Raw genomic sequence first — 116169 nt, forward strand, 5'->3', positions numbered from 1 at the left:
CACCTTGAGTCTTGGGTACCTGGGGCTGGGGCAGGTGGTGCAAGAAGCCCATGTGGGCCAGGTCCCCTATGGAACACCCATCCCTCTGGCTTCTGAGCCAGGCTACCCTGGTGCCATTTGTCATCCCCGCTCCTGTTTCCTCTTGGAGCTTCTTTCCCACATACCCTTGTTCCTAGGGAATAAAAGCTGATGCAGGTTGTTGAACCTGAATCTCAGCTGCCTCCAGCTGCTCCTGCCTTCAGCCCTGGTGGGAGTAAAAGCCTTCTGGTGAGCAGGTGTTTTTCTTCCTCTGCTGCAGAGACAAAGGGGGTTACTCCCAGTTCTGGTTCGTTTGCGGATCTGTCTCCGATAGGACATGTCTCAAGGGCAGTATGGGGCTCGCCAGGGAGAAAGGCCCCGTCTCTCCTCTGGGGATTCTCATTCCTGGGCCTCCCCTTGGCTCACCCTGCCCCCTGCCAGCCGCTCTTGCACCCTGGCCTCATGGGGCTGGGTGCCGTCCAGCTGGAGGAGATGGCCGCTGGACCCCACCAGACTGTCCCAGGCACTAAGCAAAACAACTTCACCTGGAGAGCCCGAGGCAGCCTGAGAAACTTGCAGTGCTGGGACCTGCTCCTCCTCAGCCCTCCACCTGCTTCACCCTTCCTGTGCCCTCCTTGTCTCCTCTGCCGGGGTGATACAGTCACCCCAAGGGGTCTGATATTTGTGTCAAAGGCCCGAGTCTGAGCAGGGCAGGGCAGGCCGCAAACCAAAGTCTACTCAGCCATGGAGAGAAGCGCCACGATATCAGGGGACCCCAACACATGCCCAAAGCCGGTTCCCCTTCATCCCTGAAAAAGACCGTGTGCCACCCACCGAGGAGTAAATTCATCTGCTCTTCTTCCTACCACCCTGGAATGCAACCAGCAAGATCCTGCTATTTGGCTTTAAAAATAGAACATTTTAGCTGGACTTTTATGGTCTTGTGAAGAACTCTGTGCTCATGCCCTCCCACACCTGGTCTCTGCCTCTCCCTGGCCCTGTCCAGCTGCCCAGAGCAGCTCTGTACAAGCAGAGAATTGGTCCTGGGCAGATTTATGAGTTCAGCCTTGGCTGAGGCCATCTCCTCATGGCTCCCAGCCACAATCCAGCTGTTCTCCCACATCCTATCAGCTCGGGGCTGGGACGTTCTGTGTCTCCTTTTCTACCTCCACCCCAACTCGCCGAGTCACCCCTTCTGCCCTCTTTCTCCTGCTGCTCTGGCCAGCCCTGAACAGGCTCGTGGTGCCAGAGCCAGACCCCAGCCACTCCCTGCCTGCCCAGACCCCATTTACATTCATGATGACAATGATGGCTTGTGTCTTAGGATAACCCTATTGGCACTGTAGTTAGCCTGCTTCGCCCATCTCCTCCCACTGTGAAGTGCTGAAGTTTAACAAAAAGGTGGTTCCTTCCCTGCCTGGACTTCAGGTGCCAGGCTTAAAGTCACACCTGACAGGGAAAGTTACTTTCAGTGGGGGTAGACTCTGTGGTTAGTCCTCAAATGATTTGTTTAGGGCCAAAGGTGAATTTCATTAAAGCTCTATCACATTTCTGGCAGGATTTCGGGGAAAGCCTTGGAGGGCGGGCCCTCCCTAAGGGGAGGAGCTGGCCCTGGGGAGCTCCTTTGTGGACAGACTGGAGAAATAACTCCAGAGCCAGCGAAGCCCTGGGCAAGAATTATATAAGGAACCCACTGAATCCAGGCCTGTCTTGTTTTCCCTCGAGGTTAGGTCTCTAACGTAATGGAAAGAGAAGACATTAATTATCACCCTGTGGAAAAGACACACGTTCTTCTTTTAAAAGTCCTTGGCGGATGTAATGACTCTCAGTGTCCTTTCCGTGCTGCGGGGCTTTCGGGGGCTGTTTGGTTGAGGTAAGGTAGCGCTGCCTTTGGGCTGAGATCTCCTCAAACTGGGCAGCTGGGATGATCTACAAGCTTCTCTGGAAACTGGAATGTACGCAGTGTACGCTTTATGGCTTAGCCTGTAGCCATAACTCACGTGAAGGAAGGAGTGGAAGGGTGCTGGGGCCCAGGGAGGGAGAGAACGTGGGGATGGGGGCAGCTGGAGAGACCCGCAGTGCAGAGGCAGGAATCCTGAATTCCTCATTGCCTCTTTGACATGGGGTGAACATCTCGTGATGCAATAAAAAAAAAAAAAAAAAAAAAAAAGTCCCCTTATTCAGTTTCCCCTCTGGCTATGGGACCCTGGCTCAGATCTGTTCACACTTAGAGACACCAAGAGCCTCTCGGGCCCCTGGCTTTCCCATCAGCACCCAGGGCTGCTGTCCAGGCCCCTCCCTCTGCACCTGTCTTCTTGCTACCTGCAAGGCTTGGTAGACACCTTAGGGGAGAGAAGCTGGGGATGGAGCCCTTACTCAACCTTGAAGCTGATTAACCCCTTCCACTCCCACTTCCCGGCAGCTGCCATAGAAGAACCACTGTGGAATCTCGTCCTGGGGGCCGAGGAGGAGGATCTCCGTCCTGTGCTCCTTTGGACTCTCCACAACAGAAGTGACCGCTGCTTCGTTTGGCCTGTGTGCTGGACCTTGGGAGCTGAGCCTGAGCCAAACCCGGTGGCTGAGAGTCAGAGTGAAGACAGGTAAGGCTGGTGGAAAGTCCAGGTCCCTACGCGTGAGCCACAGTCTAGGAGAAAAGGATGAGTGTGAAGATTATTTGTCACCAAGAGCTGGTGAGAGTGGCTTGGTGGGAAGGAGGGCATCTGCCTCTCCAGAGACTTGGGACCCCACCTCTGCATCTCTTGTTCTTTGGCCGGAGGCGGTGGCTGTGGTAGAGTCAAGGCCAGAGCCCCCCAGGCCTCCAGCATAAAGACGAGATCGCATCGGCCACTTCTGCAAGACACGGGATGGGAAGTGAGCAATGCTACTGTCACAGCCCTTCGCAGTCCAGAATCCTTCACACCCACAGCTTGGCTTTCCCTAGGATCCCTCCCTGACGCCCACCCCGCCCATCGCTGCTCTGATAGCAGGGGTCTCTGGCTCACCACCACGTATGGCCCCACCCTGAGCCTGGCTGAGAGACACAGGAGGAGCCATCTGAGGAGAAGGTGGCCTCAGTACTCAGCAGCAGTACTCAGTGGGAGAGAGGAGGGAGGTGGACAGGAGGTCAGGTGGCCTGGGCAGCGGTGGCAACAGCCAGGGGCCAGGCAATAAGCAGAGCAGTGGAGCCAGAAAAAACTCCCTCTAAGCAGGTCCTCCAAGGATTGTCCATCCTTCCAGCAGGAGCATGGGCAGTTGCAGAAAACGCAAGGCGACTCTACCCTGAGGTCTGCCCTCCTCTCTGGCAGCGCCTCCAGCTGGCAGCCCAGGGCACTGCTCCCTGACTACCCCCCCTCCCAACCACCACCAATCTGTTGGAGTTCTAGACCTAACTGAGCCCTCATTCATTCATTCTTCAGCATATTTGTTGATCACCTACCCCATGCAAAGGCCTTACCTTTGTTGCCATTTTGTAGCTAAGGAAACTACTAGGGCACCCCAGGACCCTGCACCAAGTGTCACCATTGACATTTCAGAATTGCCCAATTTAGTCTCAAATTCTTGCATTTAGGTGTATTTGCATGAAAGAAGAAAATCTCCAGGTTTCAAGACTTTTTCCCCCTTCCCCCTCCCCCTCCCTCCCTCTTTCCCTTCCTTTCCCTTCCCTTCCCTTCCCTTCCTCCCTCTTTCTTTCTTTCTTTCTTTCTTTCTTTCTTTCTTTCTGACATTTCTAACTATGACAATTAGGGGAAAGAAATGGTGAAACGTATCCTCCATAAAAATAAAGTTGAGCCCATTAAAGTGTTATTGTCAGAGCGCAAAGGTGAGCCTTCCTTTATAACACGGCACACTCTTCCACCAGCTCCTTACAGAGCCACTCCTGCAGTCTGCTCAGTGGCTGTGAACATGGGATCTAAAGTCAGACACCCCTGGGTTCAAATTGCATTTAGCCTCTTAACCTCCCTGAGCTTCGGTTTCCTCATCTGTAAAATAATCCTCATTTGGTTCTGGCACAGATTAAAAGATAAAAATGCACTAAGGCACTTAACCCAAGCTCCTGGCATATCTTTAGCACTCAAGTAATGTTAGCTGTTATTGCAATGGTGGTTAATGTTAATTATACTTTCCCTTCATCATCTCATTTTGTACTCTGGAAGAGAAGTAAGGCTCTTGTTGGCTTCCATTTTATGTATAATAAAACCCAGGTTCAGGAAAGTTGGGTTGCAGTCTGGCAGTGGTGCATGCAGGGACCTCCCAGCCCGGTCCCCATATTGCTACCCCTCTGCCCCCTGGCCGCCAGCTTGGTTGCCTCTAGAGTGATGCTCTCTTCTCTCCTGCAACAGAAGCCCAGAGAGCACTGAGGCAGGCACTGTACAATGGGGTGAAGGCCATCTAGGATCTAAGGACACTCCTAGGTGCGGTTCCTTTCCCAGGCCCTAGCCCTGGAAACTGCTTCTTTTTTTCCCCTGACACTGAGAACCCCAGAGTCCATGAAGCCATTTCCAGCCACCACCCCATGAGAACCAGGGTCAGCCCAGCCCCAAGAGCCTTCTTCCCTCTGAGAGAGCAGAAGAAGCAGACCCTGATGTCAGCTCTGCCCAGGGCAGGGGGCCCAAGTCCAGTGTCCCCCCATTCCAACTGACCCCCTTCCCCAAGGCCCTGGGCATTAAGATCCCTACACCCAAGTCCTGGGGCTGTGGCCTACCTTGAGAGGGTGCAAATAGCGGAGTCCACGCAGGAAGGGTGGCCAGGCAGGGCCAGGCAACTCGTGGCCTAGTGTGCGGGTGAGGTGGGCTATGTAGCTGGCAGCCAGCACCAGCACGTCCAACTTGGAGAGCTTGGTGTCGGGTGGCACGGCAGGCAGAGCAGCCTGCAGGGCCAGGAAGGCCTGGCGCAGTGTCCTCACCCGGCTCCGCTCCCGTGCGGCGTTCTCAGGACTGGACTCGCTCTGCACAGAGGGCCCCAGTGAGTGGATCTGGCCAGGACCCCCACCTGCCCCTGACTTCTGCGAACATTCTAGTGCAAGGCCTCCTGCCAGAGTAGAGGGTGCAAAGAGCAAATACCAAAGGGCCTCAGCCCACCTTTGTCGTTCTCACCCTGCCCCTTTTACAGCTGGGGAAGTTGAGGGAACACCTGCCCTGGGGTCAGATGGCCGCAGGATGGCAGAGCTCAGCTGTGTTCTCTCTGCTACTCCACTAAGGCCTCCTCAAAGTTCTTGCTCCATCCCACACCCCAGTCCCAATCCTGCTTATCCCAGTGCCCTGGGGCCACAGGGGAGCTCAGGGCGACACCCTGTTTGGCAGGGCCCACCCCTGACGCAGCCTGGTCCCAAGATGAACAACAAGCTGCCATGGTAAAGAGGAAAGGACACTGAACCAGGTCAAAACACGCAGGCTGGAGTCCTGGCCCTGCCGCTGACTGCTGCTCGGAGACCTTGGGAAACTCACATCCCTCCTCTGGGCCTCAGTTTCCTCCAGAGGAGTGAGTTGGGCCCACTCTCTGAGCTGCGCTCCGGTTAAGACCAGTTCTAGTTTATCCCATGCACCCCAAGCGTGGTGCTTTAGGATCTAAGGGGCCAGTGTCCCTTCTCTAGCGCAGGAACGGTAGGACTGAGGGGGCTCTGTCACCACAGGTGACATCTCACTGCCCTCTGACCCCTGCCTCCCCAGCTCCCCCTGGAGCTCCAGGATTTTCTTACCCTGCCAAGAGCCAGGCCCCTAGCCCTGGCCCCTTGTGGGCTGGGGGCAGCTCGGCTCCATCTTTGGTTGCTCCAGCTTGTCTCTCCCCACAGGTCCTGCCTTGTCCTGCCGAGACGGCTCCTCTTCCTGTCGATGCCTGGCAGCAACTGTGCTTTGGCCTTAGCCTGGCTACGCCCCACTGTTGGCATTGCTGGTGCCCCTTTGGCCTCCCTCTGTGACATGCCACCCTCAGGGTACAGGGCTGCAGCCCACAGGGCAGGAATGCAGTGTCTGAGGGGGTCCCTGGGCTCCAGCTAGCTGGGCAGGCTGGTCATCAAGCCAGCAATGTCTAGATCCGAGGAAGCTGGCGCCAACTCAGTCCTGCTTCGCTCCTTGCTCTGGGAAAACCGCCCACCAGGCACAGCCCCCGCAAAAAGCCTCCACCCGCCTCCCAACCCGGCAGAGGGGTGGCGGTGCTGGATGCTGGGAGTGTCCAGGCCCTGGGAGGAGGCCCATGCTGAAGAAGGCAGGAGGATTGGTGGAAGGGAGCAGCTCCTGGGTCACGCCTAACCCAAACAGTAGTCCCATGGTGGACCTGCCACTTTAGCTTAGAGGCTCCAGTCCATGGAGAAGTCCTGAACTTCCTTTCTCTGTGCCAGAGGCTGCCTGCATATGTCCCTGAAAGGCTTTTCCTCTCCTTGCCAGTGAAGGTGACCTTCCAGCCACACGGTGCTACTCCCACCCCCCAAACATGTCTCCCATTTCCAATGCACTGCTTTCACATTTACCCTTCCATGCCCTGGAATACCCTCCTCCAGCTCTGCCAGCGCATGCTGCTCACCCCTCAGGGCTATACCCTTCACCTGCAAGGACTTCCTCAAACCCCACAGAGCCCACAGCCTGTGCGTCCCTGTTTGACTGGTACGACCACAGCCTGGCCAGTTTCCTCACTGCTCAACTTTCAGAGATCACTATGTGCCAGACACTATGCTAAGCACTTTATGCGTATTATCTTATTTATTTCTCAGAGCAACCTTATAAGAAAAAAGAGGCTCATTTTAGATGTGGGGAAACTAGATATCGAGAGGTGAAATAACTTGCCCAGTGTCAAACATCTAGTAAGTGGTGGGGTGGGATGAAAACCCAGGTTGTCAGCTGGACTTGGAAGGCTTCGCCTCACCCTATGCTATCCTGCCTCCCATGGGTTACTCATGTGTCTGTCCTCATGCTAGCTGCAAGGACTTTGAAGGCAAGGACCATGACACCTCCTGAGTTGCATCACATCCTCCAATAGCTACTTAGGAGGCAGGCTGAAGGGATAGCAAATCTGCCAGAGTAGCCCCTGCTGTCCTCAAGTTACAACCTCTGCCTGGAGCAGAATCCAGTTTGCATGTCCCTTGTCCCCCAAGCTTGAACTCCAGGGAGGCACATTAAGTAAAGAGAAGTACAAAGGCGATGTACAGTGAGAGATGCCAATCAGAGAGAAAGGAAAAAAGAAAGATAAGTAAAAACAACCTGTATGTCCATTGGTAGGGAAGTAAATACATTTTGGTGTATCTATACTATAGAATTATGTGCAGTAATAAAAAGACAGACTTCTGTATAGGACATAAAAAAACTCTGTGGTCCTGAGTGGGCTTCATAGAGAATGCAGGCAGCAGATCAGTGAAAGCACAGCTTCCCTATCACACATCCTCTTCTGAAGTTGGTCAGGGTTATCTACTTCATGAGAGCATGACATAGGTAGGATCCCAGGAACTGGTCCAGCTCATGGAAGTTCAGCCTCAGGGTTTCCACTGTGGCCTCTAGAACTCATGGCAGGTTCTCCTCTTCTAGTTTCCTTTTAAGCATAACACCATCAGCCCCTACAATTGCAGGATAAGGAAGGAGCCGGTATAGGTACCATCTGGGTGGGACTGGCTGTCCGCAGAGGAGTGAAGACGAAGTGATGCCAAGTAGGATTATTGTACCACTATTCACAATAGCCAAGATTTGGAATTAACCTAAGTGTCCATCAATGGATAAAGAAATTGTAGTACCTATACAAATGGAATATTATACAGCCACAAAAAAGAACGAAATCCTGCTATTTGCAACAACATGGATGGAAATGGAGAACCTTATGTTAAGTGAAATAAGCCAAGCACAGAAAGACAAATCTTGCATGTTCTCACTCATATATGGGAGCTAAATATTAAAAACAATTGATCTGGGCCAGGCATGGTGGCTCATGCCTATGATCCTAGCACTCTGGGAGGCCGAGGAAGGAGGATTGCTTGAGCTCAGGAGTTCGAGACCATCCTCAGCAAGAGTGAGACCCTGTCTCTACTAAAAATAGAAAGAAATTGGCTGGGCAACTAAAAAAAATATATAGAAAAAATCAGCTGGGGGTGATGGTACACGCCTGTAGTCCCAGCTACTGGGGAGGCTGAGGCAGAAGGATCAGTTGAACCCAGGAGTTTGAGGTTGCAGAGAGCTACGATGATGCCACTGCACTCTAGCCTGGCGACAGAGGGAGACTCTGTCTCAAAAAAATAAAAAAAAAAATATTAACAAAAGAAGTTCAAGATTTGTGCACTGAAAACCTGAAGAAATGGAAAGACACCGGGAGGTGTTGCTGGGGGCTTCCAGGCTGGGGACAGGGTGGGGGGGGGTGGGGATCTGGTCGTTGGAAGTGTAGGCTCCAGGGTCTGGGAGGCAGGGGCTGTGTGGGATCCAGTCGGGCGGCCTGAGGTGGGTCTCAGCGTGCAGAGGTGGGGGTTCTGCCAGGCTGTTAGAATGTCACAGATGGAAGGTGCCAGCCGGCAGGTACACAGTGAGTTCTCAGGAAAGGAGGTAGAAGAGGGAGAGACCTGGGAAAACTCCAGAATAACCAGTTATGAGGAGGGTGGGGATGGTCTCTGCAGTGTGGAAAAGAAACCAGCAAATCAAAAGCAAATTACCGGCCGGGCGCGGTGGCTCACGCCTGTAATCCTAGCACTCTGGGAGGCCGAGGTGGGCGGATCGTTTGAGCTCAGGAGTTCGAGACCAGCCTGAGCAAGAGCGAGACCCCATCTCTACTAAAAATAGAAAGAAATTATATGGACAGCTAAAAACATATATAGAAAAAATTAGCCGGGCATGGTGGCGCATGCCTGTAGTCCCAGCTACTCGGGAGGCTGAGACAGGAGGATCCCTTGAGCTCAGGAGTTTGAGGTTGCTGTGAGCTAGGCTGACGCCACGGCACTCACTCTAGCCTGGGCAACAGAGAGAGACTCTGTCTCAAAAAAAAAAAAAAAAAAAAAAAAGCAAATTACCTCTGAAAGAGACAGATTCTAGAATGGAAATTAGTGGATATACGATACCTTCTTTTGTAAGTTTAATCATGGACTCACGTAAATATTTTGAATAATTAAAAAATGTTTTTAAATGCAATTCCTAAAATTTATATCTAACAGACAATTACATATTATGAAACTTTGAATCCTAACTCAACTGAACAACTGGGGAACAATTTTAAAGCAAGTGCAATAATGTGATCAGTGACTAAATATTTAATTTTAAAGAAATTATAAATATTGTTGTAATTATGCTACTGTGATTTTATTTCTTTAAACGACCCTTTTAAGAGCTACTTACAGAAATATTTGCAAATGATAGCTGATGTCTTCAATCTGTTTCAGGATAATCTGAGTGAAATACAGATGAAACATAATGGGCTACAATTTAGTAATTTTTGAAGCTGGTGATATGTACATGGAGATTATGCTTTTATCTCTACTTTTGTATATGTTTGAAATTTTTAATAATAGAATTATTTTAAAAAGCAAAATAGTCTTCAGAATCTACTTACTAGAGGTAACTACCAAATTATAGGGATTATAAGGAAGAGGATAAATGAGAATGTGGAGATGCAGACTGGGGGAAACTCTGCATGGACAAATGAGCCAGTCCTTCCACAGAGTAGCTCCAAGGAAAAAGACTGAATTGGCACTTATTGATTAAAAGAAATTTAAGCACTTTCCGAAGGATTCACAATGTATAGGACATATCTGGCTCTTGATTCAAACAAATTGGTAAAACATTTACAAGATAATAAGGGATATTTGAACATTGACTAGAAGTTTATTTTAGGTGTGGAAGAATTGTGGTTAGGGTTTAAAATAAAGGAATTAATTTTGAGAGATACATCCAGAAATATTTGTGGGTGAAATGGTGTGATGGCTGGGATTTGTTTGGAAATGATCCACGAGAAAAGTAGGTGAAGATGTAGAGAAAAATTGTCCGAGATTGGTAATTGTTGAAGCTGGGTGACAGGCACATGGGGGTTCATTTTATTATAGTCTTTGCATTTGTATTTGTTTGAAATAGTCCATAATAAAAATGCTACCAGCTCCCCCCCTCAGAGAAATGGAAAGACATCCCATATTCACAGATTAGAAAACTTATCGTTCTGGTACCAGTACTCCCAAAAAGATATGCAGATTCAATGTAATCCCTACCAAAATCCCAGTAGGGTTTGTTTGTTTGTTTGTTTTGCAGAAATTGACATGCTGATCCTAAAATTCATATAGAAATGCAAGGGGCCCAGAATAGCCAAAACAATCTTGAAAGAGAAGAGCAAAGTTGGAGTACTCACACTTCCCAACTTCAAAACTTAAAACTACAAAGCTACAATAATTAAGACAATGAGGTCCTGGTATAAAGATCAGTGGAATCACATTGAAAGCCCAGAAATAAACCCTTATATTTATGGTTTTGGTAGGCAGAATTAACTTGCTCTTTCGCCACCCCCAAAATGTGCATGCTCTACACCCTGGAACCTGCGAATCTGTTGGGATACATGGGAAGGAAAAATTAAGGTTGCTAATCAGCTGACTTTCAAATAGAGAGATTATATGGATTATCTGGCTGGGCTCAATGTAATACAAAGATCCTTAAAAACTGAAGAGGGAGGCACAGTAGTTTTGAGTCAGAGGGAGATCTGACTATAGCGGAATGGTCATAGAGATACAAGGGTGCTGGCTTTCAAGATATAGGAGGAGGACCACAAATCAAAGAATGTGAGTAACCCTAGAAGATAGAAGAGACAAGGAAATAGATTCTTCCTAGAGTCTCCAGAAAGGAATGTAGCCCTGCTGACATCTTGATTTTGGCCCACTGAGACCCAGGTTGAACTTGTAATCTACAGAACTGTAAAATAATAAGTTTGTGTTGTTTTAAGCCACTCAGTATGAAGAAATTTGTTATGGGAGCAACAGGAAACTAATACACTAGGCAACATATTTTTGACAAAGAAGCCAAGACAATTCAATGTGGAAAGAATAATCTTTTCAACAAATAGTGTTGGGACAAATGAATATTCACATGCAAAAGAATGAAGTTGTTACCTCTTGTTTCTTGGACCCATGAAAAAAAAAGAAAGAAAGAATGAATGAAATTGAACCTCTACCTCTCACCATATACAAAAATTAACTCAAAAGGGATCATTGACATAAATGCAAGAGCTAAAACTATAAAAGTCTTAGAAGAAAACATGGAGCAAATCTTTCTGATTTTAGATTAGGCAATGGTTTCTTAGATAAAACATCAAAAGCAAGCAAGAGACAAAATAGATAAATTGGACTTTATCAAATTTAAAAACTTTTGTGCATCAGAGACCATCAAGAAAGTAAAAAGATAACCCCCAGAATCAGAGAAAATATTTGCAAATTACATATCTGATAAGGGACTTGTATCCAGAATATAATAATTCTTATAATTCAGTAATAAGAAGACAAAAAAAACCTAATTAAAAGAGGGGCCAAAGATTTAAATAGATACTTCTCCAAAGAAGATAAATAAATATCTCATAAGTACATGAAAAGATGCTCAACATCAATAGTCATTAGGAAAACATAAATCAAAACCACAATATTACATCATTTACATCCACTAGGATTGCTAAAATCAAAAAGACAAGCAACACATGTTTTGGTGAAGATAAGGAAAAGTTGGAACCCTTATACCTTGCTGGTGGGATTGAAAATTGGTACAGCCAATTTGGAAGACAGTTTGGTAGTTCTTCAAAATGTTAAATATAGATTTCCCATGTAACTCAACAATTCTACTCTTAGGTATCTACTCAAGATAAATGAAAACATATGTCCATACAAATCTTGTGCAACAATGCTCATGGCAGCATTATTCATAATTACCAGCAGGTAGAAAGAACAAAAATGTCCATCAATTAATGAATGGATAAACAACACATGGTATAGCCATACAAAGGAATATTATATATAATAAGGAATAAATAAAATTAATAATAATTAGAAATAAAAAGGCACAAAGTAATGATATACACTACAACACGAATAAACACTCCAAACATGCTAAGTGAATGACGTCAGGATACAAAAGGCCACATGTCGTATGATTCCACTTGTATGAAATATCTAGAATACACAAATCCTTAGAAACAGGATTTCTTTTGGGGGGACAAAAATGTTCTAAAATTAGATTGTGGAGTTGGTTGTACAACTCTGAATATACTAGAACACACTGAATTGCACACTTTAAATGGATGGATTGTATGGTATGTGAATTATATTTCAATAAAGCTGTTAAGAAAATAGTTATTAAAACATAAAATAAGTATATTCCAAGGGGGAAAACGGTATGGAGCATGAGCTCAGCCCAGACAGGCTCTACGATTAGGGGGAACAACGGATGAAGGAAGTGGTAGGACCTGTGAAATATATAGGCAGAGCGTAGAGGTGGGGTCAGGGCCTGAAGGGGAAACTGAGTGCACTACAAAATTTTGTCTGCTTCAGTTTTGTCACAGTTCAGCCTTTGGATGATCTCTGAAAGAAGGTCACAGAGCCTTGAGGAGATTCTATGATGTCAGCACCTGACCTTTGTGACATAGGCCCTCACTGGATGCCAGGGAGAAGTGCACTCAGGGAATGGGGCTCCTAGCTCCCACTGGGGGCGGCGCAAGGGTCGCCGCCCCTTAGACAAAGGCCTAATCTTCCAGAGGCTTTTACCAGCTGGCCCCACTTCTGCTGGTGCTGGGTGTGATAAGCCATCTCTGCCAGAGCCAGGCTGAGCTAGAGGACATTAGCATTAGGGGTGACAAGGGGTCAGAGGGACCAGAGTGGCAGGAAACCAGGATGTTCGCAGAATCCCTGAGTCAGGATTAGGAGGACAAAAACCTGTACCGGAGAAGACCTCTGCCTGGCTGAAGGACTGAGGGCCAGGCTCAGACAGAGATCTGGGTCAGAGCGAGTTTAGGGTGACAGACTCTGGGGGCAGAGGGAGGTGTGTTCACTGTTTGGTGACTCTGCTCCTCTCTCTCCAGGTCCCCTCTTCGCTGAAGTGCCTGTGACAACAGCCAGGAGAAGTCCTCGTTGGTAAGAGCTCCCAGCACCCAGAACACCCTTGATTCCTGTTCCCATGTCAGCCCTCATGCCCCACACCCCTCCCCAACTCCATCCTACCCCCCATTGCCCTCCTCCCCACTTCTCACCTGGAGCATTTTGCCAACTCTTCTGACCCCAAAGGTGACATGGATTTAGGTTCTTAGTGAGTTCAGCCTAGAATTGGGTGCATGAGGCAGAATTGGAAATGGAACGATTCTCCCAATACTTTTTTTTTTTTTTTTTTTTTTTTTTTGAGACAGAGTCTCACTCTGTTGCCTGGGCTAGAATGCCGTGGCATCAGCCTAGCTCAAAGCAACCTCAAACACCTGGGCTCAAGCAATCCTCCTGCCTCAGCCTCCCGAGTAGCTGGGACTACGGGCATGTGCCACCATGCCTGGCTAATTTTTTATATATATATTTTTAGTTGTCCATATAATTTCTTTCTATTTTTAGTAGAGACGGAGTCTCGCTCTTGCTCAGGCTGGTCTCGAACTTCTGAGCTCAAACGATCCTCCCGCCTCAGTCTCCCAGAGTGCTAGGATTACAGGTTTGAGCCACCTTGACCGGCCTGATTCTCCCAATATTTGGGCTCTCTCTTTTTTCCACAGGTCCCATGGGCTCTGTCTTCCTCCCTGCCCCACCCAGATAATCACGCTGCCCCTCAGCTCCCAGGAGTCAGCTCTGATTCTCCATCCCCCATACATTGCTCCTCAATGGCTAACTGCAAAGAAGTGAGAAGCCAAGCTTAGGCCCAAGCTCCTGCCTGAGCACCCAGACAGCCTGGTGCTAGAGGGCTGGGTGTCTCCTTGGCCTGCCACCAACACCAGGCTGGAGCCGCACTGTGCACAGAAGTGGCCTTGATTTCTTAGGCGCAGCTGGCCGCAGAGATACTGGTCCTGACTCTGCTAGGTCTCTCAACCCTGGTCTTGTCACCCCAGTCCCTTCTGGATTCAAGGCAATGTTGCCTCGAAACAAAGACCAGGTGCTGCTACAGAACGCAGTGCCCCCTGGGCACCCCCCTCAGGGCCTCTCAAAACTTGTGGACTCCTCTTCCCCCAACCTACAGCCTCTCTTTCCCCACCAACTGCCTCCTCCCTCCTGCACCCCTTTCTCCTCTTCTGCTCGATCCCATCGCCCCTTCTCCCCTCCTCCACGGTCCCGCTCTCCAGGCTTCCAATTCTACTCATCTGACTCAAATTCTGACTTTGGTACACATCCCTATTTTTCCTCTCTCCCAAGTTCCCATATTTCCTATCACCAGAACTTCCTCTCTCACTCCCTTCAACGTTCCTCCTCTCCCTCAAAACACCACCAGCAACACTACCACCAGCGTCACTTCTCTCCTCCTCTCACCATCTCCTCCTCTCCCTCCCATCCTCAGAACTCCCCCCTCCCCTACTCACCTTGCCAGTCCCCCCCACACCCTGAAGACCTACCTAGCTCCACACTCACTTCTCCAAGCCCCAGCCTACCTTCTCATAGAGTCCACCCTAACAGCCAGACATGGCACTGGCATCAATACAGGGACACCGGGTCCCCTGGGGTGTTGGGAGGGTGCGTGGCAAGCGAGATGGACCCTGCGGAGTTCAGGGACGCGGGGGCCCTGGCCCAGGCCCTGGTGGCCCATGTGGGGCACCGCCGAATCGCACACGACCTGCGGCTACTGCTTTTGCAGCACCTGTGGCTAGGCACAACCGGCCAAGCCCCCGTCGTGGAGTATCCTATATGCCTGGTGTGCCTCCGGCCCCGAGGCCCCTCTTGCCCCATCCCCAGGTACAAGACTGGACCCCGGCTGCTTGCCTTCCCCCAACTACTGCCCTGTGGGCAGGGCCAGGAATCCAGGCCACTCCGCATAGGCATTGGCTTCGGCCTCCGCCTGCCTCGGGGCCAGGCCAGGGCCTTGCATCTGCTGCCAGAAAGAAGGCCAGAGGAAGCAGGGCCTCAGGGAGAGGCTGCTCAGGCCCGTGGGTATCAATCAAGGACATCTCCGGCTCCAGCAGCTCAAGACCCAGTGGCTTGGGCGCGGGCAGATCCAACCCCAGGCACACCCTCCCAGACCGGGAGCCTCCGGTCTGCAGGTCCTCAATCACCAAACTCCACCAGATGTTCCAGGCCTCCACCTCAGGCACCAAAACAGGCCACTGCCTCTCAGAAGCCCAGACCTCACCCTGCCCCAAAGAGGTCTGCCTCTTCAGAGCTGATTCTCCAAAAGTCGTCATCCTAGTTCCAGAGCCACGGAGGCTTCCTGGAGTACCCCCTCCAAACCCCACTCTCCCCACCAAGCCCCAGATCTCTGGGAGCCCCCGAGACACCCTGAAGGGCTGGCTGGCCGGAGGTCAGGTGTGCTCTCCTGCCCTGAACCCTGGGAGCCCCTTGTGGAGTCTTCTCTCTCCTGGCTGAAGAGCCATCAGTGTATCCAATAAAGCCTGACCCTCTGAAACTTGTGTTCGTGTCCTTCTGGGCACACAGAATTGGGGGCCAGTCCCCAACAAAGCCTGTGAGGGTGTGTGTGCAGAGGAAGCAGGGAGGCCATGGACAGCAGGTGCTATGTATGCAAGGAGGACAAGGAACCCACAAGTCCTGAGATCCTGAGATGCAAAGAGGGCTCAGCCAGGCCCTTCACTCATTACTTTTTTTTTTTTTAATTTGGGGGCAGGGGCTGACCCAGGGTACTGGCCCTATCCACTACCCTGCCCCCACAACCTTCACTCATTTAATTCAACTCTGTAGGGCAGGTACTGGTATCTGCAAAGATGAAACCACTGGGCCCTTTCCTCTGGGGGCACCTCAGGTTAAGGAGGATGCAGCAGCAGGTGTCTCCTTGCAAGGAAGGGCATCCCTGGTGCCCACTCGCAGGGGAGCACCGAGGTCCTCACACAGATCAGAAACCCGAAAGCCCCCTCAGGAGGGTGGGATGGGATGTCAGGCACAGAGGACACCCCTCCAGGAACCAAACTGCCTCCATCTGAGCCCGGCAGAGGGGAGCAGCCCCTACCCACAACAACCCTCCCGCAAGGAAGGGAATGGCCACTGCCACCTCTGCCAACCGTGGAGGATAGGCGTTTTGGTAACGTTGATAGTGGTTTCCCCATACTAGGAAGCGGTGGATAGGGGATTTTAAGCCAGGTCTATTTTCAAGTACATGCTTCCTCCGCTAAGAGGCAAGAGTTGTGGTGTGTGCCCTTGGACAATCACTACTCCTCTGGGGTAAAAGTAAAGGCTGCACTTGTATGAGTCGGCCCATCACTCCTGAAGCAGGTTCAGTCCTAAATCGAGGATTTCCTTATTAAAGGCTTATTGACCTTTACCAACCTCTGTCAGCTCTACCTCCCCCGCCTCCCATGCCCCTCACAAAGATGGCGGAGCCCTGTGGGGCGGGGCGGAGAACCGCGTCCCCGCCCCGGGGTTCCGGGGCCCGCGGCCGCTAGTGCTGACGCGTATCGGCGGCTTTGCGCTTGCGCGAAGCGGGCTGCCGAGCAGGTGCGCGTGCGCACTGTGTGTGTGTCTGCGCGTCGGACTTAGGTGGACCCGAGCGGTGATACGAGTTCCTGCGGGTGGTTTGAGCTTCTGGCAATCCCGCGGGTGTGAGAGGAGTCGGGAGTGCTCCCGGCGGCGACAGGACTGAGTTTAACAGCTGCCGGGGCAGTAGTCGAAGGCCGGGCGCGGCATGTCCTGAGTGCCGTGGAGCGGGCAGTGAACGCGCGGCGGGCGGGATGGGCCGGCGCCGGGCGCCAGAGCTGTACCGGGCTCCGTTCCCGTTGTACGCGCTTCAGGTTGACCCCAGCGCAGGGCTGCTCATCGCCGCGGGCGGAGGAGGTGCCGCCAAGACAGGCATAAAGAATGGCGTGGTGAGAGCACAGAGCCACGGGGACTGGGTCACGACGCGTGCTGAGGGCGATTCCAGGGTGGCCGGGGGTTGTGGGGGCGGGCAACTCCCCAGATTCGGGCTTTGCCCATTTCCGGTGGGAAAACCCGACATTCCCAGCGCCCAGGCGCGAATTGCAGCCAAGAACTTAGCGAGCGGTTGAGACTTTTCAGGTATAGTGAGAACTGTATACAGAGCTGCATAGCTCTGGCGAGAACACGAGTTCCAGAGGTCTCATCCTGGCCTTCTCCGGGGAAGCCCCACAGCCTTGTCTGCCCCCTAGCAGCAGCAAGAGTGATGCATTTGGTCTTCAGGCTAGGTTCCTTTACTCTTCTGAGCCTCGCTCTGTTCTGTAAAATGAAGGTAATAATCCCAGCCCTGCCTGCTGTTATAGATTCGTGAGGCCCAAATAAGAGAAAAAAGACTGGACAACGCCTTGTGAACTAGAAAATGCAGTAAGCAGAGGGATAAGATTATAGGATCAGATTACAGGATGTAAATTTTCCCTTGACGTGCTCTCTGGGCACCCCTGTACCTTACTCATCCTCGTTCCCTCTACCACAGCACTTTCTGCAGCTAGAGCAGATTAATGGGCGCCTGAGTGCCTCCTTGCTGCACTCCCATGACACAGAGACTCGGGCCACCATGAACTTGGCCCTGGCTGGTGACATTCTTGCTGCAGGGCAGGATGCCCACTGTCAGCTCCTGCGCTTCCAGGTCCATCAGCAGAAGGGCAACAACAAGGCAGAGAAGGCAGGTGAGGAGCTGCCTCTGGCCCTTTGGGAAAAGGGTTACGTGAGTAAGGTGACTGTCATCTTGGTCTGTCTGTGGAAGTAGGGCTGGAAGTGGGTTTGTGGTAGTAGGCTAAACGTAGTACGTAGAAGCCTGGAACCTGGCAAGCTGTTTGTCTTACAGGCTCAAAGGAGCAGGGGCCTCGACAAAGGAAGGGGGCAGCTGTAGCAGAGAAGAGATCTGGAGCTGAAACCCAGCGTGAGGGGGTAGAACTCAGGGTAGAGAATTTGCAGGCGGTACAGACAGACTTCGGCCCTGATCCACTGCAGAAAGTTGTGTGCTTCAACCACGATAAAACCCTGCTTGCCACTGGAGGGACGGATGGCCACGTTCGTGTCTGGAAGGTGTGATTTTGGGGGGTTAGGGAGGATAAGAGTCAGTAGCAGCAAGACCAAAATTGTGAGAAACTGAACGTGGGTGCTGGGAAACTTGTGAGTGAAGCTTGCCCTGAATGCCCATTAGAAGAGAAGAGGGGTGGAGATCTTAGTGCTCTTACTGTGGACCTGGGCTAACTGTGGTGGTGGTTTCGTTGTAGGTACCCAGTCTGGAGAAAGTTCTGGAGTTTAAAGCCCACGAAGGGGAGATCGAAGGCCTGGCTTTGGGGCCTGATGGCAAGGTGAGGTGGAGAGAGGAGAAAGTGGGTGGTGATGCTGCTTCCCCAGTAAGTGGATCCCCTAACAGTCCATCCTTGGAATCTTTATTCCTGACCAGTTGGTAACTGTGGGCCGGGACCTTAAGGCCTGCGTGTGGCAGAAGGATCAGCTAGTGGTACAGCTGCACTGGCAAGAGAATGGACCCACCTTTTCTAACACTCCTTACCGCTACCAGGCCTGCAGGTGTGAAGACTCTGGAGGGTGGCTAAAGGGGCACAGCCCAGCTGCAGTAGGGGGGAGCTGGGGAGGATCGTGGCCTTTTTGGGTGTTACCGCAGGCCTGACCAGGGTACCGGGGGGCACAAACCTCTGAGAAGGATTGGGCAGGCCCCAGGAGCTAAACAGCCCCTCACCCGGCCCCCAGGTTTGGGCGGGTTCCAGACCAGCCTGCTGGGCTACGACTCTTCACAGTGCAGATTCCCCACAAGCGCCTGCGCCAGCCCCCGCCCTGCTACCTCACAGCCTGGGATGGCTCCACCTTCTTGCCCCTTCGGACCAAAACCTGTGGTCATGAAGTCATCTCCTGCCTCAACGTCAGGTGTGAGACAATGCTGGCTTGGCTGGCTAGCGGGTTCCTGGGGGAGCTTGGAAAGGAGTCCTGCCTGAGGACTGATATTGGTGAGTCAGGGTTACTCTACAAGCCTCCACGACAATGAGCACTTTATTGTTTGTTGCAGTGAATCGGGCACCTTCCTAGGCCTGGGCACAGTCACTGGCTCTGTTGCCATCTACATAGCTTTCTCTCTCCAGGTAACGGGCAGAGGTTGGCAGAGCCCTGTGGGAGGACTGTAGGCGTGTCTCTAGCCCGAGTTTGCGAGAAGTCTGGCCCACTTTGTAGAGGTGGGGGTGGGGAACATGTTTTCCAGAAGAAGGGTTTCCAACTAGGCCTTTTCTCACTGGGTGTTCTTTCTGCCCTAGTGCCTCTACTATGTGAGGGAGGCCCATGGCATTGTGGTGACGGATGTGGCCTTTCTACCTGAGAAGGGTCGTGGTCCAGAGCTCCTTGGGTCCCATGAAACTGCCCTGTTCTCTGTGGCTGTGGATAGTCGATGCCAGCTGCACCTGCTGCCCTCACGGCGTGAGTCACTGGGTTGGGGGTGTATCACCCCACCTTTAGCTGGAGTGAAAACTTTCCCCCTGGAGATTGGGCTGCTGGGTTGTAGCCATCTCCTACCTCCTTGAATGGAATAGGTTGAGGGTCTTGGTCCCGCCTCTCTGCCTGCTGACTTCTTCCCCTACCCCTCCTGCAGGGAGTGTTCCTGTGTGGCTGCTGCTCCTGCTGTGTGTTGGGCTTATTGTTGTGACCATCCTGCTGCTCCAGAGTGCCTTTCCAGGTTTTCTTTAGCCTCCCTGCTCCCTGGGAATCAGGGGCTTGGACACTGCCACCCTCTAGAGCAGAGTGGAGGCCTGGACCCTCATTGCTCACTCCATCCGGGTCCACAGCTGAGGTTGCCTCTGATGAGACGGATGGGCACTGCCTGCCCTTCCCAGTTAAAGCTTGGCTGTGGCCCTGCATGACTCTGGGTCCTGGGAACCATGCATTCATCATCTGGATCCACCCAGCACAGGGGTGTCCGAAGCCTAGGACACACTTCCTGCCTCCTTCCCTCTACCTGTTGGAGGCTCCAGAGTTGAGCTTGTCCTTTCGCTAGAAACATGTGAAGATGCCCAGGAGCCTGCAGGCTCTGTTGTCCTTTCTGTAGAAACGGTTTCTCTTCCTCCCCTCATAGCCATGTGGCCAGCTGTTTTTCATATGAAGCCCCTGGCATTTCTGGGGCAAGGACCAGCTTGGTATTTGCTATTAGGGCAAGAAGGGGCAAAAGGAAGACTTGAATAGTAATCTGTGGGTTCAGGTGGGTAGCGTCAAGCTAGCCAGGCTAAATATGCAATAAGAGTCTGGCTAGTCCACCCCCGCCTTGAAGAAAGGGAAAATGAACCTCAGCCCATTAGGCAGGAAAAGTTGATATTTAATAAACAAGGGAAGACTGAACTGAGACCCCAAATGGTACTCTTGTCAGCTGTTTCTGTCCTCAGAAGGTGAGAGAGCCCTGTGCTCAAGCAGCTCCGCTCGGTGCTGGAAGATGGCTCTGGCATACTGATGCAAGAGACGGCTCATGTAGCAGTGCTGCCACGGGAGCAGCCCTTCCAGGAAGCCGATGTGGCCACCCCGTGCTGTTATGAGCAGTGCAACGTGGGGAGAGTGGTGGGCAGCCTGTACAGGGAGGGCTGGGAGAGGGTCAGAGAGAAGGTCAGGAACCCTGCCCTTTACTAAAAGCCCAGGCTCTCTCCACATGTACCTCATGGCCCATTTTCCCTGGGGCCAAAGTGTCATGATTGAGTGCTCACCGTGGGCTGGGGAGAAGGGGTCGTCTGCTGCATTGAGGCAGAGCACAGGGATCTGGATGGCATCTACCTTGGTTCTTGGGCTTGCTGCTTGGTAGTAGGCAACACAGTCCTGATATCCAAAGGCCACAGATGTGTAGCGCTCATCAACCTGGCGGATTGTGCGGGCCTGTGGGTGGTGGAGGCACAATAGGGTAAGATGACACATAGGAAGATGGTGGAAGGCTAATTTGGGGGGTAGGGGGAATGGTTGAAAATATACCTGTAGTACAAAGTCTACATCCACCACCTTTTCAATCACCTTTCTATTTCTGCAAGAGTACATGGGGTTTGGCTTGACTCTGGACCTGACCCAAAGCCCCAGCCTCTGTCTCATTAGCTCATGTGTGAGGAAGCCCAGATAGAGAACCGACAGCACTGGGAGAGCCTGGCATGTCTGCCATCTGACCCTCTCCCACCTCCCAAGACCCTACCGGTCCACAAGTCGGCAGAGCCCAGCAGTGAGAGGCTGATTGAAGAGCAGTGAGTTGAGTGGGGTCTCCAGGGAGTGAGTGGTCTCAAAGGAATCCCAGCATGCAGACAGAGTCAGTGCTGCCACCAACCCTGCAGACTTCCCAGTCTGGGCCAGGTGGTTCAGCACCAGTATCCTACAGGAATGGATGAGGAACCGTGAAAGAAGGGTTTGCATTAATGTGAGTCAGGTCAGAGGAGGAGAGGGAGAAGATGTGGAGAAGGAAGACTGGGTCTCTGGGTTAAGCCCAGGCAACATTTACCCTCCAAAAGAGATGCCCACAGCCAGCAGTGGAGCTTGGGAGTAGCGGTTCTTTATGTGGTTCACAACTGTCTCTAGATCTTCCGTATTGCTGGCACAAAAAGCCCTGTGGGTCTGAGGGCAAACCAGATCACTGGGAAGGGAGGGAGGCCCTGGCCAGAAGGTAGAACAATGGAAGGGCCCGGGACCTAGAGGGGAAATGGGAGGATAGGTAGCAGGTAGAGCCCCAGGGACAATGGTCTCTAAAGGGTGTGGGTGAAGAGCTGCTATGAGCAAGGAGGCTACTCACCAGCAGTTCTTCCCCTCGGCAGCCCCGGTTATTAAACACGACAGCCCTGTGGCACACACAGGTATGTTTTAGCTAGACCTTGCTTAGAAGCCCCTCATCCCTTTTGGTGGTCTGCAGAAAGACCCCTGTCCAATATAGACCCCTGTCTTTATATAGTACTCTTCATACCTGTCAGGGTCTGAGTTGACTTTTCCCTTTTATAAGTTTTCGGATACCACCCAACTGCCCATCCTTACCTATAGCCGTCCCTCAAAGCTTGGTTAATTAGGTTCAAGATGTATGACTCCTGGCTACTGCCGGTGATGCCAGGAAGCAGCAACACAATGGGCTGGGTGGTAGGGTCAGGGTATTGACTGCTGTCGGGCTGTTCAGCCCAGTCTAGTAGGACCTGGCCCCCATCTGGTGTTTGGAGGACTTCACTGGTTTAGAAGAGGGAGACACAAAGATACTATTAGGAATTTGATGTATCTCAAAAATGTTTACCTCCTGTCTCACCCACAAACAAGTCCCATAACTTCCATCAGCATCACTGAAGGGCATGTTTCATGTAAAACAGTAAGGCTTGACCAAGGTGGAATGGGGACATAAAAGACTGAATATTACCTCATGGTTGTGCAATTATACAGCCCTTCCATAAGTCCACTGTCACTGTACCCTCAACACATGGAGGTAGATGGGGCAAAGGTTACCTTCATTTTAAAAGAAACAGATAGGTTTCCCCTAGAAACTTGCAGCTTGTTCACCCCGCTCTGACCCTTCTTACCTCTGGTAAGGGACTAGGGGCTGGGACTGCAGGAATACTCGGAAGATGCTTTGTAGCCGCCCCTCAAAACACCATAGTGTAGGGTAGAAAGTCTCCGTGGTGACTGAACAGTGTTGCTCCAGGAAGGCCAGAAACTGGGGCCCAGCCACCAGTCGAGGCCTCTGTAAGCACATAACAACCTGCTTCACTCCCCTGATTTTTGCACCAAGCTAGTGAGGCACCCAATTCCAGAGGGTGAGTGAGTGCCAGTCACTCTAGAGGTCAGCCTAGAGGACACTGCTTTGTCTGGGGTGAGAGATCCAGCACAGTTCAGTCTGTGATGGCCAAGTCACTGGTGATAATACAGCTCAGCTAGGGCCCCAGAGAACCCCAGTTCTGGAGTGTCACCTCTCCAGAATTGATCCTGATCTGGAGCTGCTGCAGCTGACTGGGTGCTGACTCCCCCGCTCAGCCTTTCCATGCCCCAAACCCATTTAGGGGAGAGTGGGTCATATAAACAGCGCCCAGCTGATCCCCTGCAGGAAGTGTGGTTCTGGGCAGGGCCTGAAGAAATGCAGCACTGTTCAATATGTGACTTTTGCTTTGCAGCTGAATTAGCCACAGTCATCTTCCTGAGACTGGCTTTGGACACTCCTGCTCCTCCTGATTTTAGCACCTCCTCACCTGCACATTCCTATTGTTCCTTAATGTGGTTGCTCACCGCTGCAGGGCTTCTTTCTACCAGGGCACCTCATTTTCTCTTTCTTATGGGGCCCCTACTGTTAGACCATGCTCTAAGGGAAGAATAATCCTAATGTGAACAGATTTTTTTCTTCATGCTACCAGGGTAAAGTAAAAAGAATAGAATAATAGGGACAGATGAGGTCAGTGGACACTGAACCCTGACTTTCAACTTCTCTGGTTCTTCTGGAAAGACATCAAGTGAATGAGACATCAAGTGAATGAGCGTAGTCCCCTAGCCACATAAGAAGGCTTATGAAGGAGGAGTATGCCTGCAGGCTTAAGAATAGAAATTGCCTTTCTGTAGGCAGCCCCAGGGAACTTGAGGACAGATTTCTGTCTTCTCTGTAGTCCTTGGTAGTCAGAAGGGGCTGGACAAATGATAAAGTAGAGAGGCCAAGTTGATAGTGTGACTGCTGGAAAATGTGACTTGGACCTTGGTTCTTATGCCCTGGCATAATGATGGCTATGAATCATTGTGTGCTATATTCAGGCACTGGGCTAAGCCCAACTTTATAGGATATATTATAAGTGAAGAAATTATAACTTACAGAGGTTAAGTGGTTTGTCCAAAGTCACACAGCAAGCAAGAGGCAAAGCAGAATTAATTATATTACTAACAATGCTTGTAGGTAAAATTTGTTGAGTGCTCGTTATGTTCCAGGCATTGTGCCACTGTGTGAACAGGTTTGAGTGCTGAAAAACATGTCAAGGTCACAAAGCTTGCCAAAGCTAGCTAGTGGAGATTCAAATCTAGGTCTTTCTGGCTGTAGAGCCTGTGCAGTTTAGTCACTGCACTATGGTGCCTAATTGCCAAGATTTTGAGTTGCTATCAGTGTAGCAAATCATTGGTCAGACAGCTCAGTAGTATAGAGCAAGGCTAATAAATTAGTTCATAAGTTTCATTTATGTAGGTTGGTTTCATTTTAACTCTAGTGAAGTATTTAACTCCTGATAATTATTTAGTAATATGCCATTCGTTGCTATTAATAAATCAGTAGCAATCCACTACCATGCTGGACACCCCACACTCCATGTCCTCAGAGCCTCCAGAATGGTACTTTCCATGCATTTTAACCACTATTTAGAAGCCAAAAAAGGATTTGGAGTATAAAGTTACAGGGGCCCAAACTTCTTTGTAGCTGGTTGCAAGCAACGGAAAATGTTTAGTTAAGGACAGTTCTGATCTGAAATAACTGACTTTGCAAATCTGTATAAGGTGAGGCTTGCAGAGTATTGTGAGGTTTGTATTTTTAAATTATTTTATTAAGGAAGACTTGTGTTATTAACAATACATACTAAGGTAGAAATCTCTAAAAATATAGAAAAGTCTAGGTAACACTAAAATCTCCTAAAAATCTTTCTAAAGGACTTGAATTAATAGGTTTCTTCTTAGACTCAGCTACCTAGAACAGAGTTTAATGAAGATGAAAAGATTTAACCTTTCCTGGATACGTAAATTATGTGTTTTATCTAAATTTCAATGAGGAAATCTCTAAGTTCATCAAAATCAACCTCTTTAGACTTTCTCATCATACTAGACTTTCTCATTACACTACACATGGAAAGCCTAGAAATTAAAACAGCTGAATGAGCAAGGATAGTTAGGGTTAGCCATCAGTCCTGAGCTAGACCGTGAACCTCAGCCAGCCCTTAAGGGAAGCGAGAGGCCCTACTAAGCTGATAGAGGTGGTGGTGCTGGGAGTTAGCCACCACCCCACAGGCCTCTGGTTCCTTATATCAGAGTAGCCAATGAGAAAGACCACCTAAAAAGGAAAGGAAAGTAGAGTGTGCACATGTCCCCAACACCTCAGGATGTCTTCCACCCTGCCTTTCCCCAGATGTTTGTCTACATTATAGGGAGCAGCACCCCTCTGGTGCCTGAAAGGCCTGGCTGGCATGGGGAACACGCTGGAAGCAGAGGATCCACGGAGGCAAAAACCGTCTCTCTATTAGGTGATAATAGGAAATTTCACCTGGGGCGGGAGACCTAGCCATCCCAGCTCCCACGGAGGGCTCAAGCCCGGGGCTGGAAGCTGCCCCCTGCACCCGAGTAGGCCAACCCCGCCAGCCAGAGCGCTGGACCCGCACCCACCTGGGACACACATGTCCAGTAGTAGCCCAAGTAGAGGGCAACGGCAAGAACCAAGAGCAGAGGGAACGTCTCTGCCCAGGTGCCATTGTGAAGGGCCAGAGAGGAGCTCAACATCTTGTCTTGGTGGGGTTCCCAGTCCCAGGCTCTCCACTGGCTCCGGCTCGCCGACTTGAACTAGTCCGCCGGCAGGTGAGCGTCGGACCCCGCCCGTTACAAGCCATGGGGCTGCCTGGGCAGATCACCTCCGCTGCCGGCGGCTCGGGCCGCCCCCGCCCCTCGCCCCTCCTCCGCCCAGCGCCCGCGGCGAGAGGCGACGGGCGGCGCCAGGACACCGCGAGGCTGCGCCCTGGCCGGCGCAGGTCTGACCCGAGCGACCTGCACACAGCCTCCCGCCCCTCCCAGTCCTGCTTCCCTTCCGCGGTGACCGGCGTTGCCACCCCAGGCTAGCGGCGTCCCCCACAGCTGCCATCTTGGTGCGGGGCATCTCCAGCTCCTCCTTCCTCAGACGCTCCCCAGCGACGGCCGAGCCAAGCAGCTTGGCCAGAGTCCCCAGCCACTTGCAGTCAGCCACTGGACAAAGCCACTCCTGTAGTGATATTCTGCTTGTCACGCAGACTACAGCCATTTACAGTGACCCTCACACTCAGGTCACAGCCACTCGCGTGGTGACACCCTGCGGTCTCACAGTGTTCACCCATTTATAACCAGCTCCACTAATGTATTCTCTTTTGAGTTTCTTTCTCAGGAAGAGCAATACAGCCTACAAAGCCTTACACCACCTGTGTGTCCGAAAAGACAAGATAAGCGACACTCTACCACAGACCGTGAGCCTGCGCACAAGGCTGAAAGATGAACCAATATTAACCCCTAGCTCCTTATAATGCTAAAATCCCCACCCTGGGAGGAACTTATCTGCCATTTTTAAATCATGAGACATATGTGCTAGCATTTCTCCCTGCGCTTGCATGCCACCCCAAACACAGAATGATGCTCGCTCCCCTCATGCATTATTCATTTTGCTTCCAACCCCCCCCCCCCCCGACTCTGTTGGTCCCAGAGGCAAATTTAAGACAGTTCACAACCTCACCCTTCCAGTTGATGTGTCTTCTACAATAAATCCTTTCCCCCTTAACAATCCTCGTCATCTCAATTGACTTTCTGTGCAGCAAGCAACATTGCACCCCCTTGTGGGTTTGTTAACACCTTCACAGTGACCCTCACACTGTACACAACCGCTGTCCAGCTGTGACATCCCACAGTGTCACATACGCAAGTTTCAGCTGCTCAGTGGTGGCATTCCACACACATGTACACACGTGCAGGTTCCTGCAGTGTTACTCTATTCTGTCTCATACAACCCCAGCTACACAGCCATCCTACAACAGATCATCTACTTACTCATCACCCACTCTGTACCAGGCACTTGACATAGACACCCCAGGGTTTTTGTCCCTGTCTTCGTTGGGATATAGGCATAAGTTGTCTACTAGAATAGTGGCTTTCAACCCTGACTGCGGATCACAATCCTCTGGGAGTTTTAAAAAACTGCCAGTGCACAGTTTTAGTTGGTCTGGAGAGGAGCCTAAGTATCAATATAATGTAAAGCTCTGTAGGCAGTTCAAATGCGTCATCAGGTTTGAATCACTGCAACAGAGGGTGGTGCTAGATCAGGGAAGTACTAGCTGCCATGGGAACTTCCTGGAGTCAGGGGTGTTCCAGGAGAGGGAACAGCATAAGTAAAAGCCTGGAGGTGAGAGACTTCTTAAAGCAGCCAAAAGAAATTTGATGTAGCTGGAGCATGGTTGTGAGCAGCTACATAAAGAATGTTAGATAGGTCTGGAATGTGTTGCTTTAAAAAAAAAAAAAAAAAAGGATGTTAGAGTTTATCCTAAGAGCAGCAGAAAGCCATCAGAGGGTTTTAAGAAGGGATGGGTGACATGATCAGAGTTATGTTTTAGAAGAATCATTCAGGCTGTTTGGAGACTGGGTTGGAGGAGGATGAAAGTAGAAGCAAAGAGGCCAATTGGAAGGCTGTTAGCAGGCACAGAAGATGGCTGTCTGGACTGCGGGTAGCGGGGGTAGTAGGGGTAGTGGGAGAGGAGTGAAGATCTTTAAGATGGGAAGCAGAATTGACAGGACCTGATAGTAGGTTGGAGGTGGGAAGGGGCGGAAGAACACGAAACATGGATGACCCCCAGGTTTGTTTTTTTTTTTTTCTTTTTTCTTCTTCTTCTTCTTTTTCTTTTTTTTTTTGAGATAGAGTCTCACTCTGTTGCCTGGGGTAGAGTACAGTGGTGTCATCATAGCTCACTGCAAACTCAAACACCTGGACTCAAGTGATCCTCCTGCCTCAGACTACTGAGTAGCTGGGACTACAGATGTGTGCCACCATGCCCAGCTAATTTTTTAAAAAATTGTTGTAGAGATGGGGGTCTTGTTGTAGAGGCTGGTCTTGAACTCCTAGCCTCAAGCAATCATCCTGCCTTGGCTTCCAAAAGCTGGTAGGTGTTTTAACTGTGTTTTCTTAGATTCTGTATTTGTCAACTGGGCATCCATTAATCACAGGGCCAAACTAATGGCCAAAGTTGTTTAAGTTTCCCTTGCTATCCAGAGCCCATACTCTGAGCCACTTACTTTATCTAACTCTCACGCCCTAAACCAATATTTCCCCTGCCCTAAATCAACTCAGGGCCAGGTAATTCGGGACAAGCCCCTATGCTCCAAAGCCTGCCAGAATTATTCAAACTAGCCAGTCCTAAACTGCTTCCTTTGCCCTGCCTTGCCTTTCCCTTGGAGGACCCAGTAAAGACTGTGGCCTATGCCTTCCCCTTGCTCTTTTCTGCCTCCTGAGTGATACTGGTGCTTCCGCCTGTGGCTGTGCCTCTGGTTTCTAAGGGAACTATGAATAACATTAAGCTTGTCTTTCATTGACCTCTCCGTGTCCTCGCTTAGCCATCTTTATAAATTAAGACCCAGGTACAGATCAGTAGGATGTTCAGTTCCTGAAGTGATCTGGGGCTTAGAGATTGGAGTTAGAGATTTGCTAGTTGTCAGCATTTTGATGGTGTATTAGTTTGCGGGGTTGCCATAACAAAGTATTAATACTACTAACTGAGTGTCTTAAACAACAGAGATTCATTGATTCACTCCTCTGGAGACTAAAAGTCAAGATCAATGTGTCCATAGGATTGGTTCCTTTTGAGAGCTATGAGAAAGAATCTCTTTCGTGCCTCTTTCCTAGCTTCTGGTGGGTTGCTGGAAATCTTTAGCATTACTTGGAATGTAAAAGCATCACCCCAACCTCTGTTTTCATCTTCGCAAACACCTTAGTCTGTTTGTGCTGCTATAATAAAATATTACAGACCAGGTAATTTATAAATAACAGAAATTTATTCCTCACAGTTCTGGAGACTGGGAAGGCCAGGATCAAGGCACCAGCAGGTCTAGTGTCTATTGAAGGTCTGTTCCTCATACATGGTGCCATGTAGGTATCCTCACATGATGGAAGGGACAGAAAGGCAAGGGAGAAAGAGGGGCAAACTCTGTGAGAAGCCTCTTTTATAAGGGCATTAATCCAATCACATCCCCAAAGGCCCTACCTCTTAATATCACTACAATACGGGTTAAGTTTTAACCCATGAATTTGGGGGGATGTTCAGACCATAGCAGTGTTCTTCACAGTTGAGTGTTACAACTCAGGAAGAGTTCACCCAGACACCCCAATATATATACTGCTAATACCCTGTACTGCCGCACATGTAGACAATCAGTCACACTCGGCCATATCCTCTCAAGCCCACACTGTCACAGGGATACACAGTCATGCACGATGCCCCGACTGTATCACAGGTTCCTCAGACACACAGCCACATATGCCAGCCACAATCACACACAGCGAACAAAAAAATAGTAAGTTACATTTTGTCACATATATCTGGGTCCCTCAGGTAGAGCCCGTGACACCCACAGCATCACTGCAGTTAAATGTGCTCCTCATACACAGCAGCCTCACCATCTGTCTCTCTATCTAGTTTTGTCTATCTGTGTCTGTGACACACACACACCCACACACACACACACACACACACACACCCCAGCCTCGCCATCTGTCTCTCTCTCTCTCTGTCATACACCCCCACCCCCAGCCTTATCAGCTGTCTCTCTGTGTGTCTCTGTCTCTGTGTGTTTCTCTCTGTCACACACACACAGCCCGTCCTCCGGGTTTGCGGAGGGCTGGGCAGCCGGGAGCGCCCTCCCCGCGGCGGCTGGCGCTGGCTCCAGACTCTGCCCGGGCCAGGGCGGCGGCTGCAGCCGGGAGGGCGACGTGGAGCGGCCACGTGGAGCTGCCCGGGGGAGGGCGGGCGGCGCAGCAGCCTCAGCGCCCGCGAAGCCGGAGCCCAGCCCCGCGCGTGCCGCCGCAGCAGGTGGGTCGGCCCCCGCCCCGGGCGGGCACAGGGCTGGGCGTCAGACCGAGCCCATCGCCGCCGGCCGCGGGGGCCGTGGGGGCCGCGGGGTGAGGTGGCCTCCTGCCTCTCCGGTCCGGTTCCTGAGAAGCGCAGTCCCTTGGCGTCCCCGTGGCTTGGATGCGGCCACAGCGGTGGGCCTGGCCTCTGGGCACGGCTGGGGAGGAGGCTGCCCTGAGGGCAGGTACAGCCAGGAGATTGGAACGCGAGCGCTGGGGCCGTTTGGTTTGATGCTGGGGCTTCCCAGTTCCCCAAGCTGGTTTCCCTCCAGTATCGCATTCTCGATCCAACAGCGCTGGGGGGAGGGGAGCTGGCCCGAGTTTCATCTCCATCTGACAGATGAAGACAGGGAGGCTTGGGGAGGCTCCAGGTCATCAGCTAGCTGGAAGTGGCAGCGCGGGAGCGGCTCCCAGGTGTGGGCGCCTCCTGTCTTGGTGGGGGCGGGGGGATAAATTAAGAGGCTTCAGCTGGAAATGACTTCCCAACAGTTAGACTCAGCTAGAATTGGAACCGATGGCTTGCGAGGTGCTAGGCTGCTGTCCTGGAATGACTCAAGCAGAGGCTGAATGGCCATTTGACAGCGATGCCCTGGAAGAAATTTTTCTGCGCTGGATGGGAAGTTAAGGAGATAACCTTGAAAGGCCCCTGTCACATCCTAGAGTCTCTGAAATCCCCAAGGGGCATCTGCTTGCTGCCACCACTTAACCTACATCACCTCATTCGTCCTCCCAAACCCCTACAAGACAGGTGCTGTTATCGTCATTTTTAAAATGAAGATCCTGGGGCTCAGAGAGGTAAGCACACCTGCCCCCATCACACAGTCAGCAGTGTCAGAGGCAGGATTTGATCCACATGTTTAACCCCAAGGCCAGGCTCTCCCCTCCTGTGCGCTGGTGCAAAGGCTTGAATTAATCTGAGGCCAGAGGCTCATTGTTAAACTGTTCGTATGATGTGACTAACTTTATTGAATTACATCACAACTGTTAACTAACAGTTATGGTGGCTTTCATGTGTTCATTAGGATAATTATGTCATTGCACATTATAGTAATAGTTATAAGAAATGGTTAGGGACGTTTTTATTTGGCAGGCAGTGGTTCCATAACTATTTTATTTCTGTTGCTTACAAAAGCTTTTATAAATGCTTAGAAATGTGTAAGTATGAACAAATCACATTGCACCAACATCACTACACATTACATGAGGTGCTTTAGCCTGACTTTCTTTAAACAATTGTGGTGGGTTACTCATACTAAAAATGTCACAGTTGGAAGCATTATATGAGAGAATATTACACTAAAGTCCACATGCAATTATTTAACTTTTTGAAGTGGACTACAAGTGAATGCCAAGGTTGTCAGGAAGAGCCAGAATATTTCAGCTTGAGGATGGGGCAGGTTGGGCAAAGGGACTAAAAAGTCAAAGTGAAAAGTATTTTAGGAGACTCCAGTAGCCTCTCTGTTTGAAGCAGAGTGTTAGTGTAACAGAGCACTGGAAGATGAGTCAAATGTAACTTGAGATCTGATTGTACAAGGCCTTGCATGCCCAGGTGAGGACTCTGGACTATAATAGAAATTGGAGCTATTGAAGGTTTTGGAGCAGTGAGGTTCTAGCAAAGGAAGATTTATCTGATGTGGGTATTGAGGGTTCTTTAAATAGAGAAGATACCAGAGGCAGAGACAATGGTAAAAAGCTACGATATTAGTATGTGCAAGAAGCAATGCATTATCCTCTTACTATTCACTGTAACCCTGGAAGGTAAGTATTATCATCTCCAGTATGCAGATAAAGTAGCTGAAGTTTGGTGAAGCTAATTAATTTAGCCAAGGTCACAGGTGCAGTCAATGATGGAGCTGGGATTTGAAAGTAAGTCTGGCTGGTTCCAAAGCTCTGTAGAGGAGTAGAATGGCAGTAATTCCTGGGGATAGGGCTCAGGACCAGGTACATAATTTGCAGGGCCCAGTACAAAAATGATTGAGAGTTTCAAGACAGTGATAGCAGAGCATTAGACTAAGCATCGCCCCCTCTGAGAGAAGGACCCTGTGTGACATCTGTGAATCCAGCCCTTGCAGGGTTGGCCTTCCAATTACTGTGGCAACTTAACAAACCACCTCAAAACTTAGTTGCATAAAAGGATAACGTTGACTTTGCTCGTGAGTGCAGTCTGGGCAGGGCTGTGGAGACAAGTACATTTCTGCCCCATTCAGTGATGGTTGGGGTAGCTCAGAGGCTGGGGTTGGGGTCACCTGAAGGTTTGCTCCCTCAGTTGTCTGGTCATTGGCCTGGGAAGATTTGAGCAGCTGGAGTCTCCTCAGGCATCTCTGTCTCTGTGTTGTTCCTCCACATGGGCTCTCCAGCATGGTGGCTTCAGGGATGCCAGACTCCTTCCATGGTGGCTCAAGGCTCCAGAGATGCATGTCAAGAGAGGGAGAGAGGAAGGTGTGTGTGCTCACACACACACACATAGAGAGAGAGAGAGAGAGAGACAGAAAATGAACCAGAACCAGGCATAAGCTATGTCACTTTTATGACCTGCCTTGGAAGTCATGTAGCATCACTTGAGCAATTCATTAGGAGTCACTAAGTCCAGGTCATATACCAGGGGAGGTGAATTAGACTCCAGGTTTTGTGGGAAGGAATGTCAAAGCATTTGTAGACAGGTTTTTAAAACCACCACAATCGGCCTAATGGTGAGTACATGGGTAGGCCCCCAAGGGTGCTTGCCTTTTTTGCCAGAACTGGCTCCACCAGAGATTTATTTTTAAAATTTTTTTTGCTTTTCTTTTTGTAACAGGGTCTTACTCTGTCACCCCAGGTTGCAGTGCAATGGCCTGATCATAGCTCACTGCAGCCTTGACCTCCTGGCTCCAGTGAGCCTCTTGCCTCAGCCTCTGGAGTAGCTGGGACTACAGGTGTGCGCCACCACACCCAGCTCATTTTTTCTTATTTTTTGAAGAGACGGAGTCTTACTATGTTGCCCAGGCTGGTCTTGAACTCCTGAACTCCTGGCCTCAAGCAATCCTCTGCCTCAGACTCCCAAAGTGCTGAGATTACAGATGTGAGTCACTCACCACACCCCGCCTCATTCTTTGGAATTCACAAATGTCCTTGTTTTAAAGGCAACTGCCAGTGGATGATAACATTAATCCTGGATGATATGTTTTGACAGCTCCGAGGGATTTCAATTACTCCAGTGCCTCCTGTTGGCCTAGGTCCTGTCAGTGAACAGATGGGGAGGAGAAAGCTACTTGAGGGGATCCAGGTGGGAAGACGGGGGTGGGGGTGTCTGTGAAGCCACTGCAGAGTGGTCCAGGACAACTTTTGGAAGGAAAAAGGCCTTATTGTATACCAGGCCTTGCACTTTACACATCTCGTCTCACTAAGCCCTCACCACAGCCCTGCAAGAGGTGTTCTCCTCAGCCCCACGTTACAGATGGAGAACATGAAGCACAAATAGTCACACAGCTAGTGAGTTGCACAGCCTGGTTTTGAACTTAGCCTGAGGTTAGGACCCATACGCTTAAACTTTGGCCCATACCACCTGTTTTTTGGCAATCCTGTTTTTTTCTTAATTGTTTTAACTTTGTATCTTTTCCTACTTACATATTTGCAAGCTTTAGAGGGAACAAGAATAAGTAACTCTACCTTAAGCTATCAGCTTACTGATAAGATAGTGCCTTACATATATTAGATGCTCAATAAATATTAAGGAAATGAGTAATCTTTACCCCTATTCTACGAACTTATGTTTGTAGAGTTTTTTCCGTCATTTTTGTATTGATTTCTAGTCTACTTGCATTTTGGTCATATAACATAGCATGAGACTGATTCTTTGATATTCATTGAGCCATGTTCTCTGGTCTATTAGCTACCAATTTTTACAAATATTCTGTGTGTGCTTGAGAAGAATATGTATTTACTGCCAGGTTTGGTGGCATCTGCCTGTAGTCCTAGCTACTTGGGAAGCTAGGGAGGGAGGATCACTTGAGCAGAGGAGTTCAAGTCTGCAGTGAGCTATGATCATGCCACTGCACTCCAGCCTGGGCAACCCTGTCTCTAAAAAAAAAACAAAAACAAAAAAAACAAAAAGAAAAATATGTATGTAATTACTAAGGGATTTAAGTAGGGTTCTATACAGGTTCATTAGCTCAAGGTTAGCTCAAGCTTATTAAACGTTTATTCAAATTTTCTACATTCTTACAAATTTTTGGTCTGCTTTATCTTTCAAATACTGAATGAAATATGTTAAATTTTCTCGCCATAAAGGGAAGATTAGGTTTTTCTTTCTTGTAGTTGTGCCAGTTTTTTTCCAGGTATTTTGAGGCTATGTATTAGGTGCACATGAATTCAGAATTATTGTATCTTCCTAGATTAAATTTTTGCCATTTGTAATGGCCCTCTTTTACCTATAATAAAGTTTGTCACCTTAAAGTCTATTTTTATCTGATATCAATAAAACTATACCAGCTTTCTTTGACTAGGATTGCCTTATTTATCCTTTTTCCATCCTTTTACTTTCAATCTTTCTGGGTCTTTACTCTTCAGTTAATCTCTTAAAAACTGGATATAACTGAATTTTGTGTTGTGTACCCTTTGATTCTTAACTGATGGGTTTATACTATTTATATTTATTATGATTACTGATATACTTGGATATATTGCTACCATTTTATTTTATATTTTCTATTGTTTTTTTGTCTGTTTCTTTTTTTCTCTTTTCCTGCCTTCCTTTGAGTTGATTTTTAAAAATCCATTCTTTTTTTGGCTACTGATTTGAAGTTATACATTCCATTTTTATATTTTAGTGGTTATCCTTAAAATTTTAACATGCATATTTAACAAAGTTAATCAATATGTCTACTCTCTTTCCAAACAACCATCTTTGCCTTACATGTTGTTGTTTTGCAATATTGTAGTTCAGGCCACCTTTTTTGCCCCATGTATTAACATAGTTATCATTGTTTTAACAGTCTATATTTGTTTAGATTTACCCACATATTTTATGATTTCTTTGTTTAACATTTTTTCTTGCATTTCAAACCTTCCTTCTGGGATCCCTTTCCTAAAATATATTCCTTAGAATTTCCTTTAATTATGGTATTCTGGTGGTAAATTCTCTAAGTTGATTATCTAAAGATTTTTTCACTTCACCTCATTCTTGAAAGATTTTGTTGAGAATCTAATTCTGAATAGCAATTTACCCTCCTCTCTGAACACCTTAAAATACTATATTACTGGATTCTGGCATCACTGTTGATGTTGAGGAGTCAGCTGTCAGTCTAATTACTTTTCCTCTGAGATAATTTGTTTTTTCTTTCTGACTGCTTTTATGATCCTTTCTTTTTCTTTATGTTCTATGATTTCAGAGCAATAGGTCTAGGTGATTATTTCTGTTTATTTAATCTGTATGGATTTTTGGGTTTTCTGGATCAGCATATTAGTGTTTTGCGACCTGCTGGGAACATTTCACCTATTATTTCTTCAAATACTGTTTCTAGCCAGTTTTATCTGTTATCTCCTCCATCCTCCATGGAGATCACTTTTGTTTTATATTTAACCTTTTTTTTTTTTTTTTTGAGACAGAGTCTCACTCTGTTGCCCAGGCTAGAGTGAGTGCCGTGGCGTCAACCTAGCTCACAGCAACCTCAAACTCCTGAGCTCAGGCGATCCTCCTGTCTCAGCCTCCCGAGTAGCTGGGACTACAGGCATGCACCACCATGCCCGGCTAATTTTTTCTATATATATTTTTTAGCTGTCCATATAATGTCTTTCCATTTTTAGTAGAGATGGGGTCTTGCTCTTGCTCAGGCTGGTCTCGAACTCCTTAGCTCAAACGATCCACCCACCTCGGCCTCCCAGAGTGCTAGGATTACAGGCGTGAGCCACCGCGCCCGGCCTATATTTAACCTTAATTTGATATTTTCTATGTCTTTGACCAAATGAACTAATTCTGGATAATTTATTCAGATCTATTTTCCAGTTCACTAATTCTCATATCAGCTGTATCTAATCTACTTAACTCACCCATTGCATTTTTTGAATCAATCTTTTATTTCTAAAAGTTGTATTAAGCCTATATTATTAGGTGCACATGAATTCAGAATTATCATAATTCCTAAACTTCAAATCTACTTGGTAATTTTTATGCTTCCTTGTTTCTTTCTCATGATTTCAAACTTCCCTTAAATTTCTTAAAGCATATTAAATATACCTACTTTATATTCTGTGTGTTATAATTCCAACATTTTTAGTTTTTCCAAGTCTAGCTTTGTATGCAGTTGTTTTTCTGGCTCTTACTCTCAGTGTCTTATTTCCTTGTGTGTTTATAACTTTTTGCCTGAGTTCATGTTCCTGGAAACTTTACCTATGGAAATTTTTTGAGGCCTGATTTGGAGTTGAGTGAGAAGATGTATGTTTTCCTCTGTCAGTCGTCTGAAGATTTTTTTTCTCCCTTCTACGCAGGACCAAAGTCAAGATAGGCAAGATTCTTTGCTGCCCTTCTTCATGACAAATTTACTTTTTGTTCACCCTAACATTGAGAGTATGTTGCTTGGAATCCCAGCTTTATCTAGGGAATCTCCTAGTAGTCTCTTCACACTGGGTGGGCCCAGGCTTTATCTCTGGTCTCCTTCACTGCACAAGCACTCAAACTGATAGCTCAAGTTCACCTGGGTTTGGTTTGGCAGATACTCTTAAGGCGAAAGCTGATGGCAGCCTCGCTTTTTCCCCAGATTACCATTTTCACTGTGCTTTTGTACTTTTGAGAATTTCTTGCCAATTCAATGCTTTTGAAAAAAATACTATTTTTATCCAGCTTTGTAGTTACTTTCACTGGGACATGTCGCTGTATGTTGCCCAGACATACAGGGAGGTCTGAATGTTTTTCTAGTCCACCTTTCACTGGGCTGTGTCCCTTTGAGGGTGGATATGAAGATCTCAGTTCCAGCTGTCTACCTTGAATGGGCCCAAGACCTTGTCCTTTCTCCTGGGCACAGCTAAAACCCAAGGGTCTATGTTGCCAGCCAATGTTGGTGAACATCTTCAGGGCAGCTATGGCTTCAGCATCCTTTTGGCCACTGGGGCTATAGATACCAACAAACTATGTGTACTCACTATACCTGTTGGGGCCAGATGAATGCACAGAAAAATGAAGACAGGCTCTATGATTCTAGGTAGCTTCATCTTCTTGTGGACTTCCATGTTCCATTGCTGCTTCTTCCTCAAGGCAGCTCAAAAAGGCAGAATTTTTGTTTATCTTCTTATTAGTCAGATGCTCACCTGCTCTACCCCCTCATCCCTTAGGCAACTGATGTCCACCCTTGTAATGTTCTGAATCTTATTAGGGTCATGTAACTCTTGGACAACCTAGTGAAAGCTATGGACCTCCCTCTAGAAAATCCAGTGTCAGCAGAATGTAGGGTACCATGTTCTCTGCTTAGACCAAGCATCTGATAATTCTTCTTCTGAGAGATGGGTTTGGGGTCTCAGGCCTCAGCTTTGGTGGGATTCTGCTCCCTCAGGAACTCCTATTATCTGTATACTCCCCAGAACTAGGCAGAGCTTCATGCTCTGTGTTTTGATTGATTTATTCTATATTTGACTGTTTTCATATAAATGAATGAATGTTTTGACAATGGGCCTGTATGATGTAGGTCTAAGGGGAAGTTTCTGTTTCTTCCTTTATATTTCGATCTGATTTTCCTGACTGCATTTAGTGAACAGCAATTCCTGGGGCCACTATTGTTCTGACCCTGATTTGTTGTGTTTTCTTTTTTTAATTTTTTATTTGAGAATATTATGGGGGTACAAAGGTGTTGGTTACATGAATTACTTTTGTACACTTTGAATCAAAGTTATAAGTGTGTCCACCATCCAGATAGTGTGTATTGTATATGTTAAGTGTGAATTTACCCTTTATCCCCTCCTCCCCGCTCCCACCTGCTTGATTTCTGTTGAATTTTACTACCATATTTATACATGAGTGTTGATCATTTAGTTCTAATTTAAAAATGAGCACCTGTGGTGTTTGTTTTTCCATTGATTTTTGTTGTTGTTGTTGCTGTGATTACCTTTGGGGCCTTCTTCATAAATTCTTTGCCTAGGCCAATTCTATAAGAGTTTTTCTATCCTCTTCATCTAGAATTCTTATAGTTTCATACCTTAGGTTTAAGTCTTGTTATCCATTGTGAATTGATTTTTGTGAGTGGTGAGAGTTGCAGATCCTGTTTTAGTCTTCTGCATGTAGCTATCCAATTTTCCCAGCACCATTTATTGAATACGGATCGTTTCCCCCATTGTATGTTTTTGTCTGCTTTGTCAAAGATTAGATGGCAATATGAGGATGGTTTTATATCTGGGTTCTCTGTTCTGATATATTGGTCTATGTCTCTGTTCTTGTGCCAGTACCATGCTGTTTTGGTTACTGTAACCTTGTAGTATAGCTTGAAATCTGGTAAAGTGATGCCTCCTGATTTGTTCTTTTTGGTTAAGGTTGTTGTGGCTATTTGGAGTCTTTCTGGTTCCATATAAAGCATAGAATTATTTTTTCTAGATCTGCAAAAAATGGCATTGGTATTTTAATGGGGATTACATTGAATCTATAAATCACTTTGAGTAGTGTAGACATTTTAATGTTGATTCTGCCCATCCATGAGCATGATATATTTTCCCATTTTTTTACATCCTCTGAGATTTCCTTCCTCAGTGTTTCATAGTTCTCCCTGTATAAGTCTTTCCCCTCTTTGGTTAATATATTCCTACATATTTTATTTTCTTTGTTGCTATTGTGAAAGGTATTGAGTCTTTAATTTGATTCTCAGCTTGACTGTTGGTGTATAGGAAGGAATGCTACTGATTTGTGTACATTTATTTTGTAACCTGAGACTTTGCTGAATTTATTTATCAATTCCAGGAGTCTCTTGGCAGAATCTTTAGGATTTTGTAAATATAAAATCATATCATCAGCAAAGAGTGATAGTTTGACTTCTTCTTTCCCCATTTGGATACCCTTGATTTCCTTCTCTTGCCCAATTGCTTTGGCTAGGACTTCTGGCACTATGTTGAACAGAAGTGGTGACAGTGGACAACCTTATCTGGTTCCAGTTATAAGCGGGAATGCTTTCAATTTTTCCCCATTCAGTATGATGTTGGCTATAGGTTTGTCACATATGACCTTAACAAAAGATTTAATTTAGTTCTGCTCTGACCTTAGTATTTTCTTTTCTTCTGCTGGGTTTGGGATTGGTTTGCTTTTCCTTTTCCAATATCTTGAGATGATTCATTAGATTGTTGATTTGTGATTTTTCTGTCTTTTGGATGTAGGCATTTAAGGCTATGAATTTTCCTTGTATGATTGCTTTTGCTGAATCCCACAGATTTTGATAACTTGTGTTCCCTTTGTCATTTAGTTCAAAGAATCTTTTTATTTCTGCTTTAATTTCCTCCTTGACCCAATAACTATTCAGCAGTAGGTTGTTTAATTTCCATGACTTTATGTACAGTTGAGTGTTTCTGTTGGAATTGATTTCTAATTTTATTCCACTGTGGTCTGAGAAGATGCAGGTATAATTTCTATTTTTTTTAAATTTGTTGAGACATGTTTTGTGGCCTAGGATGTGATCAATCTTAGAGAATGTTCCATGAGCTGATGAGAAGAACATACATTCAGTGGTTTTGGGGTAGAATGGTCTGTAAATGTCTGTTAAGCCCATTTGTTGTAGAGTTCAGTTAAAATCCATCATTTCTTTGCTTATTTTCTGCTTGGAGGATCTGTCCCCTTCTGTCAGTGGGGTGTTGAAGTCCCTGGCTATTATGATGCTGCTTTTTGTCATTTTGTTTAACTCAAGTAGGGTTTGCTTTATGAATCTGGGTGCACCTGTGTTAGGTGCATAAACATTTGGGATTGTTATGTCTTCTTGTTGAATTGTTCCCTTCACCTTTATATAATGACCATCTTTGTCTTTCTTTACTTTTGCTGATTTGAAGCTTATGTTATCTGACATACGAATGGCTACACCAGCTTTCTTTTGGTTTCCATTTGCATGGAATATTATTTTCTATCCCTTTACCTTGAGTCTGAATGAGTCCTTGTGAGTTAGATGTTTTCTGGAGATAGTAGGTATTTGGCTTGTATTTTTTTATCCACTCGGCCATCCTATATCTCTTGAGTGGGGCGTTCAAGCCATTCACACTTATTGAAAGAATTGATAAGTGGGGTGGATTTCTGTTCATCCTGTTTAACAGAACTTTATTGGTTTGTTTTACCTCTTGAGCCATTGTGGTATATGGGCTCTGACCTTTAGCTTTTGGGTTATTTTACACTGGTGGGTGTCTATTGTGCTGATCCGTGTATAATGCAGTTCTGATTACTTCTTGCAGGGCAGGTCTGGTTTTAACAAATTCCCTCAGTGTTTGCTTGTCTAAAAAAGTCTTTATTTCTCCCTCATATAAAAACTTAGTTTTGCAGGGTACAAAATTCTAGGCTGGCTATTGTTCTGTTTGAAAAGACTGAGAATGAGGACCCAATCCCTTCTGGCTTATAAGGTCTCAGTTGAAAAGTCTGCAGTTAGTCTGATGGGTTTTCCTTTGTAAATTACCTGCTGCTTTCACCTTACAGCTCGTAGAAGTGCCTCTGTCATGTTTACTTTGGCCAGTCTGATGGCTATGTGTTCTGGTGATTGCCTTTTCACAGTGAATCTCCCAGGGGTCCTTTGAGCTTCTTGTATGTGGATGTATAGATTTCTAGCAAGGCCAGGGAAATTTTCCTCAGTTAATCCCTCAAATAGGTGTTCAAACCCTTGTGTATTTTCTTCTTTGCTCTCAGGGATGCCTATGATTCTTATGTTGGGCCTCTTTACTTAATCCCACATTTCTTGTAGGTTTTGTTTGTTTCTCTTGTTTCTCAGACCTTTTTCTTTGACTGGGTTGTTTAACTCAAAGTTCTTGTCTTCAAGCTCTGAGATTCTTTCCAATGCCTGATCTAGCTTATTCTGAAGGCTTTCCACTGTGTTTTGTATTTCCTTGAATGAATTTTCATTTCCAGAAGTTCTGTTTGATTTTTTAAAGATAATCCTATTTCCTTAGTAAATTTTTCATTCATTTCCTACATTGTTTTTGTGGTTTCTTTGTGTTGGGTTTCTATTTCCTCTTGTATTTCATTGAGCTTCCTTACAATCCATATTCAGAATTCTTCATCTGTCATTTCAATATTTTCATCTTGGTTGGTATCCATTGGTAAGGAGTTACTGTTTTCTTTTGGGGGTGTCCTTTTGCTCTGATTCTTAATGTTTCCAGAGTTTTTTCACTGGTTCCTTCTCATCTGGCCTCTTGGTTGAGAGCTGGGGGTGTTAGGCCTGGCTTACATGGCTGTCTCCGGGTCCCCTACGATCAATCCCTGAGCATGCCAGGGAAAGCAGTGCTGGTCCTGAGTTGCTTATGGGGTGTTCTAGCAGGTTTGGTATACCTCTTGGGTTACCTTTGACCTGTTTTCATCACCTCTTCCCAACAGTGTGTAGTGAGTAAATCCCCCAGCTTACTCTTGGTGATGGTGGGTGGTACTTGTGAGTATAAATCAGCCACACCCTGTTTGCTTGAGTTGGAAGATGCTATGATGAGCTATATCATTGTTCTCCCTGTGATTGGTGGATGTTTGTGTGACAGAGCTAGCTGCCGAGATGTTCTTTTGTGTCTGTGGCAGACTCTGGTCCCCCAGGTGGAGTACTTGAGTGCTGCAAGCTTTAGGAGGAACCCTATAGTTCCTAGGGGGTTTCTGGATCTCCACCGCCACTGAGGTAGGGGAGGAGCAAGGCAGTTTGTGGCTAGGCTGTGGAGCCTGAAAGGCTTTGCAAAGCCTTGGTGGGGCTCAGAGGTTGCTTTTCTTGTGTTTTCAATCTGTACCTGAGTTTAGACCTATTTCAAGGAGTCTGAGCCTCTTTTGATTTATTCTTCAGGGGGTGTTTAGTAAATACAGACTAGCCATCTGTTTCCCTCTTTGCCTCTCTATTTCAGTCTTGGTCTTTTTGTGACTCCTTGCATTTCTAATCTAGCCTTTCTCTTAAACTCACTGAGCTCCTTTCCATCTGTTAAATGAGTGGGCTGAATATGATCAGACATTCCAAAGCTGCACTTCTCTGAGCACCTTGGGGGCTGGCAGGGACAAGGGAGGGCAGGGACAAGGGAAATGGGAGGTCAGGCGGCGGGGGCTGGGGGGGGGGACCCGCCCCCAGCACTGCTTCCACCACAGCGGGTCTGCTTTTATTTGCTTTATATACTAGAGCTGGAGTAAGATTCATTCTGAACCAAGTTCCATGGGGATCGCTGATGTCCATGTGTGAGTCCTCCCTGAGCAGGAGTCCTGTCACCTGGGCCACAGGGAGAGTCAGGGAGAGAAGCTGTTTTTGTCTAACCCAACCCATCCCCAACACTCAGCAGATTCCCCTTCCCCCCTAACTCCCTAATTCTGTCCTAGTTCCAGCTTCCAGAAACATGTTACCTCTGATGATGAGAGTGTTAATGCTGCTGCTGCTGCCCCTGGGTCAGGCTGCTCCCAAGGATGGAGCCACGAGGTAATAGGATTATTCAGACAGGGCGGTAGGGTGGGAGCAGAGCGAGTCTCTAGAGAATCTGAGGGTGTGGTGGGCCCCTCTGGGAGGTGGGAGACTGGGGTGTGGGCTCCCTGATATCTGCATCCCCCCACTTCAACCTGCTGCCTTGTGCCTGTCAGAATGCCACAAAGTGGGCATTCCGTGCATGCTTCTGCACCCACTTGGGAGCAGGGAGCTCAGCTCCAGTGTGGTGTGAAGCAGGGAGAGGAAGCTATGGGCCAGGAAAGGGGCTGCAGTCCTCTTATCAAGACTTTATAGTGGGAATGCCAAAGAAATAGAGATGATTAGTACATTGTTTATATTTTATTTGGACACCTTTCTGAAGATTTTATGTATTAATACTGTGTCGTGGGTGTGCTGTGTAGGAGGGGAGACAGATACAGGAACAGCCGCAAGGACTGGTTGCAGTGACAAAAGTTGCTGCAGCAACCCCTGCCAGCTCTCTGACATCACAGGTCTGGACTAATTTGGGCAAACAGGTAGCCCCATCCAGACCTGGGAGCACAGTTTGGGCCAGAAAGGCTGACAAAGAAATCCTGAACAGACTGAAACTTCAAAACCAACATATATGCCCTTTGCTTGAGCAAGTAAGAGTCAATCTTGTCATGGAGCAAACTGGGTCTGTATAAAACTGGGCAGTGCCACTGGGCTCAGCCAGGGACCTGCCCCTCAGCTCCCAGCATTGAAGAAGAGGGGAGCTGTGACTTGTGTTGTCCTGCCACTCCCTGGATTGCTTTCTTGGGACTCCAATTTGTGTCTAGTAAGTGTGGCCTCGTCTGGCCTCTATCGAACTAGATGTTTTATTTGGGTCTTCACTTAAAGTCTAAGGCAGCTGCAAAAACAGAGCCCGAGGAGTAAGGTTTTGCTTTCAAGGAGACCAGAAGGGCCTCTTCCCCACAAGGTTTTTGGAACTTTTGGGGGAGCAGCTCCCTTTGGGTCTGGGGAGAGGACTCTGTCAGGAGATCGGGGGTGGAAGACTGGCAGGCTGGGCCCTTAGGGAGGCTCTTTGCAAAGCTGCTCCTTCCCTCCCTCCTCCAGGCTGGACTCTGAAGTGCAGCACCAGCTTCTGCCCAACCCCTTCCAGCCGGGCGAGGAGCAGCTCCGGTGAGTAGGTTGGGCTGGGCCCTTCCCTGCGTAGATCAGGCCCCGGGCTGTACACTCGCCTCTCTCGGACCGATTTTCCACTTTTCTGACAGACTTCTGCAGGGCTACCTAAAGGGACTAGAGAAGATGGAAGAGGAGCCAGAGCACCTGAGCCGGGAGCAGGGTGAGGGGCTAGGCTAATGGGGCTGGTGCATGGGAGACCCGGGCAGCCGGAGTGGACACTGACCTCTGGCTGCCCAGCGACTCCTGCCTTCTCCACTGGCCCCTGGACGCCTCTTCTAACCCAGCTTCTCTTTCCTAGTTCTCCTCTACCTCTTTGCCCTTCATGACTATGACCAGAGTGGACAGCTGGATGGCCTGGAGCTGTTGTCCATGTTGACAGCTGCCCTGGCCCCTGGAGCTGCTGACTCTCCTACCACCAACCCGGTGAGCTCTGCTGGGTGGGGACCCCGTCCTCCTCCTCGGGGCTTTGGTCTTTTGCATCATGACTCTTTTGGTGAATCTCCTGTAAAAGGAGGGCTCAGAACCTGCATGGCAGGGATGTCGGGGTATGCTGGGAAGGGACAGGGATCCTGGGGACATCTCTGGCCACTGGAGACCCCACAGTAACTCTGTGCTTCCACAGGTGGTCCTGGTAGTGGACAAGGTGCTCGAGACCCAGGACCTGAATGGGGACGGACTCATGACCCCTGCAGAGCTCGTCAGCTTCCCAGGAGAGGCCCCCAGGCAGGCAGAGCCCAGAGAGCCCCTTGCTCCATCTCCCCGGGAGCCACAAGCTGTTGGGAGGCAGTCCTTGCTAGCGAAAAGCCCATTAAGACAAGAAACAAAGGAAGCCCTGGATCCCAGAGAAGCAGCTGGGGGCCACATAGAGGCTAGAAGGGAGTCCTTGGAGCCTGTCCAGGAGGCTGGGGCCCAGGCAGGGGCTGAAGGAGATTCCCCAGGTCTTGGAGGGGAGGCTGGGGGCCAGGCAGAGGCTGAAGGAGATGCCCCAGGTCTTGGAGGGGAGGCTGGGGGCCAGGCAGAGGCTGAAGGAGATGCCCCAGGTCTTGGAGGGGAGGCTGGGGGCCAGGCAGAGGCCAGGGACAATGGGGAGGAAGCCAAAGAGCTTCCAGGGGAAACACTGGAGTTGAAGAACACCCCAAATGAGTTTGAGGTTCACAGTATTCAACTGGAGAATGATGAGATATAAACCTTGAGGATACAGGCTTGCAGCCCTCGCAGTCTCAGTGCCAGGTCACAAGCCACTAAAGGAGGCACGTGTGTTGGGACCACTTCTGTGTCCCCTTTTTGGCCCCAGTAGGTGTCTGGTCTTTCTGTGCAGCTCAGGGAGACCCTAAGTTAAGTGGCAGCTTTACGGCCCAGACAACCAATAAATAACTGAATTAATTTATCCCCCCAGGCCATCTATCCACTGGTCCAGCCTGCCCAGACCCCCCCCCCAGTGGCACAGGGGGGTGGGGGACTGAACAGGCCCTTGGAGGGACAGGGGTTCAGCTTTCCCAGTGTGTCCAGCCCAGGGTGCTAAGACAGCGGAGTCTATAGCACCAGCCACAGTGAGCTGCACAGCCCTGTGAAGAAAGCTCGGTCTATCCCCGGAGCCCCGATACTCTCCCTTTCCCCCTTCACCTGGTGTTCAGACATCCTGTGCCCTCTGGAAGCTCAGGGCAGATGGTCTCCACCACCCCGTATCTGCCCGCCACCCCCAGCAATATTAACTACCATTTTTTGAGAGTTTAGTACACATCGGGCACCATGCTGGGGGATTTTATATATTATATGATTTCCTATGATCAGGCAGAATTGGCTCCATTTGACAGATGAGGACATTGAGAAAGCCTGAGCTCAGTACTGTACCCTAAGGTGACATACAGCTAATTAAATGGCAGATTTGAATCCAGGTCCGTCCGACTCTAAAGCCCGTGCCTTCATCGCATCATAAGGCCTTCCCCACCCTTCCCCAACTCCCATGTTGGAGTTGGCCCTCAATTCCAATATGCCTTTGAGACCTGATCTCCCTGAGGGACAGCAACACTTGGTATCTGGGTCACATTTGTGGCGGAGGCACCACCTTAACTACAAGGCAGTCTCCAAGGGTGGGGCTTTCAGGCTCTGGGGCAGCCCACGGGGGAAATATTTTTGGACTGCAGTTGAGCTCAGCCACATGGGATCTCAGCTCCTGGGGCCACGGGAGTGGAGTCCACAGAGCCCAGGGGCCCAGAGGAGCTTTCTCGTGCTGCTGGTTATGTGGAAGGTTCGCTGGGGTGCGGGGAGCTGAGTGTCCTCCCCAGCCAGGAAGGCTCAAGGCCTACCTCCCGCCTCTGGCTGCACTTCCCCAGGAAGAGCTGAGCCTCCTGCACTCTGAGGACAGAGCTGGTGGCAAGCCTGGGGCACTTCCTGCTGCTCTGGCCCAGGCAGCCCCTCCTCTGGGCCTGGGTGGGAAGGTTAATTTGGGGAATGGACAAAAAGAAGGAGGACTATAGTGTCAAAGCCTCGGGAATCCCCAAGCAGAGCAGTTCAGACCTCAACAAGGCCAAACAGAATGCCAGAGGAAGCTGACTCAGGGGAAGATTTATTTGCTCTGAGGCTTCACAGGGAGAGAGATGTGTGGGGGACACAGGACACAGGCAGAGTCCTCCCCACAACCTGCATCTGCCCGAGGAGCAGGGCAGCCCAGATGCCAGGCTGAACGGAGGGGAGAAGGCAACGGCAGCAGTGGTGCCAGCCTCTGAGGGGCTGATGACCTGGTGCCTCCTGCGCACCCCTCTCACACGATGCCATCGAAGCCCTGCAGGCCACACTTCTTGCCGGCCACTTGGCAGCCAAACGTCAGTGCCTCCTGTATGCTCTTCCCTGGAGGAGAGGGACAAGTAGCTGTGTCAGCCAGGTGTTTGGGGCAGGGGCAGTCTCAGCCCTGTCCCCTCCTGCTGGGGTACTCACCCTGGGAGAGGCTGAAGATGACAGAGGCATTGAAGGTGTCTCCAGCCCCCAGAGTATCTACCACGCGGGGTGGCGAGAAAGCATCCGAGTGGAACAATTTGCCATCAGGGCACAGGGCGTCGGCGCCCTCCTCAGCCCAGGCACAGATAAGCACAGCCCTGCAAGACAGCTCCCCTCAGCTGGGTGTCACCCCACCCACTCGCTCCCCAAGACCATGCCCTGCCAGGGCAGACCCCCAAATTCAGCTCACCTCCCACCCCCAGGGCCCCTTCTTGGCGTCCCGGGCTCACCCTTTCCTCACACGACTGTACAGGCTCCTCAGGGCTTCCTTTGCTGACTGGAACCCCAAGTGCTTGGCCACATCTTTGCTGACAAACACCTGTGGGCAGTGGAAGAGAGGGTGGCAGTCACTTCTAACTCTAGTCATTCAGCAAGGGAAGCCTGGCATTGCCCCCATGTCATGACCCCCCAACATATAACATGGCCACATAAATCCCCAACATAGCATCTTGCTGTCCCACAGGAAGATGTTTTTATTTGTGCTTAAGATATTTGAGAATACAGCCTTGTAAATTGTGACACAAAAGCCCTGATCCATTCATTCTAGGATCAATGAATTAAAGCCCCAGAGAAAGCCTTGAGCACCATCTTGGGGTAGACTCCATCCCCGCCAGGTCACGCTGCGCGGGCTTTCAGGAACACGTTTTGTTTTGTTTTTTCCCCACACAACTATGCTCTCTAGGTTTGATTTCTTCATTTATAAAAAAAGCGGGGGGAGGGGGAGTGATTCTAGAACTCCCTCAACACTAGCTACACATTAGAATCTCCAGAGATAGTTTTAGTAAAAAATACCGAAGCCCTGGCTCTACTTCTACCAATCATGAAAACTGAGAGGGTGGGGCTCAGGCATCCATATTTTCAAATGAGCTGCCAAGGTTGAGGACCAACGGGCCAATGATCTCCCACCAGCTCCAGCTCTGATGCTGGGATTGTCTCCCAGATTCCATCTGCATCCCAGCCTTGCCCAAATTTACCTTGTGCAAGTCTCCTTCCCACCCTCTCCTCACCCCTCATGGCTCCCACAACCTGCCACCCATCTAGAGTTGGAAGAAACCTCAGAGAACAGTTTTATGCCCTCATTTTGCAGAGGAAAAGACTGAGGAGGCCCAGAGAGGAGATGCCTCCACGCAGGCTTGCCCTGTGACTGTCTTGGCCCTGTCCAAACCCTCTGGGTACCCCATACCTATGCACCCACCTGGGATGGAGACATTCTACTCCTTGGATACTGCTGAAACCTGCACTGGAGCCCAGAGCTGCGGGTCTGCGTCTTTGCTTTGCCCCCACCTTCCAACACCACCGAGCCAGAAACTGCCATTCCAAGCATGGTAGGCAGGACAAGGGGACTCCCTGGCTCCCTTTAAGAAGCAATTAGGCCAGGTGCAGTGGCTCATGCCTATAATCCTAGCACTGTGGGAGGCCGAGGCAGGAGGATGGCTTGAGGCCAGGAGTTTGAGACCAGCCTGAGCAACATAGTGAGAACCCATCTCTACAAAAAATAGAAAAATTAGCAGGGCATGGTGTGGAGTGCCTGTAGTCCCAGCTACTCAGGAGGTTGAGGCAGGAGGATCGCTTGAGCCCAGGAGTGTGTGGTTGCAGTGAACTATTATGACACTACTATACTCTAGCCTGGCAACAGAGTGAGACCCTGTCTCAAAAAGCAAAACAAAACAAAAAAACAAACACATTAGTGGGATGTGGCGAGGAGAGGCTGCATGGGGCACTCACCACATCTCCATAGCCAAACAGCTGGAACAGCTCCTCGTGGGGCTTTTCCACCTCCACGGATACCCGGATCCTCTGCTCTGGAGGCAGCCTGGCATTGTGCTCGTCTATCCGCTGTAGCATCTTCACCTGCTCTGAGGCATTCCGGCCCTGGGGCAGGACAGGGCAGCTCAGGACTGCTGATCACTGCCTGGCTGATCCAGCTCATTTTTCCCTCCCTGCTGGAATTCTGGGTGAATGGGGAGAGGGGCAGGGGGAAGCTGGGCTGGAACCCCATCCCAAGTTATAAAATTTTAGAGCTGTCATGGACCTTGGAGACCTTATCAACCAGCTCCCTTATTTCACAGAAGAGGAGACTAAAGAATAAAAGATTTTTCCAAAGGACCTACAATAAATTAAATGACAGGACTAGGATTAAAATGCAGGACTTCCCAGCATTTCCTTCTACCGAGACCCTACAACCACTCTTGGAGTGAAGGTCCTAGTTCCCTCTATTTGGGAGCTGGGTCAGGCCCTCTCTTTCCTGCTCCCCCAGAGGTAATGGGTCAGGCCCTAAGCAGCCAGCTTCCTGTCAGAGGCAGAGTTGGAGGAGGTGGGGCAGCCCATAACACAGCAGGCACCAGACTTTGCTTGGAGCCAGCTGTGCCTACATCCTGCTGTGTGACTGAGTAAGTCACCCAATCTTAGTTTCCTCACCTGAAAACATAAGGAAGAATGGAGAGAGAACGAGGAGTGTAGGATTCACTTATCTCTAAGGTACTTGATGGTTCAAAGAAACCAAGAAGGCAGAACATGTGGAGGGGGCTGGCAGGTTGAGCCCCTCCAAACACAGGTAGGGCAGGGCTTGCCTCAATGTGGATCCACTTGAACCGGGTCAGATCAACCTTCTCAAAATCCTTAGCTGAGACATCTGGCAGGTTCCTAGGTCACAAGATGGAAAGGACAGAGAAGAAGGGGCATGATAGGGTCAGGATTTCTAACTGGCTGCTGAGGACCTGTGCCTGGCATTGCTGGCAGCGTGACAGGAAGCTGGATCCACAGCGCAGGATTCTCAGGCTCAGCTCCAGGATGCGCCCTGTCCCAGTTTGTTGGGGTGCCCCTGCCTGAGTTTGAGGGTGTGCTATTACCTAAGGGTAAACTCAACTGCAGCATGGGTCAAGGGGCCGGCACTGTGCATCTTGGAGATCACATCTCCCAGAATGCACCAAGAGCCTGGGACTACGCTTCCCAGAATCCCCCTTGCCAGCAGCACACAGCTCCCAGCATGCAGTACCCGGCAAAGGCGAATCCTGTGCTGCTGATGCTTGGTCTGGTCCCACTCTCTTTTGGCACCCCCGTGTTGGGAGCTTTCCTGTGGCACCCATGGCACTCCTGTCCTGAGTTTTGGCAGCTCCCTGTCACAACCCTGAGGTCAAAAAGTAGCTGGCCCTTGAGGAAGAGTTTATGTTTGGCTGGCTTGGGCGTGAAGACCCGAGAAGGGGTCTGCCTCCTTGGCGGGTAACCTACACACAGCCAGTGTTCTCCCTCTATGTTCTGTAGTCGAATCCGCCATCCACTTGACTAGTTGTGTGACCTTGGCCTTTCTGAGGCTGCTTCCCCATTGGTAAATGAGACTGAATATGCCTGGACTGGGGCCAACGGACAATAACGTATCTCCTGAAAGCTTCTCTCCCTCCCTCCCTCCCTATGAATACCCATGTTGTGTCCTTGATCAAAGTTGCTACAGATTGTTACTTAATGGGCAGATGACTAAGATTGCCCAATGTGAAGGTCGTGTCTAGCACATATCCCCACCCACTCACTGCTTGGCACATACACAGAGCCCAGGACTGTAAAGCTTGTCCTGGGATGTCTATCCTGCTCCCCAGGGGTCCAGTGGTCATGCTGGGCAGAAGGGACAGCCCGAACCCCAGGGCAGCTGGGCTTGGGCTCTCTGAGCCCCTAACCTAGTACCTGGCACATACGAGGTTCACAGTAAACTAAACCTCTGAGATCCTTCAGGAGGGAGTCTGCAAGGGATGAGAGGGGTCTAGGCCCACAGGGCCTCTCCCAAGTAGCTTGGGACCCTGAAGGGATGGCCCATCTCTCCAGTTCACACCACGTGAGATGGCCCTGATCTGCTGACCCAGTGCTCCCCTTCCCTGTCCTTCAGCAGTGGCTGGAAATGGTTGTGGCATGTTTGGTCTGGCTTCATCATGTTGGGACCTTTGGGGGCACATCTCCTTTGAACACCCAGACCCGAGCTCCTTGGTGTCATGCTGCAGGATGGCAACTCTGGGGCTGACCCTGGAAATCCCAGTGCCCCGCCCCCCGCCCTTCAGCGCTTAAGAAGGGTTCAGTCACATCTCCCATCCCTCTGTCCTAGGGACAATTTCTCCACACCCACACCCAAGCTGCTGATTGACTAATTATGGAGGAATCACATCATAAATTACATTTTATATAGGCCTGCCTGCCCATCCTTGGTGTTGGCCAAGGCCAAGTCACCGGGCAGAGCAAGGCCCATCCCTTCCCACCTCACTTCTCCCCTAATTGGAAGCAATTCAGAAATCACTGAACAACTTGGGGGCAATTTCTGGTACAGAGGGCAGCAGTTAAGATGCCCACAGTGGCGAGTGAGGGAACTGATTGGTGGGTTGTGTCAGGGCGAGGCCAGGGGGCCTTACGTGTCGTAGAGCACAATGGTACGGTTGCCATTGGAGTTGTTGACGATGCAGCAAGAGCTGGGGGTATCCCCCTTGCTCTGCCAGGCCACCTGAGACACATCCACGCCCCGCCGCCTGAAGTCAGCCACCAGGAAGCTTGGGGTGGAGCCCCAGCCAGGGAAAGGGCAAGGAGACACAGATTAGAGCCTACAAGTGGCCTAGACCTCCCACGGGAGTGAGGAGGGAGCACTGGAACACACGGCCTCTGAGAGAAGGGTCCTGTTCTGGGAGTTTGGTGACAGCGATAGCAGCTGGCAAGGCGTAGACAGGTGTACAAACCTGTTGGAGTATAGGATGGTGCGGCTACCACTGGCCTCGTTGATGATGACTGTGGCGATGGGGACGGAGCCTGTGGTCTGAAAGACTGTGTAGCGTAGGTCCACAGAATAACGACGGAGGTCATCCAGGACAAAACTGCCAGGGCGGAGTAACCCGCGAGAGGTGCCATTTGACAAGGATTTGGGGGACTGGAGGGTAGCTGGCAGGTCCACTAAGGACCTTGAAAGGCAGGGTGCAAGCAGAAGGGGCTAGGAGAGAACTGGGAATTGTAGTCTTGCCACAGACTGTGCATGGGGCAGGAGAAGCAGCAGTGCAGAAAGAGAGATACTAAAGGACATCCTTTTAGGTCCCGACTGAAGCATGCTCCAACCCTAACTCTGTCTTTCAGTTCAACTCAAGCTGGAAAGGATTTACTCCTGCTCATAGGCTAACAAGGGTAGACTTAGGGCCTAGAACCTGTATGCTGTTTGAACCAGGCAGGTGCGGGCACCTGGCCTGCTTCATGCAATGCCCAGGCAGAATTAATCATTAATCACCAAGGCAATACTTTGCCCCCCAGCTGCCCTCTACGTGCTCATGCCATGGTGCTCTTCTCTCTGGGGTCCCTTCCAGTCCTAACGCTGTGATTCCGCTCACTCTCCGCCTGCCTCCAGGATGCCCAGCCAGGACGTGGTACTGCCTTGGTGGGCCTGCTCACTGCCCTGTCCTCTCGCAGCCAGGTGAACCCTGCCAGCAATGAGGTGGCTCCCAGTGCCTGATGCCTCTCAGGCTGCTGCCACTCTTTCCCAGAATGCGCTCCAAGCAGAGCCCAGGTGCATCTCCTCAGGAAGACTGCCCCAGCAGGAGGCCAGCCCCACCCCTCCCAGCCCTCTCTGCAAATGCAGTTCTGTGCCCAAGAGCTGGCAGTTATGCCCAGCAGTCCAGCCACCACCCTGTCCTTTCTCACTATGGCCAGACTCCACTTTCAGCAACACCAAAGCTGGACAATACAGATTTGTATAAAGGTACCAAGTCATGGCCCCATTCCTTGACTTACAACTCAAGGATCCTTTAAATAGTAGCTTTCCCAAAGCATCAGAAATATGGTTTGGTTTGCTAAATAACTGTGCGCCCACAGTACCTGGCACATGGTAGGTGCTCATTAAGTTTGTTGAACACATGGGGAGAATTCTGAATGGCCCAGCCATCAGCATCATTGCTATGTAAAGGAGAGTCTACTGCCCTGAGCAAGAGCCACAGTCTTGCCTCCAGCTTGGAGGAAAGGAGCTATTGGAGCGGTTTAAGCACAGCCCTTGGCTCGGAGTCTCTCTGTCTCATCTCATAGGGCAGATTCTATTTGCTTCGTGCCAGTTCATCAAGGCAGGGAGTTTGGCTGTGGCTCAGGTGGTTGGGCTCTGGCAACAGCTCCTCTGAAACCAGGGTTCAAAGGGCTGCGCTTCACAAGCCAGCAACCTGGCAGCCTGCCCCAGTGCCCACAGTGGGCAAAGTATGGGCCTCACCTCCTGATAAGCGCTTGCTGAGTCGGCAGCACCAGAGGTCAAAGGACTCTTGGGTTCCCTGCAGCAGCCAACATGGAGAAGACACGTGGGCCACTTACGGGCTATAGCCTTGACAGCTAGTGAGCTGGAGGTATGGGTTCTGCGCCCAGCGTTAGCATGTGGCTTCATGGTGTCCTTGGACTGGGTACTCTTGCTGCTTCAGTGAATAACAGGGACATGAGCCCTGCCTCTCAACTCGGAAATAAACTTGTGGGCCTGGACCCGGGGACCATGAATGCTGGAGGACGGTACAGAGTGTCCCTAACTGCCTTCTACCTGAGGCACAGCCAGGATAAGGGACTTAAGAAGAGCAAAGGCAAATCCACCGCAGAGAGCCTGTAGGAAGCGAGGAGGGAGAAGGTGGGGAAGCTTAAGCAGGCTCCAGAGAGCGGCCAGGAAGCAAGCTGTGGAAATGAAACCTTTGCCAGAGCAGCATTAACACCTGAACAGCAGATAAGCCGCCTGGGAGCCTGGTGCTCCACTGCACCCCTCCCACCCATTTCTGGTGGCCACAAACCATTTCTTATACCCTGCCCCCCCCCCGGGGGGGGGTTGAGACATCCTTCTTCTCCCCCCACCGTACAGGAAAACCTCCCCCTGGGCGCTCCCTCCTGGACTCACTCAGCAACATGGCCGGGGGCCAACGAGCCCATGAAGGCGCAGGGGGCTCCGAGCAGGGAGAGAACGGTGCAGGAGTTGGATGCGTTGCCTCCACGCTGCCATCTCTGGGATATGCATCTGCAAAGCACAGGAGGGTCCCTGCAGCCTTGGCAGGGTACTGGTCCCAGGATAAGCAGGGCCAACCACAGTCCTCTGTGTAGGGGCCCCCAGAATGTAAGGGCCGGGGGTCCCCTCAGAAATCGCCTAGGCTGCTATCCTATTTTCTACATGGGATAGCCAAGGTTCAGCCCAGGGAAGGGGCTTGGCTACGGCCAGGTCTGTCTCCCCAGCCCAGGCTAAATTCAAGCTCACAGCGATTACTTTCAACACTGCCACCTGTTCTTAGGACATCGGGATGCCACTCACTTGGGTCCATCACAATCTGAGGGCCACACTAACTCTGGGTCATCTCCTCAATGCCACCAACCCAGCTTTCCCCCATCAGAGCTGCTCCTGGAGGGCTGCACCTTCCTCCTCCTCCTTGAGAGCTGCATCTCCAAGGACCTCGGAGACGAAGTGCCTTCTCCCAAAGGTACACGTTTACACCTGCTTCTGTCAGGAGCGCCTACTTCGGTGATAACTGCAGAGTCATTAAATATTAATAAAGTGAGATAGGAGAGCAGACCCAGACACTGGTCAGTTAAGAAGTGGTGGGGGTGAGAGGAGCTAACTTTTATGTCAAAAGTTAAAAAGATGACTGGCTTTTCTCCATCTTTACTGAAAATCTACCAAAACGAAACTAAAAAGATAAACCTGTAGGGCTTCACTGTGATCAAGAACAAAAATAACTTATGCACACAGAGTCAAAGCACTTAAATGACCTCTTATTTGTGCTCCAGTAATACTGTGAACAGTGTTATTACCTGCAAGATAAGAACAGTGGTGTTATATCTATTGTGCCAGTTCCCCCAAATAAAGATAATAGTAATTGCAGCGGCTTACAATAAAAGGAACAAGTACCAAAGAACCATAAATTCAGAGAAATAACTGAACTAGAATTTTTATGCTCAGGTCTAGTTGTACACAGATCTTAATCCTGAAGTTCCCATCAGCCTTGGGAAAAGGGTAGCATGATCTCATTAGGAAAAAAGATACTAGTTTGTAAACGGTCAAAGATTTTTCAAGCTGTGTGCTTTAGAGAAATTTTCATGGAAAGAAAGGAGGAGTCTTGAAGGCTCTGACTTGCTCAAGATCACACCAATAGTTAATGACAAAGCTGGGATCAGAACCCAGGTTTCCCGACCCCAAGGCCATTGCTATTGACTCTGCATTTTTAAATGAAAAGTTGTTAGGCCCAAGCTTTGATGAGGTTTCTAAGAAAGTGTACGGCATTTTACTCTGTGGAAGCCCTTCCAGGCCACACTGATACTTCCTGTGCAGAAATGCTCAGCTGAGGATGGGGATGCTTTCTGGAAGGCTCTCCTCGGCATGAACTCTGGGAGGCACAGGCTGCTCCTCAGAGGGCTGGCTGAGCTCCAAATGGCAGCTCCTGAGAGTGCCAACTTCCCGGCCAGCACAGAGACCCTGGGACGGGGGTGCTGAGACACCCAGCAAGGACAGGGTCCCCACACGGGTGTGCTCTTCTGGGAGGCATACCAGAGTCCAGGAGCTGGGCTGCAGAGAAGCAGAGCCATGGGGCTGGGGGCATGGCAAATGTGGGAAGGGGCTCTTTAGAGTGGTGTCTCACTTAGTGCCCACCTTCCGAACCTGCTCGGCAGCATGGGAGCTAGCAGGACCTCCTCCTAGCCTCCCGTAATTAAGCTCACAGGGAATGGGACATCAGCACTGGTAGAAAGGGGCACTCTAGCCCTTCCCCAGGCCCTCCACAGGCCTTGGAGAACCTGTGACCCCAAAATCTGCACTGCTTTCCTGAGAGTAAGCCCGACTCCTCACCTTCCTACCGTGTCCTGGGAAGTGGGTTAGGTCTACACAGCAGCACACCCTGTGCCCCTTCCACTGTCCCTGCTCCCCTGTCAAGGGGCTCTAACCTCTGGCAAACCAAAGCAAAGGGTCAACTCCATGAGATGGGAAGCAAAGGGACAGGGTGCAAAAGAGATGACAGAGGGCCAAAGAACTAAACTCCGAGTTAGGAGACTTGACTTACAGTTGCTGCTCTGCCACTAATTAACTATGTGGCCTTATAAAACTCATCTGATTTTTCCAACTCTTCAGCTTCCTCATCTATGAAAAGGATTTGACTGCTCCCTACACAGTCCCCACGCGCTGCTGGGAGGAGAGTATGGATAATACTTGGACTGTGCTTTGAGGGCCCAAAGCCTGGGGTATGCCCGGGTATCTCCTCTCAGTCAGCCTCAGGGCTCAGTGCTGCAGTGTCCTGCCACAGTTTAGTCTTGAACTGCTGCTTATCCAGTTTTGCTGAAACACCTGATAAACAAGGAGCAATTCACAGTGTCCTAGGCACTCAAGTGCCAAGGGCAAGCCAGTATCCTGCCCCACAGAAATGCCTTCATGGCATTACAATGTGATGGTGGGCCCTTAGCAAGAGTAAATGCAAGAACCAACAAATGACTCTTCAATTTCTATCAGACAAGTGAGAAAGATGTTTCACCCTACTGCATATTGTTCATTGCAAAAAGGACTTCAGTTAGATTCCTTTTGGAATTTAGCACCAGGGAAAAGTTTGCCGTGGCTCATGGGCCAGCTGTCTCCATACCCCGTGGCATCTCCATATTTGCCTCCAGTGCCACTAAGCCCTGAGCTACAAAGCTCAAACTCCATGGTTGTGTATGTTCCTGAACAGTGTAGCTGTACATACACCTCTTACCACAAGCTACCTCAAGTCTTTTTCAGAAATAGATGAAAGATACATGTGGTAAGTAAATGTTGGTGAGAGGCAAGTGCATAGCCTTGGAGGTAGGAAAAAAAAAAAAAAAGAAAACTGGCTGGCACCTTACTAGCTGCGTGCCCTCGGGTCAATCACTTCATCTCTGAGTCTCTACTTGCTTATCAGTAAAATGAGTATCCTGACGCCTGACACAGTCCCAGGGTTGAAACTGAACTTGGCCAACACCGTGCCATCCAAGTCCTGGGGCATCCTATTAAAGGCCTCATTTCTTTCCTCTCCTGCTGAGAGCCCCCCAGCCTTCCCAGGCAGGGGGCGCCGGCACAAACGCTGGGCTGCAGGAGCCCCTGGGGTGTCCAAGGGGCCCGGGCGCCTCTACCTTATCTCCATGTCCTCCTTAGGGTACTTGTCCACCAGACTGATGACGTCCAGCACCACTAGCCCCACGCACAGGATCTGCTTGTCTTCCATGAGGCTGCTCCCGAAGCTTTCTGCCTGCCCGGCTGACGGGGTTCCTCCCGGGCTCTGCTTCTAATCCCACAGGATTGTGTCCCCGCTCCTAGGGGCTGCCCTGGCTCCTCCTACGCGTGCGGAGCTCCTCCTCTAGGGAGCCTCTTGCAGCGGCGAGGGGTGCGACGGGGCGGAGGGTACAGGGAACGGAGTGGGGCCCTTGCTCCCGACGCCCACCGACCCAAGCTGGGCTAGGAAAACCGACCCCAAAGTCTTGGTGCCTAGCCTCCCCGGAGCAGGTTGCCTGACCCTGCAGATGGTAGCGCCTCCCACTTCTCGGCCTCAGTTTGCTCACTTATCAGATGGGCACAGAGCTGAGGCAAACCTCTCCAAAGCGCGGCTAAGCAATCTCGCGAAGGCAAAGAGAACGTGCACTAGAAACGTGCCACTTGCCCTGCCCTCTCCTGCACCTGCGGTTCCGACTCCCCACCCTGGACCCACGGGGTAGAGCCAAGCCTCGCAGCCGCAGCCCTGCCCCTGCAGCCAAGCCGCGGTTTGAGCTGTCGCGGCTGCCCCGCCCCCAGAGGCCCGGCGGTTCCCAGCCAGGCCCTGCCTCCACTGCAGAGCCGCGGGCCCCGCTAAGTGGGCGGCTGCCGTCACGTGACGGGAGGCGCCCCGAGCGCCTCCTGGCGGACGCCGGCGGAACGAGCGTGGCCCGGAGGAGTTGCCGCGGGCCGCGCCTCCGAGCAGGGGCGGGCAGAGCGCCCGGAGCGCAGCCGAGCCCGGCCGCCGAGCGCAGCACGGAACTCGGGGTCCCCTCTGTAGGTCGCCGTCTCTCCCCGCCTTGTCCCCTGTGTCCTCCTGCTGCCTACCCCTGACCACGTACTGGAGCAGAACTTTTTTTTTTTTCTTAGAAAAAACCGAGTGTCTTTATTCCTGAATAGTTTAGTACGGCGGTGTGGGGGCCGGCGCCTGCTGGGGAAGCCCGGCAGCACGGGGAGTCGGCCCAGAGCGCCGGCTGAGGGAGCAAAAGGTGGAAGATCGGCTCCCCCGCAACCCGGGTCCTGGAGGGGTTCCGGAGGGGACGGCGGTCAGACCAAAGTCTGGACGCGGACCCGGGAGTCCCCGAGCTGGCGCGCTCCGGGCGCCGGCGCTGCGGCGGGTCCGGGTGCGGCGGCTCGCCCAGGCTGTGTGTCCCGGACGGCGCCCCGTCCCAGGCGGGTCCCTGGGGAGCCCCGCCCCTGCTGGCTCTTTGGCCGGTATAGATAATTCGGGCGGGCCGGACTGGCGCCCTGTCTACACTTGTTCAAGCTCCAGGTCCCCGTAGAGCAGGGCTCCGCTGAAGATGGTGAGCGGCTCTTCCGAGTGCGCCAGCTGCCCCATGACCAGGTCGATGCAGACCGTCTCCCCGGCCTGCAGCGGCAGGATGAGGCTGAAGACGCCCAGTGCGCCCGGGCTGGGCTGGCTCTCGGCCACCGGCTTATTCTCCAGACCCTCGGGCTCATAGCCACCGGAGTCTATGCGGGCCACGCCCAGGTTGGAGCGGGACAGCACGGCCTCCACTTTCTCGTGCCGGTGCCCAGTCAGCACCGCGCTTAGCAAGTAGCGTCCGGCTAGTGGAGCTGTGAACACGCCTAGGGACAAGGATGGCAATCAGAAAGGGAGACAGTGGCCGGGGCCAGGAAGGCCTCGGGGAGCCCGCCCAGAACTCCTGGAACAGAGAGGGACCTGCTGGGTCTCTTCACCTCTGTTCCACTAGAACGTGAGCCGTGGGGAATTTAGTGTTTTGTTCGCTGCTGCATCCCCAGCACTTAAAACAGTGTCTGGGCAAGAGCAGGCCCAACAAAGATCTGTTGAATGAATGACTCTTCACCCTCCCCACCCCACCCCTCAGCCCAAGCTGTGGTAAGAGTAAATAAACTCAGAAAAGAGTAGGGTCTCCTCAAATCAGAGAATGAAGATTCACATTGTCTGAAGAGGCTGTCTGCACAGCCTCATTCGTTTCCTCAATTGCTCAACCCAGCCCCCTCTCAGGTTTACCTGTCTCTGGATCATAGTAGCCTCCATCATTGAGCAGGACTCTGTCGAAGGGGACTGTGCCTGGCTCAGACCGGGGCAAACTCAGGGCAGCTGAAAATGCCACTCGGGGCACAGAGACTGCTGGTGCCCCCTCCACTCCTGGGTAGGGGAGGGTGGATGTTAGAGTGGATGCTCAGGGCAGAGCTGCCAGCCCCTTTCCCCTCCTGCATCCTCAGGGCTACCTGAGGACTTCCATCCTGCAACCCCTAGTTCAGTTCTCCTCCCTCAAGAGAATCAAATGAGAGGAACTTACCCTGTTCACCCTGGGGACCTGTAGGAAGAGAAAAGGGTGCAGTGAGAAGTAGGGCAGTTTTCACTAAGTCACTCAGCAAACATCTGCTGAATCTCTCTTGCTGTGCTGAGTGCTATATGGACTTCAAAGCAGGAATGGGGGTGTCAAGAAAAGGAGGAATAGGCGGGGTCCATTTGTTCAACTACTGGGCCCTGAGCCCTAGCCCCCAGCCTCTTACATCCCAGGCAGCCCTTCTAGGCTCAGCTTTAGTCTGCAATATGACAATGGCACCAATATACCCAATCAGGCAAACACAGTGACTGTCCCAGCTCCTAGTCATTTTCCTCTGTCTTCCCATTACCAGCTACGTAGGACCCCAATTCCTCACCCCTTCCCCCTTCTCTGTTAAATACAGAGTGGAATGTCTAGCCTGGGGCTGCCCAGGGTGGGTGGGAGGTGGTGGCAACCCTGGCCACAGCAAGGATCTCAGCCCACATACCTGGTGGCCCAATGGGCCCCTTTTGTCCATCCTTGCCTGGAGATCCTGGAGGTCCAGCAGGGCCTGGGGGCCCCTGCATCCCAGGAGGCCCTGGGGGCCCAGTTTCTCCTGCAGGCCCTATGGTGACAAAATTAAGTTTTTGAGAGCCATAAAAGGAGTTCCCAACAGACAAGGAAGGTGACAGCTCTGTGGGCAGGAGATGGATAAAACAAGTGGGGCTTCGCAGGTTGAGGGGGAAATGGGAACCCTTGCCGCCCATGCTGGACTCCTGGCTGGCAGTGCAACATCCCACCTCCACCCACAGGCCTATGTGAGCAGCCAGAGGGAGGGCAGGGAGCTGAGAACTTGCATCATCTCTTTCAGACAAACTGTAATGTTTGGGGTTGCAACTCATGCTGTGCTGAGCAAGGAGAAAGTAGATGAGATCGAGGTTAGGCTGTTGCGGGGGAGGGGGAAAAAAGGGGCTTGAAAGGGGTCCCTCCATGCCTCCTCTTGTCCCCTTACCAGTGAGGTCCCTCAGGCTGAGCTGCTGTAGACGGTCCTCCAGGAGCAGCAGGGAGCTGTTAAGGGCACCGAGCCGCCTGCCCAGGCCCGCCTGTGCCCCCAGCACCTTCTCCAGCAAGGCTGCCTGTGTCTGGCTGGTGCTGTTGGTTTCCCGAAGCCCAGCCCAGAGCCCAGCCACGTGTCTGGAAAGGCCCTCACGCAGGCCCTGCAGTCCTCCGGCTACAGTGTCCAACCGCTCGCAGACTCCCTCAAGACGGCCCAGTCGTCCCTCTAGGCTGGGGCACTGGCCAGCCTGTGTGTGTCCCTCCTCCAGGCCTCGGAAGCGCTCCTCACTCTCTGTAGCATGCTCTGTGGCCTCTTGCTGCAGCCTATTAATCTCAGAAATGATGCGGTCCTTGGTGGCCCCCAGGTCAGCCAGATCAGCACCCTGGCCCTCCACGGTGGCCTGAAGCTCATGCAGTGAGTCATTGAGGGAGCTGAAGGTGAGAATAACCTCAGAGAGCTCTCCTTGCAGGGCCTGTAGGGCTGAGCCTGAGCTGCCCCCGAACACGCTGAAGCCATCCAATGGCCCACGGCTTGGCCCCCCAACACCTGGACCGGCCCCAGGGCCCCGTGGAGGTAACAGGGGGCAGGAGCAGCGTTCCACACCATCCCGAAGGCGGCCCAGTTCCTCTTGGACACCACCGCAGGCCCCACAGCCTTCGTCCCCTCGGGCCTGCAGCAGACCCTCCAGTTGGCCTAGGCGGGCCGCTGTGAGATTTAGCCGCAGTGTGAACTCTGCAGCTGTCTCATCCTGCGCATCCACGCGATCCTGGAGCCGGCCCACGACCCCTTGCAGTCCCTCCAGCGTGGCCTGCTGGGCCTCCCCAGCTGCTCCCACCTTGTGCAGGCCTGAGCCCACCAGCTGCAGCTGCCCCTCACTGTCTAGCACCCTGCGCTCCAAGGCACTGAGGATCTCACTGACCTGAGAGTTCTGCTCCCCAGGGGCTCCAGAGCAGAGCTGCCCACACGCCTGCACAGCTCCTGCCACCTGCTCTTCCAGCAGATCCAGCCGCCCCCCCAGCTCCCCGCTCACATTGGCCAGCAGCCCCCCCAGCTGCTCCAGTCGGCCCCGGGCAGCAGGCAGCCAGTGGCTCAGCCCACCAGGACGCCCAGGCCAGCCCTCCTCCTGCTCCTCTGAGGGTCCCAGGGTGGAGTTGAAGCGGTCCTCCAGGCGAGACAGGCGGGAAGCTAAGCTGGTGTAGCCTGGGGGATGGCCCCCCTGCCCGGCAGCTCCTCCCAGCTCTGTGCCTCTCCGTCCGCTGAGAACTGTCACCGAGCCAGCCACTACGTCCAGCCTGCGCTCTAGCTCTGCCAGTCGCCGGCCCAGCTCTGGAGGGCAGCATTCCTGAGGAGGCCTGCGGCTGATAGCCGACCCAGCGAGCTGCCGCTGCCGCTCCTCCACGGAGGCCAGTAGCTTCTCCAGCGCTCGAAGCCGTTCCCTGTCCTCCTGCTGCTGCCGGCGGAAGCCATCCAGCCCTGCCAGGCACACAGAGCAGGACTCCTGCAGCCGCCGCTCCAGCTGCCGCAGAAGTTCCTCACTGTGGCCAGGAGGGGCTGGGGCTGGGGCTGGGGTCCTGCTGCCACCTCCGCTGCCACTGCCGCCACCACCACTGTGATGGTTGTTGAGGTGGCCCAGCTCCTGGTCGTGGGTGGAGACGCGATTGTCCAGGAGCTGCAGCTGGTGCTGGATCTCGTTGAGGGTTTCGTGCACTCCAGGGCGGGCAGCTGCATCTGCTGGCTGCTGCCTCCCATTGAAGGCTGTCTCCACAGCCCTCTGCACATCTTCTGCCAGGCGCCCACTCAGTCCCTGCAGGACCCCCCGAAGGCCTTGCAGCTCCTTCGTCAGGCTCTGCACTTGCTCCTCCAGCTGCTGCACCTTCTCTGACTCCCCAGGACCTGAGTAGAACGGGAGGCAGAGGGCAAAGGGGCTAGACTGAGAGCTTAGGACCTACCTCCTAGACCCTGCTCACCCCAGCTCACCCCAGGCCTGCTCTGCCTCTCCTTTGGGTGAGTTAGGCAAGAAAAGGAGACAGGACACTCCATTCACTTAGCGCTTTTAGGCCAGATTTGAACCTTGAGTCTATTTTCCTTACAACAACTCCCCTGGGCAGATACCGCTAACTCTTCCCATTTTATACAGTGGGAAACAGAGGACCAGAGACGTTAGGTCACTGGCCATGGATTATAAGTTTAAATAAGTGGTAAAGCCTACTTTCAAACCCAGACTGTCTGGCCACCAGGCCTGTGTCCTTTCCACCTGTCCAATGCCTCTTAACTTCTTGGAAACTGTTTCCTCCTCTGTGAAAGGAGAATGACATTATGTGTCTTCTGTCATAGGGCTGTCAAGAGCAATAAAATGGGAATGTGGGGGAAACACGTTGGACAATTCAACAGCAGCTATTACTGGGCAGCACTTTCCTACAACACCACAGGGACAAACAGGGGTCTGTGGATGGTCAGAGAGTCAGCCAGAAGTTCCTGTTTCCATAATTACAGTTTGGCTATCTTGCTGGCAGGGAAACACAGCATATCCGGTGTGCTCAGCACACACGAGGGAAAACAAGCAACGGGGACTGCTGCATTCTGGGACCTGCAGTCTCCAGAGCCACAGAGGGGCCTGGGACCTGTAGTCAGGTGCAGTGCATGCTAGGACTTGTAGTCTCCACTGTCTATCCCCCTCGGACCACGGACCAGGCTTCGCAAAGGAATTCCCCTTCCTCCCACAGCTGCTCCCAGCTGGGCAGGATCTTGGCCACACGTGGGCATCTGTGAGCACGTTCTCGCTCTCTGCTTTCTTTTTCTTTCAGTCTGTCTTTTGGTCTCTCTCTGTCTCTCTCTCTCTCACACACATACACACATACACACACGGGGAATCTCATGGATCTCACCAACTCCCTTCTGTCCTTCTTTTCCCTGGCTCCCGACTGCCTCCCCTTCCCGCCCTACCCTACATGGCCAGTGCTCACCTTCTCCCCCCAGCCCGCTGAGGTGGCTGCCTGCACTGGAGCCGGAGAGGTTGGGGCGGGCAGGCCGGGGCGGGGGGCGTGGGGTGGAAGGTGTGGGGCCCAGTGCTGGTGCAGGACCCTCGCCACAGTCGTCACCTCCATAACCCTGACAACACCTCCACTCCATATCCGTCACCGTCTTGTAGGCCACACGGTAGCGAGGGCGGAGGAAGCTGCGGTACCTGGCAGAGGCAGAGGGAGGCTTTTTGATTCCTCCCTGTGCTGTCAGTGGTCCTGGCCCCTCAGAGATGGGCAGCCACTCGTGGGCAAGGCCTATCCCTCAGGCTGGGTCCCCCTTACTGTCCAACATGTGGCCTTGCTCAGTTGACAGCTGTCAGCTTTTTGGCCAAGGGCCAAATCCCTGTTCTTCCTCCGCTTGCCCAGTGCTGGAACCTTGAGCTTCTCTCCCAGAGGTCACCCTTCCCAGAGAAGGCATTTGGGGGTTGGCAGGTAAGGTGAGTTTGCCCGTTTCCCACCAGCCAAACTGTTGCCTCAGCATCTGCTCAAAATGGCTCTGACGGCAGCCCCTGCCCTTCCCCTACCTGCTGTGTACAAATTCCCCGAGTCTGCCACCCACCTTCCTTCGGCCCTGGCCTACGTCCTACCAAGTGCCCATCCCTCGGCCCTGGGGACTCACATGATGCTTCGTGGACACTGGGGCTGGCCCCAGCCACAGGGCTGGTAGTCCGGCTTGATGAAGGTCTCCACTCCATCCTCAAGGACACAGCTCACTGTCCGGGTCACCACATAGGCACACCAGTTCCTGTAGGTACAACCCCATCTGGACCCAAGGACGACCAGAGATACATGTCCCAGAGGGGGGCCCAAGGGCTACCAGAAGGGCTGAGGAAGGGTCAAAAGATGAAGGGCCCTTGCGGATCAGTGAGAAGGCTTTGGCAGGGGTACCCCCCACGCTTTCCTGTGTAGCAGGAGCAGATAAAGACTTTCAAGATGGGCAGAGGTGCAGAATGGAAAGCCACAGCCACAGAGAAGTCAGTCCTCACGGCTATGGGGTCCTGGGGAGCCTCTGAATTCACACAGTCATTTGAGTCCCTTTCTGGCCCTGTCTCAACCCTCAGCTTGGGCTGCCATGTGCAAGCCAGCCAGCAGGTCCCTGTGGGTAGTCCCCTGGATGTTGGCTTCCACCCACTCCTCAGGGAAGAGGACAGGGCAGGCTGAGGTCCAGCTGAGGGTTAAGTACAGAATAAGCCATTGATGAGCCCTGACCCCCTCAGGGCTTTCAGTTCTATGCTCTTGGCCCCATTCATGCTGGCTTCTGATCTGTGTCCGGCTGGAGAGGGGATGGGAGCAGAGCAGGAATGGTGTCAGAGTTGCGGATTACTGGATGGGGCCAAGGAAGCCCCAGAAAGGGACAAAAGGTCTGCCTAGCATCCAGGGCTGCTATAGAGCTGGCAGGAAGGCTTGGCCCATGACCCTCAGGGCACTTTCCCTGGGATATCTGAAAGCAGGGCCCTGTGGGGAGGATGTAGGAGCTGATCCCTTTAGGTTACCTAGGCCCTGTGTCTGTGCAGGGCACCCTGGAAAAGGCCTTGCAGGAAGGTGGGCACGTGAGGAGCCACCTGATGGCTGGGCTTCCTCTCCCCCTCTTCCCTGCAGTAGGGGACACTGCCAGGGAAGGGTAGCAAAGGCAGTGGCCAGCATACCCACCTTCCCAGCGCCCTTCTCACCCACCCCAGCCTCAGGCTGGGACCCAGACTCTTACCTGTGGCGACTGGCAGGCCGGGGGGCGCTTTGGGCCTGGGGGACCCCAGGGCTGAGGGCCCCGCCACCACCACCAGTGTAGAGGCTGTAGCCCCGAGGAGGATAGCTAGCTGCTCCCGCAGCTGCGGCCAGCAGGCAGCAGAGGTAGCAGCTCCAGAGGGTGCTGGGGGCCATGGTGAGGCGCTCGGCAGTAGCCCTCAGAGACACATCCCGGCCTGACCACTGGCGCCTCTGCCCGGCCCCGGGGGATGCCGCTCCGCGGGACAGCACGAGCCGTCCAGTCCTGTCCCCAGCTTCCTGCCGGCAGCCCCCAGCCACACGCCTCCTCCTTGGCTGCCTGGCCTGACCCCTCTCCCCCTCCTCTTTCCTCCTCAGGCTCCCGTCTGTCCCTCCCTCGGTTCCTTCCGCTCTCCTCTTCTCCACTTCTGAGGGGAGTTTGTTCTCTGTGCCCCTGGCCTCCTGTGCCTGGTCCCTGCCCCACTCAGATGCTGCTTCCTGGGCGTCCACCCCCTCGCCCCAGCTGGCCCTCTTCGGGCCTCCCTGTCTTTTTTCCTGATGACCGGATCCTGGGGGTGACAGGGCTTTGCCCCTGTGGCTGTTCAGAGGCGCAAGAGTGGCTGCGGGGCGGGCCCAGTCCTCCTCCCTCCCTCGCTCACTCCCCTCCCCTCCCCCCTGTCTGGCTGGCGGTCCAGCCTCCCCCTTCCTCCCCCTACCTCTCCAACCATAGTGCGCCACATCTGCTTCTTGTTAACTCCGGGAAAGAGAGGGAAAAAAAAGGAAAAACAGAGAAATGTGGAGTTGCCGCCGGGCTTGGGGCCAGCCTCTCAGACGGGCCACATGGAGCCTGGGCCAAAGCTGGGGAGGAGGCCCAGGGCTGGTCCCTTAGACAGGGAACGGGAGCCAGAGCCACAGCTCTCCTGGGGCTGGGGGAGGCCTCCCCTGGGAGAGAGGACCTGAGGGAACCCAGAGGGGAGAGCAGGATGGCAGGACGGTGCAAGGGAGAGTGAACTTGGGCTCAGCAGGACATCACTCACCATCTAGCCCAGCTGCCTCCTTTTAGAGATGTGGAAATTGAGTTATTTCCCACTCGGAAAGTAACTTGTCCAAGGTAACACAGCAAGGTCAATGGTAAGGCTGAGCTCACACCCAGGTTGTGACTTAGGAGAAAGAAGAAGAGGAGAACAGGCTCCTGGGCCAGGGAAGAAAAGGAAAAGGACTCCGTTGAGGCAGGCAGGAAATCCAGAGAAGAAAGAAGAGGAAGAAAGGGATCTGGAAATGGGGAGCAGTCTTCTGTCAAGCAGTGGAGGGGACATGGGCAAGGAGAGAAAGAATGTTCCTTAAAGGACTAAATAAATAGGGGTCCCAGGCTGGTCTTGGTGAAGGTCGGCAATAACTGGGCGGGGTGTGTGGGGGTAAATTGGGACCTATCTGTACAGCACCAAAGGAAGTCACTCCCTAACCTGGAGGCAAGTCTGATGGCCTCTTTGGAGCAGGGCAAAGAACCATCAGGCTGACCTGAAAGCTTCTCCTGAGCTGTCTGGACCTGTCAGCATGGCCCCCTTTGCCATCTGGCCCTCAGCACTGTGTTCTGCACCAGAGTCTCCCACGTGGTGAGACGCTTGGGAGAGAGAAGCGGAGGAGACAGGGGGATGCTGTGTGCCAGGCACCGTGGAGGTGTCCAGGTAGCAAAGGCACTGTCCACTAAGGAGCAGCTGAGGCTGTTGGGGAATGGGACACAAGCTCCCAAACAGAGAACTGCCACAGGCACAGCAGACCAAGTGCCAAGGGGACAGGACTGGGGAATGATGCATGTTCTGGCTAAGAGGAGGGAAAAGACGGTTGACTGCTGCAGGTGCTCAGAGGAGAGCTGAAGGAAAAGATAGAACCTAAACCGGGTTGGCGGGGAGGCAAGTGAAGAACAAAGACAAGGGAGAGATTTTAGGCTCAGGAAAAGTGGTCTGCCTTGGTTTCCTCATCTGTAATATAGGAATAATAATAGTACTCTCCATCCTAGGTTTGTGAGGATTAATTTATGTAAAGCATTCCAGAACAGTGCCTGGCAAATGGTAAATACTCAATAAATGTTACCTCTTTTTTCTGACAGGAAGAAGTGGGACAGAAAGTCAGAGAGGTAAATTGTGGACAAATGAGGGAGAGGCCCAAATAACTGGTTAGGAGGTTGCATTACAAATTTTTGAGGAAAAGAATATACACATACACAGAAAGAAGAAGATACTGTTAGTAAGAACAATGAATAGGGTGTTGGAACATATGAATCTAGTCCTGGTTCTGCCACTAACTAGTGTTATAACTAGTTAGTGAATCCCATGACACCACTGGGAGTCTGTGTATAGTCCAGGGTCCCTTCCAAATTCTGCACTGCAAAGTGATGCAAACTTGGGCTCTGGTGGTAACAGTGACCATGGAAAGGAAGGGAAAGTTGTGACTGCTTGGCCACTGCCTGGGTCATGAGGGACCAGATGAAAGGAGACACCACAGAAAATTCCAGGGTTTGAGCCAGGATGGGGAAGTCAAGAAGAGAACAGGTTTCAGAAAGAAAGGTGACCTTAGTTTGGATACACTGAATTTAAGATAAGAATAACACATCCCAGTGTACATAAATGTCCAGGAGATGGTTAGAAATGTAGACCTTGATTCTGGGAACTATTTGCAGGGCAATAACTGGAAGGTGTGAGAATGGATGCCACCAAATCTTCAGTGTGACTCTGAGTGATCTGCCTCTGATGTCCTATGGTCCAGAATGTGACCTGGATGGCCGGGAGAAATGTGGGTGAAAATAAAGCGTGGTGAAAGTAAATTCTGGAATCAACAGAAATGGAAATTTGTGGCTGGCCCTTAGAAGCTTGGGGATCAGCATACAGGGACACTTGAAGGAAATGTTCACAGGAGATCCTGCTTTCAAAGAAGTTGTCAGCGGAAGGTTGCAGCTTTGTCCCTGGTCTCTGTATCAGTTCTGGGCCCTAGTCTGGCCCTGGCAGAAAGCCAACCCACTTCCCTCCAGATTGCCCCAGCTGCTGCTACAGGCTTGCTTTCTCTTCTCTTTCCCCTCTCCTCTCCCTTCAGGAGGCCTCTGGCAACCTAAAAAGTCATCCCAGCCATCTTATCACTGCCCAATCATCACCCATTCCCTCGCCTGCCCCCTGAAATTTAAAAATCTGTTGTCCAATTCAAGTGTGTCGGGTAAAAAATGTTGGCTTTGAACTACACTTGCAGTAGGTTGCATTTCATTTAGTCTTGTCATTAGGAGCCAAAACCTAGGAGCTGACATGAATGTTTGTGAGGTCACAAAGCAATCAGTGGCTCTGGGTTCACTGGGGAGGAACATTCCCATCGCTGGCTTGAAAGTGGGCAAGCAGGCTGCAATGGAGATGAAGGTTGACTAGACTGCAGTGGTGGCAGTGGTGGTGGTGGTGGTGGTATTGGCAGGCAGCCACAAATATCCAAAGCAATTGGCAAGAGTTCCTGACACCAAAAAAGGCTAAGTTCCTGGGGCACCAGGACAGGATTTATTTTACAACCTCTCCAAGATGGGGGATTTCCAAGGATTGAGTGCCAGTGGGAAATCTTGGCCATACTAGGCAACTAACTCATTCATTCAATGATCACTGACAGAGCAATGAGCTCATGTTTCCAGGGCCAGGACAGCCAGGGGGCAATAAGGAGCATTTTATGTGTAACTTCTCTGTCAGAGGACTGAATATTGGGAGGGGAAAGAAGGTGGAATAATGTGAATCGGACCTTGGGTCATGTCAACCCAGATGGGAATCTGGGAAGCTTGTGGGGAGTCTTGAGCAAAAGCCCACCCTTCCCCAAATGCATACACTTCCCTTTTCTTTCCAACCCTTCCTCCAGCTATAATACTTTAGAGGGTGACCTCCCTGGACTCAGTCCCCCCTTTCCCAGGTCTTGTTGGTTTCTCACTCCTGAGCCTAATCCTAGCCTCATGTCCTTTCCTTGAAAATGTCACACTAATCAGAGATTCAGCTCTACAATTGCTACCTCCATCATCCCCACAAGTGCCCCCAGGGTAAGGCTTCGCCCATCTCACTTCCCACACACTATTCTGTCCAAGCTTTTTTCAAGATTTGTCAGTTCTTAGTTGAGTCTAGTTCAGCCCCGGAGACCATTTTTTATTTCAGTTCTTCCAGGCACTAGGCCAAATGACCCAGTCAAGGCTGATAAAGACTCGCTGACCTAGGCACAGGAAGTTCTGGGAGGTGAAGGATATTTCTGGGTGGTTCTAAAACAAATACATTTCCTCTTGTCACTGATCCTAGGACAGCCTATTTAGTCAACAATCTGACATGGAATGTGGAATGGAGGTAAGAGGAATAGGTGAAACTGTCTTTAACCAGTTGTGGAAACTTGGTAAAATCAATTACCTTCTGGGCCTCAGTTTCCTTCTTTATAAAATGATTTTGAAGCCCCCCTTCAGCTCTGACAGTCTAGGATACTATGCACCTGGGTCAGTTGGTTTTAGGACAGCCTTGGAAATCTGAAACACTTCCAAGGCCTTCTCTCATGTTCATTTACAGTCTAGAATGTTTAACTTCCAGGGTCAGCCTAGTGGTAGAGCTTATTTTAAAAAGGGAGGTCTAGTTCTGATTCAACAGTAGACCTAAGTGTTTGGTTGGGCTTGGACCACTTCAAATTTCCAGGAGACATGAAGCATATTGATGTGTAATCCTAAAATTTAGACCCTCACTCTCCCAGAACAGAACTGGGAGCAGACTGCTCACTGAGGCATGCATAAGGGAGTACCTGTCAGGGGTTTCATCAGTGTTACGTGGGGTGGGGGTGGGGGTATGTGGGCTTGGGATTCTAAATATGAAACTTGGCCTGGCACGGTGGCTCACGCCTATAATCCTAGCACTCTGGGATGCCAAGGCGGGAGGATTGCTTGAGCTCAGGAGTTCAAGACCAGCTTGAGCAAGAGTGAGACCCCATCTCTACTAAAAATAGAAAAAATTAGCCGAATGTGGTGGCTTGAGCCTGTATTCCCAGCTACTTGGGAGGCTGAGGCAGGAGGATCTCTTGAGCCCAGGAGTTTGAGGTTGCTGTGAGCTAGGCTGATGCCACAGCACTCAAGCCAGGGCGACAGAGCAAGACTGTCTCAAAAAACAAAACAAAACAAAAAAAACACACAAATAAATAAATAAAAAATAAAAAAAGAAAAGAAAATAACCAACCCCCCCCCAAACAAACAAAAACCCCCAAATAAATAAATAAGAAACGTTTGGGAAATGCTGGGTGGGGGCCAGGAGTTAGATGGGGGAGGCCAGGAGAACTATAGACTACTAAAGGCAGAGAACGTGCTAAGGAGCCACTGGGCTCAAGCATGAGGACAAACTGCTAATGGTCCAGGCCACGCCAGAGAAGCCCATTTTGGGCTAGTGCATCCCCACCTCAGAGCACACAGACAGCAAGTTGGTCCCCTGTCCCAGCCCCATGGCAGCTCCTGTAGAGTTTTCTTTGGCTCAGAGAAGCAGAGGCCTCCCCTGAGCCCCAGCCCCCCCTACCGCAAAGCAACTGGCTTCCATTACCCCTGACAGCTCCAGAGCAACAGCCCAGCCCCCGGCCCCAGCCTGGCTCTGTGCCGTTCCCTTTTACGGTGAAGCTGAGAGAAAGCAAGGAGCGAGGGGGGAAGAAGGTTCTGGCTGGGCATATGGTCGTACAGTTCCAGGGTGCCTCCTTCCTCACCAGAGACCCTTGGTCCTGTACCTGCCGCCACCTATCTTTTTTCTCCTCGGCGCCCCACTCTGCCCCAAACCCACGACCCCTCTTGCTTGGCCCAACCATCCTTCGCCTTCACCATTCCCCTCTTCCCCCTCCCTCACATCCGAGGGGTGATTTCCCACTTGGCCGAAGTCCTACGGTTTGAGTTTTGATTCCAGGAGGGTCCACCCTATTTCCGACGCCCACCTCAGAGGGCGGGGTGGAGGGAGGGAGCCCGGGTAAAACAGGCACTGGTCAGACCACAGGCAGTATCGTTCTACTTGGTTGGATGTGGGTCAGAAAGGCTGGCGCCGGGGAGAGGAGCACTCGGCAGCCCCAGGCCTGTCCCCATTCTACACCGCTTCCCACCTCCCACCCCCGTCCCCGCTGCCCGAGCCAGGGCGGGAACACTGAGGGCAGGACCCAAAGGAAGCACCTGGCTGGGCCGGGCCGGGAAACGACGGGTGGGCAGCAGTTCGGGGGGCCGGGGCAGGAAGGAGGAGTTGGAGCCGAGTATCCCGCCCGGCCCCGCCGTCACACCCTCGCCCTAGCCCACTCCTGGGCTCGGGGAAAGCAGCCACGGCAGCGTCGCTAACCGAGCCCCGGGCCGCGCCAGCTAAGACCAGCTGCGGCCAGCTGTGCGGTGCCAAGCTCCGCCCCACCCCTGAGTCTGTCCCTCCCACCGCAGCCCCGCCCGAGACCCGGCCCCCGGCGAGGGCGGGCGCGACGCGCGGAGCAGGCGAGACGGCGGGCTAGAGAGGCCGTTCGACCGCGCTGCCCGGCCGGAAGTGGCTGGTTTGGGACTGAGCTGGCGCTACGAAGTTCCGGCCCGGGTCTCCTACCTTGGGCTTGTGCGCTGACGGCGTTGGAGCCCAGTGGAGCTGATCAGGTGAGAGGCACGCAGGCGCCGTCCCAGGGCCGGTGCCGCTGTGGCTGGCCCGTGGGGGTGAGGACGGGTCCTTGGGAGGGCGGGGAGTGCGCCAGTCCAAGGCTCAGTCCCTCCTCTTCTCCGCAGGATGATCACGGACGTGCAGCTCGCCATCTTCGCTAACATGCTGGGCGTGTCGCTCTTCTTGCTTGTCGTTCTCTATCACTATGTGGCCGTCAACAATCCCAAGAAGCAGGAATGAAAGTGGCGCTTTTTCCGCCCCAGGTAATGGTCCGGGGCTGTAGCGCCCAGCCCCCAGAGAGCCGAGTGGTGAGGCCACGCCAAGGCCACAGAGTTCGAAACTTCAAATCAGAACGTGTCGGGCCAAGCATGATATAGTCCAGAAGAACTGGGCCCTTTATCCACATAGAGAGTGCCTTGCAATGCCTCGCCCCCGCCTCCTAAATTGGTCCCTGTTAGAATGGGAGTGGATTTCCTAATCCTCAGTACCCATCTTCTTGTAGTCCCCAGCAGGTAGATGCCCAAGTTGGGGGCAGGGTTACAAGGAGGCACTGACACTGGTAGGAACAAAAGTACTGAGGATACCCTTCAGATTGAGGATTTGGGCTCTTCACTTAAATAGTCCTCATTTTCCCAGGTTGTTTAAGCCTTATTTAGGCAGAATTTTTTGGTGAGGGGGTGAAAGTTGTAGAATTGTATTTCCGTGTTGAGGCCAGGGTCACTGATTGAGGGTTTGGCTACTGTAGACCTAAGCCATATGAGAAGGGGGGGACCTGGGAACCAAGTTTAAGCGTGGGTCAAAAATGTAAAGGGGAACAGGCTGAGTGGGAGTTGACTCCCGAAGGATTCCCCAGAGGAAAGCTGAAGCATTTTCCTTACCCCAGGTCTTTCCCCCTCTTTTCTAGGGTTCCAGGACATAGTCTGAGGCAAGATGGAGGGTGTGAGGGGCCTTCACACTTCACCTCATCCCTTCTACCCATCACAACATACAAAGCAACTACACCTGGATTTTTCCAAACAACTTTTATTTCCTCAAAGTCTTCTTTAACCCTATGGAACAAGAAGCTGCCACTGAATAGGGCCCAGCATAGGGGCTGCTTTCTTTTCTACTCCCTCCCCCCAATATAAAAATATAGATAATACATTTTTGTGGTCCCAAAATCTTGTGCTGTGGAGGGAGGGAAGGGGTGGCAGGTTCCTGTTTTGTCCTGTCTCAAGGTGATGCTCTGCAATGCCTCAGACAGTGTGGCTGACATTCCAAGAAGTCATGGTTGTCACATGGAATCAGCAGCTGAGGGAGGGGACTGGCCTATTTCTCACTGTGTTTCCCCATCTTAGGTCTATATCCTGGGCATCAATGTAAAGGCATTATCAGACCCGGGGAGAAACAGTCAGTAGGGGAGATTTAGGGACAAAACAAACCTCAGGTTGGCCCAAGGGCCCCCCACTGTAACAAATCCGGGATGGGGAGTCAGACAGACTACAGGAAATGGGAGAAAAGGCAGGGGCAGAGCGGGGCCGTGGGGGCCTGGCCTGAGGCAGCCTGCAACAGAGAAGAGAGAGGAATCAGGGTAGTGAAAACTCTGCCCCTCTTCTGGTCTGTTAGCCAGGGGCTGGCAGGGGAAAGGTGGAGAGAGGTTAACAAGGGTAGGGATAGCCAGGGTGGTTACTGCACAGTGGTCTGGTGCTGGAACCAGCCAGCTCCTAGGCCTTAGGCCCTAACTAGAAGTTGCTTTTTTGTCTTTTGGAGTGAAGACTGAGGCCATGGTGGGAAAAAAAATCAGGGACTAAATTCTTAATGAAAGTACATTTAGTCTTTGGGGTCAAAGGGAGTAGAGAAGGAAGAAAATTATCTGAATGGCAGAAATGGGAATGAGGGGCTGAGTGAGGGACTGGATCCTGATGCTCACCCTGGTGTAGCAGAGCGGGGTCCCGGCTCCGGCTCACTGCTCTCCCTGGTCCGGGGGGTAGGGGATGTGGGGCCTGAAGAGCCTCTCATCCCTCTGCAAGTCGGCGGTGAGCCCCGGCCCAACCTGGGCCTAGCCTGTGAGGACAGGGGGTGGGCTAAGCGCCTGGATTTTCCATGAACTTTTTGCTTCTAGAGTTTCCATGCATAAGAATGTAGTATAGGGATCAACAGAGGTACTAAGACCTTGAATTCCTGAGTACTGTCTGACGGGGTGAGGTAGGATAACAGCCAGAGAACTCCTAGATTCCATTCACAACTGTGCACTCCAAGTCTTAACTAGGGGTGGCAAAAGGATCCAGCATTTAACCTCTGTGGCTATCTCCATTTAATCTCCAAGGTCTGGCCGAGTAGAGAAGCAATGTGTAGAAAGATGGTAGAGGGTTGGTAGATGTCCCTAGGAGCCACCTATGCCTCAGCCCCTGCCAGAACAGCTTAAGCTTCACCCATGCAGTCAGCTTCTGCCTATATTCAACTTTAGCTAACCTAGCATGGGGATCTGGACTGAAGTGGAGTTGGTGACTCTTCCTAGGAGCAGCAACCAGATATGTTACCTGGGGAATCCGGGACCCCTCCTGGCGGAAACTCTCCTCGGGCAGGTCTGGGCAGAAAGAGAGGAGAAGCTAAGGGCAGGGGCAGGGAAAGCCAAAGCTAGCAGGCTGAGGTTGGGGTGCATCTGGCAGGGACATGGGTTGGAAGCAAGCAAGAGACCTGGCTGGTGGGGATGGTGGGAGGAGGGGGCGCTGGACAGGCATGCACTCAGGCACCAGAGCAGCTGATATGGCTGGGGGTAGAGTCTGTAGAGAAGTGCTGAGCATTGCCCCCCCACCACTACCCAGAGGAACAGTGCCTTGCTGGGTTCTGTCAGAGTTGTTATGCTAGGGACTGGGGAAGACCCAAAAATGTTACCTGCAATCGAGTCCTGATGCAGGGGATTCGAGCTGCAGTCCCTAGCAGACCTTTCCCAATCACCATGACAGCCTCTGGCTTGTCCCCTGAGGACATGAGTGAGCAGCTGCTCCCTAGACAACAGAGGAAAGTGGTCATCAGGGTAGGGGCTACAGAGAAGAGGAGGTAACTTCCTTTAGATCAGAGTTTCTCAACCTTGGCACTGTTGACATTTTGGGTTGGATAATTCTTTGTTGTGGGGAGCTGTCTTTTGCATTGCAGGATGTTTAGCAGCATCCCTAGCCTCTAACCAATATATACTATTTCCTCTGCCGCCTCCCCAGTGTAACTACCAGAAATGTCCCCTGCGGTGCAAAATTGACCCTGGTTGAGGCTCTAGTCTGGTCCAAGGGGTGGAGCAGCAACTTGAAACTAGAATCAGAACCCACCCAAGCTTAACTACTGTGTAAATTTACAGACTTTAGGGCCTACCCCAATCGTACATTTAGCATTTAAGGATCACGTCAGCTCTATGCAAGACTGGTGGATTGATTACACCCATTGAGAGTCAACAGGCTGGGAATAGCGGGCTCAGAGTGAGGTGGAAGATGTTGGACTGGAGTCTTAGAATCATTCCCATCCAATCCTTTACATAGCTGGGTGTATAACTTAAAAGGAGAGTAGACAGCTTAAGTTTTGTGTGAATGATATGGTTACACACAACATTCGCAGTGATGACAGATGGAAGGCCTATGCTTTTTTTCATTCTCCAGTTTTGCTGCCCAGCTCCTGGAGTCAGGGAACTTGGGTAAGTAGCACTTTGCAGGTAGAAAAAGTCCTTAGGTTCCTCAACTGTAAAAATGAGGATCAAATGACATCAAGTGCATAGAGCAGTGCCTGGCACATAGTAAACGCTCAATAAATGTTAACTATTATTTTATTATACAAAGACATTCATTAAATTCCAGCTTCCTGTACAAAAGCACCAGTGTTAGGGGTTTAGGATACCAGGAGGATAACTGATGCCCCTGGTCTGAAGTGGCCTGCATTATAGCAAGTCAAGAAGGAAGTCCAGGTCAGGTGGCAGAGTGGCTGGGGGTTGTTCTTCAAGCCTAGTCAGGAGCCTGGTCTATGCCCTGGGGGGTAGGTAAGGGAAGAGATAGGCCAGTGGGTACAGACCTGATAAGCTGAGTGGATTGGGGAGTAGGCAGGAGCCCAGGTTGTGTGAGGGGGCTGGGCCAGAACTAGCAGGACCTGGGGATGGGGCCAGGCTGCTTGCAGTAGGGCGATGGTTCAGTGGCTGCTGCCGTCGTCTCCTGTCCTGGCTTCGGGGCTCTGAGTGGAAGGGATACAAGCAGATAAAAAGGCAAATAAGTGGGGCACTGAGAAAGCCTTCACTGACCCACTGGCTCCCCTTGCTGAGAAGGTACCTGTTTTCAAGCTTGTCATCAGACCAGCATTCCTCTTCTGAAGTAACTGTAAGATGGGTGGAAAGACCTAATTATCCAGTTCTCAGCCAGCCATCATCCTACCAGTTCATTCTTTTGGCAAAGAAGTTATTGAGCTTGGCTTCTAAAACACAGCTTTCCTAGGTTCTCCTCTTACCTCTTACTGCTCCTCTTAACTCCCAAATCTCTCTCTGGCCCTCTTCTGAAATCCAGCTATAATTGTCTACTGGACATTTCTCTCTGAAAGTCCCCCACAACCAAAACAACTCATTCTCTCCCTTTCATTCTTCCTTCTTGGTGGAAAACCTAGCTGCTGGAAACTTTTGTTTCATCTTTCTACTCCTCCCTTATATTTAGATTTGTGTTTAATCAAATCCTGACAATTCTACCTGTGCATTCACCTGAGTTCTTCCTTTATTCTCCCTCTCCCTTGTCATTGCCAGTGTCCAGATACAGGTATTTAACTCACTCAGGCTTTTGAAGAAAATTCCCTACTGGTCTCCCTAGCTTGAATCTCTTCCCTCTTACCATCTATCTTTTTCACACAGGTGCCAGAAATTAGTATTCTAACACAGAAACCTGATCAAAAATCACTGTGGCTTAGGCAAAGGGGAAATACTGAAGATCTTTTAAAGGATAAAGTCTAAACCTTTTAACATGGCACCTTCAGAGCCCTTCCCACTGTGGTTCCAGACTACACATCCTTTGTAGGATGCTGAGAGAAAGAACAAACAAGAAAGTGAGTGAAAGCCTGTGGGACATTTTGCAGGTTCTAGTCAGAAACAGTGATAAGAAAGAAGGTATGAAGCAAAACAGGCAGATGATATAAAAAATGTCAATGCAATATGGAGAAGGGAAAGATACTAAGGGAATAACCCAGGAGTCTTGCCCCTAATGAGAGTTTCAGGATAGAAGACAAAGTCTGATTGAGGAGAGAGGCCTGATAGGGAAGGCATACGGCCTTTAAAGATGGCATTTCTCTGAAAAAAAAAAAAAAAAAGAAAGATTGCATTTCGATCATCACTTAAAAAGACCATCTTAAGTCCTGGACAGGCCTGCCTGTAAATTTGTGAATGTGAGTACACAGCTTCGTTTCTCATGTTTTGACTTTTGTCCCCTGGTATAATCTAGGCCTTCTCAGTCCCCATTGAGATAAAAAATAAAAGGAGGAGCCCCAACTCTGTATTTCTTGGTTCTGAGCTATAGAAACAGCAGCTTAAGGCTGAGTGCAGAAGTGATATGTGATCAGTTCTGCTTCCAAAGGTTACGAGATGATATTTTATGGTGATCAGCTAGCTATAGGTTCCATTTTGAGGGAGGCAGGATAGTATTGGGGTAAAGATCTGAGAGTGAGCCATACTGACCTCTCCTTGAATGAGTTAGAATGAATACTCCAAGGTCTTACGATTTAGAGGAGCAGTTATTTGACTCATGCCTAGGTCCTGTATCATACCCCCTAAACATCTCTGGAGCTGTCCCTACATGTAGTGCCCCAGATCTTATTGAATCCCTGGGAGGATCACAGATCTGATTTATGTCCTCTAAGGGGTAGAAAGGTGAGACAAGTATTTGCCTTCTAACTTCTTGCCCTTTATTCATTCAATACATATTTGCTGATCACTTCATACGTGCCAAATACAGTGCTAGGTGCTAGGGGAGTAAGATGTGTTAGGAGACACTTGGAGCTTTTGTTTGCAGTGGACAAAGTAAATGTGGTGACAGTGATAGAGGCACTCCTCCTGTGTCCTGGTGACTCATTCCACAGGAACCTCCACTCACCATTAGACGTTGTCTGCTCTATCTAAAGTTATCTGTCAGCTGAGGCAAGGCATTGCAGAGGCCAGGAAAGAGTTTTAGTAACCTCAAGTTTAAGTGCCAAGAGCTGGGAAGGATAAGAGCAGTGGTGATAGGGTGACAGCTGAAGGCTCCTGGTTTTATGCTTAAGTACCTTGTCTGTTGTATCAGTACTCTACTGGGTAGGCTGGAGGGCCAGGGAATAAGTTCCAGTTACCAAGTGAGGACTAGGATGACACAAGTGAGGCACCTAGGGTGCAAAATTGAAGGAGGCACTTGTATGACCCCGACAGCGAGTACCTTCTTAAATTGTGTGTCCTAGGTGCCTCCTGTGCCTCCCCTACTCCTTGCTTTGCTTTAGTCAATATATAACTGCAAAAAGGAGATGTTGGTTTACCTATCACTCTTTCCCCAGCAGGCCCTTCTGTTAGCTGTTTGCATCTGTTGTTGCACAGTACCTTGCAGGCTTTTGACTTCCCTCACTCCATCACTGGATTAGCTATTCTCCAATGCCCTCTTCCTCCTCTGCAGCAACAGCAGCTACTGATAGTACTGTCTGCCCTTCTGAGCCAGGTGGATGGGAACATGACTATGGGCCTGGGAAGGGGGTATTTAGAACATGTTTTGGAGCTGGGGAGAACGAGGTAGAGAAGATCCTGGCACCAAGGTCAGGGGGTGCTAGGAGTGAAGACTTACTCTGAGCTCTTCTAGTCTCCTGTTGGCCTTCTAAAGTGCCATCCTCCCAGCCTCTTGGGATAGAACCCATCAGACTGGTTCCCTGAATCTCTGCCTTAAGTTTCTGGCCAGGCTGCTTAGATCTTTTCTGAAATTCCCTGGATAACCCAATATCATGTTTTGTTCTAGCCAATAAAGGATAGTCATTAATTAAAAGTATAGTTAAATGTGATATAATTTTTATACATTACTGGAAAATTTCTTATAAATAAATTCACAAGTCAAAAAAAAATCCTTGGACGAATCATAATCCCTATTTTGGATTTGAAAAGTATAGCTGGTTTACAGTTAGATTTCTGAGATATGGGGATCATGTTCTTCCTAGCTTGGAAAACAAAGTATGCCTAGATGTGGCAGAGGCCAAAGAGCCAGATGTGTAGAACCAGGAAATGTCACAAAACAACAGTATAGGCCAGATCACACTAGACAAAGATGTTTTCCCAGGTGTTGGTTGAAGATACCAAGTCCAAATGCCAGTCTGCATTATGGCCCCTATCCCAAACCAGGGCCGATTTCTCATCCTGGGGTCAACAGGGATTTTAAGAGATGAAGCTGCAAAAATCAGCACCAGCAAATGCCCAGGGGAACATAGGACTCAAGATTACTTGGATCTCACCTTTCAACCCCTTATAGTGTTCCTGTTTGGTATTATTAGTAACCCTTGTATTGACCCCTTGACTTTAGAGACAAAGTTTCCTACTCCTTACAAATATTTATGCAAGTCCCTGGGGTGTCTGTACTCAAGCCAGCTCTTTTTCTGCTTCTAAACTCATTCACCTGGGGAACATACCTTCCCTCAGTAAATTTTACCTGGCACCCCCATATGTGGATGACTCCTAGATCTCCAATCCTGTCATCTTGCCTTTTCTATAGTTCTGTCCCTTTTTGCCTGCAGGGCATCTCCTTATAGATAGTCCATGGCATCCAAGCATGTCTGAGATAGATAACTCATCACTTCTTCTTCCAACAAATATCTTTTTTTTTTTTGAAACAGAGTCTCGCTCTGTTGCCCAGGCTAGAGTGAGTGCTGTGGCGTCAGCCTAGCTCATAGCAACCTCAAACTCCTAGGCTTAAGCGATCCTACTGCCTCAGCCTCCCGGTAGCTGGGACTACAGGCATGCGCCACCATGCCCGGCTAATTTTTTCTATATATTTTAGTTGGCCAGATAATTTCTTTCTATTTTTAGTAGAGACGGGGTCTCGCTCTTGCTCAGGCTGGTCTCGAACTCCTGACCTCGAGCTATCCACACGCCTCGGCCTCCCAGAGTGCTAGGATTATAGGCATGAGCCACCGCGCCTGGGCTCAACAAATATCTTAATGTCACTGTGACTTTTTCCTTTAGCTTGTAGACTTGAAGCCATCTTACTTCCTCTCCTATCACTGATTCCTGCTGCTTCTGTTTCTAATACTTGTATTTATCTCTCCTTTCCAGGCCCTAGTACAGCCTGTTGTCATCTCACGTGTAAATTATTGCAAGGCTCCTACCTCCCTTTCCTGTCCAATATGTATATTTCACAAAAAGTCTCTTACTTTTGTTCCCATTACTCCTAGAAGCACACAATTGTTATCATATGTCTCAGTTAATTCTTAATCCTTGTTCTCAAAATATTTCAACAACTTATCACCTCTCTTCACCTAATATCCTTGGTAAAGGGCTTGGTCTTTTGCATACCACCTAGGTATATATGCTTTTTGTCTTCTCTACTCACCAGCTCTGTTCCTGTTCTGGCTGTCTTTTCTCATTTCTGGAATGTTTTTGTCAAACCATATACTACCCATTCTTCAAAACTGTTTCTTAGCTGAACATTCTTTGCCTAGTCACCCTTGTGTTTATCTACCACAATAGCTCCCGAAGTCCCCTGGATGTTTATAATATGTGTGCTTTTATGTCATATTTACTGTCCTGTTTCCTCTATTAAGTTTCAAGTCAATCAACCAGGAAGTATTCAATATTGACTATGTATATTTTCTATTATTTACCTGGGGAAATAACAGAGAAACAATACACACCCCTCACCTCAAGGAGCTCAATGCAGCGTTTTGTATTGGGAGAGGGGCAAGGAGGATGTCAATAAAATACTAATTAAGAACTGCCTTGAATCTTCCAGTGACAACCTAGAGAAGGCTCTTTACTATTTCCTTTTTTAGTCAGGGAAGGAAAATTTGTGGTGCTGATGAAGGAGTTCCAGAAACTACAAGTTAAGAGCTAGGAGAGGATGACCAAAAAAGAAAGAAAGGAAAAGAAATAGAAAAACTTTATCGAGATTTTAACATGAGAAACTAGGTATACTGGAGCATGAAAGGACATAAATTTGTATAACTTAACAGCTGTGCAATCTTGGACAAGCCACTCTTAAACAGCCTCAGTTTCTTCATCAGAAAAATGGAAACACCATCCATCTCATAGGGTTCTTGTGGGGATTAAATGAAATTGTATATGTAATACTGTCTTGTTAATTGTTAAATGCTATTTAAATGTGAGCCATTATTACTACTTTACTACTCTCTTTCAAATGCAGTAAACGAAAGTGTCCTTTCCCAATGAAGATAGAATCTCAAAGAATGGGGCTTGGAATATAAGCAGAGATAATCAGGTTGCATAATAGAACATCTCAATGGTCAAAGCTGGTAAAAACCATTGCTTTCTCCTCTGTGGTTTCTGTAACTAGTTGAGCAACTGTGCCCACTGCTGGACTAATGTTTTATCCCCAGAAACTTCCCTGGCTCCTACCATGCGCTGAAACCCAAGATACCCAGGACTCCCACCTGAGGCCACAGACAATACTGCTCCGGAGTCATGCCGCAAGGAACACCAAGGTCGCAGGAGAGGCTGCAGATTCTGCTACAAACTAATTTTATTGATTCACCCCTTGGTCCCAGGCCAAGTATATATCTTCAAGCTCTCACTTCCCCCAGCAATGCCCCAAACAACCGAACACATGTTGCAGGGGCTCCCAGACTGGCTTACCTCTGACAGGGCCCAGCACCCGATGGTTGACCTTTTGGGTGCTAGAGCCCAGGCCTGGCAGCCCTGCAGGCCGACTGCCATGAAAAGGAAAGCTGGGGGAGTTCTTCATCTGTGGAGAATTTTGTTGGCTGCTGCTGCTACCACCAGCACTTGTGCCAGTGCTAAAACTTCGTGCCCGGCTCAAGGTATTTTCAGAGCAGGAAACGGGCAATCCACTGCAAAGAAGCAGATGCCAGTTAGCCCTGGGCCAGGAAGGTTGTGTCCCAAGGCTTTCCCCAGGGGCTGATGCTCAGTAAAGCTTCACCTCTGGGGTAAAAAGGCACAGGGACCCATTCTAAGGGAGAAGTAAGGAATTCATGTCCCTGAGTGAGGTATCTAACCTGGGGCTTACCAGCTAATCTCAGAATGTTATAAGGGCCATCCCTTAGCAGCTTTATCTCCCAATGAATTGCCCCCTTACTACCTTGGCACTGGCCCTTAAACTCCCCTCAGTCAGTCATTCACAACCACTGGAAGCTGAGGCCTGCCCTACCCCAACCAGTTATATTTGATCTTGTGCAGGGCTCTGGAGCAAGGAGTTCCCTAGCCTACTTTTCAGATATCTTAGAAGTATGTAGCTTCAGGAAAAAGAGAAGAAGATCTCATTCTCAAAATATGAACGAATCTTACTAATTTTAGTTTACCCTGAAAATATTCACCACATGGTACTTTTAGGAGGAGGGAAAGAATACAAAAATCCCTTGAAACTCCTAGCTCTAGAGCCCTGTCCCACTTTCCTACCCTTTCTCCCTTCCATCCTGCTGGTCTTACTTGTGACTTTTGGGTGGAGTTCGAGAGCCCCTCTTCTTGTTGACACCCACATTCATAGTGCTGCTTAGGCCTCGGCTGTTGCGCACATGTTTTAGCATCCAGGCCCGTAGGTTAGTGAGGCTGCTGTGCTCTGACAGCACAATCCGAGGCCATGGATTACACTCTGCCATGTCCAGAGCTGCGATGGCCATAGCTCGTCCCACCTGTGGGGAAGTCCAGTCTGGCTCAGCATCTTGGTCCTCCAGTCTAGGCTGCTGTGTGGGAGTGGGGTGCACAGCACAGTGGAAGGGAAGGAGAGGCCAGATCTAAAATTTGCTCAATGGGAACCCTAACCTTTGTGCCCAGGCTGTTTATCTCAAGTGGATTTAGAACTGTTCCCTAAGCCATTGCCCATTTTAAGTCCCTCATCCTTTATGAACAGGAGTGGGTATGCTTTCTGTCTGGCACCATGAAGGAATTCTCCGAGCAGAAGGGGTTTGGCTCTCTTTTGGAACCTGCATCTCTTTCTACTCCTCTGATGTGTCCTAGGATAATGGAAGTCATCGAGACCATGCTAGTGCGGGTGCTTTTGAGCCCAGGACTGAATAAACCTGATAGGATGAGGAAGACAAGCTCAGAGGCGAAGAATCTGACTTAGATGTGCTAGGGGATTTTCTGTGGTGTGGAGTCAGAAATAGTGCCTATTCATCCTCTCAATACCATTAGAGTCAGAGTCATACTCCTGTTACTGAGGAAAGTAACCAAAGTGGTGAGAAGACCATAGTGGTGAGCCATCTCTTCACAATATCTTAGAGTCAGGCAGAGGAGTGAAGATCTTTCTAGACTTGGAGGTTCCCCCTTTTCCACTTATCCCATGTATTCATACCTGCTCAAATAGTTCCACAGTGTATCTGGAGGGGAAAGCCGGCGGGGGAGGAGGGCTGGCACGCCCATTGTCATGGCAGGCAGCAGGGATGCTGTTTACTGAGCGTCCAGTGTTGTAGTTGCATTCAAGTGTGTAGCTAAGACACAGAGACCTTTATCAGTGTCCTGCCTGAACAGACATCAGGACACAACCACAGTGGACAGCTTAGATAGTCTAAGAAGGTAATCACTTGGAAAAAAGAGAATGCAAATAGAAAGTGCTAATAACCCCCAGCAACTTAGCAACTGACCTTGGCAATATACCATATACCCAGGAAGTCCCCCCAAAATAGAGTCCTAGACAAAACACAATAATGGTAATCGTGAAGTTCTCTTTTGAGAGGACTCAGGCAGTCCCCTGCCTCTTAAACATCCTGGACTGGGTATTGTTTTCTTTAGGGAAGCTACTTAATCAACTATATCCCAGTTTCCACCCAACCTGTGAATTATCCCTGAGGCTTTGTAGATTGCAACACGGCCGCTTCCCTCTTTAGACTGGCCATCTCTACGGTCTCGGGCATACATGTTCTTCTCTGAGAAATTACAGCCCTGGAAGTCGAAGTGGGCTGAGTTCAAGGAGATGAGCTTTGGATATAGCATGTTTTCCACCTATATTTGGGGAGGAAAAAACCAACTCAGAAGGAGCGACAGAGAGAAAGAAGGGACAAAGGTCAAGGAAGAGATGGCAAGCATGGGACACAACAGATACCATCACAACCATCTAGTAATCAACATTTCTTGAATTCTCACTCTTGGACACTATTTCTAGGTGTTTGGAAGCATTCCACTTTCTTTTAAGTTCTTAGCTTCTTCCTTTCAACAATGCAAAATTTTCCTTCTCCCCTAGATTTCTAAACTCTCGAAAAGACTATGATGCAGACAGCTTGACCCTCACTAAAAGGTCATGATGTAATGACTGGACACAGGTCCCTATGCCATCTCTTCTTGGCCCTTCAAAGCTCATTCAGGAAGGTAGGCCTTCCTGCTGTAAGGCTACCTTCCCTCTGTTCATGCCCTAACCCTTATCTCCCAACCTGCAACACTTCCCACGCTCACATGACATTTGTAGCCCTCCTACCTGGGTGTTCTCATCACTAAAGCTGTTTCCATACATGAAGCAGCCCCTTTTGGAAGCATGTCCATGCAGGTCCACATAGTAAGCAACCCCACTCTCTTTGGGGGGGATGGTATCAGGGGCTGGCCCCTCAAGTTCAGTAGACTGTTGTGGCATAATCCACATACTGCTGGGCTTCTGTTCTGCTGGCTCTGTCTGGGTCCAAGCCTCAGGGTTATCCCCATCAGATAAGCACCCATGGTGAGTTTCATTTTGGAGATTGTTGGCTTTCTCAAGGTCAGAAAGAGGACCATCACAAGGGATATGGGGACTGAGGTGGTGCTCAGAGGGACTCTGGGAGTTCAGACGAGAATGCACATGGTGGTAGAGAAGCACAGCTTTAGCCCCATAGATGGCTGGGTGCAGGACGGCATCAGGCTTCAAGTACTGACGGTTCAGATTCACTCCACGTGAGTCCGTGCTGTAGGAAAACAACGACTGAAGCAGGGTCTAGAAGACTGGGCAGTGAAGAGACATTAGAGTAGATGAAAAGGAGACAGAGAGACTGACTTAGAAAATCAGAGGCTGAAGTTGCATTAGGAAAGAAAGAATTGAAGACAGGCCCCCTCCTTGATCTGCTGTCACCGCTACCATAGAAACCTACAAATAGCTTCCTCTACTCAGATGGGCCTACATTCATCCTAGTTTTGCTCCTTCCCAGGAGTGCCGGTAGGTGCGATCTGCCTTCTCAGGTCACTGGAAGATGAGATGGGTTTGCCCTTGTTAGGATGCAAAAGGATTGGGAACACAGGAGAAGCTAGAAGGCTGACAGTGTTTCACTGAGATGCAGTACATGAGGGGGACTGGGAACAGTCCAGACGGGTAGGGAGGCCACTTACCGGTAGTGGCCCCGGACCACACCATCAGGGTTCAACATGGGAATCAGCTTAAAGACAAAGAGGCGACGTAGGGTTTGGGCCCGTGGGTCATCAGGTCGAAGGATGAAGTCCAGAAAGCCATTGAAGACGAAGCTAGATGGAGTCTCCCCAGGGTGTACCCTACTGCTTAAGAAGAATATCTGAGGTGGAAAGGAGAGCAGACATTAAGTTAGTTACTCTATAGTCCTACTCTGACAGTATATTGGGGGAGAGGGGCATGGATGAGGCAGAAATAGCCATTGGATTTCCAGCTGGCTGAGTCTGCAAGTAGAGCAAGAGCCATCACCCTTGCCTCGGGTTGCAGGCCAAGGCTGTGTCCAAGATGCCTAGAGATAAGATAGCCATAAGCCACTAACAGTGCTTGGAACCAGAGAAAAGCCAAAGAACTACCTTTATGCTATTCCCACTCACCCTCTTGCCTGTGAAACGGAATGGTCGGGGGGTGCTGGTGTCAGGAAATAGCTGCTCTAGACGGGGCTCTCGATCTTCTCGAAGCCCATGGCAGGAAGTAATCGTTAGCAGATCCACACGAAGTCCATCCAGAGAATAGCAAAGGAGCTCCCGGTGGTAATAGATGGTATCTAGGGGACTGTAGGGATAAAAATCATTAAGCCAGAAGTCCCTAAAATATCCAGCAAGAGGTGAGCTTTGCCATGACCTCAGAATTTATAAAATCTGATCCTTCATCCTAACCTTTGGGGCCTTACAGTCCCTTACAATGTTAAATGAGGCTAATGATTTGGGTGGGTTTGCATTGCCAGAATGCAGAGTACAAGACAGGGTGAACTTACTGTTTTTCCTTCAGTTTGTGGTTCCCTAGCATAGATTACTTTGTGCAGACAAAGAGAATGGCCCTCTGTGGAGGCAGGTAAAACAGGTGTGCTGAGCAATGGCAGTGCTGGCTAAATTCTGAATAACTGATGGGAGCTGACATAGTAAAAGGCATGAACTGGGCAAGTGAAAGAGTGGAGTGTAGGTGGACGTATGCTGAGAACATGGTTACACAGAAATATATTTTTCAAAGACACCCTAATACCCACATTCTGTACGGAGAAAAGACCGAGGAAGTTTTGGTTCAGACCTCTTAGGGCAAAGTCCAGAAGTAGCAGAGGTGCTGTCTGATCCAGGACTATGTGGCAGGAGTAAGAATGGGGATGGTACCTGCTGTGGGTAGGGTGGTTCTCCGGAAAGCGCTGGTCTAGCTGGTTTAGCAAATCCTGGCAGTCACTGTAGGAGAAGGGGTAGCAGAAGGCGAAGAAGGTGGTGGCCCCACGGCCCTCCACAAAACGGTGAACAAAGGATAACACAAACTGTGTCTCTGTCATCTGAGGAGCAGAGGAGGAAGAAGGAGGCAACATGCCATCGGTGTCAGAATGGAGCTCCTACTGGGGCCACCAGGAGCTAACCTCATGCCCTTATCACCTTTGCCAACTTCCCTCCCTCTGATACTTTCCGTCTGACAACCAGCTCCTTCTAGGCTTCCTGAGGCAGGGGCTCATCTTGGACTCTGGCTAGCACTCAGGGAAAGCTAAAACCAAAACCTGGTGTTCTGCCTGCCTCTGTATCAAGGGCAAACTCCTCTTTACTTTCTTCTCCACTTTCAGCACCCAAGTCTTTCTTTCCTCCTCAGGGAAAACTTACTTCAAAAGTAGGCCGGTCTCGAATGCGTTCCCACCGTGGCCGGGTCGGCAGTGTGCGCACAAAGGGGGCCATGCCCTGGGAATACAGCTTGCTTTGCTTGTTCATGTTCATAATGTTGATCTTGATGAGTTTTCCTGGAGTTCCTCCCCGGACACTGAAGTAGAACCATGACCTGAGGGCCAGAGTGGAAGAGATAGGTATATATTGGAGGGCTGGCGATAGGATCTGTGGAAGAGCTGGAGCAAGCCAAACTGGGAAAGGACTATTTAGCAAGGAGGGAAAGAGGCAGGAGGGGTTGCAAAAGGAAGAATAGTTTGCTGGTATGAACAGGCAAGTCAAAGGGCTAACTGAGGCATGGGTTTGGGGTCTTGGACATTCCCTCTCTTTTCCTCCTTCCACCCTCCATTTCTTTCCTCATACCTGTTCCCATTCTCAAATTCCGTTTCAGCACAGTCTGGTCGTGTCCACACGTTGAATTCATAGTCAGGGGAAGAGGCAATGCCACCAGTAGGGGCTGATGCCCCACCTCCTATCCCTTCCCCATCACTAGACACAGATTCCACCTTCTCCACATGGGCTAGGTTCCCCGAATCAAAGCGCGAACTGAACAGCAATCCCCCACAGCGCAGCTCCATGGTGGGGCTGGGAAAGCATCCTCCTGCTCCACGCTGGCCCTGAGAGCTGGGGAAAAGTGAGGGTGAGGGTAGGAAGGAAAGAGAAGAAAAATGGAAATGAGTTTTTTGGGTATCTGGATAATTGAAATCTATTCTTACGGAGTGTCCAACGAAGCAAAAGGCGCTCTCTCCCATAGAAAACCAAATGGCCTTCCAGCAAAGTAGAGAAATCAGCACTTTGTCCCCCACACTAAGGGATATAACTGACTTAAAGGGACACCTTTAACTACATCTTGGCTGTTCTCAAATCAAATACTCAGTGACTTAACCATGTTGAGAAACACTAGACTCTAATAAGCTTCTTTGCAGCCCAAAGATTAGAGGATATAATCAGAGAGGTCAGATTTCCCAAACCTAGCCAAGATACACCCACAACACGTGGCCATCTTTAGAGATGGGCCATTCTGGATCTCTGTTTCCTAGATTCGCTCTGTGCTTTCCAGCGCAGGGTAAAGAGAAGAACCAAGTTTTTAAGTTTAAATGCGTAGCTTCCTGTCTTTACTCCTCTGTTCTCACAAGTACTGACCAGACGTTCTGTTGATCCTCCCCTCAGGAGCCCTGGAAGGGCTGGTTCTTCCTTTTTTTGTTCCTACCCTATGCCGACTAGAAAAGCGTGGCCTTCGCCAAGTCAAAGGAAACTGGGCAGATGCCACCTGCTCACCTAGCGACTGAATTCCAGTTAGGGCACGAGTCTATACAACCCCCTCCCGCCCTGAAAGCACTGGACCCCTGCAAAAGCTACCCTGGTAGTTGTGGGTGAGCAGTGGGTGTTATAGGCACCCCTAAAAAAGGTGGGTGGTAGAGTCCCATTCGGGGGCAGGGGGGTGGCTTATCGACCCTCCATTCGAGGGCTCTCACACTGACGGGGCTTGCCCTGAGAGGGCAAGGGGAGGGTCGGGAGGGGCTGGGAGGCAGGGGAGGGTCGAGACAGACTCACGCTGGAGGGGGGGCAGGAAGGCAGGGCCTGGGGGTCAGAGATGAGGCCACAGGAGTGGGGGTGAGGCCGGGGAAGCGCGCCGAGGGGCAGGGAGGGCGGGTGGCGTTCGAGAGGGGCTCGGGCTGAAGGGGCTGAGAGAAGGGGGCGGGGCCGGGGCCGGCGGGGCCCGCAGTAACGCAGAGCCCCTCACCTCTCTCCGGGCCGGTGGTCCCGCTCCCTTTCCCGCTAGCGAGGCGGCACCTCGGGCCCCGGCACCCGGGCCCTCCACCCGGGACCCAAACAAAACCCGAGCTCCTCGGTGCCGGGACCCCGCTCTGCCAGGAAACAAGAAGTCTCACGCCTATTGGCCGCGGTTGCAGCTGGCTACCCGCCCAGTAAAGCTCACTACCATTGGTCAGCACGCAGGGTTCCTCGCACGTTAGTGGGTACCTGAGCTAGTGCCGTTTGGGGTCCCTGGCGGGCTGGCCCAGCCGGAGGATTCTAGCAGCTGCTTCTAAGACGGTTAACGGCCTGCCGGGAGGCGGAAAAGACAAGGTGACCGAGCGAGAAACTGGAAAAGACTCACCTGTGAAATAAAAGGACATCGTGTGGTGCAATTCATTGCTTAGTGCGATCCCTGTGTACATAATGAAACATCGTAAATGTGGTTCAGGCGATTTCACTCCCACTATTCAGTGCTTTCGTGAGAGGGCAAAAAACCACGTGGAGGATGCGGGCATCGATCCCGCTACCTCTCGCATGCTAAGCGAGCGCTCTACCATTTGAGCTAATCCCCCAGCTGGTGTGACTTCTCTTCTTTTTACCTTACGGTTGTTTTGCGATGTCCGCAAACTGGGGATCAACAGTAGTTTAGGGTATTTATTTAGCAGAGAATACTATAAGCAAGATATATTAAATAGGCATATAATAATACACTTAAGCAATACAATAAAAGCTAATTTTGGGACACATGTTACTGTATCTCTGCATCTAACGCACAAGAGAGCTTTACTGTACACTACTTAGTATATGTGTCTTACTATCAGTACTATGGAAAGTCAACGGACAGCCTGTAAGTACACCTCCCCATGGGATAGTTGGATTAAATTGAGACAAAAAAGTCACACGAAGTCCTTCGAGCCGGAATCGAACCAGCGACCTAAGGATTGCCGCAACCTCATCCACTACAGTCCTCCGCTCTACCAACTGAGCTATCGAAGGCTCCGCTGCTTTGGGGCCCTGCCGATTACCCTCTAATGCTTATCGAGGCCGCATTCTTCCAGGGATTAAGGGGTTTTAAATTTGATTCCCACTTTTTCTAGTTATAGGAGCCTGCCACGGCAGGAGCCCCTTTTATCTCACAGAGCAGAGAAAGCTGGAGACGGAAAGGCGAGGAAAGGACGCTATCAAAAGACCCGGTTCCCAGCTCGGAACGAAGGAAACAGGGCTTGCGCTTCTCGGACATTTCCCTGCTTTTTACAAAGCGCTGCCAGCGCGCGGGCAGTTTCCACAGGCTGGCGAACGCCCAGCGAGTCGCCCGCGTCCCGGAGCCCCCAGGCGGCTTTCCCCAAGGTGTGCCCGCGCACACTGGCTTTGCGGCCACAACGCGCAAACCCCGTTTGCAAAGCCGATGGAACACTTTTGCTGTCCTGACGTGAAGGACATTCCTTCAACTAACGACCGTTTCATCGGCATCTATTCATCTTGACTAGAGCAAGAAAGACACAGGCCACCGAGCGCTCGAGGCAGCAGGGCAGCGCAGGATCCGGCAAGTGTCCCCGGGATTCCGGGAGCGGCCGGCGTGGCCGCGAGGCCCAGGAGGTGAGGCGGCTGCTATGCGCCGGGCATGGGGCCGCGGGGCTGGAGGACAGGTTTTCCCGCCCTCGGAAGTGCTTACAAGCCAAAGGGATTCCTCTGCAGCAGGCCTCGGGATGGACACGCACGTAGGGTCGGGGTCGGGGCGGCCCTACAGTGCTGGGCACAGGCCACTGGTCTCCCTTGTGAGTTTATGCACAGGTCCGCTTACCCTCGGGCAGTCGTGGGTTCCCCAGGGCCAGGGAAGGGTCTTCTGCCTCGTTTGAGGCCCCTCCCCTGCCACTGTGGCTATCTAGATGTCTTCTGTGGGGTCACGGACTGACCCCATATGGTTCTTCCCCCACCTCTGTTCCTATCCCGCTCACACCTTCACCTCTGTTCCACGGGCCTGCAGTGTCAGTCCACAGCCCTTTGCCCACCGCAGCTACCGGGTTTTTAAAACAAAGAAGCAAACCTAAACCCGAGTCCTCTGTGAAGCCTTGCTGCGTAGTCTGGCGGGGTGGGAGTGCGGGGAGATCTGGCCTAGGTTTCCAGCTCTTGGCCAACTGCCTGTGCCACCTCGAGCCACCTTTGCCTGGGCAAATCCAGGTCGGGTGATGGTTTCGCACCTTGCAGCTCCAACGTTTGATGGTTTCTCTCAGGCTGAGCTTTAAATCCAAAGACTTCTGCTAAGACAGAGCACAACGCGACTTTCTCCCTTGTGACCATGCACAAAGCAAGAAGTTAACATCTTCCCGTTGATTTCTTGGTTTAACTTCATTCTGCTGGTGCAAATGCTGCCACGGTGTCTGAGAGCTGTAGCCTGGGGCGGTATTTCTTGGAATGGCATTTAGTACTCTGAGTGATATATTCATTCTCTCTCTCTCTCTTTCTCTCTAAGGAATATATTCATTCTCTCTCTTTCTCGAGCTAGGAAGCAGAACATCTTTTATTATTTTGCCTTTTTAAATATTAAGGTGAAATTCACATAACATACAATTAACCATTTTAAAGTGAACAATTCAGTGGTATTTCGTACAAGGACAGTGTTGTGCAAATATTACCTCTCTCTAGTTTCAAAACTTTTTTTTTTTATCACCCCAGAACACCCTGTACCCTTTAAGTAATCACTCCCCATCATCACTTTCCCTTATCCCCTGGCCACCACTAATCTGCTTTCTGTCCCTATGGGTTTGCCTATTCTGAGATCTCATATAAAAGAAATCATAAAATATGTGACGTTTTGTGTCTGATTTCTTTCATTAACATAATGTTTTTGAGACTCATCCAAATTGTAACATATATTAATACTTTGTTCCTTTTTATGGCTGAATAATATTCCATTATACATCAGTCCATGATCCTACCAAAGACACCTAGGCATCCACAGTATGTACAATATTCTCTTGTAGTATGGATATTCTACAATTTGTTCATTCATTCATCTATTGGTGAACATTTGAGCTGTTTCCACCATTTGGCTGTTATGAATAATGGTGCTGTGAACATTCATGTACAAGTTTCTGTGTGGACATATGTTTCATTTCTCTTGGGTATATACCTAGGAGTGGAATTGCTGGGTCAAATGGTAATCATATGTTTAAATTTTTGAGGAACCACTGAACTGTTTTCCACAGTAGCTGCGCCATTTTACATTCCCATCAGCAATGTATGAAGATTCCAATTTCTCCACATCCTTGCCAACACTTGCTTTCTGGGTTTTTTAAAAATTATAGCCAATATTTCAGTAAACTGAGCTCAACTAATTATAAGCATTTTCTATGTAATTTAAGATACTTTAAAATCACTATTTTTTCCCTTTATGGCCATCATTTATTAAAAACTAGTCATTGAGACATTCTTATTGAAAGAGCTAAAACATTTTTCCCTGTAGCTTGTAGCTGACCCTCTGATAAAGGTACGTATAGAATGCTACAGAAACATAGAGAAGCTATTTGGGAAAGGGGAAGAGAGGGAGTGAGAGAGGAAATCAGTTTCTCAGTGGAGGTAGTGACAGAGCAGAGCTGAATTTTGAAAGATAGATAGGATTTACATTGAATAGAGTGGACATGAGGCAACAATCGCTGGGAGACGGAAATATAGGATCCTGGTCATGGAGACAGGACAAAAGATGAAAACTGAGCAGAGACCAGGACAAGATGGAACTTTCATGCAGAAATAATTTGAACAGCAATTTCTTATGTGTCAGAGTCCTCTCAATTCTAACAATTCTGTTATTCATAGCAGTTGTATGAAAATCTGGGAAAATCACCACGTGATGGAGAAAGTTTAGCTAAACAATAATTTAGTAAAGACTGATTTGGCACCAAGGTAGGGGCTAACACTAATGAATTAAAGTGTGGACTTTAATACTGTGGTTATCAGTTAAAATCCCTTTTTAAAAATAGGAGATGTTGCAAGTGAGTTTGAATGAATAGGTATTTCCAAGATTGGATAAGATCATACAGCTTCAGGGTCTAATTTAACTGATAAGTGATCCACTCTTGATCATTTGGGCTTCAGTATTAGAGAGAGAATTCCATTCTTCCATCATAATTCACTTATTTGGTTCACATGAAATCTTTTAATCATTTTTGAGTTGTCATATGCAATTGAATTTGGCCATGATTGCCATCTTCATGTGAAAAATGGTAGAAAAACCCGTAGAAACATTTAAGAATTTACTCTAATATTTGAGAGGATTTCAGTATTCTACCTTTACTTAAAAGTTTTGTATTGAAGTTGCAAGTCTGGCCAGATGATGAGCTTTGAAATAATCCAAGTATAAATTCCCTTTATGTTGACAGGTTCATTTAATGAATTGAATCAGTTAATGTACCATGTAGGGAATATAGTAATATAATTCATCTATTTGGTGCATGAGTGACCCCGAATTTTAAACATTGTGAAATCACCATTTGAATAGCCATTTTCCATCTTTTGGTTTCACCATAATTTATTGAAATATTTGTCTTCTTTTTGGACACTTAGTTCATATTCAAATTTTCATTATAAATACCACTACAATGAATCTTCTTGTACATAAATCTTTGTCTATATTTCTGCTTACTTCTCTAGAATATATTTTTAGGAGTAGAATTACTTGGTCAAATAGTATGAACCTTTTAAACCTTTTGATAAATATTGCCATATTACTTGCCAGAAACAATATACTAATTTCTATCATGGCATTTACTGAGCATATTATCATTAAAAAAAAAATCTTTGTTGATATGATGGACAAAAGTAAGTGGTATCTTATTTTAAATTTGCACTTCTTTACCAATGAAGTTGACCCTTTTCCAAGTCTATTGTTCATTTGCATTTCTTTTATGAATTATGTCTTTTGTTCATATTTTTATTGCTATGTTTAATACTTCTCTTATTGATTTGTAACAGTTCTTTAACATTAAGGAAGTATTTATTATATATTTGCTGCAAATATTTTCCTCTAGTTTTTTGTTTTTTAAATTTTCTTTTATGGTGGTTTTTGATATATATGTATTTAAAATTTTTGTGTAGTGACAGTTTTCATTCACTTCCTTTAAGATCTTTTCCCACTGCTTTAAAATTTAGAAAATTCATCCCCATGTGAAGATTAAATATTCACCTTTATTTTCTCCTTTTAAATTTTTAAATATTTAACTCTAACCTATTTGAAATTTACTTAGGTATGTGAAATAAATTTAAAAACTAAATCACTTGTTCTCAATTTTGACTGTACATTGGAATCACTTGGAGAGCTTTTAAAAATGCCAATGCCTGGGTCTCACCCCCAGAGATTTTGATTTAATTTATTGAAATCCAGGAAAATAGTATTGCTCTCTATTTATTAAAAATATCTGATCTTAGTAGTTCTTAGTATTTTTATTCTTGTAAATCAGGAAGGTGTACCTTTTAAGAGCATTTAAGAATTTTGTACTTTTTGTTGCTTTTTTAAATGGAATCTTTACCTCATTTTATTCTCCAACTGGTTTTATGGGAAATCTTTTAATTTCTATATCTCATATCCAACTAATTTACCACTTGCTTATTTGTTCCAAAAGTTTTTTTAAAACAGTAACTAGGAATAAAACCCTTTCATCTGCAATTGATTTTATGTACTGTTCTACATTGCTTATTTGTTTTTCCTGCCTTATTGCTCTGGCTAGAACAGCAATTCTAAGAATGCCTTTGTACTCTTAAAAATTATTGAAGATCATGAAGAGTTTTGGTTTATGTGAATTACATCTATCAATATTTATCATATTAGAAATTAAAAGTGAGAACATTTAAAAATATTATTTAATCAATCAATAGCAGTGAAAACTCCATAGCATTTTAAATAAACAATAATATATTTTCAGAAACAAAAAACTTTGATGAGATTGGCATTATTTTACATTTTTGCAGATCTCTTTATTATCTGGCCTAATATAATATCGCTGTATACTTGTGTCTTCTGTATTCAATCTCTTATTTTTTGTTGCTTTGGTTGAAGTATAAAAAGAAAATCTGATTAGCCAGGAGTGGTGGTGCACACCCGTGGTCCCAGCTATTCAGGAGGCTGAGGCAAGAGGATTGCTTGAGCCCAGGAGTTTAGGGTTGCAGTGAGCTATGATGATGCCACTGCACTCTAGCCCAAGCAACAGAGGAAGATCCTGTCTCAAAAGAGAGAAAAACAAAACCTGGTTTTGCAGATATGTAGTTGGAAAAGGAAAGAGATAATTGTGGACATTCTTCTTTGTTACCACATCAAAATTTCAACTTTCAACATCTTTTACCTTAAAGTGCACTGGTCTGTTCTGTACTTTGAATAGATCTTTTACATATTTTGCATTATTTTGCAATATCATGCATTGGTCATTTGGAAAATATTGGTTGACTGAGCTTTGCAGATCTCCTAAATGTTGACACATTTTATTATTTAGTATCAAAAAATCACATTTATGAATATTACTGCCCATCTTATCAGAAAAGGCTTTAGTGTTAAGAAGCTGCCAAGCTAATGGAGAAAGGTACAAGTTTTCCAAAATTCTAATTTTATTTGAAAGTTCAAATTCTATTATTGGCAACAAATACTATCAGTTGTTTTCCTAGTGAAAGGCTAACTATGTTCATTAAAAAAATGTCTGTCAAATACACACTAAATAATCATAGTTTGTCAGTTGTCCTTTCAATTAAAAATAGTGTTCCAGGACATTATATATTGATTAAAGGGTCACTTTATCAAGAAGATATAATAATTATAAACATGTATGTGTGAAACAATAGAGCCACAAAAGAAATGAACCAAACATTGACAGAAATAAAAAGAGAAACGGACAGTTCTACAATAACAGTAAGGGCCTTCAACATCCTACTTTGCAATAGATAGAACATCTAGACGGAAGTTCAATAAGGAAATGGAGGACTTGATCAACACTACAAACCAACTAGACCTATCAGACATACGTGGAACACTTCACCTAACAATAGGAAGAATATACATTCTACTCAAGTGCACATGGCACATTCTCCAGGATAGACTACATGTTAGGCAACAAACCAAATCTCAATAAATTTAAAAAGATTGAAATCACACAAAGTACCTTCTCTGATCACAATGGAATGAAGCTAGAAATCAGTAACAAGGAAAACTCCACAATTCACAAGTACGTGGAAATTAAACCGTTAAGCAACCAATGGGTTAAAGAAAAAAAAACACAAGGGAAATTAAAAAATACTTAGAGATTTGTAAATGAAAATGAAAACACAACATACCAAAACTTATAGGATGCAGTGAAAGCAGTGCTCAGAGGGAAATATATAGCAGTATATGCCTACATAAAAAAAGAAGACAAGGTCTCAAATCAATAACCTAATTTTACACCTTATAGAACTAGAAAAAGAAGAGCAAACTAAATCCAAAGCTAGCAGAAGGACGGAAATAATATTAGAGTGGAGTTAAATAAAATAGAGAATAGAAAAACAATAAAGAGATTTCATGAAACCAAAAGTTGGTTCTTTGAAAGGATCAATCAACAAACCGACAAACCTTTAGCTAGAATGATAAAAAAACAGAGAAAAGACACAAATAACTAAAATCGGAAAAGAAAGTGAGGGCATTACTACTGACCTTAGAGAAATAAAAAGGATTAAAAGAGAATACTATAAACAATTGTATGCCAACAAATTAGATAACCTAGATAAAATGGACAAATTCTTAGAAACAAATTACCTAGAAGACTGACTCAAGAAGATACGGAAAATCTGAAAAGAAATAAACCAAGAGATTAAATCAGTAGTCAAAAACTCCCAACAGAAAGAAGTCCAGGACCAGAAAGCTTCAACGTGAATTCTACCAAACATTTAAAGAAGAATTAACATCACTCCTTTCAAACTCTTCCAAAAAATAGAAGAGAAGGGAACACTAGCTAATTCATTCTGTGAAGCCAGCATCATCCTGACAACAAAGCCAGACAAAAGCACCACAAGAAAACTACAGATCAATATCCCTTATGAATACAGATGCAAAAATCCTCAACAAAATATTAGCAAATTGAATCAAACAGCATATTGAAAGGATTACACCATGACCAAGTGAAATTTATTGAAAGAATGCAAGGGTGTTCAACATAAAAAAAAATCAATCAGTGTAATATAGCACATTAATGAAGTGATACACCACATAGAATGAAAGAAAAAAAAACACATTATCATCTCAAATGATGCAGAAAAGACACTTGACGAAATCCATCATCCTTTTATGATAAAAACACTTAGAAAGCTAGACATAGAAGGGAATTTCCTCAACACAATAAAAGGCTTTAAAAAAAAAAACCCCACAGCTAACATCATACTCAATGGTGAAAGACTGAAAACTTTTCCGCCTAAGCTTGGGAACAAGACAAGCATGCCCACTTTCACCACTCCTATTCAACATTGTACCGGAAGTTCTAGCCAGAGCAACTAAACAAGAAAAAGAAATAAAAGGCATCCAGATAGGAAAGGAAGAAGTAAAAACTATTCCAATTTGCAGATGATATTATTCTACATATAAAAAATCTCAAAGAATCTACCAAAAAATTATTAGTGCAAATTCAACAAAGTTGCAGAGTACAAGATCAACACACACACACACACAAATCCCAATTGTGTTACACCAACAATGCACAATCTGAAAAGAAATTAAGAAAATAGTATCACTCACAATAGTATCTAAAATGATAAAAACATCTAGCAATAAATTTAACTAAGAAGGTAGAAGACTTGTACACTGAAAACTAGAAAATATTGCCAAAAGAAATTAAAGAAGCCTTAAATGAATGGTGGAAAGATATCCCAGGTTGATGGATTGGAAGGCTTAATATTGTTAAAGTGGCAATAATGCCCAAATCTACAGATTCAATGCAATCCCTATCAAAATTCCAATAACTTTTTTGCATAAATGGAAACTGCAATCCTCAAATTTGTATGGCACTGCAAGAGCCTCCAAATAGCCAAAACAATATTGGAAAAGAAAAACAAAGTTGGAGGACTTTCTGATTTCAAAACATACTACAAAGCTACAATAATCAAAACACAGTGGTACTGGTGTAAGGACTGACTTATAGACCACTGGAATAAAATTGAAAGTTCAGAAATAAACCCATATTTCTATGGCCAATTGATTTTTAACAGGGGTGCCAAGATCATTCAAAGGGGGAAGGAATAGTGGTGGGACAACTAGATATCTACAGGCAAAAGCATGAAACTGGACCCCTACATTATGCCACATACAAAAATTAACCCAAAATGGATCAATGATCTAAATATAAAACTAAAACCATAAAACTGCTAAAAGAAAACATAGGGGTAATCTTCATAGACTTTGGAATTTTGGCAATGGATTCTTAGACTTGACACCAAAATCACAAGCAACAAAAGACAAAAAAATAGATAAACTGGACTTCATAAAAAGGCCAGGCACAGTGGCTTGTGCCTGTGATCCCAGCACTTTGGGAAGCTAAGGAGGGAGGATCACTTGAGGCCAGGAATTTGAGCTTACAGTGAGCTATGATTGGGCCACTGTATTCCAGCCTGGGTGACAGAGCCATACACTGTTTCTCTAAATAAATAAATAAAATAAAAACTATTATATGTTAAAGGACATTACCAAGAAAGTGAAAAAGAAACTTACAGAATGGGAGAAAATATTTGCAAACCATATATCTGATAAAGGTCTAGTATCTAGATTGTATAAAGAACTTTTAAAACGGAACAATAAAAAGGCAAATAAATAACCAATTTAAAAATGAGCAAAGCCTCTGAATAGACATTCCTCCTAAGAAGATATCCAAATGTCCAGGAAGCACATGAAAAGATAACCAGCTTTACTGGTCGCTAATGAAATGCAAATCAAAACCACAACCAAAGACCACGTCACACTCACTAGGACAACTCTATCAAAAAATGGGCATATTCTCCCAAGGCAGCATTCTGTCCCTGGATAAATATCCATAATGCCAGGTCCCTCAGCAGTGTGCAGAGATGGAGCCAAACCACCCAGAGGAAAATAACAAGTGTTGGGGAGGACGTGCAGAAATTGGGACCCTTGTACGTTGCTGGTGGGAATGTAAAATGGTTCAGTCACTATGGAAACAGTTTGGTGGTCCCTCAAAGAATTAAGCATAGCATTACTATATGACCCAGCAATTCCCCTTCTAGGTATATTCTCCAAATAATTAAAAACAGGCACTCAAGCAAATATGTGTACACTTATGTTCACTGCAGCACTATCCACAATAGCTAAAGGTGGAAACAGCCTGAATGTTCAGCAAGGGATAAATGGAAAAACATTGTGGTATATATATATATAATGAAATATTTTTCAGCCATGAAAAGGAATGAAGCACTGATACTTCCTACAACTTGGGTGAACCTTGAAAATATTCTTCTAAGTGAAAGAAGTTAGAAATGAAATGTCACATATTGTATGATTCTATTTGTATGAAATATCCAGAATAGGCAAATCCATAGAGATAGCAAGTAGATTAATAGTTCCCAGGGGCTGAGAGAAGAGGGAATTGGGGAGTGACTGCTAATAGGTGTAGAGTTTCCCTCTGGGGTGATGAAAATGTTCTGAAACTAGATAGAGGTGATTATTATACAACGTTGTGAATGCACTAAATGCCACGGAATTATTCACTTTAAAATGGTTAATTTTATGTCATATTAATTTCACTTCAATTAAAAAATATATAAGGAAGGTGTTCCATGAAAAAAGTGACTAGTTCAGCTTGGAACTCAAACAATTGCATACAAGTGCTTTTCTTTGAGGCAACCACTGTACTTCAGTATGCAGAAGTGCTTTATGCAGTCTTCCTGTTTCTTCACAAAGAAATTTAAAAAGATATGTTTTAACAAAAGTGATAAATTTTACTGCTTCATCAAGGACATTCCTAAGTGAAACTGGGTTTTTTAAAATAATGTGGCCGGGCGCGGTGGCTCACACCTGTAATCCTAGCACTCTGGGAGGCCGAGGCGGGTGGATTGTTTGAGCTCAGGAGTTCGAGACCAGCCTGAGCAAGAGCAAGACCCCATCTCTACTAAAAATAGAAAGAAATTATATGGACAGCTAAAAATATATATCGAAAAAATTAGCCAGGCATGGTGGCACATGCCTGTAGTCCCAGCTACTCGGGAGGCTGAGGCAGGAGGATCGCTTGAGCCCAGGAGTTTGAGGTTGCTGTGAGCTAGGCTGACGCCACCGCACTCTAGCCTGGGCACAGAGTGAGACTCCATCTCAAAATAAAATAAAATAAAATAATGTGAATGTGTGATGGTGAAGAATCTATTAGTACACTTTGGTGCCACTGCCTTGATTCATGCTAACGTACTAGCAGTTTTACTTGCTTTTGCACCCAAAAGAGCAAATGTCAACAAAGGCAAATGACATCTTAGTGTTACTATGAAAATAATTCTGATTTCTTAGAATCCCAGAAAGGGTCTCGAGGATCCCCAGAGTCCACTGACCACACTTTGAGAACTGGTAGTCTAGAATGTTCACATGATGTTTAATAATGATAGTGATAGTAGGCCTGCCCAGGTTCATGGCTTATTAGAGTCACAATAACTTCATAGTCATCACCCTCAGTAAGGATTTGTCCAGCTAGCATGGCCGTTGGCCCTGGTTTGGCTTCTAGGGGAATCTCACTTAATGGCCTTCTATGATTTAGGTACTGAGTGAACTATAGAGAGAAATTTTAAATTATCTCCCACCGACTTCAGGAATTCTCCTACCGTCATCACTTGGGATCTTATTAAACCTATTCTTCCTTCCACCCTACAATATGTAAAAAATATAATTTTCTTCCAATAATCGTTGATCTGGACTGGCAGCATTCTGTAAGTGACATCTGACCATATGTGAAGACTAAGCGACTCTTCTTCATAGCTTTAACCCTGCAGACACCCAGGCCCAAGAGTGGACAGTATTGCTTTCCCTCTAATGCCTCAAGAAAACATTTTTAGGTGTCACTTTCAACCCTAGTCTTACTCCCTGCTGAATTGGACAGATTCTTCCAAGGCAGCGTTCTGTCCCTGAATAAATATCCATAATGCCAGGTCCCTCAGCAGCGTACAGATATGGAGCCAAACCACCAGGAGAAGTGGCTGTGGGCCCAGGAATTATGGAATAGGTGGTCCAGGGAGAACACGGTAAATGTACTATCAAATCCTCATTTACATGAAGCAACTTTTAGTTGAGTTTTCCTTTTTCAGTATAGTTTTCTAACCCTGTTAGTTCTCTGTGACTATTAGAAACAAGAGTTAGAATCTCACTTCATCTGAATTCCTCTCTCGTTCGGGACCTGGAACATAAACCATTTCTCTTTGGTGGGAGGCACTATAATTTAAAATATGTGTGGTGACCTCTTATGGAGCTGTCTGAAACAGATTGGATATCGCCTAGCCTTGCAGATGAGATGAGCTGTTAACAAATAGCACCCACTCATATATCTGAACAGTATCTGTGGGTGAAGGCTGGAGTATTTGGGAATATACTAAACTATGGAAGGGATAAAGGTTTTATTGTAAATAATGGAGAAGATAATAATTAAAACAATTTTAAAAGTCACAGACTGGGAGAAAATATTTGCAAAAAGCATACCTGTAAAAGACTGTTATCCAAATACACAAAGAATGCTTAAAACTCAACAATAAGAAAATGAACAATCCAATTAAAAAAATGGAGAAAAGATCTGAATGGACACCTAACCAAAGAAGACACACGAGTGGCAAATAAGCATATGGGAAGATGCTCAACATTATATTTCATTAAGGAATTGCAAATTAAAGCAACACTATCTTCATCTACTATTAGAATGGTGAAAATCCAAAATACTGACAACACTAAATGCTGGTGAGGATGTGGAGCAACAGGAACTCTCATTCACTGCTGGTGAGAATGCAAAATAGTACAGCCACTTTGGAAGACAGTTTGGCAGCTTCTTACAAAACTAAATGCACTCTTACCATATGATACAATCAAGCAGTTGTGCTCTTTGGTATTTACTCAAATGCATTTGGAACCTACGCCCACACAAAAATTCACACACAGATGTTTTATCTTTTTTTTTGTCCTTTTTGTTTTTTTCTAAATCATCCTGTCTCTGCTGACTGCACACAGATGTTTATAGCAGCTTTACTACGAATTGCCAAAACTCAGAAGCAACCAAGATGTCCTTTGACAGGTGAGTGGATAAACTGTGGGACATCCATATAATGGAATATTATGCAGTGCTGAAGAGAAATGAGCTATCAAGCCACGAAGACATGGAGGAAACTTAAAGGCAAATTACCAAGTGAAAGAAGTCAATCTGAAATGACTGTGTACTGTATGATTTTGAATATATGGCACCTGGAAAAGGCAAAACTCCAGAGACAGTAAAAAGATCAGTGGTTGCCAGGGGTTCTGGAGGAAGGAGGGAGGGAGGAATGGGTGGAGCATAGGAGATTTTTGGGGCAGTAAAATGAAACTATTCTATATAATGGTGGATACATGCCATCATGCATTTATCAAAACCTATAGAATGCACAACACAGATAATGAACCCCTAAAGTAAGCTATGGACTTTTGGGGACAATGATGTGTCAATGTAGGTTCACTGATTATAACAAACATGCCACCCTGGTGTGGGATGCTGATGGTAGGGGAGGGTGTGTGTGTGTGTGTGTGCAGGGGACGGGGGCGGGGGGTTGAGAAATACATGGAAACTGTACTTTTGCTCAATTTTGATGTAAACCTAAAACTGCTCTCAAGGTCTATTAAAAAATTAATAACTGATGTGCTAACCTGGTAAAAAATTGTATTAAGGCTCACTGAACAACACCTTTGAACTAAATGTTTTTATTAATGGGCAGAATATTTAATAATAAATATTCACTCATACCCTGAATGGCAGAAGCTCCTCCCAAGTTCCTTCTTATACCTCAAGGCTAGGGCAACAAAACTGCTTGGTATAAATGGAATACCACACAGGGAAAACAAGACCTTTGGGGGGCAGAGCTGCGAAGGGTATGTAGTAAAAAGATACATCACTTTTTAAGTGTCCACTTGAATCCACTTATCTATCTTTTGGGAGACATAAGACATCAAAATGCTCAGAGGTCATCCGACCATTGAAATGTGTGTGTTTGACAACTGGGCCGTTCTGGAATAGGGCAGGGCAAGCATGCCTCTCTGTGGCAGACACTCCACCCCACGGTGGTGGCATTTTGAAAATGGACTGGCCATGCCGCAGGTGTGAGCCCAGCCACATTATCCATCAGGGTAATCAGGCCACCCATTAAGCTGCCCTGCTCTAAAACAGAAGAGTCGCCTGGATACAAATAACCAGAGGAATATGGACACTGACTTGAGACTTAGACAAACAGGAAGATGTATTTCAAAATGAGTCGTGTATTATTTTCAGGAACGTACAAGAATTGGTAATAACTAAGGTCGGTAAGAGATAACCATGCTCAAACTGCCCTTCAGTTTTAGGCATGTTAACTGTTAAACTTCAGCTGTGTCTGAAACGTTACAATGTCCAGATGGGACTCTCTCAGGTGCCAGCTCCCTTCTGTTCTTCCCATAACATCACCACCAGTAACGGTTTGGCACTGGCTAGCCCAAGACTCCCGTGTTGGCAGCTCTGCAAACATGAAAGGTCTGGATGTCTGGTTTTGCTTTAATGGAGAGTAGGTGCAGTGTTGGACTCGTCCTCTGACGGGAAAAATTCTGGGTAATTTTAACATTGGGTCAAAAAACTATCAAATAAAGCCAATTAAGTTAGTGTCAGTGACTCTGTGAGAGGCTATGGAGACCCCAACTAATCTAAATTGATAAAGGAAAATGTTGCATCCAGGACTATACTGTCAGAAGTTAAATGAACTCAATGAGGTAAATACAGTACACACCTTAGACGCCAACACAGCACTCATGGCATTTTCCCAGTTGCTTAAGGACTCAGCCTAGCAGCCTCTGACTCATCACAGGATGGAGTGTCATTTTCCTTGTCTTGTGCTATTGTCCACCGTGCCTCACAACTGCCCCTTTTCTCCCACACCCTTGAAAACAGCCCAGTTCTCTTGCCTAGCAGTCCTAGACCTGGGCCCTTTGCCAGGCAGGGTTCCCTTTCTCCAGGAAAAGTGGTCATGGTTAACTGCCACTAGGAAAGCAGGGGGGTCTGCCCAACATGGGCTACCTCCCAAGACGAACAGTAGCAAAAACAGGAGATGCTGTTGTTTCTGTGACCTCACTTTGTGTCCAAGTTTTTCTACACTTGCTACTTTATAATCTCACCACTGAAAAAGCCTCAGGGCACCACGTCAGAGGGAAAGTGGTAACCAGCCATGGGTCCAGCGGATCAGTGTGGGAGTTCACCAGGGAAACAGAAACCAGCCCTTGGGTGGTGGAGTGGACAGCTTATCTCCAGTACTGCTTAGACTTGAAACATGCAAGGAAATTAAGTGGAGGTGAGAACTGAAAAACTAGCAGTTATCTGACTTATTATAGTCTCATATCAAAAATAAAAAGGGACTTTGGTGATAAACCCTGGACTTGCATGTCTCTTGCAGTTCTAAATCTTTCACTCACTGCCTTATAAAACAAACCAATTAATAAATTAAGGTCCTGGCAAGGAAAAGACACCCCCCGATCACTGGCCAAGAATTCCCCTAGGAGACTCCCTCCTGCTTTTCCAACCATATAGCTATCAAGGCGAACCTTGGGATATGCATCACAGTGACAAGTCAGACGATATAATTAGAGGAGCAAGAGGAAGTGTCTAGAACCCCCAACAGGCCAAACTTTAGAATGATGGATGTGGCCTTTCCCTGCCAGTAGCCCAGTTACAGCCAGTGGCTATAATCCCCAGGAGGGCAGTGGCCCGATATTTTGTTGTTCTATCCCTTAACCATGGAATTTCTGTATGATGCAGAGAGGAATGCCAGAAGTCAAGTCTGTGTCTTTTATTCTGCCTAGTAGGCACACCCAAGATCCATATGCTGAACCTCTCAACAGGCTGACGGAAAGTCTCCTGGGCCCCAGGCACACAGCTGCCTGGGCTCTGTTCTCTAGAAGGAGGGTAGCGTGGGCAGTGGAGAGTAGCTAAACCTTGTGGCAGAGTCCTCCAGCATGAAGGAGAATGGAGAGCTAGGAAGTAGGACTCTGATGGAGGGGGCAGTGAGGGTACACTGGGCGTTGTGAGGTGACGGGCACTTCCACCCAGTCCCTGTGTCCACTGACAGCCAAAGCCAGACTGTGGGTAGAGGTAAAGCTGCTGTTGCCCAACATGGTGCTATGTTCTTCTGGAGGTCCCTTTCTTTCTGTTGTGGCTAAAGTTGTGACTAAGATGGGAACAAGAGGTGGGTAGTCTGGAAACAGGAATCATTTGTCAGATGAATACAGAAGCCATTTGCTGGGAGTCCATTTTTTTTTGGAGATGAGCTGTTTGGGGATTTAAAATGAGATAGAGGGCAGTTGGCAGCAAGCAAGAGTGGAACTGTGAGAGGCTGCCAGCCCAGGGGTGGAGCTGGGAGCTGTGTGCAACAGGGCCAGAGAAGTGTTCAGTGGAATTGTGAGTAGGTGGCTGAGAGGCCACTGGGCCCAGTACCCACTGAAGATGTAAGAACTGGGGCAGAGGCAGCTGGCCACTTGCCTAAGAGATAGAACTCAGGCACCAAGTAAAAAAGACTCCCATGCAGAGCTGCCACCTGCTGCCCACCAGCAGTCTCAGATGGCCTGCCCACACAGAAACCAGTGGCCAGGAGGCAGAGCCTACTGCTGGGATATCATGGCGAGTGCCCAGTCCAAGAAAGCCACTGTGATGTCCTGTAGGCAGAGCCAGGTCCAGTGGGTGGCCTTGCTGAACTGTGTTTTCACGCAGTCCCAGGTCACCTCACCTCTGGAAGGAAAGCACAACATTTTGGGGTGTGCGTGTGTGAAGCTGTGTCAACTCATGAGGCTGCCGCTGTGAGTGGGGCAGAGTGGCCAGGGATGAGCAAGGGGCAGGGCGTGGGGACACTGGGGATCCTGCCGCAGCCCTAGGTAAAGGTCTCACCTGCATGCCTCATGGCAGTGCTCCTGGGCCCGGGCCAGGACCTCAAGCAGCAGATGCCACAATGGCAGCAGCACGTTCTGGTAGAGAGGCAGGAGCAAGTCCCTCAGATAATGGAGCAGCTGGTTGAGGGCATCAGGGAGCTGGATCTGTAGCTGGACCATGAAGAATGGATAGGGTTAGAGTACCCAGGGGAATGCATCCTATTCCTTAGGACCCCATCCGTGTGGGGCTGCCCCTTCCCAAGAACTCTGCCCCTGGGAAGGCAGGCCCTTTTCTGACTCCTTGTCTCTGGCTTACCCTCTGAGAGAGGCTGGTGAGGCTGTCACCAAACCAGGCAAGGTGGGAGGCACAGTGGGTAGAAAGGAAGCTGACTGTGGCATTGGTGTGTGCCCAGGCCAGCTGCAAGCTGGGCTGCACTATGGTGAGCAGGTGGGAGCCCCAGGCCGGCAATACCTCCTCTAGCCAGCTGTAGGAGAAGAAAGAGAGGAGAGAAGAGGGCGCTGAGTTTCTTCAGGCCAGCTTGGCATCCAAAGAACAGATGGGGAAAGTGGAGGGGCGGGGAACTACAAGCACTTCCTGCTGACTGTCAACACCTGGCCCAGTCACCCTCACCTCCCTGACATCTCAGCCTTCTCTCTCACACTTCTCCTCTCCCCTCCCTGGGAGGAGCTCACCTGTAGGTTTGCAGGCCGCAGGAGTAGAGCTTGGCACACGCTTGTTGGCTAGCAGGTAAGACACCAGATGATGATCGAAGCAACCGGCCAGTGAGGGAGGCTGAATAAAGGGGGCCTCTGGTGAGCTGGGAGATGAGAGGGGCCGGGACTGGGAAGATAGACACTACGGGGCCCCGGGCAGACACTGTGAGGCAGTGGGGCAGAACTCTGTGTGCTCACAGGATTGCAGAGCCAGCTCCAGTCTACTCTGGAGCATGCTTGGAGGAGCCATGCAAGGCTGGGGGCTGAGCCCCTTCTCCTGCTGGGCCAGGTGAGCAGGAATGGGGCCACCAGATAAAGCCCTGGACTCAGGTCTGTCAGAAAGCCTCAGGTTAAGAGTCTGCCCTTCTACTTACTAGTTGTGACCTAAAGCTAGTTGCTAATCTTTCTGAGTCTCAGTTTCCTCAGGAGTTAAAAGGAGATAACACCTACTCACATGATACCATGAATATGCAAGCATTTCTATACTGCAAAGTACTAATCCGATCGGAGTGATTATGTCTTATCTGTGGACAGAAGAATCTATCTGAAAAGTGTTTACTCTGCAGTATTGAGGACTCATCAGGACAAAGGTATGTTGGAGGGGGGCTATAACCAGCTCTGTGCCCCACCACCATGCCATCTTCCTTGCTTACCAGTTGCAGCTTACCCTGGAAAGAGCTGTGTGACCGGAAGTCATGACACAGGAAACCTATGGCAAAGACCAGCAGCAACAGGAGTAGCCGTGCCCAGGGCAGCCGGGGCCCCCGTGCCTGCTGCAACAGGCCCTGGGGGGAGAGGGGAGGAGACAGTGGTCAGAAGGGAGAGGGGCTGGTCCCTGCCTCGGAAGGCAGGCACACCTCAAGCCACGCCTTCCACGAGGAGCATCAAGCCCTCACATTATCCTGGAGGCAGCAGGAGGCTCCACAGATAAGTGGGGCAGGAATGTGACACAGGCCCAACCCAGGATGTGCTGAGGCAGAGATACAGGACAGTGTGTGGGTTGGAGGGGGCTGGGTGCCAGCACCTTGCAGGCCACATCACAAGTGATGACATCCTGGTTGTTACAGTTGCCCTTCCTTAGCAGCTCCTGGTTAGTAAGCTTGAAGGACTGAATGGTTTCTTGCAAAGACTTCTGCACCTATAGCATAAGAAAGGTCTGGGTTGAGAACGTAAGATCTAACCCGTGAGAGAATCCTGAGCCTCCACCCTGTTTCATTTCCATGCCAAGTGCACCCACAGAGCATATTCTCAGGAAAGGGAGGACAGTGGCAGAGGGGCATGGACTCAGAACGCAGACAAGGCCCAGCTGCCTGTCCTCCCAGCTCCTCACCTTCTTGGGAATCCGCTCCCAGGAGCTGAGCAGGTGCTCCAGCAGCAGGCTGTGAGGAGAGCACAACCCCTTCCAGTCAGGCGGCTCGCATGGCACCTCCATCCTCCCGTCCCGGCTCCTTCAGGCTGAAGGACCCACCCCACCCACCCACAGAGGAGCAGCTTCCTAGAGGCCACATCAGCAATGTTCCCACTCAACCTGAGAGGCATGAGCCCACAGAACAGTGATCATGTTCCCCTTTTGCTTCTGGCATGGGGACAGGGCAGCCTCAGACCGGGAAGCTCCTCTGTGCGGATCAGAGGTGGATGACCCCCCACCCCGACCCCCACCTGCCTGGACTGTGACAGGTGCTTGGGGTACAGCTGTCTCCAGACGCTGGCACTGAGGGGGTCCACAGTCAGGCACTCGGTCAGGCTGCCCAGGAGCTGCATGGGGGGACAGAGGAGGACACTTCTGTGGCCATGGGGCTGGTGGAGGGGGAGAGTGTTGAAAGATCAGTATCCTCCCCTGAGTGAGGCCACCCAGACAACACATCCACCCTAAGGGGTAGAGAAACAGTGTCAAGACTCCAGAAAGCTCACTGAGAGAGGCTGTAAAGGGAGAAGCTGGGGCTCCTGAGCTAGAGCTTTAAGCTCAAAGATCACATATCTGCAAGTGACAAGGCATCAGACACCACCCAGACGAGAATGCGCTGCCCTCTCTGGTCCATTCTTCTGAGGGCAGAGTGCGAGTGTGCAGGGCAGGTGGCCGTGAGGAGCCAGCTCAGGACATGCCTAGGGAATGGGCTCTGAGAAGGTAGACAGAAACCACTGCAGCTGACCCCTGGGAAAGGGAAAGAAGTCTCCCACCATTTCCTCACCTCTTTCTTCATCTCAGGGGGACAGCTACGGGTGGCTCTGGACAGGAAAGAAGGGAAGTAGGTATGCAGGGTGGAGTCCGGCTTTGCTCCAAATGCCAGCACCTTCAGTCGGGGGTAGAGCTGACACAGCTGCTCCTGCAGGCTGGGGTGGAGATGGGGAGGAGAGCTGTGTGACATGAGCCTTTTGCCTGCTTCAGAGCCCATGCCCTGCCTGAGGGGTAGAGTCACTAAGGGCCTTGCGATGGCGCCAAACCTTTTTACTCAGAGATGCCTTAGAAAATCTGTTGAAAGCCACAGACCCTCTTCCTAACAAAATACCCACAGGCCAATCATACCCAATGGTCCACAGAGTTCCAAGGGTTCACTGATCCCTAAACCTACCTTTGAACTTCCAGCTAATGAATCTGAGAGCCAGGGTGGCTAGGGAAGAAGGAACAGGAATGTACTGCCTGGTCCTGTCCTGACACTGGGATCCCTTCACAGCAGGTGTGCCCAGAGCAGTCCTACCTGGGTGTCAGGGAGTTGTTGGGCATATAGGCAAAGTCCAGAAGTGGGAAGAGATCCTTGGGGCCAATCATGCCAAAGCCCTTGGTGAGGTTGGGATGCATCCTACAGGGGAGAGAACAAACAGGCTTGCTGGAGACCATCACTCAGGCCAGCTGTTTTGCCCGTGACCCCAGCTAAGCCAACATCTAGGAGAAAGGGCATAAACTCCACCCACCCCAGCCCTCAATGGCTCCCTCCTTTCCCTTCCTCACCATCACATTCTGAGGTAGGAGGGGCTGGTCCTGATTTTCCTCACCCCTACAGAGACCAGGATCACAGCATTCTACTTTGCTGAAACAGCCACTTGCAGATACCCTGGGCCTTCCCTGTGCTGTCCCCTCATTACTCACAGGAGCAGCCGATCCAGGTAGGCAATGGCAAAGGGAGATAGAGACTTGACGCCCAGCACAGGCAGCATGATCCCCAGCCACACTGTGGAGACAAAGGGCAGGGAGGAAATCTCAGGCTGGCACCCGCTGGGGACACTGAACAGGAGCTTCCGGGCTCCTGGCTCCAAGTGCATCCCTCTTTCTTCCCCACTTCCTTGTTACCTTTTAGTCCCTCAGTGAGGTTGGCAAAACCTGCTTGACCCAGGGCCCACATGATGGTCAGACACTTTGCTGGTCGGCTCTGGTGGGACCTCAGCAGATCCAGGAACTGAGGAGACCAGTGGGGAAGGCAGGTTGGGATAGGGCAAAGAACCAGGAGCCCCCAAAGCCAGGTGGGAACGGAGATGTCAACTGGGAGAGGAGAGGCAGGCTGAGCGAGAGTGGAGCACTCCGGCAGCATGGTGCAGTGAGTCTGAGCGTGGGCTTCTCCTATACTCTGCCATTTACTGGTTGACTGACCCTAGGAAAGTTACTGAACCGTGCTGTGGCTCAATTTTTCCATCTATAAAGTGGGAACAACAGTAGTACCTACCTCATATATATCTAAAGCAGACACACAGTAAGTGCTAACAGTATTACCTAGTATTACTAGTCTTACAGAGTCTTCCTTTATCCCGTAACTGCCTGGCCTCCCCAGTCCTAGCCTCCTGGGGTCCCCACCATCCAGAGCTCACCTTGCCCAGGTTCGTGGTGGCAATCTTGGGCTTGTCTTGCAGAATGGCCTGGATACAGATGCGGTAACCGTGTAGGGACTCCCCTGGAGAGATATGTGTTCTCAGTTCTACTTATACTACTTGGCATCCCAAACCTGAAATCTCCCTTTTGGCAGCAGTGAGCCCAAAGCCCTGGCCCAGTGAATCCTAACTTCCTTCTCTCTTTCCAAGGAGTGTCAAGATTAGCACATTTCTCTACTGGAAAGAGAACCACTCAGCCATGCTGGAAGCAGGAAAAAAGGAGTAGGCTCCCAAGATAGTTATCCCATGTGGGCCCTTCTCACCTGGTGTCTTATCCAGCTCTTGCAGCATGGTGAACAGACAGTGGTCAAAAAAGAGCTCCAGAGACCCTGCTGCCTTCGCCAGTAGCCCTCGGATGATCCCACGCAGCTCGCGGCTCACCAGGCTGTAGGGATAATCTGGGGCCATGGGCCTCCACATGAGTGCTAGACCAGATCCGGTGCCAGCTCTGAGAACTCTGGTGCTGTCCCTGAGAACACCAGTGGAGGCAAAGGTCCCAGCACTGAGGCTGGCATCCTCCCTCTCCCAGTGAACCCCAGAAACATTCACAGCCATGATGATCTGAGAACAGCTCAAATCACCCATGTAAATCAGGACAGTGGGGGCACTGGACTCTATGACTAACACACAGCCTCTTTAGAATGTTCTTAAACTTGTCTGAGCTGAGGAAGTTAGGAGGACTTACCATGAGTATGCTGGCTCAGTGTGGGTTCACTTAGAGGAGCTTGGAGCTTGTAGTTGAGATAGCTGGCCAGGTCCTTCAACCACACGGACGGGTTCCCAGAGAACACACTCTGGCTCTTGTCCAGTTCCTTCTGCAGAGCTGCCACGTCCAGCTGCCACGGACATCCCCCCCACCCCACCATGATAAGTTGTGAGTGGGGGTAGGCAAATGGGGTAGGGGTGGGAAAATGGTTGAACTAGGTGGTGGTAGGAAGAAGGGTTTCTGTTTTTAAGCGTAAGTACATGGAATGCTATAATTTTGCTGCATCCAAATCTTTAGAAAGTAAGGAATAGGGTAACTGAGGATGTTGATCTGAATGCCCTATCCTCTTAGGCCCTTCACATGTTCAAGGGGAAAACAGAGGACAAGATAGAAAATGAAAGATCACGGCTTCCATGGGACAGGGAACTACAACCTGTTTCTCTACATCCTGGTGTTCCTGGGTCTTCAAGGCTTTCCTCTCATCAATCTATGTTTCCACATAAACTTCCCATTTCCTTTCTATTTTAAGTGTCAACATTCTGTTCCCTTGGGGTTTTCATCTTTTCTGGAACTCCTCCTCTCAACCGATAGTGTCCCAAATCCCACAGGTCCCTCAGCTGCTTGTCCCTCTTGCCCTCCTTTCATCTTCTCTACACCTCAAGCCCCCACTCTTGCCGTGCCTGAAGACCAGGCACACTCACAGCTTTCAGCGCTTCCTCCAGGCTGCGGAAGCGGCCCTGCTTCTGGTTTTGGTTGGTGAGAGCTGCCACCTTCTTCGGCTGCTTCTTGTTCCCTGGTTTCTTATGCTCCACAGCAGGGGGTGGAACCTGTTCCTTATTCTGCCGCTTCATGATTTTCTCAAAGCCCCGCTCATAAAGAGTGCTTGTGGTCTGGATTGGGGCTGGGTGAAGATAGGCAGAGAAAGGGGGGCCATCCTTGAGTCCCCAGGGCCTCACAGTAACAGCGGTCCCTTCCCCCACACTGTCCCCTAATTCATCTGCATAGAGGAGCCTCTCTCAAAGCCCCTTCTTGCTGGACTGCTTAAGCAGCAGCACAGGGAGTCACTCCTTCTGGTTGCTTTTCGTCATCACAGCTCGAGTCCATAGGCTCTTTCATAGAAATGGGGCAGTTCTTTATTAGACAAATCAGAGTATGTGGGAACTAGGAGAGGGGTGGGATGCAGAGAACTGGCTTCTTTGGTAGGTAGCTACTAGTCTGGGAAGACAGGCTTTTTCCACCTTGGTTCTACCCCAAGGCTTCTTGATTGAGACATGCCAACTCTATAATCAACAAGTGGCAAGCTTTTCCCACTCCTCTGGGAAACAGGTGCCACTGAGAATGTGTGGCGGGTCATTTCTCCCAGCTGGGACTCCTGTCCATACGACCCCCACCCCCTGCTGGTTACTTAAGGAGGGGGCACCGTGTATAATGATCCAGGATGCCTCTTCCCAGCTCTCAGACACCTGCCCAGAGAGACCAGCTAGGGCCTGGGACAGCTGGGAGGCTTGTGTGCGGTGAACTGAGCGTCTAAAGACCGGAATCCTAATTCCCTCTGACACGTGATCCTAGGCAAGGTGTCAAACTTCACCGGGCCTCAGTTTACTCAACCGTGAGGTGAGGACGGCAACCCTCCCTTGCGCTGTCTGCCTCTCGTGAGGCTCCAAAGAGACAGCGTAAGGGTGGCGCTCGGGGGTCAGCCTGCGAGCTCGCGCCGAGGGAGCCGGGCGGTGTTCTGCCCCCCTGGGCTCTAAGAGTTGCTCGCTGCTACCTTGCGGACCGGGCCCGGGGTCGGCGGCGGCGCGGACCGAGCGGGTACTCACGGGTCGGGTCGTATTTCCACACTCCATTCGCCTCCCCGAGCGCCCGGCGGTCCCCGCCGCCGCCTCGATTACCGCCGCCGGCCGCAGGCCGCCGGCCCTTCTTCACGACCTCCCAGCGCCCCCAGCCCGCCGCCTTGGCCGCCATGGCTCCGAACCCTCCCTCCCGGCCACCTCCCGGTTCCGGTCCGGCGCCGGCGCCGCGCTCTGCCACGTCTCCTAGCAGGCCGGCGCGCGGCGCCCGCCGCAAGGCAGTCTGGGACTTGTAGTCTCTCGGCGTTGCCAGGCTCGTCCCGGCGCGGGGGGCGGGGGGCGGGGCGCGGGGGGCGGCGTGGGGGACAAAGGCTCCCGTGGGGCAGAGGCTCTCTGCAGAACTTCCTGAGCCCAGGCCAAGAAGCTGAGATGAGAGGCGATTGCGTTCCTAAAACTTTTATTGAGCACCCATGTGAAGGCCACTGCACTGAGTGGGTTGGTGGAACTGTTTGCATTCTGTTTTCTTTTCTAGCAGCGCTAGAAGGATGGAATGGAAGTCATTCTCCTCACCTCCTGGCAGAGTTTGAAGATTAAATGCTTTCTTCCTTCTAGGAAAGTGCTGGTTTTTCTGTTGCTAGTGATTAAACTTTGGATTTAATGGGGTAGACAAATCTATTGCCAAAGAATAAGGAAGAGGATGGGGCTTGAGGGAGAAGGAAGTGTTGGGGGCCTGGGGTCTGGCGGGGAGGAGGTGAGAGGTGGAGAGTCCTGATCGGAGGCGGAGAAAAGTCTGGTGATCTGGGACAGCCAGGGTTGGGTTTCCCCTTCCAGATAATGGGAAGGAACCACTCTGTCTCCCACCACAAGAGTTGATCCCAAGTTCCAGATGTGCCAGGAAAGTAGTGGAGAGCCCCAGACCTGAGGAACCACACAGACAGGTTACTGCTCAGACGCCTCGTGGAGGGCCTCCCATCATGCTTTCAGTATGGTGTGAGACCTCAGAACCTTGAAACTTCCTTGCAGAGCAGAATGTGGAAAGGTGAAATGAAAGTGATTTATCACAATTAAGGAAATGTGCTGTTTCGTGTACACCTATGTGTGAGGATGAGATTCATACCTGCCATACTGAGGTATTATAGTAAGAACTATAAGAGTCCAAAGGATGAACAGCTAAGGGAGTGATGAATTCCTTAGGAAGGAGATGGAAAAAGGCTTCCTCAGGGAGATGGCAGTTGAGATGGGTCCCGAGCAAAGAATTGTCATTGGTTGGTGATCAGGGTGGGTGGAGAGAATACACTAGTTGTGTGGATCTGTTGATTTAAACAAATGCCTAGAGGGTGGCAAACTGGAAGTAGTTCAGTGTGACAGTGCATAATGGGATTTTGGAGGTGATGAGGTTGGAAAGGGATCTGAGCCTATATGACAAGGGCCTTGCCTTCCAAAGCTGGACATTATCCTTCGGGCCCTGAGAAGCCAGAGGGAAGGTGATATCATGATCCACTGTTTTAGACAGGTAAATGAGGCTGTGTGAAGGATGGATGGGGGAGGGGAAAGGCAAGAGGTAGGAGATGACCAGCTCTTGCTGCCTTCTTCTGCCTGGCTTCCAGCCCTGACCATGGCTGACTTTGCATCATGTAGCTCTGAGATAGAGGGCTTTGGCCAAGAACCATATCTGAGCTGATCATTAATCAATTCATTTTGCAGATCTCAGAGATCAGCAACAATATCCTCTCTTTGTTCGATCCCTTCTGTGTCACCTGTATGATCTCAGAAGAGATCATTTTTGGAAGAGAAATGGAACTGGCTTTCCATAGAGGCAAGGGAGGGGGCTGCTAAGTGGGGATACATAGAAAGGGAGGGAAGGGACTTTCTTTTCTTTCATTGGAATAGTCTGGAAGATCATCAGTTGTAACTTGGCATCTAGGGGATGGAAGTCATTTATTTACTTATCCAGCAGCATTTCCTAAGCACCTTCTCTGTGTCAGGGCCTGTGCTAGGTAGTGCTGGGGGACACACCTCACTTGCTTTTGAGGAACTTGAAGCCTGTGTGGGAGGCAAATGTATAAACAGAAGAATACAGTTTGCCCCCTTAAGTGTTCCAGAGGACAGATACACTTAGTATGAGGTATCAGGAAGAGGTGGGGGAGAAGGTAGTGGCTTTATATTCCTGAGCTCTAGGCGTTCAAAGAGCAACCTTAGCCACTAGCCATGGATGTGGGCTTGGGTGGGTCCCCCATGGGGCTTGAAGATCCAAAAGATGTTGGGTCAGGGAGGACAGGTGGGTGTCTAGTGTGGGGACATGAAAAACAGTGAGCTCACTGAAGCGCTGTCTCACGGTATTACTTTTCTATTGCTACTGAAACAAACTGCTACAAACTTGATGGCTTTAAAACAACATAAATTTGTTATCTTACAGTTCTGGAGAGCAGAAGTCTGACAAGGGTCTCACTGGGCTAAAATCAAGTTGTCTGCAGTGTTGTGTTCCTTTCTGGAGGCTCTGGGAGAGAATTCATTTCCTTGCTTTTCCCAGCTTCCAGAGACTGTCTGAATTCCTTGTCTCACAGCCCCCTTCCATCTTCAAAGCCAGCAATAGTGAGTTGAGTCACTCTCACATTGTATCAGTCTGACCTTTTCTGTCTCTCTCTTCTACTCTTAGGACCATCATGATTATATTGGCTCCATCTGGATAATCCAGGCTACTCTCCCTATTTTAAGGTCAGCTGATTAGCTGCCTAAATTCCATCTGTGAACTTCATAACCCTTTGCCATGTAACCTCACATATTCCAGGGGTTATGATGTGGACATCTTTGGGAGGAGGCATTATTCTACCTATCATACCCACTTCACAATCAGGGTGAGGTCTTGACCTGAAGATGAAAGCTGGGCAATGAAGAATAATTGCCTTTTCCTTTTATAGTATCTACCTGTAATAATGGAGGAAAAGCCTTTAAAAATTAGGCAAGGGGTTAAAAATCATCAAGATAAATAAAAGCAGGCAAGGAACTTGCTGGCGGAGAAAAACAGAGATAGAGTCAGGCCAGAAGGATAGATGTATGTGGGGGTGGGAGTCAAAAGGAGGAGGAGTGAATGAGGAACAAATGGACACGAATCACTCATTAAAGCTTGTATCTGGAGTCACTGGAGAAATGGTGGTAGTCTTGAAGGAGGGCCATGGGGTGGGGCCACAGAAGAGACACAGCCCCAACTACATCTGGGTCATACTCAGGACAGTGAGGAAACATCTACCAGGGCTAGCCTGAAGCTAGAGGAACACTCTGAAGGTCACACCTGTGCAGTCTTTGGGGGTGAGCCCTGACCCTCGAGTCAAGAGGTCAGAATTCGAGTCCAGGTTTCTACCACCTTGACAGAGACATGCACGTGGGCCTCAGACTCTTCCTCAGTAAATGGGGAGCTGGCTTAGGTGACCCCAAGGCTCTCACATTCATTTCAGCACTCTTGGTCCCTGTCCGGCTTCCAGGACATTGGTTATTATGGCCCTTTGTGGCACACTCCAGGAATGGCACTGAGTGGATGACATGGGACGGTTCCTGATTCCCTGTTCCCACTGGAGCTTGTCCTATAGATGGGATTGCTTAGGCACTCCTGTCTTTCTGGGCTTCAACACTCAGAGCTGCTTGCTTGTTGTAA

General features: G+C 49.3%; 10 protein-coding genes and 2 non-coding genes across 23 annotated transcripts; 4 read left to right on the top strand and 8 right to left on the bottom strand.

Moving 5' to 3' along the window:
• Positions 1-2688: 2688 nt before the first annotated feature.
• Positions 2689-5935, bottom strand: TCF23 (transcription factor 23). The gene is made up of 3 exons (XM_069495163.1): positions 5714-5935; positions 4721-4963; positions 2689-2868 (listed from the first exon to the last, which is right to left on the bottom strand). The coding sequence occupies exons 1-3, from the start codon at positions 5933-5935 to the stop codon at positions 2689-2691; spliced, it is 645 nt and encodes a 214-aa protein (XP_069351264.1).
• An 8098-nt stretch (positions 5936-14033) lies between these two features.
• Positions 14034-15299, top strand: PRR30 (proline rich 30). The gene has a single exon (XM_069493886.1). It carries the CDS (start codon positions 14034-14036, stop codon positions 15297-15299), a length of 1266 nt encoding a protein of 421 aa, XP_069349987.1.
• Positions 15300-16564: 1265 nt separating this feature from the next.
• Positions 16565-20387, top strand: PREB (prolactin regulatory element binding). 5 transcript variants are annotated; one of them, XM_069495231.1, is made up of 9 exons: positions 16565-16923; positions 17505-17697; positions 17856-18076; positions 18268-18348; positions 18444-18568; positions 18749-18922; positions 19062-19134; positions 19303-19462; positions 19635-20387. In XM_069495231.1, exons 1-9 carry the CDS (start codon positions 16789-16791, stop codon positions 19727-19729), a joined length of 1257 nt encoding a protein of 418 aa, XP_069351332.1. In that variant the 5' UTR covers positions 16565-16788; the 3' UTR covers positions 19730-20387. The 5 variants fall into 5 exon arrangements, with proteins under 5 accessions (XP_069351332.1, XP_069351336.1, XP_069351335.1 ...); XM_069495235.1 differs by having other exon boundaries at positions 17572-17697; XM_069495234.1 differs by lacking the exon at positions 19303-19462.
• On the bottom strand, positions 20387-25723 carry ABHD1 (abhydrolase domain containing 1). Of its 3 annotated transcripts, none has more exons than XM_069495230.1 (10): positions 25367-25723; positions 22552-22712; positions 22392-22436; positions 22025-22207; positions 21789-21834; positions 21501-21613; positions 21330-21374; positions 20990-21038; positions 20731-20896; positions 20387-20610 (listed from the first exon to the last, which is right to left on the bottom strand). In XM_069495230.1, exons 1-10 carry the CDS (start codon positions 25478-25480, stop codon positions 20399-20401), a joined length of 1134 nt encoding a protein of 377 aa, XP_069351331.1. In that variant the 5' UTR covers positions 25481-25723; the 3' UTR covers positions 20387-20398. The 3 variants fall into 3 exon arrangements, with proteins under 3 accessions (XP_069351331.1, XP_069351329.1, XP_069351330.1); XM_069495228.1 differs by having other exon boundaries at positions 21201-21374; positions 25367-25721; XM_069495229.1 differs by lacking the exon at positions 22392-22436 and having other exon boundaries at positions 21201-21374; positions 25367-25720.
• A 3951-nt stretch (positions 25724-29674) lies between these two features.
• Positions 29675-46022, top strand: CGREF1 (cell growth regulator with EF-hand domain 1). 2 transcript variants are annotated; one of them, XM_069494716.1, is made up of 6 exons: positions 29675-29790; positions 42295-42391; positions 43469-43534; positions 43627-43697; positions 43836-43960; positions 44160-46022. In XM_069494716.1, exons 2-6 carry the CDS (start codon positions 42312-42314, stop codon positions 44721-44723), a joined length of 906 nt encoding a protein of 301 aa, XP_069350817.1. In that variant the 5' UTR covers positions 29675-29790; positions 42295-42311; the 3' UTR covers positions 44724-46022. The 2 variants fall into 2 exon arrangements, with proteins under 2 accessions (XP_069350817.1, XP_069350818.1); XM_069494717.1 differs by lacking the exon at positions 29675-29790 and adding an exon at positions 29984-30013.
• Positions 46023-46087: 65 nt separating this feature from the next.
• KHK (ketohexokinase) lies at positions 46088-57227 on the bottom strand. Of its 3 annotated transcripts, XM_069494712.1 has the most exons (9): positions 56618-57227; positions 53397-53513; positions 51238-51372; positions 50920-51054; positions 49102-49174; positions 48257-48403; positions 46762-46850; positions 46472-46629; positions 46088-46384 (listed from the first exon to the last, which is right to left on the bottom strand). In XM_069494712.1, the coding sequence occupies exons 1-9, from the start codon at positions 56707-56709 to the stop codon at positions 46299-46301; spliced, it is 1032 nt and encodes a 343-aa protein (XP_069350813.1). In that variant the 5' UTR covers positions 56710-57227; the 3' UTR covers positions 46088-46298. The 3 variants fall into 3 exon arrangements, with proteins under 3 accessions (XP_069350813.1, XP_069350816.1, XP_069350814.1); XM_069494715.1 differs by lacking the exon at positions 50920-51054; XM_069494713.1 differs by lacking the exon at positions 51238-51372 and having other exon boundaries at positions 56618-57224.
• Positions 57228-57603: 376 nt separating this feature from the next.
• On the bottom strand, positions 57604-65386 carry EMILIN1 (elastin microfibril interfacer 1). The gene is made up of 8 exons (XM_069495170.1): positions 64773-65386; positions 63687-63812; positions 63011-63231; positions 60003-61940; positions 59499-59615; positions 59021-59038; positions 58729-58866; positions 57604-58322 (listed from the first exon to the last, which is right to left on the bottom strand). Exons 1-8 carry the CDS (start codon positions 64943-64945, stop codon positions 57985-57987), a joined length of 3069 nt encoding a protein of 1022 aa, XP_069351271.1. The 5' UTR covers positions 64946-65386; the 3' UTR covers positions 57604-57984.
• A 5934-nt stretch (positions 65387-71320) lies between these two features.
• On the top strand, positions 71321-72558 carry OST4 (oligosaccharyltransferase complex subunit 4, non-catalytic). Its single transcript, XM_069494162.1, has 3 exons — positions 71321-71396; positions 71523-71660; positions 72302-72558. The coding sequence occupies exon 2, from the start codon at positions 71524-71526 to the stop codon at positions 71635-71637; it is 114 nt and encodes a 37-aa protein (XP_069350263.1). The 5' UTR covers positions 71321-71396; position 71523; the 3' UTR covers positions 71638-71660; positions 72302-72558.
• On the bottom strand, positions 72405-88469 carry AGBL5 (AGBL carboxypeptidase 5). Of its 2 annotated transcripts, XM_069494161.1 has the most exons (16): positions 88344-88469; positions 86963-87223; positions 86543-86714; positions 86063-86226; positions 85313-85490; positions 84863-85041; positions 83988-84444; positions 83349-83518; positions 82872-83007; positions 82007-82209; positions 81197-81411; positions 75430-75585; positions 74272-74384; positions 73917-73963; positions 73307-73440; positions 72405-72939 (listed from the first exon to the last, which is right to left on the bottom strand). In XM_069494161.1, exons 2-15 carry the CDS (start codon positions 87175-87177, stop codon positions 73392-73394), a joined length of 2454 nt encoding a protein of 817 aa, XP_069350262.1. In that variant the 5' UTR covers positions 87178-87223; positions 88344-88469; the 3' UTR covers positions 72405-72939; positions 73307-73391. The 2 variants fall into 2 exon arrangements, with proteins under 2 accessions (XP_069350262.1, XP_069350261.1); XM_069494160.1 differs by lacking the exon at positions 73917-73963 and having other exon boundaries at positions 72678-72939.
• A 387-nt stretch (positions 88470-88856) lies between these two features.
• TRNAA-AGC (transfer RNA alanine (anticodon AGC)) lies at positions 88857-88929 on the bottom strand. The gene has a single exon. It is a non-coding gene; the product is annotated as a tRNA-Ala (tRNA).
• A 334-nt stretch (positions 88930-89263) lies between these two features.
• On the bottom strand, positions 89264-89353 carry TRNAY-GUA (transfer RNA tyrosine (anticodon GUA)). The gene is given in 2 exon segments: positions 89264-89299; positions 89317-89353. It is a non-coding gene; the product is annotated as a tRNA-Tyr (tRNA).
• Positions 89354-104319: 14966 nt separating this feature from the next.
• On the bottom strand, positions 104320-112742 carry TMEM214 (transmembrane protein 214). Of its 2 annotated transcripts, XM_069494032.1 has the most exons (17): positions 112551-112742; positions 111432-111631; positions 110710-110860; positions 110288-110422; positions 109965-110047; positions 109453-109558; positions 109252-109333; positions 108863-108964; positions 108356-108497; positions 107830-107921; positions 107497-107545; positions 107191-107304; positions 106834-106951; positions 106146-106245; positions 105769-105937; positions 105472-105623; positions 104321-105315 (listed from the first exon to the last, which is right to left on the bottom strand). In XM_069494032.1, the coding sequence occupies exons 1-17, from the start codon at positions 112693-112695 to the stop codon at positions 105189-105191; spliced, it is 2067 nt and encodes a 688-aa protein (XP_069350133.1). In that variant the 5' UTR covers positions 112696-112742; the 3' UTR covers positions 104321-105188. The 2 variants fall into 2 exon arrangements, with proteins under 2 accessions (XP_069350134.1, XP_069350133.1); XM_069494033.1 differs by lacking the exon at positions 110288-110422 and having other exon boundaries at positions 104320-105315.
• Positions 112743-116169: the final 3427 nt, after the last annotated feature.

Source organism: Eulemur rufifrons, chromosome 19, assembly GCF_041146395.1.
Source record: "Eulemur rufifrons isolate Redbay chromosome 19, OSU_ERuf_1, whole genome shotgun sequence".
In the NCBI taxonomy this organism is placed as follows: Eukaryota; Metazoa; Chordata; class Mammalia; order Primates; family Lemuridae; genus Eulemur; species Eulemur rufifrons.

Coding starts and splice junctions, on each gene's coding strand:
- TCF23 (XM_069495163.1), bottom strand. CDS start 5,935: ATGTCACAGAGGGAGGCCAAAGGGGCACCAGCAATGCCAACAGTGGGG. Junction 4,964..5,713: donor GGGGCCTGGCTCTTGGCAGG/GTAAGAAAATCC, acceptor CCCTCTGTGCAG/AGCGAGTCCAGTCCTGAGAA. Junction 2,869..4,720: donor GCTATTTGCACCCTCTCAAG/GTAGGCCACAGC, acceptor CGTGTCTTGCAG/AAGTGGCCGATGCGATCTCG.
- PRR30 (XM_069493886.1), top strand. CDS start 14,034: ATGTTGCCTCGAAACAAAGACCAGGTGCTGCTACAGAACGCAGTGCCC.
- PREB (XM_069495231.1), top strand. CDS start 16,789: ATGGGCCGGCGCCGGGCGCCAGAGCTGTACCGGGCTCCGTTCCCGTTG. Junction 18,349..18,443: donor CTTTGGGGCCTGATGGCAAG/GTGAGGTGGAGA, acceptor ATTCCTGACCAG/TTGGTAACTGTGGGCCGGGA. Junction 19,463..19,634: donor GCACCTGCTGCCCTCACGGC/GTGAGTCACTGG, acceptor CCCCTCCTGCAG/GGAGTGTTCCTGTGTGGCTG.
- ABHD1 (XM_069495228.1), bottom strand. CDS start 25,480: ATGTTGAGCTCCTCTCTGGCCCTTCACAATGGCACCTGGGCAGAGACG. Junction 21,039..21,200: donor CTCTGCCGACTTGTGGACCG/GTAGGGTCTTGG, acceptor GTACTCTTGCAG/AAATAGAAAGGTGATTGAAA. Junction 20,611..20,730: donor CCCCTTCTCCCCAGCCCACG/GTGAGCACTCAA, acceptor ACCCTCTCCCAG/CCCTCCCTGTACAGGCTGCC.
- CGREF1 (XM_069494716.1), top strand. CDS start 42,312: ATGTTACCTCTGATGATGAGAGTGTTAATGCTGCTGCTGCTGCCCCTG. Junction 43,698..43,835: donor GCACCTGAGCCGGGAGCAGG/GTGAGGGGCTAG, acceptor TCTCTTTCCTAG/TTCTCCTCTACCTCTTTGCC. Junction 43,961..44,159: donor ACTCTCCTACCACCAACCCG/GTGAGCTCTGCT, acceptor GTGCTTCCACAG/GTGGTCCTGGTAGTGGACAA.
- KHK (XM_069494712.1), bottom strand. CDS start 56,709: ATGGAAGACAAGCAGATCCTGTGCGTGGGGCTAGTGGTGCTGGACGTC. Junction 48,404..49,101: donor TCAAGTGGATCCACATTGAG/GCAAGCCCTGCC, acceptor GTCCTGCCCCAG/GGCCGGAATGCCTCAGAGCA. Junction 46,851..48,256: donor TGTTTGGCTATGGAGATGTG/GTGAGTGCCCCA, acceptor CACTGCCCACAG/GTGTTTGTCAGCAAAGATGT.
- EMILIN1 (XM_069495170.1), bottom strand. CDS start 64,945: ATGGCCCCCAGCACCCTCTGGAGCTGCTACCTCTGCTGCCTGCTGGCC. Junction 59,616..60,002: donor CAGCCTGAGGGACCTCACTG/GTAAGGGGACAA, acceptor TTGTCACCATAG/GGCCTGCAGGAGAAACTGGG. Junction 58,323..58,728: donor CTACTATGATCCAGAGACAG/GTAAACCTGAGA, acceptor CCTTGTCCCTAG/GCGTGTTCACAGCTCCACTA.
- OST4 (XM_069494162.1), top strand. CDS start 71,524: ATGATCACGGACGTGCAGCTCGCCATCTTCGCTAACATGCTGGGCGTG.
- AGBL5 (XM_069494160.1), bottom strand. CDS start 87,177: ATGGAGCTGCGCTGTGGGGGATTGCTGTTCAGTTCGCGCTTTGATTCG. Junction 82,210..82,871: donor CTGTGGAACTATTTGAGCAG/GTATGAATACAT, acceptor ACTTCCCCACAG/GTGGGACGAGCTATGGCCAT. Junction 72,940..73,306: donor CCCCGCTCTGCTACACCAGG/GTGAGCATCAGG, acceptor TCTCTGTTGCAG/GCTGCCTCAGGCCAGGCCCC.
- TMEM214 (XM_069494032.1), bottom strand. CDS start 112,695: ATGGCGGCCAAGGCGGCGGGCTGGGGGCGCTGGGAGGTCGTGAAGAAG. Junction 107,546..107,829: donor AAGCACCTGTCACAGTCCAG/GCAGGTGGGGGT, acceptor CTCTCCTCACAG/CCTGCTGCTGGAGCACCTGC. Junction 106,246..106,833: donor GTCACACAGCTCTTTCCAGG/GTAAGCTGCAAC, acceptor CCCTTTATTCAG/CCTCCCTCACTGGCCGGTTG.